General features: G+C 42.3%; 3 protein-coding genes, 4 long non-coding RNA genes and 1 pseudogene across 8 annotated transcripts in view; 3 read left to right on the top strand and 5 right to left on the bottom strand.

Moving 5' to 3' along the window:
* sumf1 (sulfatase modifying factor 1) overlaps positions 1-11855 on the top strand; it is a 27771-nt gene extending 15916 nt beyond the window's left edge. Inside the window, exons 9-12 of the transcript XR_010455680.1 lie at positions 1-772; positions 1046-3370; positions 9919-10020; positions 10180-11855. The exon at positions 1-772 is cut by the window's left edge and continues 343 nt beyond it. The gene's annotated coding sequence lies outside the window, so the exon portion shown is untranslated. The remainder of the gene's footprint in view (positions 773-1045; positions 3371-9918; positions 10021-10179) is intronic.
* A 1467-nt stretch (positions 11856-13322) lies between these two features.
* LOC135539911 (leucine-rich repeat neuronal protein 1-like) lies at positions 13323-16795 on the bottom strand (annotated as a pseudogene).
* A 3601-nt stretch (positions 16796-20396) lies between these two features.
* Positions 20397-21668, bottom strand: LOC135527414 (uncharacterized). The gene is made up of 3 exons (XR_010453435.1): positions 20931-21668; positions 20542-20608; positions 20397-20425 (listed from the first exon to the last, which is right to left on the bottom strand). It is a non-coding gene; the product is annotated as an uncharacterized LOC135527414 (long non-coding RNA).
* Positions 21669-21751: 83 nt separating this feature from the next.
* Positions 21752-23675, bottom strand: LOC135527410 (uncharacterized). Its single transcript, XR_010453434.1, has 3 exons — positions 22380-23675; positions 21991-22057; positions 21752-21874 (listed from the first exon to the last, which is right to left on the bottom strand). It is a non-coding gene; the product is annotated as an uncharacterized LOC135527410 (long non-coding RNA).
* Positions 23676-46412: 22737 nt separating this feature from the next.
* On the top strand, positions 46413-48747 carry LOC135539910 (uncharacterized). Its single transcript, XR_010455679.1, has 2 exons — positions 46413-46805; positions 47079-48747. It is a non-coding gene; the product is annotated as an uncharacterized LOC135539910 (long non-coding RNA).
* A 4204-nt stretch (positions 48748-52951) lies between these two features.
* LOC135539908 (uncharacterized) lies at positions 52952-62228 on the top strand. Its single transcript, XM_064966149.1, has 3 exons — positions 52952-53068; positions 60294-60395; positions 60555-62228. Exon 3 carries the CDS (start codon positions 60559-60561, stop codon positions 61495-61497), a length of 939 nt encoding a protein of 312 aa, XP_064822221.1. The 5' UTR covers positions 52952-53068; positions 60294-60395; positions 60555-60558; the 3' UTR covers positions 61498-62228.
* A 1413-nt stretch (positions 62229-63641) lies between these two features.
* Positions 63642-105106, bottom strand: LOC135539907 (leucine-rich repeat neuronal protein 1-like). Of its 2 annotated transcripts, none has more exons than XM_064966147.1 (2): positions 104627-105106; positions 63642-66843 (listed from the first exon to the last, which is right to left on the bottom strand). In XM_064966147.1, exon 2 carries the CDS (start codon positions 66560-66562, stop codon positions 64424-64426), a length of 2139 nt encoding a protein of 712 aa, XP_064822219.1. In that variant the 5' UTR covers positions 66563-66843; positions 104627-105106; the 3' UTR covers positions 63642-64423. The 2 variants fall into 2 exon arrangements, with proteins under 2 accessions (XP_064822219.1, XP_064822220.1); XM_064966148.1 differs by lacking the exon at positions 104627-105106 and adding an exon at positions 95237-95368.
* Positions 70674-71668, bottom strand: LOC135527405 (uncharacterized). Its single transcript, XR_010453433.1, has 3 exons — positions 71302-71668; positions 70913-70979; positions 70674-70796 (listed from the first exon to the last, which is right to left on the bottom strand). It is a non-coding gene; the product is annotated as an uncharacterized LOC135527405 (long non-coding RNA).
* Positions 105107-144179: the final 39073 nt, after the last annotated feature.

The following is a 144179-nucleotide window of genomic DNA, read 5'->3' as shown; positions in this document are numbered from 1 at the left end:
GCTCAAAGGTGTGCGATGGTGTCCTTGGAGCAGATGTGGGTCATGATGTCCTTGTACTTCCAGGACGCTAGACCAGCCGGGGGCAGACCTGACCTGCAGGCAAGATATCTCCACGTCTTGTACACCTGTGGGGGGTCCCAGCAATAGGGTACAGTGTGGTCGATGGTTCTGAGGATGCGGGTAGCAAAGTACTGTTTGAAGTAGCTGGCTTTTCTGTCTGTCTTGTGGATGTTGGTGACCAAATTGGATAGTCCCTGTGCCCTAATGATGTTGAGGATGTCTGGGACCCCCTTCCCACCATTCTCAACTGCATTGTAAAGCGAAATGCTTGTGCTTCTAGTTCCGACAATGCAGTAATAGCCAATGAATAATCTAACCTAATAATTCCAAAACTACTACCTTATACACACAACTGTAAAGGGATAAAGAATATGTACATAAAGATATATGAATGAGTACAGAACGGCATAGGCAAGATACAGTTTATTTGCAAATTATGGTGGAAAAGAAGTATTTGGTCACCTACAAACATGCAAGATTTCTGGCTCTCACAGACCTGTAACTTCTTCTTTAAGAGGCTCCTCTGTCCTCCACTCGTTACCTGTATTAATGGCACCTGTTTGAACTTGTTATCAGTATAAAAGATACCTGTCCACAACCTCAAACAGTCACACTCCAAACTCCACTATGGCCAAGACCAAAGAGCTGTCAAAGGACACCAGAAACAAAATTGTAGACCTGCACCAGGCTGGGAAGACTGAATCTGCAATAGGTAAGCAGCTTGGTTTGAGAGGGGTCTGGTTGAAGTTATTTATTCCAAAGCTGATCTGACATATTTGGATAACAAGTTACTAGCTAGACATTTTACGATTTTGGGTGTGTTTGTAAATTCAGTGCCAGAGTGCACTCTGGGAGATCGTAAATCCAGAGCGTTGTCAGATTGTCCGTTCGTAAATTCAGAGCATTTCGCCACAATTGACCTCCGGGTCTAGGGCTTCCGTGAGTGTGCGCTTTCTCCTCAGGTTGTCCTTCCTCCCCTCTGCAGATGCAGCACCAGTCCCAGCACCAGACCACCAGACGAGGCGCAGAGGAGAGACCAAAGATCACACCTTCACCCTAGAGCTAGCATGCCACAGGGAAGTACCACTATTGACCTCTGGGCCTAAGTCTCCCTTGTGATTCTGCTTGCTCCTCAGGTTGTCTTTCTTCCCCTCTACAGATCCCAGCCCAACAACAGTTCCCGGCTCTTGGTTCCCAGTTCCTGCTCTCTCCCAGGCCCACAGTCCCAGCACCAGACCCAGCACCAAACGCTGGTTTTCCAGCCCTGGTCCCAACACAATTTCCAACCCGGCCCCAACACCAACCCAGGTTTTCCCGGTCCCAGCCCCAACACCAGCACCAACCCTGGACAAAACACCGACCAGACACAACTGCCATCTTCATCCAGCAAATGCCAGCTCAGACCGCCCACTTAACACAGTGACATACACTCCACCAACCACTCCACCAGACCAACCATGACTGACTGACCGACTGATTGACAAATTGACACTGATGATTATTACGTTATTTGAACAAATGCATTTGGTTATTTTTATTTATTTATTTATTTTGGTAATTGTTTGTTGATTTTTGATTTTATTAACTTAAGTTGGATTAATCATTTATTGTTTTAATTGTTTATTATTTTTGAAGATTAACTAAAGTTTATTTTAACATTTGAACATGTATTGACTTGGAATAACCAAATAAACATTCCTTAAAATTAAACTATGCCAATACAATACTTATAGCATAAGCCTTCACTTTGGTGGTCTAGTTTTACGCTAACACAGTGGTATTAGAAAACTCCTGGCTTACAGGCCAAATCAGGATTGAAAGTCACAATATGATGTTGCAAGCCACAAGTGATGAGTAATTCCTATTGGAATCCAGCAAGAGTGAGGATTTCAAACAATTTGAATTTTTTGTCACCCGTATCCTGCATTCAGCATGAATGAGTCAGTGTTAGGAAAGGTGAACAGAAGACTACCGAATATAATGTGAAATATATATTCACACACATTGTGGACATTTTATCAAGGAGCTGCCATAAAGTAGTGGGGAGCCATCCACCGAAGGCAACCAATGTGAAATATGACTGATTGGCGTGGTTTTGATGGGACTGTTTTACTTTCCACGGGGTAAAATAATAACTCTGGTTATTAACACCAACACTTTTACACCACTGAGGGTTAGTTTCACTCTTACAGGGTGAATGTAACTCTTGAATCAACACTAGACATTTTACACTGAAAAAATCAACACTGGCCAATTTGCTGTGCAGGAAATATTTCTGAATATTTATAACTCAATAACCAAACCAATTAAACCACATGTTTGTGTTGCTTTTAGTGATGTTTTCCTTTGTCATTTCGTGACAGAGAGCTGAGGTCATTCAGAACATCATATGTCATGTGAGGTGTTTATAATGGATGTTATTAAGTATTTAGTACCACTAGCCTGGGTTTTTCAATTATCTTTATTCTTCTTTCATATTTGATGTAGTTATGTATAAACATGATGAGGTTATAACCCATTAATATATTAGCTTTTTCAATTATATAAAAATATGTCTGCCTATATTATGTCAAAGCAAACATTGCCTGTTGATGTGGTAGAGCTCTTTTTCCCCACTCTATTTATAGCCCACATAAATGTTGATTGGTTAACACATATTTTGTATCCTTGCTTTTATTAAGATAGGTCAACTGTGAAAAAGTTGTCATCCAATCAGCTAAAAGAGTGCCGGTACGTTACTGATCCATCCTGCCTGGCAGCATTTTTTCACATTTTCATGATCAAGTTTCACTGAATTTCCTGTGCAGGTCCACATGAGCATGTGACTCACCCAACATATTGCGACCATAAAAACACAAAGATAGCACCTTATTTTACAATACTGTTTCCACTGTTTTTACCTGTGGATACTTTCTGGTACTACTAAGAATGAATCACAATTGATAAACATCTGCTGCTTATTTCAATAGATCCAATGAAAACAAAATTCATTTTTACTTTGAAATATCTCAGTAAGAACCTGATAACTATGAACTAAGTGCTGTCTACTGAGACAGCTCACCATGATAAACAAGTCAGGACCGCCAAGAAACAGTTAAACAGCTACCACTAGTGGCTGTTCAGGCTACATATTAACCTGATCTTCAGTTCTCAAGAAATGAAACTAGATTTCCTGTAAGTGGGATGTGGTTATGGGAATTAGGCTCAATAAATACACCTACACACATTGTGGACATTTTATCAAGGAGCTGCCATAAAGTAGTGGGGAGCCATCCACCGAAGGCAACCAATCTTAAACTCTATAAACAAAGTAAGTTACTATCTTCAGCTGGCACGTAAATTTGCAATTTCGTAATGTAAAAACTGCACACTGTAATGATGAGCGGCTTGACTCATAACCCGGTACCCATGGTTATATCAGTGGGGCGGGCGGGTTTAGGATCACGAAATATTGTATGGATGAAGGGTGGGATGGTTGAATAAAGAAAAAACAATATCTTTAAAAAAATCCAGAAATGCATTGTTCTTGTGGAATGTATATCAGTAGGCTACATTGAGTTTTCTTTCATTATTTTATGTGCTGGCATTTGTGCATAAACCTAAGCTTTAACTGTACGTGTGCCAATTAATTTTAGCCTACACGCCAATCGCCAAATGCTTTTGGGAATGGGCACAAAAAGTTCAAGTCGATCCACAGAGGCAAAAAAGACAATGGTGTAGGTCAAATCAATAAGATAAAAGCTGCGAAATGGAGAGTTGAAAATAAAGAGAAAATAGGAAGGTAATTGATAAGCATTAATAACTATGTGGCTGGAACTTCCCGAGTGGTGCAGTGGTCTAAGACACTGCATCGCGGTGCAAACTGCGATTCTACAGATGCTGGTTCGAGACTCGTGTCATTCCGGCCGCGACCAGGAGACCCGTGAGGCAAAGCACAATTTGCCCAGAGCCGTCAGAGATAGGGGAGGGTTTGGCCGGCCAGGATTGTCCTTGTCCTATCACTCTGTAGCGACTTCTGTGGCGTGCTAGGCGCATGCGCCCTGACACGGTCACCAGGTGTATGAGGTTTCCTTTGACACAATTTTTTTTTTTGTGGATGGTTATACTTTGTATGTATAAAATGTATAATAGTCATATTTAAAATTACTTAATCGGTTAATTTTGTATACATTTATTTAAATTATGCTTCTGGGGGATTCTGGTAAGATGCTGGCAAAGTCGGCTGAATTCGGAACACGGAAACGGCCCGATGTACTTGGGCCGATTCTGGACAGTCATTTATTTTGATTCCGGACTGAGTCCGACACCTGATTCCAGGCCGATTCAATCAGTTCCGGGCCGCTTCGGGGCCGATTCCTCATTGCTGGCTGGGAATGTACTTTTTCTGTCATGGCTAACTTCCAGGAAGTTTAAAAATACAGGATGAGTGAGCAGGGAGGTTATATTCATGAGCTCGTCTTGACTGACAGTTCTTTGAAACGCCTATGTCAAGAAACTTGGATGTTGCAGTAAAATCATCTCAAGCAAATGTGGTTATACACAAAACAACTCAAACACTGAAATTGCATCAATGATGTCCTTTTATTTATATAGATCTCCCAGTTGGCATGTCTTTTGTGATGCAGTTCACGGCAGCACTAACGGAGAGTTTTGAATGACCCTTCCCATATTTTTGTTCCATGCTGGCTGAAGACCTAGCTAGCCAGTAACTTGCTAACACCAGACACAGATGAAGACCTAGCTAGCCAGTAACTTGCTAACACCAGACACAGATGAAGACCTAGCTAGCTAGTAACTTGCTAACACCAGACACAGATGAAAGGGGAAGTAGTATCTTTGCCATAGATGAATAATATCAACTTTTAATGATATTTGCTGACCCTACAGTCAAATTCTGGCACCAGTAGAGTAGCTATTTAGCTATATAAACCACGGCCCTCTGCAAACACGCCTTCTCCGATTTTGGTTACAGTGCAATAATTATTTAAATTAGGTAAGAGAATGCTATGTTACCATTGGTGTATTAAAATGAGCGTAGCGTAATGTTACTATCCCCTTAATAATCACGCCAAGTGTTTGACATACATTTATGATCAAACTTTATTAACGTAGAAGCAACAGTCATTTTTCATTCTTTGGCCATCGTACTTTGACCTGGTTTCATCTAAAATATTACGGAAGTCCAGAGAGGACATAGGAATAAAAATAATATCCCCTCGTTATCTCAAGATCACAACGTATTTATCTCATCATCACGACGTAACAAAAGTTGTTTTGTCGAGATCACGAGATAAACTCTATAAATAGGAGTGGACACACTGATCATAGATTGACAGTATGGCTGAGGCAGCAGCAGCATATGATCGCTTCACTAAGGGATGGTACATTTCAAGTCATAACATCATGTTTTCATTTGTGTTTGAAGCTCATTATCAGTTTATAAGTTAGAATGTTAGCAAGCTAAATGTCCCTTACCTTGAGCTAAGAGCTCTTGGAGCATTTTAGCCTCGTGGGGCATTTTAGCCCTGAACGATGCCTGACAGTTATTATTTAGGCCTAAATTATTTAGGCTTGCCGTCACAAATTATGGGGTATTGTGTGTAGATCAGTGACACAAAATCCAAATGTAATACATTTTAAATTCAACACAACAAAATGTGGAAAAAGTATTGAATACTTTCTGAAGGAACTGTAATGACAGAGGCTGCATGTAGGCCATATCTATATATATACATACATATAGACAAGTTGACTAACAAATAGTCTCCCAAAATGCTGGAAATTATAAGCAGAAACATAAAAATATATATTTTTTAAATCCTGCCCCCCCTGGAAAAACATCACTCCGCCGTCTCTGACTGTAGCATACAGTGCAATTTCTATATTAGTGGGTTAGGGTCCGGTGCAGGTCTCATATTTTCACTTTATCACATATAGCCACATATTGTGAAGCGTGATTCATCACTCCAGAGAACGCGTTTCCACTGCTCCAGAGTCCAATGCCAGCGAGCGTTATACCACTCCAGCCGACGCTTGGCATTGTGCATGGTGATCTTAGGCTTGTGTGTGCGGCTGCTCGGCCATGGAAACCCATTTCATGAAGCCGTTAATGTACTGACGTTGCTTCCAGAGGCAGTTGGGAACTCGATAGTTTCGTGACGTGACTTTTCATTAATCTGATGACTGTTATTTATTGAATCAACTAACTATGTTTAATTGTTGCTTTTTTCAATTGATCAAGTAACAATTAACTCATTAGGATTTTGGGCACCGCGGAATAAGTTGTTTAAAGAGTTACCATCTCCTGAACTCTAAAGGTCTTTACCTATCACATTAATAAAACAGACAACGTATTAATCATTACCTGAACGCATATCATTATTCTGAACGCCTGGGACTTAACACCTCCCTCTGTAACTGGATCCTGGACTTCCTGACGGGCCGCCCCCAGGTGGTAAGGGTAGTTAACAACACATCCGCCACGCTGATCCTCAACACAGGGGCCCCTCAGGGGTGCGTGCTTAGTCCCCTCCTGTACTCCCTGTTCACTCATGACTGCATAGCCAGGCACAACTCCAACACCATTATTACATTTGCCGATGAGACAACACATCGATAACAATGAGACAGCCTATAGGAAGGAGGTCAGAGAAAGTAGAGGAAGGTCCTAAAAATTGTCAAAGACTCCAGCCACCCTAGTCATAGACTGTTCTCTCTGGTACCGCACGGCAAGCGGTACCGGAGCGCCAAGTCTAGGTCCAAGAGGCTTCTAAACAGCTTCTACCCCTAAGCCATAAGACTCCTGAACATCTAGTCAAATGGCTACCCACACTATTTGCATTGCCCCCTCTCCTCTCCACACCACTGCCACTCTCTGTTGTCATCTATACATATTCACTTTAATAACTCTACCTACATGTACATACTACCTCAACTCACCGGTGCCCCCGCGCATTGACTCTGTACCGGCACCACCCTGTATATATTGTTATTATTTACTGCTGCTCTTTAATTACTTGTTACTTTTATCTCTTATTCTTATCCGTATTTTATTTAAACTGCACTGTTGATTAGGGGCTCATAAGTAAGCCTTTCACTGTAAGGTCTACACCTGTTGTATTCGGCACGTGACTAATAAAATGTGATTTGATTTGATTTGTATATTCCTTGCATCTGCAAAAAACCCAGCCTTAATCCTGATCCAGTACTACACAAATTGATTTAATTATTTATTTACTAGTTAACTAAAAAATAACACAGAATAAACATACACACTTAATACATGAGAAAAAGGTCCCTAACAACATGACTGCTTGTTTACCAAAAGAGGAAGGAGTAGAGAGAGAGACAGAGGCACACACGTTAATACATGTAGGAACTACTCTCACCGTAATCATTTACTTTGCACATGAACCACCACCCGTTTGGAGTAAGAAATCATGAACGTATTTACGTGTGAATGCCTTAGTTCGTCTTCTATCTCTGTCGAAACCAAGCATGCTTGTTTGAAAGGGGTTTGGTTGGGTCTCCTGTGGATGTACGTCTCTGATTGTCCACAAGAGGTCACAAAGTCCTTCTTCTTAGTTGTCTGGTCTCCAGTGGGGTCTTTCCTCAGAACTTCTTCTTAGCCATACCCGTGATGGTCTGAGAGGGGATTTTCTCCTTTCTCCACCTTGTGTGGATAATCAGAGTTTGAACCACATATGCACAACTTGACAGATAAAGGGGATATACTTTTCAAGTTACATTATTTCTGTTATACCATTTTTAATGACATCACAAAATATACATTTGTTTTCCATAGACCATCTCTCATCATTCCCCACATTCTTCTGCTAGAAATATTGTTACGGTATTCACTTTTTGGATATTAGAGTATTGGGCGGCAAAAGTTTCTGGGGACAAAGGACATTCCTTTAGCCAATACTGGATGGTAAAGAGAGAGTCTCCTTCTCCTTAAATTTAAGACCGGACGTGAGCTGTCTCTTCTGTGGATGAGAGAGGGTCTGGTTATTGTCAACCATTGCCAAGCTGATCTAAATCATTGGATCCTCACAAGACAGTCATGAGAGTAGTGAGTGTTGCAACTGAGGGACAGACGATTTTTACGAGCTTCAGCACTCACCAGTCCCGTTTTGTGAGCTTGTGCGGCCTACCACTTCCCGGCGGAGCCGTTGTTGCTCCTAGACATTTCCACTTCACAATAAGAGCACTTACAGTTGACAGCGCCGCTCTTGAAGAGCAGAAATTTTACGAACTGACTTGTTGGAAAAGTGGCATCCTATGACGGTGCCACGTTGAAAGTCACGGAGCGCTTCAGTAAGGCCATTCTACTGCCAATGTTTTTCTATCAAGAATGCATGGCTGTGTGCTCGTTTTATACACCTGTTAGCAGCGTGTGTGGCTGAAATAGCCGAATCCACTCATTTAAAAGGGTGTCCACATACTTTTGTATGTATAGTGTACATCATCAATGACGTCCGAAACTGAGATCCTACTGATTACGTTGCGGTTCTGAGGCTTTTTTTTTCAATTCCAAGCTGCTTTCATACACCAAGCTCTACTGGGCACTGTACTTACAGATATAGTTTGGATTTTATACATGTATTGTAGTTTCACCTGACTGGTATTTTAGCAGGTAGAGTATGGAACTATGAAACAATCAGGGATGTGAGGGTATGAGGTTGAATCCTTTTAAAGGCATGCTATTTTGAAAAAGTATTTTTATGTGAAACCACACTTTCTGCGCTATTGCTCAAATCAGTTGTTTTATTTAGTATAGTATATGTGTCTATCTTAAGCATCCTAAATAATGCCAGAGATTCCATTTTGAAAAATAGTCAACTTGAAGGCAAAAAGGGAAGCAATGATGTAAGATGCAAAGGACTCCAACGACTTACCGCTACGAAATAGAGTTTTGATGAAAACAACGGAGGAAAAAAAGTAAATCTGATAATTCCACTAAAGCGCATTGTGAACAGATAATGAAGCCCTGTGTTATGAACCGTTTTTCAGCACAATTTGGGTGAACGCTCCAAAGCATTCAGAAAGCCTTGGTTTCCCATCACTAATGATCACCATCCACATGAGTGTGCCACCCGCCTTCAGGCCATGAATGAGGCATGCAATGACATCAACCCAGACCAGTGTCAGGCTTGCAACGCTAAACCTTTTTCCCCCCAGGTGCATGAACAATGAAGGCATGCTTGATGCAAACTAGTACCTGCTAACTAGTTTCTTTCTTTCATTCATTTATTTTGTTTCATTTAATTTGTTACATTTGATTACTGTACATCTATGTTGTACTTGTAATTATATCAGAAAAATGTAATACATTTGTTGCATCAATGATTCTGGAAGATGTCATCAATGATCACACCTTTGATCACACATGGGATAGAAATGATGGACATTTTGATGGGTAGTACAAGTGCATAGCCTAATGTGAAAACAGTGTAATGTCCTGTAATTTACTGTACTGTAGCATATCACTTTCAGCACTTCAAAGGGCAATTTAGAAACAAGTATCTTGCATTGTTTGCTATTGGATTAGCTGGTTGTTGAAACAACTAAATTGAGAAGATATCATTATGTTGTATTTTGGTGATTAAACCAATTTTTTCATATTTCACAGCAAAGTCATATTTTCGATCAATGGTTGTGTGGCCAAACAAAATGAATGCACACAGAAAGATTTTGAATGTGTTACCAGTTTTGTATTTATAGTTTTGGAGATTCACCACATTGTGAAAATAGAACCAAAGCGATTGAATAGAAAATACAAAAATGACTGTGCTGTTTGGATACATACTGTTGTTCAGATACTTTTATTGAATGTCTGATTTAACTACTGAATAGGTAATTCACTCATTGTGGAGTGAGAAGAGCTATCTCCATCTACCAGGCAGCAAGTCTTCCATCGCCTCCACCAAGCAGCTATCTTCAAACTTGAAAAAAAAGGTAGATCATGGTATCATGGTAGCAATGAAAATCTAATTCAATAGTGTGTTTGTGTGTGCATGTATGAGTGCGCATGTGTGTGTGAGAGAGGCCATATTTGTAGCCTCAGAGAAGAGAGTACAGAATGTAATGTTTCTAAATGTGTTATTTCTTTCTTAGGGAAATGGAGCGTACTAATCCAAGAGGTATAGAAGAGAAGTATTTCAGTGGAGAGCATAAGAATATCACCACACTGAAAAATGAGGCGATCCTTAATACAAATGGGTACATTTATAATCCCATTCCACAACACCCAGAAGAACCTGAGTTTCACATATCCAAAGTGGTCCATGTCACCACAGGATCTAAAATTGATGAAATCTTGGATTCAAATGGATTTAGGGGCGGGGATAGGAATCTTCTGTGGTGGAGCCTAGCCATCGAGCATGATGATATCAGAGCTGCAGAAGAACGTTACCTAGAGAATATCTTCCCAGACAGAACACCAGGGCAGAGAGAGGCACAGAGAGAGATAGGTTCCTTCCTGAATCAGTTCACCACCTCACCTGCCTTTATGCAGGCATCGCGTTATGGGAACTTCAGGTTCACTCTCAGTCTGTCTGATCTCCTGAAGATGTACAGAGAGCAGATATGTGGTGGAGAAAAGCCTGTCCTGAAAGTGTATGAAACCACTGTCTACAAACAGGAGATAATGTACTCTGTGCTTGTTCACTCTCCAAGTGTGGATGAGTTTGAGAAGTACCCATTTCTTGGTGATGGCAGTGATGATGCTGTCTGTGGTTACAGGGAAAACGATGCAGAGGGGGAAGGAAAAGGACACATTGTCTGGCGAGCACAAGCCATGTCAGCAACACAAAAAGTTAGGTTAACCATAAACCACATGGACAAAATAGTAAAAACAGATGGTAATGTTTACAATACATGGTACATGTGGGACCATGTGACCCTGGCGCTCCACCTGCCAGAAGGCCTGCTCCTAAATGTTGATAGAGAGAATCTGATCAAAAACCTCACTGCTTGTGAGGCTGATGAACCGTTTCTTGGGGGTCATCCCATGTCCCTCTCAGATGCTGAGACAAAAGTTCAGAACTTAAACAACTAACTCTGGAACTGATTAACAAAATCAGTCAGGCAGGTTACATTAAATGTTTAAGGATAATCAATTAACAAACCATAAAAACATTATATTATGGTTTTAACCATTAACCATTTTCCCTTTTTTCGTTTTTTTTGCGCTCAAATGAACTGTTTAGGGGTGAAATATTTGTCTCATTCAATATTTGTCCCACAATTTAAAACGCTTATGCCATATTTGTAAAAGCACCAGATGTCAGGGCTTTATATCACCCTATGTCGTGTGACAAGTTAAATCATTTAAGCATCTATGCAGTTCTTATGCAGAAATGCTGAATGACTTATAAAGCTTTTTTAACTTGTTATTTTTGTGGGACCAAAATGATGTTGTGTTCTGTATTTTTAGGTTACTGTGTCATATCGGGGTCATTTATTGTCACTAATAGATGTAGTGTGATGGGACTGCAGTGGCAGCATTTAACACTCATTCCCACTTTCCTCTATACATTTTTGCATGATGTATGTATATTACCGCTTTTTGATTACACTCTTTGAGTCTCTGTATTGCTACATAACTATGAATATCATGTAATATTTTCTCCAATCTAATTGAACACAAAAAGGATGTTTTAAATGAGAAGGTAGGGCTTATCAAATGAAATGCAAGATTTGAACTGTTCTATTAACTGTTGTTTATGTGCAAAGTTACACATCAAATCCACATTGTTTGCCTTCTTTGGGAATAAATTATTTAAATGTCATCACAATATTTTCCTGTCATATGTTTCCCTCTTCTGTGCTGAAAAGTTTTATTACACCATTCTGTGACAAAAACAAACAGAAAACATAATGTATGAGTAGAGCAGAGTTATCAACAGACTCCTACTCATACCCTCCCAGATGGAACCATTCCAAAAAAATAATATGTAAGAACTTTATATCTGCTGTTATATATCATTTGTATTTATTGAATAATCTTCATCTATTGTTTTCCTGAAAAATCACTCCTAGTCAAGTATTCAATTTTTAGGGATTTCTGAGGCCTTAAAACATCCCCAGTCACACATTAGTTCTCATGGTCAATTCTTAGTGCCCACTAGAGCTGTCTTGTAACACCCACTAGAGGGCAGCACAGACTCAGAAGTCTATTTGATACGTGGTATTAAAAATATTATCAAGACCTGCACTGGTCTCTTTCATTTAGATCAGAGCAGTATTGGCTATTCTTCTTGCACCGTCAAGTCATAACCCCTCGCTTAACACATTGTCTCCTCATCCACTGCTTGTATGAAACTCACAGAGCAATAAGACACCTATAAACAGACAGAAGGGGATTGATGGTGTGCAACTAGTGCATAGTACAAAGGACACAGGCCTACATCAACAACCCACCACATCTACAACCCCCTGCTACCCTCAATATGGTCATATCCATCTTCAGACCCTTCCTCAATTCCCCCTCACATCCTCTCTACAGGTATTCTACTATTCTCTCTGAGATCTCCCCTGGCATATTAATAGCTGTTTCTCTCTGCATGTTCATAATGTGGGCGTTGTGAGAGGAGTGATTTAGTCAGAGGAAACTGGAGGGAACAGTACAAACACCATCTGTTGTCACATGTTAAGAGTCAAGGTGGCTTGTTGTATGATATTACCCCAGTTCCTTCACTAGTGAAACACTGATTGATGATGTGTAATGTGGTAATATAGTGGAATAACATTTTTATTCTCTCTCACTCTGATATAGTGTGCACACATGCACTCACTCACTCACTCGCTCGCTCACTCACTCACTCACTCACTCACTCACTCACTCACTCACTCATTCACTCACTCACTCACTCACTCACGCACACACAAACACAGACGTAGAGCAGAGCAGACAGGGAGGGGGGTGGGTAAGCTGACAGGATCTGTGCTCTCTGTATGGTTGATTAGACTCAGGGGAGTGGGCTCTGCTGCACAGTGTGAGTCTGAGCCGTGAGCTCCATGCTAAGATACTGCTTATATTCTGCTGAAGCACATTAGAAGTGAAGCGGAACCGTGTCCTCACGGAAAAATAACCAGAGCCAAGTGATCAGAGGTCAAACAGAGGTATAGTAACAGGTCATGGGCTGCGCAATATCATTTCTACTGAGAAATTACTAAAACAGTTGAAATAAATATGCAACAACTGATTGAGAGACATTTATATAAAAAAAAAAAAATGTTATTTATTTAAACTTCTTCCTCATATACAACATTTTGCATGTTAAAATCACAACAAATGTAAGTGTTCAGCAACAGATTTGAGCAAATAAGAAATAAATAATTGAAGAGTAAATAAAAAAGCTACTACTGTACCTAGTTATGTTATCAAACATTCACATTTCTAGTTTTACAGCACATTTATCAGCAAACTAATTACAAAAAAAGAGTTTAAAATGATAAGTTGATTCAACATTACCGTACAATCGCTAGAGTTATTCAGTAGACAGTATACGAAGTCTAATCCCCTTAGTCAGCTTTTAATTGAAGTCCATACAAACTCATTTACATTTCAGTGCACAACAGATGACCTGATTTACAAAAGGAGAGAATAAGCACTGAAATCCCTAACATTGCCAGGGGAACCTTTACCTAGACTAATAGTACCTGTTGCTGCATCAGCAACAAGACAAAAAGCTGTGCTATCAAAAACGCATCACAGAAATAAAATGCAGCAACTAAGACAATCTGGAAGCTAGACACAGCTGCCATCTTGGAATAGTCCAAACGATAAAAGAGAAAAAGAGAGTCAAACAAAGGCGATACGCTATACTAATAAAAATCCTGTCCTTTATCACTCTGCCATGTGTTAGCAAAGCAGAAAAATACAAAAACAAATGTTTTATGACTTTTATATGACTTTTGCACCAAAATGGCAAAAGTGTGTCTGTGTGTGCTGGTGGAGGGGTGGCCTGGGCCAGGCCTGCTTCACCACATGTAGTAGCTGCGTGTGGTGTCCACGGGGGAGGGCTTGCTATCTGTACCGCCCTCCTTGTCCTTCTCACTGTCTGCCTCCCATAGGTTGATGAGGGGCGGGTAGAGCTCATTGAGGGGGATGGAGGAGGTCTTCTGCATGTACTTCTTCAGGGAGTGGTGGTAGTTCTTCCTCTTCCAGCGCCGGGCCACATACACCCCCACCGTAGCCAGGCTAAGGAAGGCCAGCATGGTGGCCATGATGGCTAACAGGGCGGCACTAGGTCTCTGGTCCAACACGTCCAGGGTGAAGGTGACGCTGCGCGTGGTCACGTTGACGCACGACTTGTGGGTCTGCAGGTGAATGTTGGAAACAGTGAGGCACACCTCGTACTCGGTGGCCGGCTGCAGGTGGGTCAGGTTGTACTCGTGCACGCGACGGGCACGCGTGCAGTGTAGGTGATGTGGGGGTTGTCAATCTTCATGGTGGCCGATGCCCACTTGAGGTTGGAGGTCATGACGTTGGAGTTGATTTTCCAGGAGACCAGAATGGAGTGGGACTCGGTCTGCTTGACGTAGATCTTCATCACCTCGGCACTGTCCAGCAGGGTGCCATTGACGCGGATGGTGGTGACGCGTGTGTCGGCGCCCTCTGTGTTCTGGGCTATGCAGGTGTAGCGACCGGAGTCCTCCACCTGGACGTGGGACAGTCGCAGGGTGCCCTCACTGCTCAGGTGGTACCGCTCCGACACCGTGTCCACTGTTATCTTGCTCCCCATAGGAGACACCCAGTATATCTCTGGCTCGGGCTCAGCAATAGCCCTGCAGTCCAGGCTGACACTCATGCCCAGCTCAAGGCTCAGGTGGCTGGGGAAGGTGTCCTGGGAGATGAAGGGCAGGCACTGCTCTGGGGAGTCCGGCAGCTTCACCTCTCTGACCCGCTGGCCCCGGAGCTCGGGCGGCGAGGTACACAGCATAGCCAGGGGCTCCATGAAGCGCACGCTGGTCCTGTTGGAGCTCATCCACTGGATGACACAGTCGCAGCGTAGTGGGTTGCTGTGCAAGCTGATCTCGCGGAGGTTGGGCAGCGCCTCAACGGTGTGCTGGTAGACAGAGTTGAGGGCATTGTTGTTTAGCATCAGGCTCTCCAGGGAGGACACGTCCCTGAAGGCCGTCCGGTGCACGTAGGACAACTTGGGGTTGTTAGTGGCCTCCAGCTTGGTCAGCTCAGGCAGGTTGTCCAGGGCGTAACAGTCGATGGATACCAGGTCAGCCATGTTGTTGATACCAAGCTCCTTCAGACGCAGCATGTTCCTGAAGTCTCCCTCATGGATCTTGTGCACTGGGTTCTTGTTCAGGTCCAGGAATTTCAGGTTGGGCACTTTCTGCAGGGCCAGCTGGGGCACCCGGACCAGCTTGTTGTCGTAGAAGGATAGGCTCTCCAGGTTATCCAGGCCCACCAGAGCATTCCCAGGAATGTCAGTGAGGTCCATGCAGGCCAGGACCAGGCTCCTCAGGCTCCCCAGTGGCTTGAAGTTCATGTCCAGGATGCCAATGACAGGGTTCTCTCCGATCATCAGGATCTCCAGGTTGGGCGTTGCCTCGAACCAGCGGTTGTCGATAACCCGGAGCCTGTTGGAGTTGAGGTGGAGGCGCAGCAGGCTATGCAGACCGGAGAAAGCCCCGGGGGCGATGGTGCAGATCTGGTTGTGGTTGATGTAGAGCTCCTGTAGGTTGCTGAGGTCCTGCAGGCAGTGGTCAGGCAGCTGGCTAATCTGGTTCTCCTCCAGGTGAAGGGTGGTAAGCTGGTTCATGTTGGCCAGGCCCACAGCCTCCATTGTGCTGAAGTTGTTCTGGGACAGGTCCAGCTCTGTCAGGTTGAACAGGGCCCTCTAGCTCACCGCTGGTGTGGGCAATGGAGTTGCTCTGGAGCAGCAGCACCTGGGTGTCAGAAGACAAGTTGGAGGGGATGTGTGTCAGCCGCAGGTCGTTGCAGTCCACCGTGGCCGCCTCCCTGTAGGTGGACTGGGGGGGTGAACCAGGGGCGCACCTCACACACACACAGCCGCGGGCACTCCCCGCCCTGCACCAGGGGCAACAGCAGCCCCACACACAGCCATGCCAGCGGGGGCCAGGGGAGGGGGCTTGGAGCCATGTTGTCTGCTCTCTGTCTGGTCACACTGAACTTAGAGGAGAGGCAGGGTTCCTGAGGACAGCCTGGAGGATAGGTGTAGGATCATGGGCATCAGTGTCCTCCCTGCCTGTAGTGGGTTTTTTCTAGAGCTGCAGTCCATCCACAGTTAGTGTGAGAGTGCGAGCAGTCCGCGATGATTGCAAGTGTGTGTGCGTTTCAGAAGGGGGCCAGGGGATGTTCAGGGTTGTCCTCTTCCTCCACTCACGTGTTTTTCTCTCTTCTCACAATTCTGCTGAATAAGTCTGCAACACACAAAAACCAAGAGAGGTTTTAGAAGTCTGCAACAATGGTGAATGCATTACTTTGTTCCATTATCATCCCAGAAACAGATGGTGATTTAGATAAAGAATAGATATAGAGGGAGAGGGAGACTGCGAGATAGAGGCAGGCGGTGAGGGATTGAGAGTTCCTGGTGAGAGATAAAAGCCATAAAAGATATCAGACAGTGAGTTACATTTCATTAAACACAGCTGATATTGACAAGGCTTCCCAGCTAGCACATAACATTCTGAGAACCTCTTACATCTTGGTGAGAGCCTGGTTGTCCTATGGTTATTTTGCATACAATCTTCCCACAACTTTCTGAGAATGGTACAAGATAGTTGCTTGGCTTTGGAACATCCTTAGCCCATTTAGGGACTTTTCAAAAACTTTATTTTCTTGGTATTTCATCACTTTAACAGAATGTTTCTTAAAAGTTCAAACATGGTTACATTTAAAATAAATGTAGGTTATGTTCCAGGAATGTTTGCCAACTGGTTTGACATTGGGAATGTTCTCAAATAGTTCCGAGACCATTAAGAAACAATGTTCTTCTGTGGGTCCTGTATTATTTCAGCATAACATTTCCTCATGGGTCTATTCAAAGTCATGTTCTCAAATTGGACGTGAAGAAAACATTCCATAAAAACCACAAGAAAACTTCAGTTATGTTCCGAGGATGTTATTTAAAAACATATACCATTCTCAGCATCAACAAAACTCTCTCTATTATCTTGTTAAAGATGCACCATGCAAAAATTGCTCTGCCATTTCCTGGTTGCTAAAATTTATATAAATTTTTGTCACATACATTTCAGTTAATGTGACAAAACCAGCAAGTATAGTGTAGAGAATCCTCGTACCATCTAAACCACTGTGAAATATATATTTTTTTCATTACCAAAAATATAGCATTTTCAGCTGTTTGAAGCTGGTGTACAAAATCGAAAGAAAAAGTTGCAAAAATTAAACATAAGAACGGCAAACATATAAATAACGCACATAGAACAGATTTGACTGTTAAACAGTCATCACAAGCTGGCCTCCGCCCAGTCCTCTGAACCTTACACTGAACCCAAACGCGTGAGTGCGTCTCTTGCATAAATTGATTTTGTCCCCCTACACCAAACGCGATCACAACACGCAGGTTAAAATATCAAAACAAACTCTGAACCAATTACATTAATTTGGGAACAGGTAGAAAAGCATTAAACATTTATGGTAATTTCGCTAGTTAGCTTGCACTTGCTAGCTAATTTGTCCTATTTAGCTAGCTTGCTGTTGCTAGCTAATTTGTCCTGGTATATAAACATTGAGTTGTTATTTTACCTGAAATGCACAAGGTCCTCTACTCAGACAATTAATCCACACATAAAATGGTCAACTGAATCGTTTCTACTCATTTCTCCTCCTCCCAGGCTTTTTCATCTTTGAACTTATATGGTGATTGGCATCTAAACATTCATAGTATTACTACACCAACCGGCAACACAGTTCGCTTTCAATCACCCACGTGGGTATTACCAATGAGGAGACGGCACGTGGGTACCTGCTTCTATAAACCAATGAGGAGATGGGAAAAGCAGGACTTGTAGCGTGATCTGCGTCAGAAATAGAAAGGAGTTATATTTTAGCACTTGGCAACGCAGACGCTCGTTGACACGTGCGAGCAGTGTGGGTGCAATAATTGAATAACATAGATTTCTAAATTCGCGCGACGCGAGTGGTGTGGTCAGCCTATTAGATTGCTGCCCTATGTACATAGTCATTGAACACTATGTGTATACTGTATTCATGTTATATAACTACTGCTGTACTGTCACGACGTCTGCCGAAGTCGTTGCCTCTCCTTGTTCGGGCGGTGCTCGGCGTTCGACGTCACCGGTCTTCTAGCCATCATTGATCCTTTTTTCATTTTCCATTGGTTTTGTCTTGTCTTCCCACACACCTGTTTTAAATCCCATTCATTACCTGTTGTGTATTTAACCCTCTGTTTCCCCTCATGTCTTTGTCAGAGATTGTTTTATTGTCAGTATAGTGTGATTGTTGCATAGGTGCGCGTCGGGTCCTCGTACCCATGTTTGGTTTGTTTGTTCATTTATTGTTATGGAGCATACTCGTGAATCTTTATTAAAAGACTCCATTTTACACTCAGTTTGACTCTCCTGCGCCTGACTTCCCTGCCACCTATTACACCTATGCGTGACATGTACACACCTTTTCTATTCACATACTGTCTATACATACCATTCACATACAGTACATATATACACTCAGTGGCTAGTTAATTAGATACATCCATCTAGTACTGGGTCGGACACCCCTTTGCTTCCAGAAAAGCATGAATTATTCGGGGCTTGGAAATGTTGCTCAATTGGTATCAAGCAACCTAACGTGTGCCAGGAAAACCTTCCCCACAACATTACACCACCGCCACCAGCCTGTACCGTTGACACCAGGCAGGATGGGGCCATGGACTCTTAAGCCGAATCCTGACTCTGCCTGCAGCATTACGAAACAGGAACCGGAATTCGTCCGACCAGGCTTTGTTTTTCCACTCCTCAATTGTCCCGAATTGGTGATCATGTGCCCACCGGATCCACTTCTTGTTTTTAGCTGATAGAAGAGGAACCCATTGTGGTCGTCTGCTATAATAACCCATCCTTTACAAGGACTGACGAGCTGTGCGTTCCGAGATGCTGTTCTGCATACCACTGTTATACAAAGCCGTTATTTGCCTGTTTGCGGCCCGTCTGTTAGCTTGCATGATTTTTGCCATTCTCCTTCGACCTCTCATCAACTAAATGTTTTCACCCACAGGACTGCCGCTGACTGGATGTTTTTTGTTTGTCAAACCATTTTCGGTAAGCCCTACACCCTACTGTGCGTGAAAAGCCCCTGAGAACCGGCCAATTCTGAGGTACTGGAACTCGCGTGCCTGGTAGGCACCAATGATCATGCCACGCTCAAAGTCGCTTATGTCACTTGTTTTGCCCAATCTAACATTCAATTGAACAGTAACGGAATGCCTCTCTGCCTGCTTTATATAGCAAACCATGGCCACGTGACTCACTGTCTGTAGGAGTGAACCATTTTTGTGAACTGGGTGGTGTACCTAATAAACTGTCCACTGAATGTATATTTATATTCCGGACTCTGGTCTGGAAGGTCATTTCCTTAAATTCTATCCATTTTGCCATGACAGAAGCCAAATGTGAGTTGGCTTGGGGGTGTGGTTTGATGTCTGTGTTTCTTGGGGGTGTGTCCTTGCCATCACCAAGACACACCTATCTGTCAGACCTTTCCAGCAGCTTTTTCCCTCCACTCAATCATAACAAACAAACCTCCTGCAGGTTGAGTTCAATATCTACAGGCAGCTGTATGGTGAGATGACGGAGGAAGCTTTGAATAGGTCAGTAGCCTACAGAGTAATATGAAAAGAATGCAATTGCTGAATTTATGTAGATATTCTAAACTAAGTGTTTTGCTAACTTTCAAATGTAGCAACAGGTCCGTGTTGAATAAACAACCACTTACATCATACCATAGAAGCAATGTTCTGCTAATATAACAATGCACACCTTTCACCTTTCATTGTCATGCCCAGCCGATACAGATACAGTGCCAATCAACATTTTGTCTGGTGGTATTGGGGCTACCTTGGCAAACATGTCAGAGTGGTCATACCTTCCAATGTTGTTTTCCGTATACAACAGGAGTTCCCTGATCCTGGTGCAGAATACACAGGGTTTCTCCTCCTCATATTGACTGATACCATTCAATAATTAAAAAAGACAATACAAGTAAAAGTTGTGACAAGTAAAACATTTATGCCGAGTGCCAGGTCTCTCGCCATTCAGAGCCGTCAGCCCGTCTGTCAGCGTGACTTCATCAAATCATCGTGCAAGTCTCCACATGCTGGCTCTATATGTGTTTCTGTGAACACATACACATAGAGTCACTGTCATAATACCAATGGCAGTTAGGAGAGGTAATATCTGACATACAAACAGGTCATATGTTGAAGTTTGAACAGCTCAGATAAAACCTACCCAATTATGGTCTCCCTATCAAACAACCAAGACTGGCATCTGCAAAAATATATACAGTCCTCTCCATCTGTAGAGATAGGCAGAGTTAATCATTGACACATGGAATGAAAAGTGTGTTACAAATACTGGACATTTCTGCTGTAATGTATCACTTTCAGTCACACACTGTGGATGTGTTGAGCGCCAGGTCTCTCTCCATTCAGAGACGCCAGTACCAAGACCCTGTTCTACTACCAATGGCAGTTAGCATAGGTGATATCTGACAAACAAAAATATACTAACTGCCATTGGTAGTAGAACAGGGTCTTGGTACTGGCGTCTCTGAATGGAGAGAGACCTGGCGCTCAACACATCCACAGTGTGATTACTCCATTCATAGTGCTGCTCACAGCGAGGGCATGTCTGAATGACGCTGATGAGGGCTCTCTTGCTGGTCTTCTCTATGATGCATGTTCGGCTGCAAACGGAACAACTGCAGCAGGCCATCTTACAAGGTGGTGTTGACTGGGAGGGCCTGTGACAGGGTGATATAATACAGTCAAGTGGTAAATTGCATTTTGTTCTAAAGAAAGGACCAAGCTTTTTGCTAATGCACTTCACAACAAAAACGACTACCAGTTGTATCTGCTTGGCTGGGGAATTAGCCTACTGTACTGAACAAAAATATAAACGCAACAATTTCAATGATTTTACTGATTTACAGTTCATAATAAAATCAGTCAATTTAAATAAATAAATTAGACCCTAATCTATGGATTTCACATGACTGGGAATACAGATATGCATCTGTTGGTCAGAGATACCTTAACAAAAAAGTAGGGGTGTGGATCAGAAAACCAGTCAGTATCTGGTGAGTTCACCATTTGCCTAATGCAACGTGACACATCTCTTTCATATAGAGTTGATCAGGCTGTAAATTGTGGCCTGTGGAATGTTGTCCCACTCCTCTTCAATGGCTGTACGAAGTTGCTGGATATTGGTGAGAACTGGATCACGCTGTTGTACACGTCGATCCAGAGCCTCCCAAACACACTCAATGGGTGACATGCTTGGTAAGTATGCAGACCATGGAAGAACTGGGACATTTTCAGCTTCCAGGAATTGTTTACAGATCCTTGTGACATGAGCCTGCAGAATACACAGGGTTTCTCCTCCTCATATTGACTGATACCATTCAATAATTAAAAAAGACAATACAAGTAAAAGTTGTGACAAGTAAAACATTTATGCCGAGTGCCAGGTCTCTCGCCATTCAGAGCCGTCAGCCCGTCTGTCAGCGTGGACTTCATCAAATCATCGTGCAAGTCTCCACATGCTGGCTCTATATGTGTTTCTGTGAACACATACACATAGAGTCACTGTCATAATACCAATGGCAGTTAGGAGAGGTAATATCTGACATACAAACAGGTCATATGTTGAAGTTTGAACAGCTCAGATAAAACCTACCCAATTATGGTCTCCCTATCAAACAACCAAGACTGGCATCTGCAAAAATATATACAGTCCTCTCCATCTGTAGAGATAGGCAGAGTTAATCATTGACACATGGAATGAAAAGTGTGTTACAAATACTGGACATTTCTGCTGTAATGTATCACTTTCAGTCACACACTGTGGATGTGTTGAGCGCCAGGTCTCTCTCCATTCAGAGACGCCAGTACCAAGACCCTGTTCTACTACCAATGGCAGTTAGCATAGGTGATATCTGACAAACAAAAATATACTAACTGCCATTGGTAGTAGAACAGGGTCTTGGTACTGGCGTCTCTGAATGGAGAGAGACCTGGCGCTCAACACATCCACAGTGTGATTACTCCATTCATAGTGCTGCTCACAGCGAGGGCATGTCTGAATGACGCTGATGAGGGCTCTCTTGCTGGTCTTCTCTATGATGCATGTTCGGCTGCAAACGGAACAACTGCAGCAGGCCATCTTACAAGGTGGTGTTGACTGGGAGGGCCTGTGACAGGGTGATATAATACAGTCAAGTGGTAAATTGCATTTTGTTCTAAAGAAAGGACCAAGCTTTTTGCTAATGCACTTCACAACAAAAACGACTACCAGTTGTATCTGCTTGGCTGGGGAATTAGCCTACTGTACTGAACAAAAATATAAACGCAACAATTTCAATGATTTTACTGATTTACAGTTCATAATAAAATCAGTCAATTTAAATAAATAAATTAGACCCTAATCTATGGATTTCACATGACTGGGAATACAGATATGCATCTGTTGGTCAGAGATACCTTAACAAAAAAGTAGGGGTGTGGATCAGAAAACCAGTCAGTATCTGGTGAGTTCACCATTTGCCTAATGCAACGTGACACATCTCTTTCATATAGAGTTGATCAGGCTGTAAATTGTGGCCTGTGGAATGTTGTCCCACTCCTCTTCAATGGCTGTACGAAGTTGCTGGATATTGGTGAGAACTGGATCACGCTGTTGTACACGTCGATCCAGAGCCTCCCAAACACACTCAATGGGTGACATGCTTGGTAAGTATGCAGACCATGGAAGAACTGGGACATTTTCAGCTTCCAGGAATTGTTTACAGATCCTTGTGACATGAGCCTGTGCATTATCATGCTGAAACATGAGGTGATGGTGGTGGATGACTGGCACGGCAATGGGCTTTGGGATTTCGTCACGGTATCTCTGTGCATTCAAATTGCCATCCATAAAATGCAATTGTGTTTGTTGTCCATAGCTTATGCCTGCCCATACTATAACCCCACCACCACCATGGGGCACTCTGTTCACAACGCTGACATCAGAAAACCACTCGTCCACACGATGCCATACACACTGTCTGCCATCTGCCCGGTACAGTTGAAATCGAGATTAATCCGTGAAGCGCACACTTCTCCAGTGTGCAAGTGGCCAGAGAAGATGAGCATTGGCCCACTGAAGTCAAACCCACAGTTTCATCAGCTGTCTGGGTGGCTGGTTTCAGATGATCCCGCAGCTGAAGAAGCCGGATGTGGAGGTCCTGGGCTGGGGTGGTTATTCGTGAGCTGCGGTTATTAGGCTGGTTGGACGCACTGCCAATTTCTCTAAAACAACGTTGGAGACGTATGGTAGAGAAATGAACATTCAATTCTCCGGAAACTGCTCTGGTGGACATTCCTGCTGTCAGCATGCCAATTGCATGTTCCCTCAAATCTTGAGACATCTGTGGCATTGTGTTGTGACAAAACTGCACATTTTATAGTGGGCTTTTATTGTCCCCAGCACAAGGTGTACCTTTGTTCTGAACATGCTGTTTAATCAGCTTCTTGATATGCCTGTCAGGGATGTAAACAAATTTGTGCACAAAATGTGAGAGAAATAAGCTTTTTGTGCATATGGACACTTTTACATGTTGCGTTCATATTTTTGTTCAGTGTAGTTTATCAAGCCGGGTATTTTTTAATACAACTCTTCATATAACACACATTACCTGTTGTTGTTGATGAAGCCGTCTGTGTCGTCAGGGAAGTAACTCTGGTCACTATTTGAGGCCTCATGATGGCGTGTCCAGGAGGAATTTTAACGTCTGTTCTCAGGAGGTTTAAAAAACGTTCAGTTTTACCGGTCAGGAAATATATGGCTTCATTCCCACACCATAGGAAACCAAAAACATACGTTCCCACAACTTCCAAGGAACCAAATGTGCTAGCTGGGTTTTAACCTAAATAACAGCATGAATAACAAATTCATATCTGCTAAATAGGCTACTGACAGCGCAACATTTCAGTGAAACTGAGAGTAATAGATTTAGTTTACTGCTGACAAAGTGAAAATAAACAGTCACACCGGTATGTTAGGATACATTTATGAGTCAAACACATGCACACCAGGTTTTGTGCAGACCTGGTTTCAAATACTATTTGAAATCATTTTGAATACTTTAGCTGTGTTTGATTGACCTTGCCTGTTTCAATGGGAACAATAGACAAGTCCCAAAAGTAAAAATGCCACCCAAACAGCAAATGTTTAAAATATTTGAAAGATTTCAAATAGTATTTGAGCCCAGGTCTGGTTCTATGTTTGGACTGAAATGCCTGACATTCTGTATAGTTTCTCAGCGGAGGGTTAGGCTGGAGATATCACCCAAGCCTTCACAGCACCAGCCTGCAGACTTCTTGGAGACTCATTTGATATGGCTAACAGGGTAGAATACATCTGTGAAATTATTCTTGTTGCTGTGCTTTTGTGCAGAGGTTAGTTTCTGTCTTTTAATGAGCTTTTACTCAGCCAAAAACAGGTGAAAAAAAGCCAACACTGAGTTTAAGTTAATCAGTCCGAATGTCAATCAACCTGACTGCTCTGGCCTGTTAGGGACAGGTTACCTCTGATGAACAAAAGCTAGAAAAAATGCAAGTAACATAATAAGACTCACTGTGTGCAATAATGTTTTTAACATGATATTTGAAGGACTCTCACATCTCTGTACCCCACACATACAATTATCTGTAAGGTCCCTCGGTTGAGCAGTGAATTTCAAACACAGATTCAACCACAAAGACCAGGAAGGTTTTCCAATGCCTCGCAAAGACGGGCACATATTGATAGATGGGCAAAAAAAAGCAGACATTGAATATTCCTTTGAGCATGGTGAAGTTATTAATTACACTTTGCATGGTGTATCAATACATCAGGTCACTACTAAGATACAGGCGTCCTTCCTAACTCAGTTGTCGGAGAGGAAGAAATCGCTCAGGGATTTCACCATGATGCCAATGGTGACTTTAAAACAGTTACAGAGTTTAATGGCTGTGATAGGAGTAACGACAACAACATTGTAGTTATGCCACAATACTAACCTAGTAGACAGAGTAAAAAGAAAGAAGCCTGTACAGAATACAAATATTCCAAAACATGCATCCTGTTTGCAACAAGTCACTAAAGAAACACTGCAAAATATGTGGCAAAGCAATTTACTTTTTGTCCTGAATACAAATTGTTATGTTTGGGGCAAATCCAAGACAACATATTATTGAGTACCACTCTCCATATTTTCAAGCATAGTGGTTGCTGCATGACGTTATGGGTATGCTTGTAATTGTTAAGGACTGGGGAGTTTTTCAGGATAAAAAATAAATGGAAAGGAGCTAAGTGCAGGCAAAATCCTGCTTTCCACCAGACACTGGGAGATGAATTAATCTTTCAGCAGGACAATAACCTAAAACACAAGGCCAAATCTATACTGGAGTTGCTTACCAAGAAGATACTGAATGTTCCTGAGTGGCTGTGTTACAGTTTTAACTTAAATCTCATTGAAAATCTATGGCAAGACTTACAAATGTTTGTCTAGCAATGATGGACAACCAATTTGACAGAGCTTAAAGCATTTTGAAAGCATTATGGCAAATGTTGCACATTCCAGGTGTGGAAAGCTCTTAGAGACTTACCCAGCAAGACTCACAGCTGTAATTGCTGCCAAAGGTGATTCTACAAAGTATTGACTCAGGGGTGTGGGGATATTTCTGTATTGTAATTTTTTTTAAATGCTAAAATATCTAAAAACATGTTTTCATTTTGTCATTATGAGGTATTGTGTGTAGGTGGTTGAGAAAAAAAATAGGATTAATCCATTTTGAATTCAAGCTGTAACATAACAACATGTGGAATAAGTCAAGGGGTATGAATACTTTCTGAAGGCACTAAATGTATATTAGTAGACTAGAGAGTGGTAGACTAAATGTATGATGCATATTAGATATGTATATTTGTTCCTATCAGAGGTGTATTGTGGATATGAACTCGGCCACTCTGATGTACAGTATTCTGTGTCCGTCTCTTCAGAGATTACCTACATGTTACTCTCTCCCAGGGGAATATCTGCCTATGCTACCGGGCCGGCACAGTGACAAAAGGAAGATCCTTTTGGTGTGGCAGCAGCCAGTGCTCGCTGATCTGACTGTGGGCACATTACTTACACAACCAGGGTGGGTAGAGAGAGGAAAAATGCTTGGCTCGACATAGTTTTAAAGGGAGACTCGAGTTTCAAGACATGTCTCTAGAAAGCACCGGCAACACAGGTGGGTAGAATTCAATTAGAGGCCTGCAACCTCTGGGCTGTGACTTTGCCAGCACCGGGCTGGGCTCAGGGTGGTGGGATGGATGTAGGTGGATGGGCAGGGCTGAGGCCAGCGTGTTGGTACTGGCAGGGCTAGTCTGACAGGTCTAGCCCCAGAGGACAGGGAGCATTCAGAAGCCCTACACCGCCACCGTGCTAGCGCCTCACATCTATTTCAGATGAGCCACTGGCACTGCTGCGGTCTCCTCTTTCCCCAACACATTTAGGAGGCCCAATTATGGAAATGAAACACAGCAGTTTATTCTTCCTCTCCATTTCAACAGTCAATATGTGATCGTAAGGCCTGTCAGGGGGGAAATATGTTTTTCCTATATCAGTTTGGTGCTGTCAGTGATAAGGGTATTTCCACTGTAGTGGTGAAAACCTGCTGTGAGAGTAGTGTTCTCAGCAGGTGACAGGTCAATGTAGGTATGATGGGGATGAACTACCATGTACAGTATGATCTGCACATGATCTATGACTATGTCTCTTCTCTGCCTGCCCTGCCTGGGGATATTCAAATCAGTGACAGTGGAAAATAACACTGCATTATCATAAACAGACATGACAGTGATAAGCACAGAGCAGGCCCTAGTAACTCCTATCCATTTGAGCATTTGAGCATTTTTCTCACAAATGAAACCAAATCCATCGCTATCCAGGCTAATTTGTTTTCAATACTGGGGAAAGGGATGATTAAATCCCAGCCTTTTAGGCAAGGTGAAACACTTTGTATCTGTTCATGCAGGATTCAAGTGGGTGTGCGTGTGTGAAGATATTACAGCTGAGGATGGCAATATATCTCTTCAACCTGGAGGAATAATCAGCCTCCCATAACTCTCCTGGTCCTGTGTTCTCTGGGTCCTGCAGCTCCTACACTGAGAATAAACCACAGTGTTCCTCAGCCTCCAGTCTAAGTCAGATACTCATAAAATAACACATTGATCCTAAAAAACACACTCCACACAGCCTGAAATGGTGTGTGTGTGTGTGTGTGTGTGTGTGTGTGTGTGTGTGTGTGTGTGTGTGTGTGTGTGTGTGTGTGTGTGTGTGTTTATTTACACATCAAAACCTGACAACCATGTCTCTGAGTTTCAATATTAACATAGAACAGGCTTGGTTTGATTTCTCTCTTTTCTTTCATGTGTGATTTCTCATCTACATTCAGCGCAAATCTGGCAGAAACACAGAGCACAAGGATGTGAGACTGACAGGAACTCACAGCTTTGATTCAGCACATTGCAGGTGTGGTATTTATACTGACTCAAACAAAACGTAGTAATACAGAACATATAACAGAATGTCAGTCCCAGTGTTTCATGTCTGCATATTTTAACAATGATCACAACATGGAATCTACATATCCATAACCCAACGCCTGATCAAAGGCCTATCTGCCAGTACAAATTCTCAATTCGTTTTTCTAGTCAGTGTGGGAGAAACAAGGTTTAGTAATGTATACTGGATACAATATATACGATGTGAAGTCCATTAGAGTATCCATTATCTGGTAAGTATCCTATTTGTATGGCTGTTACCGTGAGAAACTCCCACACCTCTTAGATACCGTTCCAATAGCAATGATGATCCATATCATTATTCAAGTAAAATTCCCCAGGCATACAGAGAGCCATCTCAATGATTCATATACTGTGACTGAACTGGAACATCAGGGCTTTACATCCTCTTCCTCTTCTCAGGGCTCAGGAAAGGACAATAAAGAGATCTCAAAGTCATCTCTCCCCCTCTATCCATCCATCAACCTATCTAACCATCTATTCATTTACCTATCTATGCACCTACAGTTGAAGTCGGAAGTTTACATACACTTAGGTTGGAGTCATTGAAACTCGTTTTTAAACCACTCCACAATTTTCTTATTAACAAACTATAGTTTTGGCAAGTTGGTTAGGACATCTACTTTGTGCATGACACAAGTCATTTTTCCAAAATTGCTTACAGACAGATTATTATACTGTATCACAATTCCAGTGGGCCAGAGGTTTACATACACAAAGTTGATTGTGACTTTAAACAGCTTTGAAAATTCCAGAAAATTATGTCATGGCTTTAGAAGTTTCTGATTGACATCATTTGAGTCAATTGGAGGTGTACCTGTGGATGAATTTCAAGGCCTACCTTCAAACTCAGTGCCTCTTTGCTTGATATCATGGGAAAATCAAAAGAAATCAGCCAAGACCTCAGAAAAAAATGGTAGACCTCCACAAGTCTGGTTCAACATTGGGAGCAATTTCCAAATGCCTGAAGGTACCACGTTCATATGAACAAACAATAGTACGCAAGCATAAACACCATCGGACCACGTAGCTGTCATACTGCTCAGAAAGGAGACGCGTTCTGTCTCCTAGAGATGAACGTACTTTGGTGCGAAAAGTGCAAATCAATCCCAGAACAACAGCAAAGGACCCTGTGAAGATGTTGGAGGAAACAGGCACAAAAGTATCTATATCCACAGTAAAAAGGAATGGGAGAAGGTCATGTGGTCTGATGAGACAAAAAGAGAGCTTTTTGGTCTAAACTCCACTCGCCGTGTTTTGAGGAAGAAGAAGGATGAGTACAACCCCAAGAACACCATCACAACTGTGAAGCATGGAGGTGGAAACATCATTCTTTGGGGATGCTTTTCTGCAAAGGGGACAGGACGACTGCACCATATTGAGGGGAGGATGGATGGGGCCATGTATCGCTAGATCTTGGCCAACAACCTCCTTCCCTCAGTAAGAGCATTGAAGATGGGCCGTGGCTGGGTCTTCCAGCATGACAACGACTCGAAACACACAGCCAGGGCAACTTAGGAGTGGCTCCGTAAGAAGCATCTCAAGGTCCTGGAGTGGCCTAGCCAGTCTCCAGACCTGAACCCAATAGAAAATCTTTGGAGGGAGCTGAAAGTCCATATTACCCAGCGACAGCCCCGAAACCTGAAGGATCTGGAGAAGGTCTGAATGGAAGAGTGGGCCAAAATCCCTGCTGCAGTGTGCAAACCTGGTCAAGAACTACAGGAAATGTATGATCTCTGTAATTGCAAACAAAGGTTTCTGTACCAAATATTAAGTTCTGCTTTTCTGATGTATGAAATACTTATGTCATGCAATAAAATGCAAATTAATTACTTAAAAATCATACAATGTGATTTTTTGTTTTAGATTCCGTCTCTCACAGTTGAAGTGTACATATGATCAAAATGACACACCTCTACATGCTTTGTAAGTAGGAAAACCTGCAAAATCGTCAGTGTATCAAATACTTGTTCTCCCCACTGTATATCCAAAATGTCAATTTATTTGGCGCGTTTGATCCAGAAAAAAAAAACAGCTTTCAATTTGCGCAAAGTCCCTACAAAATATCTCAAAAGTCACCTGTAAACTTTGCCAAAACATTTCAAACTACTTTTGTAATACAACTTTAGGTATTTTTGACGTTAATAATCGATCAAATTGAAGACGGTCTATCTGTTTTCAATACAGGACAACAACAAACTGACGCTACTTCTCTAGTCTGCCCAACACTCAACAGTGGTACACTGTTTCAAGATAGCCGCACTTCTTCATTTCACAAAGGAATAACCTCAACCATTTTCCAAAGACTGGTGACATCCAGTGAAAGCGGTAGGAACGGCAAACAAGTGCCTGAGAAATCCAGTTCCCCAATGGAACCTCATTGAATTGACAGTGACCTCAAATTTAATTTTTTCTGATTGGTTAGTCCTCGGGGTTTTTGCCTGCTACATACATTGTTATACGCACAGACATGATTCAAACAGTTTTATTAACTTCAATCCAAATCTACTAATAATATGCATATCTTATATTCTTGGAATGAGTAGCAGGAAGTTGAAATTGGGCACGCTATTTATCCAAAAGTGAAATTGCTGCCCCCTATCCCAAAGAGGTTTTAAGGACAACAAAATCAGGGTATTGGAGTGGCGATCAGAAAGCCCTGAACTCAATCGTATAGAAAATCTGTGGGCAGAACTGAAAAAGCGTGTGCAAGCAAGGAGGCCTACAAACCTAACTCAGTTACACCAGCTCTGTCAAGAGGAATGGGCCAAAAGTCACCCAACATATTGTGGGAAGCTTGGAAGGCTATCCAAAACATTTGACCCAAGTTAAACAGTTTAAAGGCAATGCTACCAAATACTAATAGAGTGTTTGTTAACTTCTGACCCACTGGGAATGCGATGAAAGCAATAAAAGCTTAAATAAATTATTCTCTCTACTATTATTCTGACATTTCACATTCTTAAAATAAAGTGGAAATCCTAACTGACCTAAGACAGGGACATTTTACAAGGATTAAATGTCAGGAATTGTGAAAAACTGAGTTCCGACTTCAACTGTATCTATCGGTCTGTCTGTCTATACACTGCATCTTTTATATCCAGCCATCTATCAGACAAACTACTCTCTCCCCCTCGTCGCTCTTTCTTCCTCGCTCCTTCCCTCTCTCTTCTCTTAAATTGGAGGAGACAGGCGAGGTAATCGCTGTTTTCACGCTGAAGCCATAAAACTCAGACACCTGGCACCAGGCTCCTGGAGGGCGGGCAGCTCTGTGGGGGGTTGTATCCGGTCTGACCGAACGCTACCACAGTGTGTGTGTTCATGCGTGTGTGTGTGGGGGGGGGGGGTTGATAATGACAGGTCACCTCTAGGGATGTTTCGGTGACCGTTTTGCCGCCACACCGGCAGTCATGAGTCATGACCGCAGTCAAATTCCATGTAACCGTTTTAGTCACGGTAACTGGTAACTAGGCTTCTCCAAGCTCTGATGCTGCTGATGGTCATTCGTAGCCTACCAAACCTGCTAACTGCCTGGTACTCTATTGTCCCTCGAACCACTGACATCAATGCAAATGTATTCGAAAATCTAATCAAACACTCCATGAGAGCCCATGAGCTCATGTTGTGCCATATTTCTATTTACATTCTTTTGTCTTATTTTTTTGTTGTTACTTTTACCCCGTTTTCTCCCCAATTTCGTGGTATCCAATTGGTAGCTACAGTCTTGTCTCATCGCTGAAACTCCCATACGGACTTGGGAGAGGCGAAGGTCGAGAGCCGTGCGTCCTCCAAAACACAATCCAACCAAGCCACACTGCTTCTTGACACAATGCCCACTTAACCCGGAAGCCAGCCGCACCAATGCGTTGGAGGAAACACCATGCACCTAGCAAACCGTGTCAGTGTGCACTGCACCCAGCCCGCCACAGGCGCAATATTTCTATAGTCTATGCAATTGCTTGAGAAAACAGAGTTTTGAAGGCCTCTATTAAAAAGAGAAGGATCCCATCAGCTTTCTATAGGCTAGGCCTACTATATTTATTTATCAACTTTCTTAACATTAAGCACATTGCTTTGCCTTACAACAGAAGACTAGCCTACCTGGCTGGCATGAAAATGAACAACAGGAAAAGTATCCTCAATTCACAATTTAGGTGCATAGATGACATGTATTTTTTTACCCATGCCCCTGTTACCGAGACAGGTGACTGAATGTTCCATTCTAAATCAAAACTCATTTCACACATATTATTTCGTATATGTAAAGACAACATTGAATTAAGAATAGTCTGATGGGTGCCAATATTATCAGCTGATGTGTTATCACGTGTGAATGACGCCCAGCATGTGCAGTAAGACAAGAAACAGTGCATTCATTTTTTGGCGATTTTTTTCAAATCATTGTCGCACACCTCATGTAGCGTAGCCCATAGGCCAAAATGTTTTGATAAGGTTTGTATCACAACTAAAGTGGCCAAATAACTACTTAAAATTAAGCACATGAATCCGCTTTACAACCGTTGTAGAGCCTAACTGCCAATCATAGGCGGCGCATGAGTTTCAAGTTTGGGGAAGATGATTTTCACCATAGAAATGCTTCATTATAATAAAGCATTACATGTATAATCACATTTGCGGTCACTTTTGAGAACAGTGTTTTCCCGCTAATTGATTGCATTTGGGAACGTTCACACTTATAGCCTACTGTTGTGTGCACATTGCTGCACTTATATTGTGAACAAAATAGCCTAATAGTTTATCAACATTTGAAGCTAAACATTCTAATCTGTTGCATCAGCCTCATTGCTTTTTTGAGTTTTTTTGATGCGAGTGGTTGTATTCATTCGGGATATATACAGTTGAAGTCGGAAGTTTACATACACCTTAGCCAAACTACGTTTTTCACAATTCCTGACATTTAATCCTAGTAAAAATTCCCTGTCTTAGGTCAGTTAGGATCACCACTTTATTTTAAGACTGTGAAATATCTGAATAATAGTAGAGAGAATAATTTATTTCAGTTTTTATTTCTTTCATCACATTCCCAGTGGGTTAGAAGTTTACATACATTCAATTAGCATTTGGTAGCATTGCCTTTAAATTGTTTAACTTATGTCAAATGTTTCAGGTAGCCTTCCACAAGCTTCCCACAATAAGTTGGGTGAATTTTGGCCCATTCCTCCTGACAGAGCTGGTGTAACTGAGTCAGGTTTGTAGGCCTCCTTAAATCGCGCACACTTTTTCAGTTCTCCCCACAAATTTTCTATGGGCTTGAGGTCAGGGCTTTGTGATGGCCACTCCAATACCTCGACTTTGTTGTCCTTAAGTAATTTTGCCACAACTTTGGATGCTTGGGGTCATTGTCCGTTTGGAAGACCCATGAGCGTCCAAGCTTTAACTTCCTGACTGATGTCTTGAGCTGTTGCTTCAATATATTTATGACATTTTCCTCCCTCATGAAGCAATCTATTTTGCGAAGCACCCCCACAACATGATGCTGCCACCCCTGTGCTTCACGGTTGGGATAGTGTTCTTCGGCTTGCAAGCCTCCCCCTTTTCCCTCCAAACATAACAATAGTCATTATGGCCAAACAGTTATATATTTTTTCATCAGACGAGAGGACATTCCTCCAAAAAGTACCATCTTTGTCCCCATGTGCAGTTGCAAACTGTAGTCTGGCTTTTTTATGGCGGTTTTGGAGCAGTGGCTTTTTCCTTGCTGAGTGTCCTTTTAGGTTGTGTCGATATAGGACTTGTTTTACTGTGGATATAGATATTTCTGTACCTGTTTCCTCCAGCATCTTCACAAGGTCCTTTGCAGTTGTTCTGGGATTGATTTGCAATTTTCACACCAAAGTACGTTCATCTCTAGGAGACAAATCGCATCTCCTTCCTGTGCGGTATGATGGCTGCGTGGTCCCATGGTGTTAATACTTTCATACTCTTGTTTGTACAGATGAACGTTGTACCTTCAGGCATTTGGAAATTGCTCCCAAGGATAAACCAGACTTGTGGAGGTCTACCATTTTTTTCTGAGGTCTAGGCTGATTTCTTTTGATTTTCCTATGATGTCAAGCAAAGAGGCACTGAGTTTGAAGGTAGGCCTTGAAATACATCCACAGGTACACCGCCAATTTACTCAAATGATGTCAATTAGCCTATCAGAAGCTTTTAAAGCCATGACATACTTTTCTGTAATTTTCCAAGCTGTTTAAAGTCACAATCAACTTAGTGTATGTAAACTTCTGACCCACTGGAATTGTGATACAGTGAATAATAAGTGGAATAATCTGTCTGTAAACAACTGCTGGAAAAATGACTTGTGTCATGCACAAAGTACATATCCTAACCAACTTGCCAAAACTATAGTTTGTTTACAAGAAAATTGTGGAGTGGTATAAAAACGAGTTTCAATGACTCCAACCTAAGTGTATGTAATCTTCCAACTTCAATTGTAGCATCCCACAAGTGTCCCAGAGAATGTTTGGAATATTTATTTATTGCACAGAAGGACAAGTTGACCAATAGAATAGGTCAACTTTTGTACTATGGGGGATAGTAGATTGACATAGGCTAGCGCTTTTGCTGTTCGTTAGGCCTACTCATCTTGTTGGCTGACGAAAAGTTGGCAAAATGTGGAACGTACTTCTAAAATCTTCAATTTTGCAATGTGAGTGAGTGTGCTTCGGAGCACAGCAGCCGGGAGAAGGGAATTATAATTATTATATTCAACCCAAGGGCACAATGGCCACTTTGGCTGCAAAGGGAATGGATTTTTTTAGGGGACACTACGGCCACACAAGGGAGATGACGCTGGTAAATTCAATGCCTGGTGAGAATATTATCAAGTGCTTGTCAAATTGTGAATGAGAGACTGATGAAGTGTGTGCAGCCTGCACAAGAAACAAAATCAGAGATCATGCCTTTCACGCTACTTTTTTTCACATCATAATTAGAGTTGCATCATGCAGCCTTAAAATGGATTAAAATCAAAACATATAGCCCAACTTTTGTGTCACAACTAAAGTTGCATAAATAGCTCTAAATCAAGCATATAGGTGGACACGTTTCTTCGTTAACTGCTTAACACAAAATAACCGCATGTGTGCACTTCCTTGGAAATCATTTGGAGAATACATTATTTATATTTTATTCAGCTATGTTCAATTGTATTCTTTATACTATAAAATAATAAAAAAGAATGCCACGGAATTCTCAACAAATCTTGTCTGCTAAATGAACTAATGTAGCCCATAGCCATATCAGGGCCTATAAGGAAAACTCAGAGTATGCTATTCTGCTCTTCTGAAATAGACTACATTTTCTTTATATCATGTTTCTTTAGACCTGTCTAAAATAAATAATGGATTTATTGTGATGATCTAGGCTATGTTAAATGGATTTTTAGATTTAAAAAAACTAAGTATGATGTTTCAAAGGTCTGCATCAGTGGCTAGTAGGCTATGCGTGAAAGCCAGGAGAATGTATTTATGTTAATTTACGGTCAATTACTGTGAGACCAGCAGTTATTTGCTTGACAATCACCGGCTCACAAAATGTCATGACCGCCACAGCCCTAGACACCTCACATGGAAACTGGAGGCAAACAAGGCCAGAGGTGCCCTCCCTAATCATCAAAGCCCTGAGAAACTACCAAGCTTTCCATTGGGGCCTGAAAACAGAACACTCTGACTGTCAGTGGTAAGTGTAATGAAAGTTGTCACACTAAGCAAAATTACATCTCCCCAACCCATAGAGTGGTCTGAATGAGGGGAACAGATGTTGCTCACATTGACACAGCAGCACTAGGCACTGTTGACAGGACCCCTTCCTCTCAGCTCCGCTACTTTCAGATATGGTGGCTAAATGCTGTTTAATCCTGGATGGAAAAATCGCCTCAAATCCTACAAACTATCCACATTCTGATGATAATCCTTCAGTCAATCCACATGTTTTTTGGGGTGTGCTCTCTGTCACAATCTTACCCACTAAAGTAAAATATATTTCCATTTCCTCTGGTTTGAGTGAAACTCTCCTACATAAGTAACCAATAGACTGATATTCCTGTTCCTGTGAAAGTGGAACAGGAATACTGCTAAAAGAGTAGAACCATTATGGGGGGATTAAGGCTAGTCTACGATATCATGCTATACTATTTATATCCTGTTTATACTCTTAATCTACAGGATGTACACAACAATGCCTCAGGAGCAGACATAACAAGCATTGTTTTGGGCTTCCTGGCCAGCAACCCCTAGTCAGGTGCAACACTTGTCTGAAGAGGCCAAACTGCTTAAACCAGATACACAGAGATTCAGTGTTCACACATTCTTTGAACTTAACCCAGAAGAGCCCAAAAGAGGAAAAACAGGTAGAGGTGAGGGATAAAGGAGAGGGTGCAGAGATGAGATGCAGAGCAATGTAGGGCGGCTAGAGTGTTGGACCAGTAACCGAAAGGTAGCTGGTTTGAATACCCGAGCTGACAAGGTGAAAAATTTGTCAATGTGCCCTTGAGCAAGGTACTTAACGCAAATTTGCTCCAGGGGTGCTCTAATACTATGGTTGACGCTGCAAAACAACACATTTCTCTGTGCCTATATGGTGTATGTGAAAATAAAAAAAATGGACTTGAATTTACACTCACCTATCATATCTCACTACACAAACAAATGATTTGTCACAGGATACCCAAGCCCTGCTTTAAACATAGTTAAACTCTATTCCTATAGTGAGTGTCTTCGGGGGCCCTGGCATTTTGTGTGAGAGCTTGAGGCATTTGGGTACAGCAAATTGTCCAGTGTTCAAAAAACTTTGCTGGGGTGCAAAATGAAGTGTCATTCCTATTGGAATCCAGCCAGGGTTGGAACTTGTTTTCACCTGCAACCTGCACTCAGAATGACCGCCAGGTTTAGGATCAGGGAGAGGAAACTACCTACGACATTTAAACTGGAACAAACAACTCAGTAATGGGTGCAAAAAGTGTAACTGATTGGATTAGTTTATAAAAATGCATTCTATTTACCTTTGTGTCGCATACGATTAATCAATCAATGAATGCACATGCACAAAAATAGATATTGAAACAAACAATTCTAAAACTCAACCTGCAAGAGAGCATGCTGAGAAGTATGATGGGTGTGGTTTTGGTTCAAAGTGATGTGTATGAGTTTCAGGCCCCTGTACTGGAGTAAAACTGGGCCTCAAAATATAGCCTTATGAAATACATATGGTATTGGGTTAAATAATAATGAAAAAATAATAACATATCTGCTTGGGATCTCACTTAGTGAAGTCCATAAGACTGAAAACAGAGGAACAAAACAACCATGCCTCTGTCACTAACAGATACAGTCATGGCTGGTAACGCTACAAAGTAATTGAAAGGCAAGGCACTGGGAAATATGTGAATAAGGCTTTACACTAAGCAGTGTGTTAATTTAACACTCTTCTGGTGTTTATAAGGGTCCACAGACTCAACACTTTCAGTGTTGATTTAACACTCTCAGTAGCTAGGTTTCTATCCAATTGGTGACAGATTTTCATGTGAATATTCAAAAATCCTCATAAAAACAATATGCCCATTTTCCCACCAGAGATGCTTCCATCAAATTGACTTGTTGCGGATAGAAGGCTGAGTGTGATGACGTAGTACACATAAAAATATGTTTTGCGGTTATATTCCCATGTACCAAATAAAAAATACGAGTTAAATATGTTTCCATCGCATTTTCAATTCTACTGATGGTTTTGTCACAACAAATGTTGTGTTACATGGCAAACGTGCCCACTATGGTCTTGGAACATGTGGTCTAGCCAACAGCTCACAGACAGTGTGGGAAGGCTACCTACACAATGAGATTATTATGGATAAGAGCAAGATTATTTTCATTTGTCAAATGGCAGCCAAGCATCGATCATCATCTGGTGGGGCGAACAACAACAAAAACAATTGGGGATTAATGCCAGCTAAGCCACTACACAACACTAAACAATATATTAATTGCACTACAACGGTGACAAACGGTGCCCACAAAATCTTAGGGCCTACATAAAGCTGTCCCAACAGCAGAGTCCCAACAGCAGTTCCAACACCTCCCACTGCTACACCTGGCTATCAGCGGAGCCTTGTCTGGCAGCGAAACAGTTCATTCAGCCTCATTTACTGCCTTTAAAATAAATATAGCTGATAAGGCTGACTTGCTTAAACAAATGTGGTTTCTAGTGACAATTGAGATGTACAAACTATGGCATAAGGGGATGACAAGCAGATAAGAGGCAATCCGTAATTTCGATGAAGACATTCATGATCGAGCTAGGACGGACATAGTCAATATAACTATTTGTTCAGCACTTTTGAAAATGGACAGCGACAGAATTTAGAACATGGTCTGTTCTTACAGTGTTATCCCTGTACACCAAGTCAGAACCGTAAGATAAATAAAGGGGGCATACAGTGGGGAGAACAAGTATTTGATACGCTGCTGATTTTGAAGGTTTTCCTACTCACAAAGCATGTAGAGGTCTGTAATTTTTATCATAGGTACACTTCAACTGTGAGAGACGGAATCTAAAACAAAAATCTAGAAAATCACGTTGTATGATTTTTAAGTAATTAATTTGCATTTTATTGCATGCAATATGTATTAGATCACCTAACAACCAGTAAGAATTACGGCTCTCACTGACCTGTTAGTTTTTCTTTAAGAAGCCCTCCTGTTCTCCACTCATTACCTGTATTAACTGCATCTGTTTGAACTCGTTACCTGTATAAAAGACACCTGTCCACACATTCAATCAAACAGACTCCAACCTCTCCACAATGGCCAAGACCAGACAGCTGTGTAAGGACATCAGGGATAAATTGTAGACCTGCACAAGGCTGGTATGGGCTACAGGACAATAGGCAAGCAGCTTGGTGAGAAGGCAACAACTGTTGGCGCAATTATTAGAAAATGGAAGAAGTTCAAGATGACGGTCAATCACTCTCGGTCTGGGGCTCCATGCAAGATCTCACCTCATGTGGCATAATGATCATGAGGAAGGTGAGGGATCAGCCCAGAACTACACGGCAGGACCTGGTCAATAACCTGAAGAGAGCTGGGACCACAGTCTCAAAGAAAACCATTAGTAACACACTGCGCCGTAATGGATTAAAATCCTGCAGCGCACGCAAGGTCCCCCTGCTCAAGCCAGCGCATGTCCAGGCCCATCTGAAGTTTGCCAATGACCATCTGGATGATCCAGAGGGGGAATGGGAGAATGTAATGTGGTCTGATGAGACAAAAATAGAGCTTTTTGGTCTAAACTCCACTCGCCGTGTTTGGAGGAAGAAGAAGGATGAATACAACCCCAGGAAACATCATTCTTTGGGGATGCTTCTCTGCAAAGGGGACAGGACGACTGCACTGTATTGAGGGGAGGATGGATGGGGCCATGTATCGTGAGATCTTGGCCAACAACCTCCTTCCCTCAGTAAGAGCTTTGAAGATGGGTCGTGGCTGGGTCTTCCAGCATGACAACGACCCAAAACACACAGCCAGGGCAACTAAGGAGTGGCTCCGTAAGAAGCATCTCAAGGTCCTGGAGTGGCCTAGCCAGTCTCCAGACCTGAACCCAATAGAAAATCTTTGGAGGGAGCTGAAAGTCCGTATTGCCCAGTGACAGCCCCGAAACCTGAAGAATCTGGAGAAGGTCTGTATGGAGGAGTGGGCCAAAATCCCTGCTGCAGTGTGTGCAAACCTGGTCAAGAACTACAGGAAACATATGATCTCTGTAATTGCAAACAAAGTTTTCTATACCAAATATTAAGTTCTGCTTTTCTGATGTGTCAAATACTTATTGCATGCAATAAAATGCAAATTAATTACTTAAAAATCATACAATGTGATTTTTGGATTTTGTTTTAGATTCCGTCTCTCACAGTTGAAGTGTTCCTATGATAAAAATTACAGACCTCTACATGCTTTGTAAGTAGGAAAACCTGCAAAAACGGCAGTGTATCAAATACTGGCCGTCCCTCTAAACTTTCAGCTCATACAAGGAGAAGACTGATCAGAGGCCCATGATCACTCTGGATGAACTGCAGAGATCTACAGCTGAGGTGGGAGACTCTGTCCATAGGACAACAATCAGTCGTATATTGCACAAATCTGGCCTTTATGGAAGAGTGGCAAGAAGAAAGCCATTTCTTAAAGATATCCATAAAAAGTGTCGTTTAAAGGTTGCCACAAGCCACCTGGGAGACATACCAAACATGTGGAAGAAGGTGCTCTGGTCAGATGAAACCAAAATTGAACTTTTTGGCAGCAATGCAAAATGTTATGTTTGGCGTAAAAGCAACACAGCTCATCACCCTGACCACACCATACCCACTGTCAAACATGGTGGTGGCAGCATCATGGTTTGGGCCTGCTTTTCTTCAGCAGGGACAGGGAAGATGGTTAAAAGTGATGGGAAGATGGATGGAGCCAAATACAGGACCATTCTGGAAGAAAACCTGATGGAGTCTGCAAAAGACCTGAGACTGGGACGGAGATTTGTCTTCCAACAAGACAATGATCCAAAACATAAAGCAAAATCTACAATGGAATGGTTCAAAAATAAACATATCCAGGTGTTAGAATGGTCAAGTCAAAGTCCAGACCTGAATCCAATCGAGAATCTGTGGAAAGAACTGAAAACTGCTGTTCACAAATGCTCTCCATCCAACATCACTGAGCTCGAGCTGTTTTGCAAGGAGGAATGGGAAAAAATTTCAGTCTCTCGATGTGCAAAACTGATAGAGACATACCCCAAGCGACTTACAGCTGTAATCGCAGCAAAAGGTGGCGCTACAAAGTATTAACTTAAGGGGGCTGAATAATTTTGCACGCCCAATTTTTCAGTTTTTGATTAGTTAAAAAAGTTTGAAATATCCAATAAATGTCGTTCCACTTCATGATTGTGTCCCACTTGTTGTTGATTCTTCACAAAACAATACAGTTTTATATCTTTATGTTTGAAGCCTGAAATGTGGCAAAAGGTCGCAAAGTTCAAGGAGGCCAAATACTTTCGCAAGGCACTGTATTTCCCCAGTCAGAGCTAATTTTTTCCCAAGTTCCCAGTTGTCTTCAACTCACTGAAGTCAGATTTCCCAGTTCCGAGTTAACAGTTGTTTTGAGCGAGGTAGAAATCATGCTGGATTGACAGCATGGCCAATGTTGAATGTTTAACATTTTAAACTTGGAAAAGAGACCCTTAAACCCAGACTTGGGAACACAAACCCACTTAACTGAATAGCAGGCTAGTGATTGCTTTGCAATGCTTGCAGTTAGCTACTGATTCTTTCCAAACCACTCATTGTTGAGTTTGCGATTTCCAACTTGTTGTGTAATGTTTATGTCCAATACGTTGTATCTATAATTTCTTTTAATTATTTCTCTTCATGTGACAAGTATTAAAAATAATTTTCCAGTAGATTGTCGACTTGATTCATGATGATGACTGCTAGCTAAGATTTTGAAAGTATGATGTTGATATGATCAGTCCAATCAAAGCTACTGTAGATATAAAGTGATTTGATGTCATTTTATCTGTGACCAATGACCTTGAGCCTTCTTGGATGGGCACTTCTAATGTAACTCTATGGCAGCACCCAAGGGACTTGAATTTTCGAGCTCTACCCTTAGATTTGGTGGTGACGTAGTGTCCCCATGAGTGACAGAACACTGAGCCAATCATGTCGTAACTAGAGAACATTACCAACCCCTACACTCCGTATTTTCCGCTGGCTGCTCCACCACCACAGAAAGCACTGAGCTGGGCTGAAACACCTGCATTTTGGAGCTGCCATCCTCAAGAAAGCAAAAAAGAGACAATGTTTGTATGCCGCTTTTTAAACTCAATTATTTTTTTACATTGTTTGAAAACTGATATGTAACATGATTTAATGCCAAAATAAAATGTTGTTTTTTTTTTGATAAAATTGTGGGGCTCAAGCTCTGCCCAACCTCCTGTGAATGATGGGTCGCCACTGCCTGAGTGCCTGAACCATGACGCTAATCTCACAGCCTGGGGAAGCACAGAACAGCACACTCATTTACAGTTTACACGGAGGTACACACACAGGCACGCACAGACACGCCGATTATGCTCACATACAAGCTCACAAAGGCAGGCATACACACACAACTCATTCAACAATACACACACACAGAGTTTAAGAGCTATACATACAAACATACATAAAGACGTATACCACAACATGAACACAGGCACATCATCAGCAAACCAGTGCCTGCGAATCATGATACCACCACCCACTCATACTGTACATGCTGTGGTTGTACATAAATTGCATACATAGTCCTGGTCCTAGTACTGGTGCACAAACAGTTTCTTTCACACACACTCCTACTCACACCTCCACAAACCAGTGGTACACTGAAAGGGCAGAAATCCCTCATCCAGACATTATCCAGCTAGTTTAGAGCAGGCCTCAGGCGTGCAGGGGGGATTTACTCTGCCTCTTCATTCTGCTATTCTGTTTTAGCTTCCTCAAAACACACAAGCATGATCACGCACACCATACACAAAAGCTTACAAACTCACAAAACACGCAAACACACAAACCCAAACACACAACCATACTGTACACAAAATCATACACCAAACACACACACACATACACACACACCTCATACCCCTGTAAATATTCAATGGGTTCAATTCTCGGGCCGACTCTCTTCTCTGTATACATCAATGATGTTGCTCTTGCTGCTGGTGATTCTCTGATCCACCTCTACGCAAACAACACCATTCTGTATACTTCTGGCCCCTCTTTGGACACTGTGTTAACTAACCTCCAGACGAGCTTCCATGCCATACAACTCTCCTTCCGTGGCCTCCAACTACTCTTAAACACAGGTAAAACTAAATGCATGCTATTCAATCGATCACTGCCCTCACCTGCTCACCCGTCCAGCATCACTACTCTGGACGGCTCCGACTCAGAATACGTGGACAACTACAAATACCTAAGTATCTGGTTAGACTGTAAACTCTCCTTCCAGACTCACATCAAACATCTCTAATCCAAACTTAAATCTAGAATCGGCTTCCTATATCGCAACAAAGCATCCTTCACTCATGCTGCCAAACATACCCTCGTAAAACTGACCATCCTACCGATCCTCGACTTCGGTGATCCAGCAGGTATATCTCACTGGTCACCCCCAAAGCCAATTCCTCCTTTGATCGTCTTTCTTTCCAGTTCTCTGCTGCCAATGACTGGAATGAACTGCAAAAGTCTCTGAAGCTGGAGACTCATATCTCCCTCACTAGCTTTAAGCACTAGCTGTCAGAGCAGCTCACAGCACCTGTACATAGCCCATCTGTAAACAGCCCATCTATCTACCTACCTCATCCCCATACTGTATTTAATTATTTATCTTGCTCCTTTGCACCCCAGTATCTCTACTTGTACATTCATCTTCTGCACATCTACCATTCCAGTGTTTAATTGCTATATTGTAATTACTTTTCCACCATGGCCTATTTATTTTATGTCCTTAACTTACCTAATTTGCAGTCGCTGTATATAGATTTTTGTTTTCTTTTGTTCTACTGTATTATTGACTGTATGTTTTGTTTATTACATGGGTAACTCTGTTGTTGTATGTGTCAAATTGCTATGCTTTATATTGGCCAGGTCACAGTTGCAAATGAGAACTTGTTCTCAACTAGCCTACCTGGTTAAATAAAAGTGAGTAGTCGTCGTCGTCGTCGTCGTCTTCGTAGTCGTCGGCGTCGCGCTCGGGGTTGTATTCCTCGCCGTCTTCATCTTCCGAAACGTCCTCCTCTTCGGAATCGCAGTAGTCTTCTTTGTCTTCTTGGTGGACGCTGGAGGATATCTGTTCCAGGACCTGAGCCGCGCTGAAACCAGGACTGCGAGGCGTCGTAGGCGGAGGGCTCGCGCTCGGCGGGGTCGTATTCCTCGTCGTCGTCGTCCTCGTCCTCGTCCTCATCATCGTCCTCATCTTCTTCTTCTTCTTCTTCTTTTTCTTCTTCTTCCTGAAAATATTAGTAGGCTCTCTACGCCCTGCTTACAGTCGTAGGCGGAGGGCTCGCGCTCGGCGGGGTCGTATTCCTCCTCGTCGTCGTCCTCGTCGTCGTCCTCGTCGTCGTCGTCGTCCTCGTCGTCGTCTTCTGCTTCTTCTTCTTCTTCTTCTTCTTCTTCTTCTTCTTCCTGACAATATTAGTAGCCTCTCTACGCCCCGCTTACGGTGGCCACGTGAATGGGACGAGGCGCGTGGTCGGCCCTGCCTGTCTGCTCCTTCGGCCCCTTCGGGTCCCATCCGGTACGCTCGGCTGGCCTCCCCGTGTGATTGCACCGAGGTCGTGCACTGAGTTGTCGGGGACAAGTGAGTGGGGCCTGACGGGGTCACTCTGACCCGTCCCAGACAGAGGGGGGGAACAACTCCTAACAACAGGGCCTGGGGTCACTCTGACCCGGCACCACACAGGGACAGGAGGGTTACAACATACACCTTGCTAACGTCGCCGGGGTCTCTCTGACCCGTCCCAGACAGAGGGGGGGAACAACTCCTAACAACAGGGCCTGGGGTCACTCTGACCCGGCACCACACAGGGACAGGAGGGTTACAACATACACCTTGCTAACGCCGCCGGGGTCTCTCGTACCCGTCCCAGACAGAAGGGGGAACAACTCCTAACAACAGGGCCTGGGGTCACTCTGACCCGGCACCACACAGGGACAGGAGGGTTACAACATACACCTTGCTAACGCCGCCGGGGTCTCTCTGACCCACACACACACTGGGAATCAACTCGTAAAGCTTGGCCGGGGGTAACTCTGACCCGCCGAAGGCAAGGGGGGAGGTTGTGTAACAACAGCCATACCCAAAAGGCACAATTTCCACAACCAAGGGAAGGTAGTTTGAACTCGTAAAGCTTGCCGGGGGTAACTCTGACCCGCCGAAGGCAAGGGGGAAGGTTGTGTAACAACAGCCATACCCAAAAGGCACAATTTCCACAACCAAGGGAAGGTAGTTTGAAGGGGGGGCGTTTTTAGAATCGATACCCAAACTCACACGGGGACAGAGAGCCCGGCCGGGGGACAGAGAGCCCGCACACAGGGCCCTTGCCCGGAATGTGGCGCTTGTGAATTCTGGGACAGGATGTTTGACTAGTATCCACCTGGTGGTAGTGTGGTACAAGTAATGAATGCAATAACCAAAAGGCACAATTTCCACAACCAAGGGAAGGTAGTTTGAAGGGGGGCGTTTTTAGAATCGATATCCAAACTCACACGGGGACAGGAGGGTTACAACGTACACCTTGCTAACGCCGCCGGGGTCACTCTGACCCCTCTGACGTCACTATGACCCCGCCCACACAGGGACAGGAGGGTTACAACGTACACCTTGCTAACGCCGCCGGGGTCACTCTGACCCCTCTGACGTCACTATGACCCCGCCCACACAGGGACAGGAGTGTTACAACGTACACCTTGCTAACGCCGCCGGGGTCACTCCGACCCGCACGGACACGGGCAATACACTCGGAACTGCCCCGGGTTACTCTGACCCGCCGAGACAACGGAAGGGTTATACAGTCATCACAAGCTGGCCTCCGCCCAGTCCTCTGAACCTTACACTGAACCCAAACGCGTGAGTGTGTCTCTTGCATAAATTGATTTTGTCCCCCTACACCAAACGCGATCACAACACGCAGGTTAAAATATCAAAACAAACTCTGAACCAATTACATTAATTTGGGAACAGGTAGAAAAGCATTAAACATTTATGGTAATTTCGCTAGTTAGCTTGCACTTGCTAGCTAATTTGTCCTATTTAGCTAGCTTGCTGTTGCTAGATAATTTGTCCTGGTATATAAACATTGAGTTGTTATTTTACCTGAAATGCACAAGGTCCTCTACTCAGACAATTAATCCACACATAAAATGGTCAACTGAATTGTTTCTACTCATTTCTCCTCCTCCCAGGCTTTTTCATCTTTGAACTTATATGGTGATTGGCATCTAAACATTCATAGTATTACTACACCAACCGGCAACACAGTTCGTCTTTCAATCACCCACGTGGGTATTACCAATGAGGAGACGGCACGTGGGTACCTGCTTCTATAAACCAATGAGGAGATGGGAAAGGCAGGACTTGTAGCGTGATCTGCGTCAGAAATAGAAAGGAGTTATATTTTAGCACTTGGCAACGCAGACGCTCGTTGACACGTGCGAGCAGTGTGGGTGCAATAATTGAATAACATAGATTTCTAAATTCGCGACGCGAGTGGTGTGGTCAGCCTATTAGATTGCTGCCCTATGTACATAGTCATTGAACACTATGTGTATACTGTATTCATGTTATATAACTACTGCTGTACTGTCACGAAGTCGTTGCCTCTCCTTGTTCGGGCGGTGCTCTGCGTTCGACGTCACCGGTCTTCTAGCCATCATTGATCTTTTTTTCATTTTCCATTGGTTTTGTCTTGTCTTCCCACACACCTGTTTTCAATCCCATTCATTACCTGTTGTGTATTTAACCCTCTGTTTCCCCTCATGTCTTTGTCAGAGATGGTTTTATTGTCAGTATAGTGTGATTGTTGCATAGGTGCGCGTCGGGTCCTCGTACCCATGTTTGGTTTGTTTGTTCATTTATTGTTATGGAGCATACTCGTGAATCTTTATTAAAAGACTCCATTTTACACTCAGTTTGACTCTCATGCGCCTGACTTCCCTGTCACCTATAAAAGATACCTGTCCACAACCTCAAACAGTCACACTCCAAACTCCACTATGGCCAAGACCAAAGAGCTGTCAAAGGACACCAGAAACAAAATTGTAGACCTGCACCAGGCTGGGAAGACTGAATCTGCAATAGGTAAGCAGCTTGGTTTGAGAGGGGTCTAGTTGAAGTTATTTATTCCAAAGCTGATCTGACCTATTTGGATAACAAGTTACTAGCTAGACATTTTACGATTTTGGGTGTGTTTGTAAATTCAGTGCCAGAGTGCACTCTGGGAGATCGTAAATCCAGAGCGTTGTCAGATTGTCCGTTCGTAAATTCAGAGCATTTCGCCACAATTGACCTCCGGGTCTAGGGCTTCCTTGAGTGGGCGCTTTCTCCTCAGGTTGTCCTTCCTCCCCTCTGCAGATGCAGCACCAGTCCCAGCACCAGACCACCAGACGAGGCGCAGAGGAGAGACCAAAGATCACACCTTCACCCTAGAGCTAGCATGCCACAGGGAAGTACCACTATTGACCTCTGGGCCTAAGTCTCCCTTGTGATTCTGCTTGCTCCTCAGGTTGTCTTTCTTCCCCTCTACAGATCCCAGCCCAACAACAGTTCCCGGCTCTTGGTTCCCAGTTCCTGCTCTCTCCCAGGCCCACAGTCCCAGCACCAGACCCAGCACCAAACGCTGGTTTTCCAGCCCTGGTCCCAACACAATTTCCAACCCGGCCCCAACACCAACCCAGGTTTTCCCGGTCCCAGCCCCAACACCAGCACCAACCCTGGACAAAACACCGACCAGACACAACTGCCATCTTCATCCAGCAAATGCCAGCTCAGACCGCCCACTTAACACAGTGACATACACTCCACCAACCACTCCACCAGACCAACCATGACTGACTGACCGACTGATTGACAAATTGACACTGATGATTATTACGTTATTTGAACAACTGCATTTGGTTATTTATTTTTATTTATTTATTTTGGTAATTGTTTGTTGATTTTTGATTTTATTAACTTAAGTTGGATTAATCATTTATTGTTTTAATTGTTTATTATTTTTGAAGATTAACTAAAGTTTATTTTAACATTTGAACATGTATTGACTTGGAATAACCAAATAAACATTCCTTAAAATTAAACTATGCCAATACAATACTTATAGCATAAGCCTTCACTTTGGTGGTCTAGTTTTACGCTAACACAGTGGTATTAGAAAACTCCTGGCTTACAGGCCAAATCAGGATTGAAAGTCACAATATGATGTTGCAAGCCACAAGTGATGAGTAATTCCTATTGGAATCCAGCAAGAGTGAGGATTTCAAACAATTTGAATTTTTTGTCACCCGTATCCTGCATTCAGAATGAATGAGTCAGTGTTAGGAAAGGTGAACAGAAGACTACCGAATATAATGTGAAATATATATTCACACACATTGTGGACATTTTAACAAGGAGCTGCCATAAAGTAGTGGGGAGCCATCCACCGAAGGCAACCAATGTGAAATATGACTGATTGGCGTGGTTTTGATGGGACTGTTTTACTTTCCACGGGGTAAAATAATAACTCTGGTTATTAACACCAACACTTTTACACCACTGAGGGTTAGTTTCACTCTTACAGGGTGAATGTAACTCTTGAATCGACACTAGACATTTTACACTGAAAAAAAAACACTGGCCAATTTGCTGTGCAGGAAATATTTCTGAATATTTATAACTCAATAACCAAACCAATTAAACCACATGTTTGTGTTGCTTTTAGTGATGTTTTCTTTTGTCATTTCGTGACAGAGAGCTGAGGTCATTCAGAACATCATATGTCATGTGAGGTGTTTATAATGGATGTTATTAAGTATTTAGTACCACTAGCCTGGGTTTTTCAATTATCTTTATTCTTCTTTCATATTTGATGTAGTTATGTATAAACATGATGAGGTTATAACCCATTAATATATTAGCTTTTTCAATTATATAAAAATATGTCTGCCTATATTATGTCAAAGCAAACATTGCCTGTTGATGTGGTAGAGCTATTTTTCTCCACTCTAATTATACCCCACATAAATGTTGATTGGTTAACACATATTTTGTATCCTTGCTTTTATTAAGATAGGTCAACTGTGAAAAAGTTGTCATCCAATCAGCTAAAAGAGTGCCGGTACGTTACTGATCCATCCTGCCTGGCAGCATCTTTTCACATTTTCATGATCAAGTTTCACTGAATTTCCTGTGAGGTCCACATGAGCATGTGACTCACCCAACATATTGCGACCATAAAAACACAAAGATAGCACCTTATTTTACAATACTGTTTCCACTGTTTTTACCTGTGGATACTTTCTGGTACTACTAAGAATGAATCACAATTGATAAACATCTGCTGCTTATTTCAATAGATCCAATGAAAACAAAATTCATTTTTACTTTGAAATATCTCAGTAAGAACCTGATAACTACGAACTAAGTGCTGTCTACTGAGACAGCTCACCATGATAAACAAGTCAGGACCGCCAAGAAACAGTTAAACAGCTACCACTAGTGGCTGTTCAGGCTACATATTAACCTGATCTTCAGTTCTCAAGAAATGAAACTAGATTTCCTGTAAGTGGGATGTGGTTATGGGAATTAGGCTCAATAAATACACCTACACACATTGTGGACATTTTATCAAGGAGCTGCCATAAAGTAGTGGGGAGCCATCCACCGAAGGCAACCAATGTGAAATATGACTGATTGGCGTGGTTTTGATGGGACTGTTTTACTTTCCACGGGGTAAAATAATAACTCTGGTTATTAACACCAACACTTTTACACCACTGAGGGTTAGTTTCACTCTTACAGGGTGAATGTAACTCTTGAATCGACACTAGACATTTTACACTGAAGAAATCAACACTGGCCAATTTGCTGTGCAGGAAATATTTCTGAATATTTATAACTCAATAACCAAACCAATTAAACTACATGTTTGTGTTGCTTTTAGTGATGTTTTCTTTTGTCATTTCGTGACAGAGAGCTGAGGTCATTCAGAACATCATATGTCATGTGAGGTGTTTATAATGGATGTTATTAAGTATTTAGTACCACTAGCCTGGGTTTTTCAATTATCTTTATTCTTCTTTCATATTTGATGTAGTTATGTATAAACATGATGAGGTTATAACCCATTAATATATTAGCTTTTTCAATGATTTAAAAATATGTCTGCCTATATTATGTCAAAGCAAACATTGCCTGTTGATGTGGTAGAGCTCTTTTTCCCCACTCTATTTATAGCCCACATAAATGTTGATTGGTTAACACATATTTTGTATCCTTGCTTTTATTAAGATAGGTCAACTGTGAAAAAGTTGTCATCCAATCAGCTAAAAGAGTGCCGGTATGTTACTGATCCATCCTGCCTGGCAGCATCTTTTCACATTTTCATGATCAAGTTTCACTGAATTTCCTGTGAGGTCCACATGAGCATGTGACTCACCCAACATATTGCGACCATAAAAACACAAAGATAGCACCTTATTTTACAATACTGTTTCCACTGTTTTTACCTGTGGATACTTTCTGGTACTACTAAGAATGAATCACAATTGATAAACATCTGCTGCTTATTTCAATAGATCCAATGAAAACAAAATTCATTTTTACTTTGAAATATCTCAGTAAGAACCTGATAACTACGAACTAAGTGCTGTCTACTGAGACAGCTCACCATGATAAACAAGTCAGGACCGCCAAGAAACAGTTAAACAGCTACCACTAGTGGCTGTTCAGGCTACATATTAACCTGATCTTCAGTTCTCAAGAAATGAAACTAGATTTCCTGTAAGTGGGATGTGGTTATGGGAATTAGGCTCAATAAATACCCCTACACACATTGTGGACATTTTATCAAGGAGCTGCCATAAAGTAGTGGGGAGCCATCCACCGAAGGCAACCAATGTGAAATATGACTGATTGGCGTGGTTTTGATGGGACTGTTTTACTTTCCACGGGGTAAAATAATAACTCTGGTTATTAACACCAACACTTTTACACCACTGAGGGTTAGTTTCACTCTTACAGGGTGAATGTAACTCTTGAATCGACACTAGACATTTTACACTGAAAAAATCAACACTGGCCAATTTGCTGTGCAGGAAATATTTTTGAATATTTATAACTCAATAACCAAACCAATTAAACCACATGTTTGTGTTGCTTTTAGTGATGTTTTCTTTTGTCATTTCGATAAACAGAGAGCTGAGGTCATTCAGAACATCATATGTCATGTGAGGTGTTTATAATGGATGTTATTAAGTATTTAGTACCACTAGCCTGGGTTTTTCAATTATCTTTATTCTTCTTTCATATTTGATGTAGTTATGTATAAACATGATGAGGTTATAACCCATTAATATATTAGCTTTTTCAATTATATAAAAATATGTCTGCCTATATTATGTCAAAGCAAGCATTGCCTGTTGATGTGGTAGAGCTCTTTTTCCCCACTCTATTTATAGCCCACATAAATGTTGATTGGTTAACACATTTTTTGTATCCTTGCTTTTATTAAGATAGGTCAACTGTGAAAAAGTTGTCATCCAATCAGCTAAAAGAGTGCCGGTACGTTACTGATCCATCCTGCCTGGCAGCATTTTTTCACATTTTCATGATCAAGTTTCACTGAATTTCCTGTGAGGTCCACATGAGCATGTGACTCACCCAACATATTGCGACCATAAAAACACAAAGATAGCACCTTATTTTACAATACTGTTTCCACTGTTTTTACCTGTGGATACTTTCTGGTACTACTAAGAATGAATCACAATTGATAAACATCTGCTGCTTATTTCAATAGATCCAATGAAAACAAAATTCATTTTTACTTTGAAATATCTCAGTAAGAACCTGATAACTACGAACTAAGTGCTGTCTACTGAGACAGCTCACCATGATAAACAAGTCAGGACCGCCAAGAAACAGTTAAACAGCTACTACTAGTGGCTGTTCAGGCTACATATTAACCTGATCTTCAGTTCTCAAGAAATGAAACTAGATTTCCTGTAAGTGGGATGTGGTTATGGGAATTAGGCTCAATAAATACACCTACACACATTGTGGACATTTTATCAAGGAGCTGCCATAAAGTAGTGGGGAGCCATCCACCGAAGGCAACCAATGTGAAATATGACTGATTGGCGTGGTTTTGATGGGACTGTTTTACTTTCCACGGGGTAAAATAATAACTCTGGTTATTAACACCAACACTTTTACACCACTGAGGGTTAGTTTCACTCTTACAGGGTGAATGTAACTCTTGAATCGACACTAGACATTTTACACTGAAAAAATCAACACTGGCCAATTTGCTGTGCAGGAAATATTTCTGAATATTTATAACTCAATAACCAAACCAATTAAACCACATGTTTGTGTTGCTTTTAGTGATGTTTTCTTTTGTCATTTCGATAAACAGAGAGCTGAGGTCATTCAGAACATCATATGTCATGTGAGGTGTTTATAATGGATGTTATTAAGTATTTAGTACCACTAGCCTGGGTTTTTCAATTATCTTTATTCTTCTTTCATATTTGATGTAGTTATGTATAAACATGATGAGGTTATAACCCATTAATATATTAGCTTTTTCAATTATATAAAAATATGTCTGCCTATATTATGTCAAAGCAAACATTGCCTGTTGATGTGGTAGAGCTCTTTTTCCCCACTCTATTTATAGCCCACATAAATGTTGATTGGTTAACACATATTTTGTATCCTTGCTTTTATTAAGATAGGTCAACTGTGAAAAAGTTGTCATCCAATCAGCTAAAAGAGTGCCGGTACGTTACTGATCCATCCTGCCTGGCAGCATTTTTTCACATTTTCATGATCAAGTTTCACTGAATTTCCTGTGAGGTCCACATGAGCATGTGACTCACCCAACATATTGCGACCATAAAAACACAAAGATAGCACCTTATTTTACAATACTGTTTCCACTGTTTTTACCTGTGGATACTTTCTGGTACTACTAAGAATGAATCACAATTGATAAACATCTGCTGCTTATTTCAATAGATCCAATGAAAACAAAATTCATTTTTACCTTGAAATATCTCAGTAAGAACCTGATAACTACGAACTAAGTGCTGTCTACTGAGACAGCTCACCATGATAAACAAGTCAAGACCGCCAAGAAACAGTTAAACAGCTACCACTAGTGGCTGTTCAGGCTACATATTAACCTGATCTTCAGTTCTCAAGAAATGAAACTAGATTTCCTGTAAGTGGGATGTGGTTATGGGAATTAGGCTCAATAAATACACCTACACACATTGTGGACATTTTATCAAGGAGCTGCCATAAAGAAGTGGGGAGCCATCCACCGAAGGCAACCAATCTGAAACTCTATAAACAAAGTAAGTTACTATTTTCTGCTGGCACGTAAATTTGCAATTTCGTAATGTAAAAACTGCACACTGTAATGATGAGCTGCTTGACTCATAACCCGGTACCCACGGTTATATCAGTGGTGCGGGCGGGTTTAGGATCACGAAATATTGTATGGATGAAGGGTGGGATGGTTGAATAAAGAAAAAACAATATCTTTAAAAAAATCCAGAAATGCATTGTTCTTGTGGAATGTATATCAGTAGGCTACATTGAGTTTTCTTTCATTATTTTATGTGCTGGCATTTGTGCATAAACCTAAGCTTTAACTGTACGTGTGCCAATTAATTTTAGCCTACACGCCAATCGCCAAATGCTTTTGGGAATGGGCACAAAAAGTTCAAGTCGATCCACAGAGGCAAAAAAGACAATGGTGTAGGTCAAATCAATAAGAGAAAAGCTGCGAAATGGAGAGTTGAAAATAAAGAGAAAATAGGGCCAGAAAAGTAATGTTTGGGAAAGATTTGGTGAAGCAGTAAAATCAGCTAATAGAAGTGTCAGCTATGTTATGATTGTGAGGAGCTACACAAATTCGACAGTCACGATGGGGACTTTAAATAGGCCTATGGCACGTCAATGGAACTGCAGCCTACTGTTCAGATGGGTTAAATGGAAACTGAAATCTGGACACTGACTGTAAATCTATAACCTCTCACATAGCCTTAAAGGTCCCGAACAGTCATTCAGATGTAAAACAGCCTTTTGAGTGACTAAAATATCACCTATAATATTTTTGGGGAGTATAAATGCAAAAAACAAGGGGAAAACCCCAACTAGCACAGTGAATCTGGGCCGATTTTGGCTGAAAGTCGGGGCACTCGGCTGAGAGTCATCCTCGGCTGATGTCATGTGGCCCGAGTCTGGGCCGCCTTTGGCAGTATTACTTATGGCAAGGATGCGGGGATTAAGATCGGGCCGATTCCAGTGTCAATTATCTGGCCCAAATGTATTACTTGAGGCTCGGGCAGATTAGGGCTACTCTCTGGCAGATGATTATACGGGCTGCTTTATATAATGAACATTCCATTATTTATTTATTTTTTCTCTCCATATTTTCCTCATTGTTTGTTTCTGTGATCAAAAAATACAATTAACATTTAAATTAAATTCTTTAAGGGTCATGTGTAGTATTTTAGTATTTTAAAACTTTGTGGAAGGTAATTGATAAGCATTAATAACTATGTGGCTGGAACTTCCCGAGTGGTGCAGTGGTCTAAGACACTGCATCGCGGTGCAAACTGCGATTCTACAGATGCTGGTTCGAGACCCGTGTCATTCCGGCCGCGACCAGGAGACCCGTGAGGCGAAGCACAATTTGCCCAGAGCCGTCAGAGATAGGGGAGGGTTTGGCCGGCCAGGATTGTCCTTGTCCTATCACTCTGTAGCGACTTCTGTGGCGTGCTAGGCGCATGCGCCCTGACACGGTCACCAGGTGTATGAGGTTTCCTTTGACACAATTTTTTTTTTTGTGGATGGTTATACTTTGTATGTATAAAATGTATAATAGTCATATTTAAAATTACTTAATCGGTTAATTTTGTATACATTTATTTAAATTATGCTTCTGGGGGGATTCTGGTAAGATGCTGGCAAAGTCGGCTGAATTCCGGAAGACGGAAACGGCCCGATGTACTTGGGCCGATTCTGGACAGTCATTTATTTTGATTCCGGACTGAGTCCGACACCTGATTCCAGGCCGATTCAATCAGTTCCGGGCCGCTTCGGGGCCGATTCCTCATTGCTGGCTGGGAATGTACTTTTTCTGTCATGGCTAACTTCCAGGAAGTTTAAAAATACAGGATGAGTGAGCAGGGAGGTTATATTCATGAGCTCGTCTTGACTGACAGTTCTTTGAAACGCCTATGTCAAGAAACTTGGATGTTGCAGTAAAATCATCTCAAGCAAATGTGGTTATACACAAAACAACTCAAACACTGAAATTGCATCAATGATGTCCTTTTATTTATATAGATCTCCCAGTTGGCATGTCTTTTGTGATGCAGTTCACGGCAGCACTAACGGAGAGTTTTGAATGACCCTTCCCATATTTTTGTTCCATGCTGGCTGAAGACCTAGCTAGCCAGTAACTTGCTAACACCAGACACAGATGAAGACCTAGCTAGCTAGTAACTTGCTAACACCAGACACAGATGAAAGGGGAAGTAGTATCTTTGCCATAGATGAATAATATCAACTTTTAATGATATTTGCTGACCCTACAGTCAAATTCTGGCACCAGTAGAGTAGCTATTTAGCTATATAAACCACGGCCCTCTGCAAACACGCCTTCTCCGATTTTGGTTACAGTGCAATAATTATTTAAATTAGGTAAGAGAATGCTATGTTACCATTGGTGTATTAAAATGAGCGTAGCGTAATGTTACTATCCCCTTAATAATCACGCCAAGTGTTTGACATACATTTATGATCAAACTTTTTAACGTAGAAGCAACAGTCATTTTTCATTCTTTGGCCATCGTACTTTGACCTGGTTTCATCTAAAATATTACGGAAGTCCAGAGAGGACATAGGAATAAAAATAATATCCCCTCGTTATCTCAAGATCACAACGTATTTATCTCATCATCACGACGTAACAAAAGTTGTTTTGTCGAGATCACGAGATAAACTCTATAAATAGGAGTGGACACACTGATCATAGATTGACAGTATGGCTGAGGCAGCAGCAGCATATGATCGCTTCACTAAGGGATGGTACATTTCAAGTCATAACATCATGTTTTCATTTGTGTTTGAAGCTCATTATCAGTTTATAAGTTAGAATGTTAGCAAGCTAAATGTCCCTTACCTTGAGCTAAGAGCTCTTGGAGCATTTTAGCCTCGTGGGGCATTTTAGCCCTGAACGATGCCTGACAGTTATTATTTAGGCCTAAATTATTTAGGCTTGCCGTCACAAATTATGGGGTATTGTGTGTAGATCAGTGACACAAAATCCAAATGTAATACATTTTAAATTCAACACAACAAAATGTGGAAAAAGTATTGAATACTTTCTGAAGGAACTGTAATGACAGAGGAGAAGCTGCATGTAGGCCATATCTATATATATACATACATATAGACAAGTTGACTAACAAATAGTCTCCCAAAATGCTGGAAATTATAAGCAGAAACATAAAAATATATATTTTTTAAATCCTGCCCCCCCCTGGAAAAACTTCACTCCGCCGTCTCTGACTGTAGCATACAGTGCAATTTCTATATTAGTGGGTTAGGGTCCGGTGCAGGTCTCATATTTTCACTTTATCACATATAGCCACATATTGTGAAGCGTGATTCATCACTCCAGAGAACGCGTTTCCACTGCTCCAGAGTCCAATGCCAGCGAGCGTTATACCACTCCAGCCGACGCTTGGCATTGTGCATGGTGATCTTAGGCTTGTGTGTGCGGCTGCTCGGCCATGGAAACCCATTTCATGAAGCCGTTAATGTACGGACGTTGCTTCCAGAGGCAGTTGGGAACTCGATAGTTTCGTGACGTGACTTTTCATTAATCTGATGACTGTTATTTATTGAATCAACTAACTATGTTTAATTGTTGCTTTTTTCAATTGATCAAGTAACAATTAACTCATTAGGATTTTGGGCACCGCGGAATAAGTTGTTTAAAGAGTTACCATCTCCTGAACTCTAAAGGTCTTTACCTATCACATTAATAAAACAGACAACGTATTAATCATTACCTGAACGCATATCATTATTCTGAACGCCTGGGACTTAACACCTCCCTCTGTAACTGGATCCTGGACTTCCTGACGGGCCGCCCCCAGGTGGTAAGGGTAGTTAACAACACATCCGCCACGCTGATCCTCAACACAGGGGCCCCTCAGGGGTGCGTGCTCAGTCCCCTCCTGTACTCCCTGTTCACTCATGACTGCATAGCCAGGCACAACTCCAACACCATTATTACATTTGCCGATGAGACAACACATCGATAACAATGAGACAGCCTATAGGAAGGAGGTCAGAGAAAGTAGAGGAAGGTCCTAAAAAATGTCAAAGACTCCAGCCACCCTAGTCATAGACTGTTCTCTCTGGTACCGCACGGCAAGCGGTACCGGAGCGCCAAGTCTAGGTCCAAGAGGCTTCTAAACAGCTTCTACCCCCAAGCCATAAGACTCCTGAACATCTAGTCAAATGGCTACCCACACTATTTGCATTGCCCCCTCTCCTCTCCACACCACTGCCACTCTCTGTTGTCATCTATACATATTCACTTTAATAACTCTACCTACATGTACATACTACCTCAACTCACCGGTGCCCCCGCGCATTGACTCTGTACCGGCACCACCCTGTATATATTGTTATTATTTACTGCTGCTCTTTAATTACTTGTTACTTTTATCTCTTATTCTTATCCGTATTTTATTTAAACTGCACTGTTGATTAGGGGCTCATAAGTAAGCCTTTCACTGTAAGGTCTACACCTGTTGTATTCGGCACGTGACTAATAAAATGTGATTTGATTTGATTTGTATATTCCTTGCATCTGCAAAAAAACCAGCCTTAAACCTGATCCAGTACTACACAAATTGATTTAATTATTCATTTACTAGTTAACTAAAAAATAACACAGAATAAACATACACACTTAATACATGAGAAAAAGGTCCCTAACAACATGACTGCTTGTTTACCAAAAGAGGAAGGAGTAGAGAGAGAGACAGAGGCACACACGTTAATACATGTAGGAACTACTCTCACCGTAATCATTTACTTTGCACATGAACCACCACCCGTTTGGAGTAAGAAATCATGAACGTATTTACGTGTGAATGCCTTAGTTCGTCTTCTATCTCTGTCGAAACCAAGCATGCTTGTTTGAAAGGGGTTTGGTTGGGTCTCCTGTGGGTGTACGTCTCTGATTGTCCACAAGAGGTCACAAAGTCCTTCTTCTTAGTTGTCTGGTCTCCAGTGGGGTCTTTCCTCAGAACTTCTTCTTAGCCATACCCGTGATGGTCTGAGAGGGGATTTTCTCCTTTCTCCACCTTGTGTGGATAATCAGAGTTTGAACCACATATGCACAACTTGACAGATAAAGGGGATATACTTTTCAAGTTACATTATTTCTGTTATACTATTTTTAATGACATCACAAAATATACATTTGTTTTCCATAGACCATCTCTCATCATTCCCCACATTCTTCTGCTAGAAATATTGTTACTGTATTCACTTTTTGGATATTAGAGTTTTGGGCGGCAAAAGTTTCTGGGGACAAAGGACATTCCTTTAGCCAATACTGGATGGTAAAGAGGGAGTCTCCTTCTCCTTAAATTTAAGACCGGACGTGAGCTGTCTCTTCTGTGGATGAGAGAGGGTCTGGTTATTGTCAACCATTGCCAAGCTGATCTAAATCATTGGATCCTCACAAGACAGTCATGAGAGTAGTGAGTGTTGCAACTGAGGGACAGACGATTTTTACGAGCTTCAGCACTCACCAGTCCCGTTTTGTGAGCTTGTGCGGCCTACCACTTCCCGGCGGAGCCGTTGTTGCTCCTAGACATTTCCACTTCACAGTAAGAGCACTTACAGTTGACAGCGCCGCTCTTGAAGAGCAGAAATTTTACGAACTGACTTGTTGGAAAAGTGGCATCCTATGACGGTGCCACGTTGAAAGTCACGGAGCGCTTCAGTAAGGCCATTCTACTGCCAATGTTTTTCTATCAAGAATGCATGGCTGTGTGCTCGTTTTATACACCTGTTAGCAGCGTGTGTGGCTGAAATAGCCGAATCCACTCATTTAAAAGGGTGTCCACATACCTTTGTATGTATAGTGTACATCATCAATGACGTCAGAAACTGAGATCCTACTGATTACGTTGTGGTTCTGAGGCTTTTTTTTCAATTCCAAGCTGCTTTCATACACCAAGCTCTACTGGGCACTGTACTTACAGATATAGTTTGGATTTTATACATGTATTGTAGTTTCACCTGACTGGTATTTTAGCAGGTAGAGTATGGAACTATGAAACAATCAGGGATGTGAGGGTATGAGGTTGAATCCTTTTAAAGGCATGCTATTTTGAAAAAGTATTTTTATGTGAAACCACACTTTCTGCGCTATTGCTCAAATCAGTTGTTTTATTTAGTATAGTATATGTGTCTATCTTAAGCATCCTAAATAATGCCAGAGATTCCATTTTGAAAAATAGTCAACTTGAAGGCAAAAAAGGGAAGCAATGATGTAAGATGCAAAGGACTCCAACGACTTACCGCTACGAAATAGAGTTTTGATGAAAACAACGGAGGAAAAAAAGTAAATCTGATAATTCCACTAAAGCGCATTGTGAACAGATAATGAAGCCCTGTGTTATGAACCGTTTTTCTGCACAATTTGGGTGAACGCTCCAAAGCATTCAGAAAGCCTTGGTTTCCCATCACTAATGATCACCATCCACATGAGTGTGCCACCCGCCTTCAGGCCATGAATGAGGCATGCAATGACATCAACCCAGACCAGTGTCAGGCTTGCAACGCTAAACCTTTTTCCCCCCAGGTGCATGAACAATGAAGGCATGCTTGATGCAAACTAGAACCTGCTAACTAGTTTCTTTCATTCATTTATTTTGTTTCATTTAATTTGTTACATTTGATTACTGTACATCTATGTTGTACTTGTAATTATATCAGAAAAATGTAATACATTTGTTGCATCAATGATTCTGGAAGATGTCATCAATGATCACACCTTTGATCACACATGGGATAGAAATGATGGACATTTTGATGGGTAGTACAAGTGTATAGCCTAATGTGAAAACAGTGTAATGTCCTGTAATTTACTGTACTGTAGCATATCACTTTCAGCACTTCAAAGGGCAATTTAGAAACAAGTATCTTGCATTGTTTGCTATTGGATTAGCTGGTTGTTGAAACAACTAAATTGAGAAGATATCATTATGTTGTATTTTGGTGATTAAACCAATTTTTTCATATTTCACAGCAAAGTCATATTTTCGATCAATGGTTGTGTGGCCAAACAAAACAAATGCACACGGAAAGATTTTGAATGTGTTACCAGTTTTGTATTTATAGTTTTGGAGATTCACCACATTGTGAAAATAGAACCAAAGCGATTGAATAGAAAATACAAAAATGACTGTGCTGTTTGGATACATACTGTTGTTCAGATACTTTTATTGAATGTCTGATTTAACTACTGAATAGGTAATTCACTCATTGTGGAGTGAGAAGAGCTATCTACATCTACCAGGCAGCAAGTCTTCCATCGCCTCCACCAAGCAGCTATCTTCAAACTTGAAAAAAAAGGTAGATCATGGTATCATGGTAGCAATGAAAATCTAATTCAATAGTGCGTTTGTGTGTGCATGTATGAGTGCGCATGTGTGTGTGAGAGAGGCCATATTTGTAGCCTCAGAGAAGAGAGTACAGAATGTAATGTTTCTAAATGTGTTATTTCTTTCTTAGGGAAATGGAGCGTACTAATCCAAGAGGTATAGAAGAGAAGTATTTCAGTGGAGAGCATAAGAATATCACCACACTGAAAAATGAGGTGATCCTTAATACAAATGGGTACATTTATAATCCCATTCCACAACACCCAGAAGAACCTGAGTTTCACATATCCAAAGTGGTCCATGTCACCACAGGATCTAAAATTGATGAAATCTTGGATTCAAATGGATTTAGGGGCGGGGATAGGAATCTTCTGTGGTGGAGCCTAGCCATCGAGCATGATGATATCAGAGCTGCAGAAGAACGTTACCTAGAGAATATCTTCCCAGACAGAACACCAGGGCAGAGAGAGGCACAGAGAGAGATAGGTTCCTTCCTGAATCTGTTCACCACCTCACCTGCCTTTATGCAGGCATCGCGTTATGGGAACTTCAGGTTCACTCTCAGTCTGTCTGATCTCCTGAAGATGTACAGAGAGCAGATATGTGGTGGAGAAAAGCCTGTCCTGAAAGTGTATGAAACCACTGTCTACAGACAGGAGATAATGTACTCTGTGCTTGTTCACTCTCCAAGTGTGGATGAGTTTGAGAAGTACCCATTTCTTGGTGATGGCAGTGATGATGCTGTCTGTGGTTACAGGGAAAACGATGCAGAGGGGGAAGGAAAAGGACACATTGTCTGGCGAGCACAAGCCATGTCAGCAACACAAAAAGTTGGGTTAACCATAAACCACATGGACAAAATAGTAAAAACAGATGGTTATGTTTACAATACATGGTACATGTGGGACCATGTGACCCTGGCGCTCCACCTGCCAAAAGGCATGCTCCTAAATGTTGATAGAGAGAATCTGATCAAAAACCTCACTGCTTGTGAGGCTGATGTACCGTTTCTTGGGAGTCATCGCATGTCCCTCTTAGATGCTGAGACAAAAGTTCAGGACTTAAACAACTAACTCTGGAACTGATTAACAAAATCAGTCAGGCAGGTTACATTAAATGTTTAAGGATAATCAATTAATAAACCATAAAAACATTATATTATGGTTTTAACCATTAACCATTTTCCCTTTTTTTCGTTTTTTTGCGCTCAAATGAACTGTTTAGGGGGGAAATATTTGTCTCATTCAATATTTGTCCCACAATTTAAAACGCTTATGCCATATTTGTAAAAGCACCAGATGTCAGGGCTTTATATGTCGTGTGACAAGTTAAATCATTTAAGCATCTATGCAGTTCTTATGCAGAAATGCTGAATGCCTTATAAAGCTTTTTTAACTTGTTATTTTTGTGGGACCAAAATGATGTTGTGTTCTGTATTTTTAGGTTACTGTGTCATATCGGGGTCATTTATTGTCACTAATAGATGTAGTGTGATGGGACTGCAGTGGCAGCATTTACCACTCATTCCCACTTTCCTCTATACATTTTTGCATGATGTATGTATATTACCGCTTTTTGTTTACACTCTTTGAGTCTCTGTATTGCTACATAACTATGAATATCATGTAATATTTTCTCCAATCTAATTGAACACAAAAAGGATGTTTTAAATGAGAAGGTAGGGCTTATCAAATGAAATGCAAGATTTGAACTGTTCTATTAACTGTTGTTTATGTGCAAAGTTACACATCAAATCCACATTGTTTGCCTTCTTTGGGAATAAATTATTTAAATGTCATCACAATATTTTCCTGTCATATGTTTCCCTCTTCTGTGCTGAAAAGTTTTATTACACCATTCTGTGACAAAAACAAACAGAAAACATAATGTATGAGTAGAGCAGAGTTATCAACAGACTCCTACTCATACCCTCCCAGATGGAACCATTCCAAAAAAATAATATGTAAGAACTTTATATCTGCTGTTATATATCATTTGTATTTATTGAATAATCTTCATCTATTGTTTTCCTGAAAAATCACTCCTAGTCAAGTATTCAATTTTTAGGGATTTCTGAGGCCTTAAAACATCCCCAGTCACACATGAGTTCTCATGGTCAATTCTTAGTGCCCACTAGAGCTGTCTTGTAACACCCACTAGAGGGCAGCACAGACTCAGAAGTCTATTTGATACGTGGTATTAAAAATATTATCAAGACCTGCACTGGTCTCTTTCATTTAGATCAGAGCAGTATTGGCTATTCTTCTTGCACCGTCAAGTCATAACCCCTCGCTTAACACATTGTCTCCTCATCCACTGCTTGTATGAAACTCACAGAGCAATAAGACACCTATAAACAGACAGAAGGGGATTGATGGTGTGCAACTAGTGCATAGTACAAAGGACACAGGCCTACATCAACAACCCACCACATCTACAACCCCCTGCTACCCTCAATATGGTCATATCCATCTTCAGACCCTTCCTCAATTCCCCCTCACATCCTCTCTACAGGTATTCTACTATTCTCTCTGAGATCTCCCCTGGCATATTAATAGCTGTTTCTCTCTGCATGTTCATAATGTGGGCGTTGTGAGAGGAGTGATTTAGTCAGAGGAAACTGGAGGGAACAGTACAAACACCATCTGTTGTCACATGTTAAGAGTCAAGGTGGCTTGTTGTATGATATTACCCCAGTTCCTTCACTAGTGAAACACTGATTGATGATGTGTAATGTGGTAATATAGTGGAATAACATTTTTATTCTCTCTCACTCTGATATAGTGTGCACACATGCACTCACTCACTCACTCGCCGCTCACTCACTCACTCACTCACTCACTCACTCACTCACTCACTCACTCACTCACTCACTCACTCACTCACTCACGCACACACAAACACAGACGTAGAGCAGAGCAGACAGGGAGGGGGGTGGGTAAGCTGACAGGATCTGTGCTCTCTGTATGGTTGATTAGACTCAGGGGAGTGGGCTCTGCTGCACAGTGTGAGTCTGAGCCGTGAGCTCCATGCTAAGATACTGCTTATATTCTGCTGAAGCACATTAGAAGTGAAGCGGAACCGTGTCCTCACGGAAAAATAACCAGAGCCAAGTGATCAGAGGTCAAACAGAGGTATAGTAACAGGTCATGGGCTGCGCAATATCATTTCTACTGAGAAATTACTAAAACAGTTGAAATAAATATGCAACAACTGATTGAGAGACATTTATATAAAAAAAAACAAAAATGTTATTTATTTAAACTTCTTCCTCATATACAACATTTTGCATGTTAAAATCACAACAAATGTAAGTGTTCAGCAACAGATTTGAGCAAATAAGAAATAAATAATTGAAGAGTAAATAAAAAAAGCTACTACTGTACCTAGTTATGTTATCAAACATTCACATTTCTAGTTTTACAGCACATTTATCAGCAAACTAATTACAAAAAAAGAGTTTAAAATGATAAGTTGATTCAACATTACCGTACAATCGCTAGAGTTATTCAGTAGACAGTATACGAAGTCTAATCCCCTTAGTCAGCTTTTAATTGAAGTCCATACAAACTCATTTACATTTCAGTGCACAACAGATGACCTGATTTACAAAAGGAGAGAATAAGCACTGCAATCCCTAACATTGCCAGGGGAACCTTTACCTAGACTAATAGTACCTGTTGCTGCATCAGCAACAAGACAAAAAGCTGTGCTATCAAAAACGCATCACAGAAATAAAATGCAGCAACTAAGACAATCTGGAAGCTAGACACAGCTGCCATCTTGGAATAGTCCAAACGATAAAAGAGAAAAAAGAGAGTCAAACAAAGGCGATACGCTATACTAATAAAAATCCTGTCCTTTATCACTCTGCCATGTGTTAGCAAAGCAGAAAAATACAAAAACAAATGTTTTATGACTTTTATATGACTTTTGCACCAAAATGGCAAAAGTGTGTCTGTGTGTGCTGGTGGAGGGGTGGCCTGGGCCAGGCCTGCTTCACCACATGTAGTAGCTGCGTGTGGTGTCCACGGGGGAGGGCTTGCTATCTGTACCGCCCTCCTTGTCCTTCTCACTGTCTGCCTCCCATAGGTTGATGAGGGGCGGGTAGAGCTCATTGAGGGGGATGGAGGAGGTCTTCTGCATGTACTTCTTCAGGGAGTGGTGGTAGTTCTTCCTCTTCCAGCGCCGGGCCACATACACCCCCACCGTAGCCAGGCTAAGGAAGGCCAGCATGGTGGCCATGATGGCTAACAGGGCGGCACTAGGTCTCTGGTCCAACACGTCCAGGGTGAAGGTGACGCTGCGCGTGGTCACGTTGACGCACGACTTGTGGGTCTGCAGGTGAATGTTGGAAACAGTGAGGCACACCTCGTACTCGGTGGCCGGCTGCAGGTGGGTCAGGTTGTACTCGTGCACGTCGACGGGCACGCGTGCAGTGTAGGTGATGTGGGGGTTGTCAATCTTCATGGTGGCCGATGCCCACTTGAGGTTGGAGGTCATGACGTTGGAGTTGATTTTCCAGGAGACCAGAATGGAGTGGGACTCGGTCTGCTTGACGTAGATCTTCATCACCTCGGCACTGTCCAGCAGGGTGCCATTGACGCGGATGGTGGTGACGCGTGTGTCGGCGCCCTCTGTGTTCTGGGCTATGCAGGTGTAGCGACCGGAGTCCTCCACCTGGACGTGGGACAGTCGCAGGGTGCCCTCACTGCTCAGGTGGTACCGCTCCGACACTGTGTCCACTGTTATCTTGCTCCCCATAGGAGACACCCAGTATATCTCTGGCTCGGGCTCAGCAATAGCCCTGCAGTCCAGGCTGACACTCATGCCCAGCTCAAGGCTCAGGTGGCTGGGGAAGGTGTCCTGGGAGATGAAGGGCAGGCACTGCTCTGGGGAGTCCGGCAGCTTCACCTCTCTGACCCGCTGGCCCCGGAGCTCGGGCGGCGAGGTACACAGCATAGCCAGGGGCTCCATGAAGCGCACGTTGGTCCTGTTGGAGCTCATCCACTGGATGACACAGTCGCAGCGTAGTGGGTTGCTGTGCAGGCTGATCTCGCGGAGGTTGGGCAGCGCCTCAACGGTGTGCTGGTAGACAGAGTTGAGGGCATTGTTGTTTAGCATCAGGCTCTCCAGGGAGGACACGTCCCTGAAGGCCGTCCGGTGCACGTAGGACAACTTGGGGTTGTTAGTGGCCTCCAGCTTGGTCAGCTCAGGCAGGTTGTCCAGGGCGTAACAGTCGATGGATACCAGGTCAGCCATGTTGTTGATACCAAGCTCCTTCAGACGCAGCATGTTCCTGAAGTCTCCCTCATGGATCTTGTGCACTGGGTTCTTGTTCAGGTCCAGGAATTTCAGGTTGGGCACTTTCTGCAGGGCCAGCTGGGGCACCCGGACCAGCTTGTTGTCGTAGAAGGATAGGCTCTCCAGGTTATCCAGGCCCACCAGAGCATTCCCAGGAATGTCAGTGAGGTCCATGCAGGCCAGGACCAGGCTCCTCAGGCTCCCCAGTGGCTTGAAGTTCATGTCCAGGATGCCAATGACAGGGTTCTCTCCGATCATCAGGATCTCCAGGTTGGGCGTTGCCTCGAACCAGCGGTTGTCGATAACCCGGAGCCTGTTGGAGTTGAGGTGGAGGCGCAGCAGGCTATGCAGACCGGAGAAAGCCCCGGGGGCGATGGTGCAGATCTGGTTGTGGTTGATGTAGAGCTCCTGTAGGTTGCTGAGGTCCTGCAGGCAGTGGTCAGGCAGCTGGCTAATCTGGTTCTCCTCCAGGTGAAGGGTGGTAAGCTGGTTCATGTTGGCCAGGCCCACAGCCTCCATTGTGCTGAAGTTGTTCTGGGACAGGTCCAGCTCTGTCAGGTTGAACAGGGCCTCTAGCTCACCGCTGGTGTGGGCAATGGAGTTGCTCTGGAGCAGCAGCACCTGGGTGTCAGAAGACAGGTTGGAGGGGATGTGTGTCAGCCGCAGGTCGTTGCAGTCCACCGTGGCCGCCTCCCTGTAGGTGGACTGGGGGGTGAACCAGGGGCGCACCTCACACACACACAGCCGCGGGCACTCCCCGCCCTGCACCAGGGGCAACAGCAGCCCCACACACAGCCATGCCAGCGGGGGCCAGGGGAGGGGGCTTGGAGCCATGTTGTCTGCTCTCTGTCTGGTCACACTGAACTTAGAGGAGAGGCAGGGTTCCTGAGGACAGCCTGGAGGATAGGTGTAGGATCATGGGCATCAGTGTCCTCCCTGCCTGTAGTGGGTTTTTTCTAGAGCTGCAGTCCATCCACAGTTAGTGTGAGAGTGCGAGCAGTCCGCGATGATTGCAAGTGTGTGTGCGTTTCAGAAGGGGGCCAGGGGATGTTCAGGGTTGTCCTCTTCCTCCACTCACGTGTTTTTCTCTCTTCTCACAATTCTGCTGAATAAGTCTGCAACACACAAAAACCAAGAGAGGTTTTAGAAGTCTGCAACAATGGTGAATGCATTACTTTGTTCCATTATCATCCCAGAAACAGATGGTGATTTAGATAAAGAATAGATATAGAGGGAGAGGGAGACTGCGAGATAGAGGCAGGCGGTGAGGGATTGAGAGTTCCTGGTGAGAGATAAAAGCCATAAAAGATATCAGACAGTGAGTTACATTTCATTAAACACAGCTGATATTGACAAGGCTTCCCAGCTAGCACATAACATTCTGAGAACCTCTTACATCTTGGTGAGAGCCTGGTTGTCCTATGGTTATTTTGCATACAATCTTCCCACAACTTTCTGAGAATGGTACAAGATAGTTGCTTGGCTTTGGAACATCCTTAGCCCATTTAGGGACTTTTCAAAAAACTTTATTTTCTTGGTATTTCATCACTTTAACAGAATGTTTCTTAAAAGTTCAAACATGGTTACATTTAAAATAAATGTAGGTTATGTTCCAGGAATGTTTGCCAACTGGTTTGACATTGGGAATGTTCTCAAATAGTTCCGAGACCATTAAGAAACAATGTTCTTCTGTGGGTCCTGTATTATTTCAGCATAACATTTCCTCATGGGTCTATTCAAAGTCATGTTCTCAAATTGGACGTGAAGAAAACATTCCATAAAAACCACAAGAAAACTTCAGTTATGTTCCGAGGATGTTATTTAAAAACATATACCATTCTCAGCATCAACAAAACTCTCTCTATTATCTTGTTAAAGATGCACCATGCAAAAATTGCTCTGCCATTTCCTGGTTGCTAAAATTCTATATAAATTTTTGTCACATACATTTCAGTTAATGTGACAAAACCAGCAAGTATAGTGTAGAGAATCCTCGTACCATCTAAACCACTGTGAAATATATATTTTTTTCATTACCAAAAATATAGCATTTTCAGCTGTTTGAAGCTGGTGTACAAAATTGAAAGAAAAAGTTGCAAAAATTAAACATAAGAACGGCAAACATATAAATAACGCACATAGAACAGATTTGACTGTTAAACAGTCATCACAAGCTGGCCTCCGCCCAGTCCTCTGAACCTTACACTGAACCCAAACGCGTGAGTGCGTCTCTTGCATAAATTGATTTTGTCCCCCTACACCAAACGCGATCACAACACGCAGGTTAAAATATCAAAACAAACTCTGAACCAATTACATTAATTTGGGAACAGGTAGAAAAGCATTAAACATTTATGGTAATTTCGCTAGTTAGCTTGCACTTGCTAGCTAATTTGTCCTATTTAGCTAGCTTGCTGTTGCTAGCTAATTTGTCCTGGTATATAAACATTGAGTTGTTATTTTACCTGAAATGCACAAGGTCCTCTACTCAGACAATTAATCCACACATAAAATGGTCAACTGAATCGTTTCTACTCATTTCTCCTCCTCCCAGGCTTTTTCATCTTTGAACTTATATGGTGATTGGCATCTAAACATTCATAGTATTACTACACCAACCGGCAACACAGTTCGTCTTTCAATCACCCACGTGGGTATTACCAATGAGGAGACGGCACGTGGGTACCTGCTTCTATAAACCAATGAGGAGATGGGAAAGACAGGACTTGTAGCGTGATCTGCGTCAGAAATAGAAAGGAGTTATATTTTAGCACTTGGCAACGCAGACGCTCGTTGACACGTGCGAGCAGTGTGGGTGCAATAATTGAATAACATAGATTTCTAAATTCGCGACGCGAGTGGTGTGGTCAGCCTATTAGATTGCTGCCCTATGTACATAGTCATTGAACACTATGTGTATACTGTATTCATGTTATATAACTACTGCTGTACTGTCACGACGTCTGCTGAAGTCGTTGCCTCTCCTTGTTCGGGCGGTGCTCGGCGTTCGACGTCACCGGTCTTCTAGCCATCATTGATCCTTTTTTCATTTTCCATTGGTTTTGTCTTGTCTTCCCACACACCTGTTTTAAATCCCATTCATTACCTGTTGTGTATTTAACCCTCTGTTTCCCCTCATGTCTTTGTCAGAGATTGTTTTATTGTCAGTATAGTGTGATTGTTGCATAGGTGCGCGTCGGGTCCTCGTACCCATGTTTGGTTTGTTTGTTCATTTATTGTTATGGAGCATACTCGTGAATCTTTATTAAAAGACTCCATTTTACACTCAGTTTGACTCTCCTGCGCCTGACTTCCCTGCCACCTATTACACCTATGCGTGACATGTACACACCTTTTCTATTCACATACTGTCTATACATTCACATACAGTACATATATACACTCAGTTGCTAGTTAATTAGATACATCCATCTAGTACTGGGTCGGACACCCCTTTGCTTCCAGAAAAGCATGAATTATTCGGGGCTTGGAAATGTTGCTCAATTGGTATCAAGCAACCCAACGTGTGCCAGGAAAACCTTCCCCACAACATTACACCACCGCCACCAGCCTGTACCGTTGACACCAGGCAGGATGGGGCCATGGACTCTTAAGCCGAATCCTGACTCTGCCTGCAGCATTACGAAACAGGAACCGGAATTCGTCCGACCAGGCTTTGTTTTTCCACTCCTCAATTGTCCCGAATTGGTGATCATGTGCCCACCGGATCCACTTCTTGTTTTTAGCTGATAGAAGAGGAACCCATTGTGGTCGTCTGCTATAATAACCCATCCTTTACAAGGACTGACGAGCTGTGCGTTCCGAGATGCTGTTCTGCATACCACTGTTATACAAAGCCGTTATTTGCCTGTTTGCGGCCCGTCTGTTAGCTTGCATGATTTTTGCCATTCTCCTTCGACCTCTCATCAACTAAATGTTTTCACCCACAGGACTGCCGCTGACTGGATGTTTTTTGTTTGTCAAACCATTTTCGGTAAGCCCTACACCCTACTGTGCGTGAAAAGCCCCTGAGAACCGGCCAATTCTGAGGTACTGGAACTCGCGTGCCTGGTAGGCACCAATGATCATGCCACGCTCAAAGTCGCTTATGTCACTTGTTTTGCCCAATCTAACATTCAATTGAACAGTAACGGAATGCCTCTCTGCCTGCTTTATATAGCAAACCATGGCCACGTGACTCACTGTCTGTAGGAGTGAACCATTTTTGTGAACTGGGTGGTGTACCTAATAAACTGTCCACTGAATGTATATTTATATTCCGGACTCTGGTCTGGAAGGTCATTTCCTTAAATTCTATCCATTTTGCCATGACAGAAGCCAAATGTGAGTTGGCTTGGGGGTGTGGTTTGATGTCTGTGTTTCTTGGGGGTGTGTCCTTGCCATCACCAAGACACACCTATCTGTCAGACCTTTCCAGCAGCTTTTTCCCTCCACTCAATCATAACAAACAAACCTCCTGCAGGTTGAGTTCAATATCTACAGGCAGCTGTATGGTGAGATGACGGAGGAAGCTTTGAATAGGTCAGTAGCCTACAGAGTAATATGAAAAGAATGCAATTGCTGAATTTATGTAGATATTCTAAACTAAGTGTTTTGCTAACTTTCAAATGTAGCAACAGGTCCGTGTTGAATAAACAACCACTTACATCATACCATAGAAGCAATGTTCTGCTAATATAACAATGCACACCTTTCACCTTTCATTGTCATGCCCAGCCGATACAGATACAGTGCCAATCAACATTTTGTCTGGTGGTATTGGGGCTACCTTGGCAAACATGTCAGAGTGGTCATACCTTCCAATGTTGTTTTCCGTATACAACAGGAGTTCCCTGATCCTGGTGCAGAATACACAGGGTTTCTCCCTCCTCATATTGACTGATACCATTCAATAATTAAAAAAGACAATACAAGTAAAAGTTGTGACAAGTAAAACATTTATGCCGAGTGCCAGGTCTCTCGCCATTCAGAGCCGTCAGCCCGTCTGTCAGCGTGGACTTCATCAAATCATCGTGCAAGTCTCCACATGCTGGCTCTATATGTGTTTCTGTGAACACATACACATAGAGTCACTGTCATAATACCAATGGCAGTTAGGAGAGGTAATATCTGACATACAAACAGGTCATATGTTGAAGTTTGAACAGCTCAGATAAAACCTACCCAATTATGGTCTCCCTATCAAACAACCAAGACTGGCATCTGCAAAAATATATACAGTCCTCTCCATCTGTAGAGATAGGCAGAGTTAATCATTGACACATGGAATGAAAAGTGTGTTACAAATACTGGACATTTCTGCTGTAATGTATCACTTTCAGTCACACACTGTGGATGTGTTGAGCGCCAGGTCTCTCTCCATTCAGAGACGCCAGTACCAAGACCCTGTTCTACTACCAATGGCAGTTAGCATAGGTGATATCTGACAAACAAAAATATACTAACTGCCATTGGTAGTAGAACAGGGTCTTGGTACTGGCGTCTCTGAATGGAGAGAGACCTGGCGCTCAACACATCCACAGTGTGATTACTCCATTCATAGTGCTGCTCACAGCGAGGGCATGTCTGAATGACGCTGATGAGGGCTCTCTTGCTGGTCTTCTCTATGATGCATGTTCGGCTGCAAACGGAACAACTGCAGCAGGCCATCTTACAAGGTGGTGTTGACTGGGAGGGCCTGTGACAGGGTGATATAATACAGTCAAGTGGTAAATTGCATTTTGTTCTAAAGAAAGGACCAAGCTTTTTGCTAATGCACTTCACAACAAAAACGACTACCAGTTGTATCTGCTTGGCTGGGGAATTAGCCTACTGTACTGAACAAAAATATAAACGCAACAATTTCAATGATTTTACTGATTTACAGTTCATAATAAAATCAGTCAATTTAAATAAATAAATTAGACCCTAATCTATGGATTTCACATGACTGGGAATACAGATATGCATCTGTTGGTCAGAGATACCTTAACAAAAAGTAGGGGTGTGGATCAGAAAACCAGTCAGTATCTGGTGAGTTCACCATTTGCCTAATGCAACGTGACACATCTCTTTCATATAGAGTTGATCAGGCTGTAAATTGTGGCCTGTGGAATGTTGTCCCACTCCTCTTCAATGGCTGTACGAAGTTGCTGGATATTGGTGAGAACTGGATCACGCTGTTGTACACGTCGATCCAGAGCCTCCCAAACACACTCAATGGGTGACATGCTTGGTAAGTATGCAGACCATGGAAGAACTGGGACATTTTCAGCTTCCAGGAATTGTTTACAGATCCTTGTGACATGAGCCTGCAGAATACACAGGGTTTCTCCCTCCTCATATTGACTGATACCATTCAATAATTAAAAAAGACAATACAAGTAAAAGTTGTGACAAGTAAAACATTTATGCCGAGTGCCAGGTCTCTCGCCATTCAGAGCCGTCAGCCCGTCTGTCAGCGTGGACTTCATCAAATCATCGTGCAAGTCTCCACATGCTGGCTCTATATGTGTTTCTGTGAACACATACACATAGAGTCACTGTCATAATACCAATGGCAGTTAGGAGAGGTAATATCTGACATACAAACAGGTCATATGTTGAAGTTTGAACAGCTCAGATAAAACCTACCCAATTATGGTCTCCCTATCAAACAACCAAGACTGGCATCTGCAAAAATATATACAGTCCTCTCCATCTGTAGAGATAGGCAGAGTTAATCATTGACACATGGAATGAAAAGTGTGTTACAAATACTGGACATTTCTGCTGTAATGTATCACTTTCAGTCACACACTGTGGATGTGTTGAGCGCCAGGTCTCTCTCCATTCAGAGACGCCAGTACCAAGACCCTGTTCTACTACCAATGGCAGTTAGCATAGGTGATATCTGACAAACAAAAATATACTAACTGCCATTGGTAGTAGAACAGGGTCTTGGTACTGGCGTCTCTGAATGGAGAGAGACCTGGCGCTCAACACATCCACAGTGTGATTACTCCATTCATAGTGCTGCTCACAGCGAGGGCATGTCTGAATGACGCTGATGAGGGCTCTCTTGCTGGTCTTCTCTATGATGCATGTTCGGCTGCAAACGGAACAACTGCAGCAGGCCATCTTACAAGGTGGTGTTGACTGGGAGGGCCTGTGACAGGGTGATATAATACAGTCAAGTGGTAAATTGCATTTTGTTCTAAAGAAAGGACCAAGCTTTTTGCTAATGCACTTCACAACAAAAACGACTACCAGTTGTATCTGCTTGGCTGGGGAATTAGCCTACTGTACTGAACAAAAATATAAACGCAACAATTTCAATGATTTTACTGATTTACAGTTCATAATAAAATCAGTCAATTTAAATAAATAAATTAGACCCTAATCTATGGATTTCACATGACTGGGAATACAGATATGCATCTGTTGGTCAGAGATACCTTAACAAAAAAGTAGGGGTGTGGATCAGAAAACCAGTCAGTATCTGGTGAGTTCACCATTTGCCTAATGCAACGTGACACATCTCTTTCATATAGAGTTGATCAGGCTGTAAATTGTGGCCTGTGGAATGTTGTCCCACTCCTCTTCAATGGCTGTACGAAGTTGCTGGATATTGGTGAGAACTGGATCACGCTGTTGTACACGTCGATCCAGAGCCTCCCAAACACACTCAATGGGTGACATGCTTGGTAAGTATGCAGACCATGGAAGAACTGGGACATTTTCAGCTTCCAGGAATTGTTTACAGATCCTTGTGACATGAGCCTGTGCATTATCATGCTGAAACATGAGGTGATGGTGGTGGATGACTGGCACGGCAATGGGCTTTGGGATTTCGTCACGGTATCTCTGTGCATTCAAATTGCCATCCATAAAATGCAATTGTGTTTGTTGTCCATAGCTTATGCCTGCCCATACTATAACCCCACCACCACCATGGGGCACTCTGTTCACAACGCTGACATCAGAAAACCACTCGTCCACACGATGCCATACACACTGTCTGCCATCTGCCCGGTACAGTTGAAATCGAGATTAATCCGTGAAGCGCACACTTCTCCAGTGTGCAAGTGGCCAGAGAAGATGAGCATTGGCCCACTGAAGTCAAACCCACAGTTTCATCAGCTGTCTGGGTGGCTGGTTTCAGATGATCCCGCAGCTGAAGAAGCCGGATGTGGAGGTCCTGGGCTGGGGTGGTTATTCGTGAGCTGCGGTTATTAGGCTGGTTGGACGCACTGCCAATTTCTCTAAAACAACGTTGGAGACGTATGGTAGAGAAATGAACATTCAATTCTCCGGAAACTGCTCTGGTGGACATTCCTGCTGTCAGCATGCCAATTGCATGTTCCCTCAAATCTTGAGACATCTGTGGCATTGTGTTGTGACAAAACTGCACATTTTATAGTGGGCTTTTATTGTCCCCAGCACAAGGTGTACCTTTGTTCTGAACATGCTGTTTAATCAGCTTCTTGATATGCCTGTCAGGGATGTAAACAAATTTGTGCACAAAATGTGAGAGAAATAAGCTTTTTGTGCATATGGACACTTTTACATGTTGCGTTCATATTTTTGTTCAGTGTAGTTTATCAAGCCGGGTATTTTTTAATACAACTCTTCATATAACACACATTACCTGTTGTTGTTGATGAAGCCGTCTGTGTCGTCAGGGAAGTAACTCTGGTCACTATTTGAGGCCTCATGATGGCGTGTCCAGGAGGAATTTTAACGTCTGTTCTCAGGAGGTTTAAAAAACGTTCAGTTTTACCGGTCAGGAAATATATGGCTTCATTCCCACACCATAGGAAACCAAAAACATACGTTCCCACAACTTCCAAGGAACCAAATGTGCTAGCTGGGTTTTAACCTAAATAACAGCATGAATAACAAATTCATATCTGCTAAATAGGCTACTGACAGCGCAACATTTCAGTGAAACTGAGAGTAATAGATTTAGTTTACTGCTGACAAAGTGAAAATAAACAGTCACACCGGTATGTTAGGATACATTTATGAGTCAAACACATGCACACCAGGTTTTGTGCAGACCTGGTTTCAAATACTATTTGAAATCATTTTGAATACTTTAGCTGTGTTTGATTGACCTTGCCTGTTTCAATGGGAACAATAGACAAGTCCCAAAAGTAAAAATGCCACCCAAACAGCAAATGTTTAAAATATTTGAAAGATTTCAAATAGTATTTGAGCCCAGGTCTGGTTCTATGTTTGGACTGAAATGCCTGACATTCTGTATAGTTTCTCAGCGGAGGGTTAGGCTGGAGATATCACCCAAGCCTTCACAGCACCAGCCTGCAGACTTCTTGGGGACTCATTTGATATGGCTAACAGGGTAGAATACATCTGTGAAATTATTCTTGTTGCTGTGCTTTTGTGCAGAGGTTAGTTTCTGTCTTTTAATGAGCTTTTACTCAGCCAAAAACAGGTGAAAAAAAGCCAACACTGAGTTTAAGTTAATCAGTCCGAATGTCAATCAACCTGACTGCTCTGGCCTGTTAGGGACAGGTTACCTCTGATGAACAAAAGCTAGAAAAAATGCAAGTAACATAATAAGACTCACTGTCTGCAATAATGTTTTTAACATGATATTTGAAGGACTCTCACATCTCTGTACCCCACACATACAATTATCTGTAAGGTCCCTCGGTTGAGCAGTGAATTTCAAACACAGATTCAACCACAAAGACCAGGAAGGTTTTCCAATGCCTCGCAAAGATGGGCACATATTGATAGATGGGCAAAAAAAAGCAGACATTGAATATTCCTTTGAGCATGGTGAAGTTATTAATTACACTTTGCATGGTGTATCAATACATCAGGTCACTACTAAGATACAGGCGTCCTTCCTAACTCAATTGTCGGAGAGGAAGAAATCGCTCAGGGATTTCACCATGATGCCAATGGTGACTTTAAAACAGTTACAGAGTTTAATGGCTGTGATAGGAGTAACGACAACAACATTGTAGTTATGCCACAATACTAACCTAGTAGACAGAGTAAAAAGAAAGAAGCCTGTACAGAATACAAATATTCCAAAACATGCATCCTGTTTGCAACAAGTCACTAAAGAAACACTGCAAAATATGTGGCAAAGCAATTTACTTTTTGTCCTGAATACAAATTGTTATGTTTGGGGCAAATCCAAGACAACATATTATTGAGTACCACTCTCCATATTTTCAAGCATAGTGGTTGCTGCATGACGTTATGGGTATGCTTGTAATTGTTAAGGACTGGGGAGTTTTTCAGGATAAAAAATAAATGGAAAGGAGCTAAGTGCAGGCAAAATCCTGCTTTCCACCAGACACTGGGAGATGAATTAATCTTTCAGCAGGACAATAACCTAAAACACAAGGCCAAATCTATACTGGAGTTGCTTACCAAGAAGATACTGAATGTTCCTGAGTGGCTGTGTTACAGTTTTAACTTAAATCTCATTGAAAATCTATGGCAAGACTTACAAATGTTTGTCTAGCAATGATGGACAACCAATTTGACAGAGCTTAAAGCATTTTGAAAGCATTATGGCAAATGTTGCACATTCCAGGTGTGGAAAGCTCTTAGAGACTTACCCAGCAAGACTCACAGCTGTAATTGCTGCCAAAGGTGATTCTACAAAGTATTGACTCAGGGGTGTGGGGATATTTCTGTATTGTAATTTTTTTTAAATGCTAAAATATCTAAAAACATGTTTTCATTTTGTCATTATGAGGTATTGTGTGTAGGTGGTTGAGAAAAAAATAGGATTAATCCATTTTGAATTCAAGCTGTAACATAACAACATGTGGAATAAGTCAAGGGGTATGAATACTTTCTGAAGGCACTAAATGTATATTAGTAGACTAGAGAGTGGTAGACTAAATGTATAATGCATATTAGATATGTATATTTGTTCCTATCAGAGGTGTATTGTGGATATGAACTCGGCCACTCTGATGTACAGTATTCTGTGTCCGTCTCTTCAGAGATTACCTACATGTTACTCTCTCCCAGGGGAATATCTGCCTATGCTACCGGGCCGGCACAGTGACAAAAGGAAGATCCTTTTGGTGTGGCAGCAGCCAGTGCTCGCTGATCTGACTGTGGGCACATTACTTACACAACCAGGGTGGGTAGAGAGAGGAAAAATGCTTGGCTCGACATAGTTTTAAAGGGAGACTCGAGTTTCAAGACATGTCTCTAGAAAGCACCGGCAACACAGGTGGGTAGAATTCAATTAGAGGCCTGCAACCTCTGGGCTGTGACTTTGCCAGCACCGGGCTGGGCTCAGGGTGGTGGGATGGATGTAGGTGGATGGGCAGGGCTGAGGCCAGCGTGTTGGTACTGGCAGGGCTAGTCTGACAGGTCTAGCCCCAGAGGACAGGGAGCATTCAGAAGCCCTACACCGCCACCGTGCTAGCGCCTCACATCTATTTCAGATGAGCCACTGGCACTGCTGCGGTCTCCTCTTTCCCCAACACATTTAGGAGGCCCAATTATGGAAATGAAACACAGCAGTTTATTCTTCCTCTCCATTTCAACAGTCAATATGTGATCGTAAGGCCTGTCAGGGGGGAAATATGTTTTTCCTATATCAGTTTGGTGCTGTCAGTGATAAGGGTATTTCCACTGTAGTGGTGAAATCCTGCTGTGAGAGTAGTGTTCTCAGCAGGTGACAGGTCAATGTAGGTATGATGGGGATGAACTACCATGTACAGTATGATCTGCACATGATCTATGACTATGTCTCTTCTCTGCCTGCCCTGCCTGGGGATATTCAAATCAGTGACAGTGGAAAATAACACTGCATTATCATAAACAGACATGACAGTGATAAGCACAGAGCAGGCCCTAGTAACTCCTATCCATTTGAGCATTTGAGCATTTTTCTCACAAATGAAACCAAATCCATCGCTATCCAGGCTAATTTGTTTTCAATACTGGGGAAAGGGATGATTAAATCCCAGCCTTTTAGGCAAGGTGAAACACTTTGTATCTGTTCATGCAGGATTCAAGTGGGTGTGCGTGTGTGAAGATATTACAGCTGAGGATGGCAATATATCTCTTCAACCTGGAGGAATAATCAGCCTCCCATAACTCTCCTGGTCCTGTGTTCTCTGGGTCCTGCAGCTCCTACACTGAGAATAAACCACAGTGTTCCTCAGCCTCCAGTCTAAGTCAGATACTCATAAAATAACACATTGATCCTAAAAAACACACTCCACACAGCCTGAAATGGTGTGTGTGTGTGTGTGTGTGTGTGTGTGTGTGTGTGTGTGTGTGTGTGTGTGTGTGTGTGTGTGTGTGTGTGTGTGTGTGTGTGTGTGTGTGTTATTTACACATCAAAACCTGACAACCATGTCTCTGAGTTTCAATATTAACATAGAACAGGCTTGGTTTGATTTCTCTCTTTTCTTTCATGTGTGATTTCTCATCTACATTCAGCGCAAATCTGGCAGAAACACAGAGCACAAGGATGTGAGACTGACAGGAACTCACAGCTTTGATTCAGCACATTGCAGGTGTGGTATTTATACTGACTCAAACAAAACGTAGTAATACAGAACATATAACAGAATGTCAGTCCCAGTGTTTCATGTCTGCATATTTTAACAATGATCACAACATGGAATCTACATATCCATAACCCAACGCCTGATCAAAGGCCTATCTGCCAGTACAAATTCTCAATTCGTTTTTCTAGTCAGTGTGGGAGAAACAAGGTTTAGTAATGTATACTGGATACAATATATACGATGTGAAGTCCATTAGAGTATCCATTATCTGGTAAGTATCCTATTTGTATGGCTGTTACCGTGAGAAACTCCCACACCTCTTAGATACCGTTCCAATAGCAATGATGATCCATATCATTATTCAAGTAAAATTCCCCAGGCATACAGAGAGCCATCTCAATGATTCATATACTGTGACTGAACTGGAACATCAGGGCTTTACATCCTCTTCCTCTTCTCAGGGCTCAGGAAAGGACAATAAAGAGATCTCAAAGTCATCTCTCCCCCTCTATCCATCCATCAACCTATCTAACCATCTATTCATTTACCTATCTATGCACCTACAGTTGAAGTCGGAAGTTTACATACACTTAGGTTGGAGTCATTGAAACTCGTTTTTAAACCACTCCACAATTTTCTTATTAACAAACTATAGTTTTGGCAAGTTGGTTAGGACATCTACTTTGTGCATGACACAAGTCATTTTTCCAAAAATTGCTTACAGACAGATTATTATACTGTATCACAATTCCAGTGGGCCAGAGGTTTACATACACAAAGTTGATTGTGACTTTAAACAGCTTTGAAAATTCCAGAAAATTATGTCATGGCTTTAGAAGTTTCTGATTGACATCATTTGAGTCAATTGGAGGTGTACCTGTGGATGAATTTCAAGGCCTACCTTCAAACTCAGTGCCTCTTTGCTTGATATCATGGGAAAATCAAAAGAAATCAGCCAAGACCTCAGAAAAAAATGGTAGACCTCCACAAGTCTGGTTCAACATTGGGAGCAATTTCCAAATGCCTGAAGGTACCACGTTCATATGAACAAACAATAGTACGCAAGCATAAACACAATCGGACCACGTAGCTGTCATACTGCTCAGAAAGGAGACGCGTTCTGTCTCCTAGAGATGAACGTACTTTGGTGCTAAAAGTGCAAATCAATCCCAGAACAACAGCAAAGGACCCTGTGAAGATGTTGGAGGAAACAGGCACAAAAGTATCTATATCCACAGTAAAAAGGAATGGGAGAAGGTCATGTGGTCTGATGAGACAAAAAGAGAGCTTTTTGGTCTAAACTCCACTCGCCGTGTTTTGAGGAAGAAGAAGGATGAGTACAACCCCAAGAACACCATCACAACTGTGAAGCATGGAGGTGGAAACATCATTCTTTGGGGATGCTTTTCTGCAAAGGGGACAGGACGACTGCACCATATTGAGGGGAGGATGGATGGGGCCATGTATCGCTAGATCTTGGCCAACAACCTCCTTCCCTCAGTAAGAGCATTGAAGATGGGCCGTGGCTGGGTCTTCCAGCATGACAACGACTCGAAACACACAGCCAGGGCAACTTAGGAGTGGCTCCGTAAGAAGCATCTCAAGGTCCTGGAGTGGCCTAGCCAGTCTCCAGACCTGAACCCAATAGAAAATCTTTGGAGGGAGCTGAAAGTCCATATTACCCAGCGACAGCCCCGAAACCTGAAGGATCTGGAGAAGGTCTGAATGGAAGAGTGGGCCAAAATCCCTGCTGCAGTGTGCAAACCTGGTCAAGAACTACAGGAAATGTATGATCTCTGTAATTGCAAACAAAGGTTTCTGTACCAAATATTAAGTTCTGCTTTTCTGATGTATGAAATACTTATGTCATGCAATAAAATGCAAATTAATTACTTAAAAATCATACAATGTGATTTTTTGTTTTAGATTCCGTCTCTCACAGTTGAAGTGTACATATGATCAAAATGACACACCTCTACATGCTTTGTAAGTAGGAAAACCTGCAAAATCGTCAGTGTATCAAATACTTGTTCTCCCCACTGTATATCCAAAATGTCAATTTATTTGGCGCGTTTGATCCAGAAAAAAAAACAGCTTTCAATTTGCGCAAAGTCCCTACAAAATATCTCAAAAGTCACCTGTAAACTTTGCCAAAACATTTCAAACTACTTTTGTAATACAACTTTAGGTATTTTTGACGTTAATAATCGATCAAATTGAAGACGGTCTATCTGTTTTCAATACAGGACAACAACAAACTGACGCTACTTCTCTAGTCTGCCCAACACTCAACAGTGGTACACTGTTTCAAGATAGCCGCACTTCTTCATTTCACAAAGGAATAACCTCAACCATTTTCCAAAGACTGGTGACATCCAGTGAAAGCGGTAGGAACGGCAAACAAGTGCCTGAGAAATCCAGTTCCCCAATGGAACCTCATTGAATTGACAGTGACCTCAAATTTAATTTTTTCTGATTGGTTAGTCCTCGGGGTTTTTGCCTGCTACATACATTGTTATACGCACAGACATGATTCAAACAGTTTTATTAACTTCAATCCAAATCTACTAATAATATGCATATCTTATATTCTTGGAATGAGTAGCAGGAAGTTGAAATTGGGCACGCTATTTATCCAAAAGTGAAATTGCTGCCCCCTATCCCAAAGAGGTTTTAAGGACAACAGAATCAGGGTATTGGAGTGGCGATCAGAAAGCCCTGAACTCAATCGTATAGAAAATCTGTGGGCAGAACTGAAAAAGCGTGTGCAAGCAAGGAGGCCTACAAACCTAACTCAGTTACACCAGCTCTGTCAAGAGGAATGGGCCAAAAGTCACCCAACATATTGTGGGAAGCTTGGAAGGCTATCCAAAACATTTGACCCAAGTTAAACAGTTTAAAGGCAATGCTACCAAATACTAATAGAGTGTTTGTTAACTTCTGACCCACTGGGAATGCGATGAAAGCAATAAAAGCTTAAATAAATTATTCTCTCTACTATTATTCTGACATTTCACATTCTTAAAATAAAGTGGAAATCCTAACTGACCTAAGACAGGGACATTTTACAAGGATTAAATGTCAGGAATTGTGAAAAACTGAGTTCCGACTTCAACTGTATCTATCGGTCTGTCTGTCTATACACTGCATCTTTTATATCCAGCCATCTATCAGACAAACTACTCTCTCCCCTCGTCGCTCTTTCTTCCTCGCTCCTTCCCTCTCTCTTCTCTTAAATTGGAGGAGACAGGCGAGGTAATCGCTGTTTTCACGCTGAAGCCATAAAACTCAGACACCTGGCACCAGGCTCCTGGAGGGCTGGCAGCTCTGTGGGGGGTTGTATCCGGTCTGACCGAACGCTACCACAGTGTGTGTGTTCATGCGTGTGTGTGTGGGGGGGGGGGTTGATAATGACAGGCCACCTCTAGGGATGTTTCGGTGACCGTTTTGCCGCCACACCGGCAGTCATGAGTCATGACCGCAGTCAAATTCCATGTAACCGTTTTAGTCACGGTAACTGGTAACTAGGCTTCTCCAAGCTCTGATGCTGCTGATGGTCATTCGTAGCCTACCAAACCTGCTAACTGCCTGGTACTCTATTGTCCCTCGAACCACTGACATCAATGCAAATGTATTCGAAAATCTAATCAAACACTCCATGAGAGCCCATGAGCTCATGTTGTGCCATATTTCTATTTACATTCTTTTGTCTTATTTTTTTGTTGTTACTTTTACCCCGTTTTCTCCCCAATTTCGTGGTATCCAATTGGTAGCTACAGTCTTGTCTCATCGCTGAAACTCCCATACGGACTTGGGAGAGGCGAAGGTCGAGAGCCGTGCGTCCTCCAAAACACAATCCAACCAAGCCACACTGCTTCTTGACACAATGCCCACTTAACCCGGAAGCCAGCCGCACCAATGCGTTGGAGGAAACACCATGCACCTAGCAAACCGTGTCAGTGTGCACTGCACCCAGCCCGCCACAGGCGCAATATTTCTATAGTCTATGCAATTGCTTGAGAAAACAGAGTTTTGAAGGCCTCTATTAAAAAGAGAAGGATCCCATCAGCTTTCTATAGGCTAGGCCTACTATATTTATTTATCAACTTTCTTAACATTAAGCACATTGCTTTGCCTTACAACAGAAGACTAGCCTACCTGGCTGGCATGAAAATGAACAACAGGAAAAGTATCCTCAATTCACAATTTAGGTGCATAGATGACATGTATTTTTTTACCCATGCCCCTGTTACTGAGACAGGTGACTGAATGTTCCATTCTAAATCAAAACTCATTTCACACATATTATTTCGTATATGTAAAGACAACATTGAATTAAGAATAGTCTGATGGGTGCCAATATTATCAGCTGATGTGTTATCACGTGTGAATGACGCCCAGCATGTGCAGTAAGACAAGAAACAGTGCATTCATTTTTTGGCGATTTTTTTCAAATCATTGTCGCACACCTCATGTAGCGTAGCCCATAGGCCAAAATGTTTTGATAAGGTTTGTATCACAACTAAAGTGGCCAAATAACTACTTAAAATTAAGCACATGAATCCGCTTTACAACCGTTGTAGAGCCTAACTGCCAATCATAGGCGGCGCATGAGTTTCAAGTTTGGGGAAGATGATTTTCACCATAGAAATGCTTCATTATAATAAAGCATTACATGTATAATCACATTTGCGGTCACTTTTGAGAACAGTGTTTTCCCGCTAATTGATTGCATTTGGGAACGTTCACACTTATAGCCTACTGTTGTGTGCACATTGCTGCACTTATATTGTGAACAAAATAGCCTAATAGTTTATCAACATTTGAAGCTAAACATTCTAATCTGTTGCATCAGCCTCATTGCTTTTAAGTTTTTTTGATGCGAGTGGTTGTATTCATTCGGGATATATACAGTTGAAGTCGGAAGTTTACATACACCTTAGCCAAACTACGTTTTTCACAATTCCTGACATTTAATCCTAGTAAAAATTCCCTGTCTTAGGTCAGTTAGGATCACCACTTTATTTTAAGACTGTGAAATATCTGAATAATAGTAGAGAGAATAATTTATTTCAGTTTTTATTTCTTTCATCACATTCCCAGTGGGTTAGAAGTTTACATACATTCAATTAGCATTTGGTAGCATTGCCTTTAAATTGTTTAACTTATGTCAAATGTTTCAGGTAGCCTTCCACAAGCTTCCCACAATAAGTTGGGTGAATTTTGGCCCATTCCTCCAGACAGAGCTGGTGTAACTGAGTCAGGTTTGTAGGCCTCCTTAAATCGCGCACACTTTTTCAGTTCTCCCCACAAATTTTCTATGGGCTTGAGGTCAGGGCTTTGTGATGGCCACTCCAATACCTCGACTTTGTTGTCCTTAAGTAATTTTGCCACAACTTTGGATGCTTGGGGTCATTGTCCGTTTGGAAGACCCATGAGCGTCCAAGCTTTAACTTCCTGACTGATGTCTTGAGCTGTTGCTTCAATATATTTATGACATTTTCCTCCCTCATGAAGCAATCTATTTTGCGAAGCACCCCCACAACATGATGCTGCCACCCCTGTGCTTCACGGTTGGGATAGTGTTCTTCGGCTTGCAAGCCTCCCCCTTTTCCCTCCAAACATAACAATAGTCATTATGGCCAAACAGTTATATATTTTTTCATCAGACGAGAGGACATTCCTCCAAAAAGTACCATCTTTGTCCCCATGTGCAGTTGCAAACTGTAGTCTGGCTTTTTTATGGCGGTTTTGGAGCAGTGGCTTTTTCCTTGCTGAGTGTCCTTTTAGGTTGTGTCGATATAGGACTTGTTTTACTGTGGATATAGATATTTCTGTACCTGTTTCCTCCAGCATCTTCACAAGGTCCTTTGCAGTTGTTCTGGGATTGATTTGCAATTTTCACACCAAAGTACGTTCATCTCTAGGAGACAAATCGCATCTCCTTCCTGTGCGGTATGATGGCTGCGTGGTCCCATGGTGTTAATACTTTCATACTCTTGTTTGTACAGATGAACGTTGTACCTTCAGGCATTTGGAAATTGCTCCCAAGGATAAACCAGACTTGTGGAGGTCTACCATTTTTTTCTGAGGTCTAGGCTGATTTCTTTTGATTTTCCTATGATGTCAAGCAAAGAGGCACTGAGTTTGAAGGTAGGCCTTGAAATACATCCACAGGTACACCGCCAATTTACTCAAATGATGTCAATTAGCCTATCAGAAGCTTTTAAAGCCATGACATACTTTTCTGTAATTTTCCAAGCTGTTTAAAGTCACAATCAACTTAGTGTATGTAAACTTCTGACCCACTGGAATTGTGATACAGTGAATAATAAGTGGAATAATCTGTCTGTAAACAACTGTTGGAAAAATGACTTGTGTCATGCACAAAGTACATATCCTAACCAACTTGCCAAAACTATAGTTTGTTTACAAGAAAATTGTGGAGTGGTATAAAAACGAGTTTCAATGACTCCAACCTAAGTGTATGTAATCTTCCAACTTCAATTGTAGCATCCCACAAGTGTCCCAGAGAATGTTTGGAATATTTATTTATTGCACAGAAGGACAAGTTGACCAATAGAATAGGTCAACTTTTGTACTATGGGGGATAGTAGATTGACATAGGCTAGCGCTTTTGCTGTACGTTAGGCCTACTCATCTTGTTGGCTGACGAAAAGTTGGCAAAATGTGGAACGTACTTCTAAAATCTTCAATTTTGCAATGTGAGTGAGTGTGCTTCGGAGCACAGCAGCCGGGAGAAGGGAATTATAATTATTATATTCAACCCAAGGGCACAATGGCCACTTTGGCTGCAAAGGGAATGGATTTTTTTAGGGGACACTACGGCCACACAAGGGAGATGACGCTGGTAAATTCAATGCCTGGTGAGAATATTATCAAGTGCTTGTCAAATTGTGAATGAGAGACTGATGAAGTGTGTGCAGCCTGCACAAGAAACAAAATCAGAGATCATGCCTTTCACGCTACTTTTTTTCACATCATAATTAGAGTTGCATCATGCAGCCTTAAAATGGATTAAAAATCAAAACATATAGCCCAACTTTTGTGTCACAACTAAAGTTGCATAAATAGCTCTAAATCAAGCATATAGGTGGACACGTTTCTTCGTTAACTGCTTAACACAGAATAACCGCATGTGTGCACTTCCTTGGAAATCATTTGGAGAATACATTATTTATATTTTATTCAGCTATGTTCAATTGTATTCTTTATACTATAAAATAATAAAAAAGAATGCCACGGAATTCTCAACAAATCTTGTCTGCTAAATGAACTAATGTAGCCCATAGCCATATCAGGGCCTATAAGGAAAACTCAGAGTATGCTATTCTGCTCTTCTGAAATAGACTACATTTTCTTTATATCATGTTTCTTTAGACCTGTCTAAAATAAATAATGGATTTATTGTGATGATCTAGGCTATGTTAAATGGATTTTTAGATTTAAAAAAACTAAGTATGATGTTTCAAAGGTCTGCATCAGTGGCTAATAGGCTATGCGTGAAAGCCAGGAGAATGTATTTATGTTAATTTACGGTCAATTACTGTGAGACCAGCAGTTATTTGCTTGACAATCACCGGCTCACAAAATGTCATGACCGCCACAGCCCTAGACACCTCACATGGAAACTGGAGGCAAACAAGGCCAGAGGTGCCCTCCCTAATCATCAAAGCCCTGAGAAACTACCAAGCTTTCCATTGGGGCCTGAAAACAGAACACTCTGACTGTCAGTGGTAAGTGTAATGAAAGTTGTCACACTAAGCAAAATTACATCTCCCCAACCCATAGAGTGGTCTGAATGAGGGGAACAGATGTTGCTCACATTGACACAGCAGCACTAGGCACTGTTGACAGGACCCCTTCCTCTCAGCTCCGCTACTTTCAGATATGGTGGCTAAATGCTGTTTAATCCTGGATGGAAAAATCGCCTCAAATCCTACAAACTATCCACATTCTGATGGTAATCCTTCAGTCAATCCACATGTTTTTTGGGGTGTGCTCTCTGTCACAATCTTACCCACTAAAGTAAAATATATTTCCATTTCCTCTGGTTTGAGTGAAACTCTCCTACATAAGTAACCAATAGACTGATATTCCTGTTCCTGTGAAAGTGGAACAGGAATACTGCTAAAAGAGTAGAACCATTATGGGGGGATTAAGGCTAGTCTACGATATCATGCTATACTATTTATATCCTGTTTATACTCTTAATCTACAGGATGTACACAACAATGCCTCAGGAGCAGACATAACATTGCATTGTTTTGGGCTTCCTGGCCAGCAACCCCTAGTCAGGTGCAACACTTGTCTGAAGAGGCCAAACTGCTTAAACCAGATACACAGAGATTCAGTGTTCACACATTCTTTGAACTTAACCCAGAAGAGCCCAAAAGAGGAAAAACAGGTAGAGGTGAGGGATAAAGGAGAGGGTGCAGAGATGAGATGCAGAGCAATGTAGGGCGGCTAGAGTGTTGGACCAGTAACCGAAAGGTAGCTGGTTTGAATACCCGAGCTGACAAGGTGAAAAATTTGTCAATGTGCCCTTGAGCAAGGTACTTAACGCAAATTTGCTCCAGGGGTGCTCTAATACTATGGTTGACGCTGCAAAACAACACATTTCTCTGTGCCTATATGGTGTATGTGAAAATAAAAAAAATGGACTTGAATTTACACTCACCTATCATATCTCACTACACAAACAAATGATTTGTCACAGGAGACCCAAGCCCTGCTTTAAACATAGTTAAACTCTATTCCTATAGTGAGTGTCTTCGGGGGCCCTGGCATTTTGTGTGAGAGCTTGAGGCATTTGGGTACAGCAAATTGTCCAGTGTTCAAAAAACTTTGCTGGGGTGCAAAATGAAGTGTCATTCCTATTGGAATCCAGCCAGGGTTGGAACTTGTTTTCACCTGCAACCTGCACTCAGAATGACCGCCAGGTTTAGGATCAGGGAGAGGAAACTACCTACGACATTTAAACTGGAACAAACAACTCAGTAATGGGTGCAAAAAGTGTAACTGATTGGATTAGTTTATAAAAATGCATTCTATTTACCTTTGTGTCGCATACGATTAATCAATCAATGAATGCACATGCACAAAAATAGATATTGAAACAGACAATTCTAAAACTCAACCTGCAAGAGAGCATGCTGAGAAGTATGATGGGTGTGGTTTTGGTTCAAAGTGATGTGTATGAGTTTCAGGCCCCTGTACTGGAGTAAAACTGGGCCTCAAAATATAGCCTTATGAAATACATATGGTATTGGGTTAAATAATAATGAAAAAATAATAACATATCTGCTTGGGATCTCACTTAGTGAAGTCCATAAGACTGAAAACAGAGGAACAAAACAACCATGCCTCTGTCACTAACAGATACAGTCATGGCTGGTAACGCTACAAAGTAATTGAAAGGCAAGGCACTGGGAAATATGTGAATAAGGCTTTACACTAAGCAGTGTGTTAATTTAACACTCTTCTGGTGTTTATAAGGGTCCACAGACTCAACACTTTCAGTGTTGATTTAACACTCTCAGTAGCTAGGTTTCTATCCAATTGGTGACAGATTTTCATGTGAATATTCAAAAATCCTCATAAAAACAATATGCCCATTTTCCCACCAGAGATGCTTCCATCAAATTGACTTGTTGCGGATAGAAGGCTGAGTGTGATGACGTAGTACACATAAAAATATGTTTTGCGGTTATATTCCCATGTACCAAATAAAAAATACGAGTTAAATATGTTTCCATCGCATTTTCAATTCTACTGATGGTTTTGTCACAACAAATGTTGTGTTACATGGCAAACGTGCCCACTATGGTCTTGGAACATGTGGTCTAGCCAACAGCTCACAGACAGTGTGGGAAGGCTACCTACACAATGAGATTATTATGGATAAGAGCAAGATTATTTTCATTTGTCAAATGGCAGCCAAGCATCGATCATCATCTGGTGGGGCGAACAACAACAAAAACAATTGGGGATTAATGCCAGCTAAGCCACTACACAACACTAAACAATATATTAATTGCACTACAACGGTGACAAACGGTGCCCACAAAATCTTAGGGCCTACATAAAGCTGTCCCAACAGCAGAGTCCCAACAGCAGTTCCAACACCTCCCACTGCTACACCTGGCTATCAGCGGAGCCTTGTCTGGCAGCGAAACAGTTCATTCAGCCTCATTTACTGCCTTTAAAATAAATATAGCTGATAAGGCTGACTTGCTTAAACAAATGTGGTTTCTAGTGACAATTGAGATGTACAAACTATGGCATAAGGGGATGACAAGCAGATAAGAGGCAATCCGTAATTTCGATGAAGACATTCATGATCGAGCTAGGACGGACATAGTCAATATAACTATTTGTTCAGCACTTTTGAAAATGGACAGCGACAGAATTTAGAACATGGTCTGTTCTTACAGTGTTATCCCTGTACACCAAGTCAGAACCGTAAGATAAATAAAGGGGGCATACAGTGGGGAGAACAAGTATTTGATACGCTGCTGATTTTGAAGGTTTTCCTACTCACAAAGCATGTAGAGGTCTGTAATTTTTATCATAGGTACACTTCAACTGTGAGAGACGGAATCTAAAACAAAAATCTAGAAAATCACGTTGTATGATTTTTAAGTAATTAATTTGCATTTTATTGCATGCAATATGTATTAGATCACCTAACAACCAGTAAGAATTACGGCTCTCACTGACCTGTTAGTTTTTCTTTAAGAAGCCCTCCTGTTCTCCACTCATTACCTGTATTAACTGCATCTGTTTGAACTCGTTACCTGTATAAAAGACACCTGTCCACACATTCAATCAAACAGACTCCAACCTCTCCACAATGGCCAAGACCAGACAGCTGTGTAAGGACATCAGGGATAAATTGTAGACCTGCACAAGGCTGGGATGGGCTACAGGACAATAGGCAAGCAGCTTGGTGAGAAGGCAACAACTGTTGGCGCAATTATTAGAAAATGGAAGAAGTTCAAGATGACGGTCAATCACTCTCGGTCTGGGGCTCCATGCAAGATCTCACCTCATGTGGCATAATGATCATGAGGAAGGTGAGGGATCAGCCCAGAACTACACGGCAGGACCTGGTCAATAACCTGAAGAGAGCTGGGACCACAGTCTCAAAGAAAACCATTAGTAACACACTGCGCCGTAATGGATTAAAATCCTGCAGCGCACGCAAGGTCCCCCTGCTCAAGCCAGCGCATGTCCAGGCCCATCTGAAGTTTGCCAATGACCATCTGGATGATCCAGAGGGGGAATGGGAGAATGTAATGTGGTCTGATGAGACAAAAATAGAGCTTTTTGGTCTAAACTCCACTCGCCGTGTTTGGAGGAAGAAGAAGGATGAATACAACCCCAGGAAACATCATTCTTTGGGGATGCTTCTCTGCAAAGGGGACAGGACGACTGCACTGTATTGAGGGGAGGATGGATGGGGCCATGTATCGTGAGATCTTGGCCAACAACCTCCTTCCCTCAGTAAGAGCTTTGAAGATGGGTCGTGGCTGGGTCTTCCAGCATGACAACGACCCAAAACACACAGCCAGGGCAACTAAGGAGTGGCTCCGTAAGAAGCATCTCAAGGTCCTGGAGTGGCCTAGCCAGTCTCCAGACCTGAACCCAATAGAAAATCTTTGGAGGGAGCTGAAAGTCCGTATTGCCCAGTGACAGCCCCGAAACCTGAAGAATCTGGAGAAGGTCTGTATGGAGGAGTGGGCCAAAATCCCTGCTGCAGTGTGTGCAAACCTGGTCAAGAACTACAGGAAACATATGATCTCTGTAATTGCAAACAAAGTTTTCTATACCAAATATTAAGTTCTGCTTTTCTGATGTGTCAAATACTTATTGCATGCAATAAAATGCAAATTAATTACTTAAAAATCATACAATGTGATTTTTGGATTTTGTTTTAGATTCCGTCTCTCACAGTTGAAGTGTTCCTATGATAAAAATTACAGACCTCTACATGCTTTGTAAGTAGGAAAACCTGCAAAAACGGCAGTGTATCAAATACTGGCCGTCCCTCTAAACTTTCAGCTCATACAAGGAGAAGACTGATCAGAGGCCCATGATCACTCTGGATGAACTGCAGAGATCTACAGCTGAGGTGGGAGACTCTGTCCATAGGACAACAATCAGTCGTATATTGCACAAATCTGGCCTTTATGGAAGAGTGGCAAGAAGAAAGCCATTTCTTAAAGATATCCATAAAAAGTGTCGTTTAAAGGTTGCCACAAGCCACCTGGGAGACATACCAAACATGTGGAAGAAGGTGCTCTGGTCAGATGAAACCAAAATTGAACTTTTTGGCAGCAATGCAAAATGTTATGTTTGGCGTAAAAGCAACACAGCTCATCACCCTGACCACACCATACCCACTGTCAAACATGGTGGTGGCAGCATCATGGTTTGGGCCTGCTTTTCTTCAGCAGGGACAGGGAAGATGGTTAAAAGTGATGGGAAGATGGATGGAGCCAAATACAGGACCATTCTGGAAGAAAACCTGATGGAGTCTGCAAAAGACCTGAGACTGGGACGGAGATTTGTCTTCCAACAAGACAATGATCCAAAACATAAAGCAAAATCTACAATGGAATGGTTCAAAAATAAACATATCCAGGTGTTAGAATGGTCAAGTCAAAGTCCAGACCTGAATCCAATCGAGAATCTGTGGAAAGAACTGAAAACTGCTGTTCACAAATGCTCTCCATCCAACATCACTGAGCTCGAGCTGTTTTGCAAGGAGGAATGGGAAAAAATTTCAGTCTCTCGATGTGCAAAACTGATAGAGACATACCCCAAGCGACTTACAGCTGTAATCGCAGCAAAAGGTGGCGCTACAAAGTATTAACTTAAGGGGGCTGAATAATTTTGCACGCCCAATTTTTCAGTTTTTGATTAGTTAAAAAAGTTTGAAATATCCAATAAATGTCGTTCCACTTCATGATTGTGTCCCACTTGTTGTTGATTCTTCACAAAACAATACAGTTTTATATCTTTATGTTTGAAGCCTGAAATGTGGCAAAAGGTCGCAAAGTTCAAGGAGGCCAAATACTTTCACAAGGCACTGTATTTCCCCAGTCAGAGCTAATTTTTTCCCAAGTTCCCAGTTGTCTTCAACTCACTGAAGTCAGATTTCCCAGTTCCGAGTTAACAGTTACTTTGAGCGAGGTAGAAATCATGCTGGATTGACAGCATGGCCAATGTTGAATGTTTAACATTTTAAACTTGGAAAAGGGACCCTTAAACCCAGACTTGGGAACACAAACCCACTTAACTGAATAGCAGGCTAGTGATTGCTTTGCAATACTTGCAGTTAGCCACTGATTCTTTCCAAACCACTCATTGTTGAGTTTGCGATTTCCAACTTGTTGTGTAATGTTTACGTCCAATACGTTGTATCTATAATTTCTTTTAATTATTTCTCTTCATATGACAAGTATTAAAAATAATTTTCCAGTAGATTGTTGACTTGATTCATGATGATGACTGCTAGCTAAGATTTTGAAAGTATGATGTTGATATGATCAGTCCAATCAAAGCTACTGTAGATATAAAGTGATTTGATGTCATTTTATCTGTGACCAATGACCTTGAGCCTTCTTGGATGGGCACTTCTAATGTAACTCTATGGCAGCACCCAAGGGACTTGAATTTTCGAGCTCTACCCTTAGATTTGGTGGTGACGTAGTGTCCCCATGAGTGACAGAACACTGAGCCAATCATGTCGTAACTAGAGAACATTACCAACCCCTACACTCCGTATTTTCCGCTGGCTGCTCCACCACCACAGAAAGCACTGAGCTGGGCTGAAACACCTGCATTTTGGAGCTGCCATCCTCAAGAAAGCAAAAAAGAGACAATGTTTGTATGCCGCTTTTTAAACTCAATTATTTTTTTTACATTGTTTGAAAACTGATATGTAACATGATTTAATGCCAAAATAAAATGTTTTTTTTTTTTTGATAAAATTGTGGGGCTCAAGCTCTGCCCAACCTCCTGTGAATGATGGGTCGCCACTGCCTGAGTGCCTGAACCATGACGCTAATCTCACAGCCTGGGGAAGCACAGAACAGCACACTCATTTACAGTTTACACGGAGGTACACACACAGGCACGCACAGACACGCCGATTATGCTCACATACAAGCTCACAAAGGCAGGCATACACACACAACTCATTCAACAATACACACACACAGAGTTTAAGAGCTATACATACAAACATACATAAAGACGTATACCACAACATGAACACAGGCACATCATCAGCAAACCAGTGCCTGCGAATCATGATACCACCACCCACTCATACTGTACATGCTGTGGTTGTACATAAATTGCATACATAGTCCTGGTCCTAGTACTGCTGCACAAACAGTTTCTTTCACACACACTCCTACTCACACCTCCACAAACCAGTGGTACACTGAAAGGGCAGAAATCCCTCATCCAGACATTATCCAGCTGGTTTAGAGCAGGCCTCGGGCGTGCAGGGGGGATTTACTCTGCCTCTTCATTCTGTCACAGCCTTTATGTGTTTTAGCTTCCTCAAAACACACAAGCATGATCACGCACACCATACACAAAAGCTTACAAACTCACAAAACACGCAAACACACAAACCCAAACACACAACCATACTGTACACAAAATCATACACCAAACACACACACACATACACACACACCTCATACCCCTGTAAATATTCAATGGGTTCAATTCTCGGGCCGACTCTCTTCTCTGTATACATCAATGATGTTGCTCTTGCTGCTGGTGATTCTCTGATCCACCTCTACGCAAACAACACCATTCTGTATACTTCTGGCCCTCTTTGGACACTGTGTTAACTAACCTCCAGACGAGCTTCCATGCCATACAACTCTCCTTCCGTGGCCTCCAACTACTCTTAAACACAGGTAAAACTAAATGCATGCTATTCAATCGATCACTGCCCTCACCTGCTCACCCGTCCAGCATCACTACTCTGGACGGCTCCGACTCAGAATACGTGGACAACTACAAATACCTAAGTATCTGGTTAGACTGTAAACTCTCCTTCCAGACTCACATCAAACATCTCTAATCCAAACTTAAATCTAGAATCGGCTTCCTATATCGCAACAAAGCATCCTTCACTCATGCTGCCAAACATACCCTCGTAAAACTGACCATCCTACCGATCCTCGACTTCGGTGATCCAGCAGGTATATCTCACTGGTCACCCCCAAAGCCAATTCCTCCTTTGATCGTCTTTCTTTCCAGTTCTCTGCTGCCAATGACTGGAATGAACTGCAAAAGTCTCTGAAGCTGGAGACTCATATCTCCCTCACTAGCTTTAAGCACTAGCTGTCAGAGCAGCTCACAGCACCTGTACATAGCCCATCTGTAAACAGCCCATCTATCTACCTACCTCATCCCCATACTGTATTTAATTATTTATCTTGCTCCTTTGCACCCCAGTATCTCTACTTGTACATTCATCTTCTGCACATCTACCATTCCAGTGTTTAATTGCTATATTGTAATTACTTTTCCACCATGGCCTATTTATTTTATGTCCTTAACTTACCTAATTTGCAGTCGCTGTATATAGATTTTTGTTTTCTTTTGTTCTACTGTATTATTGACTGTATGTTTTGTTTATTACATGTGTAACTCTGTTGTTGTATGTGTCAAATTGCTATGCTTTATATTGGCCAGGTCACAGTTGCAAATGAGAACTTGTTCTCAACTAGCCTACCTGGTTAAATAAAAGTGAAATAAAAAATAAAAAAATATGTTCACCCAGCTTAGTGCCTTCCCTTCCAGAAAGGATAAGGCAGGCAAGTAGGACTAGATGTCATTTAGGTATCATCAGCCCTGTCTATTTGATGCCAAGGCCTCGTAAATGCATTTATTACCCGAGTCTCCAAACAGCACAGGGACTAATGAAGCTCATCAAAGCCACAGCAGCAGCACACAACCAGGAGAAGACAGATCTGGTCCCGTATCCAGGGTTAGGCTGTGTGGGTCTCTCTCTGTACCCACATAGCTTCTTACCCCCAGAACCAATGAGCTCTAAGAGACACCTTGTTTAGAGCTCTGAACAGAGGTCTGGAAGTCTTAGACCAAAGATGGATGCTCTTTTTCCTTTCCTGCTGAGTTTTTTGTAACAGCATTAGGTTTCCTTGAGCTGAGTCCACTCTGCCAACATAAGCACTCACTGTTCCACAAAGACATCAATAGCTAAAACCTTCTCAATCACCGAATCTGGACACCAAAATACACAAAGGCAAGCATATGAATAAAAATGAGCCAAATTGCTTTTTATCCATTGAGAAGGAGACAGTGTATACAGAGTGCCTGTCTTCAGTATCCGTTTTGCTCAGTGACTTAACCCTCAGCTTTCAGATGCTGGCTGGTACTGCCAAGAGGAAACTGGGTCTAATGAGAACATGATAGCACTTTTCACAGGGAAGAATAATGTGTTTCTCTTCATTCATTCGTCCCTTTTCATTGGGCCTAAAATGTGAGTAGTGTTTCCCAATCAGCAGCCACACAACAGGCTCCCTCACATTCATGCAGTCACCATGGTGACCGGCTATGCCACATGTCTGCTTCATACCCAAATGAGGAGACAGCTGTGTGTGCCATTAGGCATCGTAGAGCGAAAAGCGAACAAGAGCACGAGATCACAACGATAAACATCCATATGCAATGACCGGATTAAACATCAGACACCATCAAACGAAAAGTCTGATAATTGCTCTACCAGCAGACAATGGCTCCCACTATAGCGTGGCTACGTTGAGTCTTCCGCTACCACAACAAAGAAACAAGGGTCTGCTGTTACCTAGTAGATTCTACTAACTACATCTACAAACGCACCGCAGCATGTCTCCTTCCCAAACAACAACTATTACTGATGAAACATAGCATATCACAATACAGCAACCACAGCCAAACCTACCATTCCATCACTATTATTCGTTTTCAGTCACAATACTCCTATATTATAGCTCCAGACACGAGTCCCCAGCTCTGCCATGTGCTGCTGACAGCCAGCAGGCCTGCCAGGCGTGTGGAGCTGATGGGCACTGCATGTCCTTGCTGGGCAATTCCACGGAAACAGAATTAGACTTTGCCTCAGATTTTTCACTTTAAAATGTATGCCAACCAAATCCATTGATTTCAAAGTTTAACAAACTATACAACTCTATGCACAAGGACTACTTTGAACAATTTACACCGAAAATGTCACAAAAACACATTGACTGGAAGAACTATGCTGATGCAAAGTTTGGTAAGATTAAGATTCAAAGATGTCTGCAGAAACAATGGGGTGTCAGCTGTGCTATGATATGACACCTTGAGTTAAATGCTTTTTGGGGTTATTGAACTACAGTAGGTGAAGTGGATTTACATCTGGTAATGGAATTACGGTAACAGAATTACATCATGGGTCCCTGATCTGTACTATATAGAAATGCATAATTATGGATATGAATATCATTCTCTTCATGGTTATGTGTCCTGAATAGGTACACAAAAGTAGAAATATGCAATATCCTTCTTTTGCATATTTGAGTATTGTTCTACACACTGGCTAGTATTGTAATGAGCTCGGCCCCCAAACAAGACCCCATTTGGTTGGTCCGGACCAGACCTAATCTGAAACAATCATAGATGTCTATGCTTCACAAGTTTGGACACCCCAGTACAGCCTAGTAGAGCACAGCAGAGTACAGTTCAGTAAAGTAGTTAAATACAGTACATTATACTGTAGTCTACGTTAATGCCCTATAATGTACTGTACTCTATTCTACAGTACTTTACTGTTCTCTACTATGCTCTACTGTATAGTACTGTGCTTTCCAAATCTGTGAAACATAGATGCTGGTGCATGCTGCCAGTGCAGGCTGACCAATTTTAAACTACTTTTCACCCGGTGTCGGTCGGTGCTCAGTGGGTGAGGATGCTTGTAACAGTAAATGGAAAGAGGGTAGGTGTCAGTAAGAGCCGCGAGAGGTGACATTAACTGGAGAGAGTGAGAGAGCGAGCGAGACGTCTATACTGTTTTTACAGTCTTGGTTTGACCACCAGATAACAGAATGAGAAAAAAAACTACGTATGAGCTAGGCTTGGGCAGTAAACCGTGTGTATATATACCGTATACCACCAGGGTATTTGGAAATAGCCATGGGGTGGTTTTTCAAAATCGTCAATACCGTTGATAATATATGAAGTGTTTTCATAAATGTTCATATTTGTAGCGAGTTTTTAAGTAAATACCTGCAGTCAACTTGTGCAATATGTTATGAGATGAAGAAGATTGCATTGTTCATTTCATTTGTCACATAATTTTGTATTATAAAGTATTATTACTGGTAGTTCCCAGGCGCATAGTTTGTTTACAAGCACACAACGACAACAGACCAGAGTCTTGTGAGTCACTCACTGTTGTGCAGCAAACGCCAGGTGATCTAGTTACAGTATGGAATTCACAACTAAGTGTTTGCCAGCTTGATATCTTACAAATATTAAGTTAATTGTCTAAAATGTGCAATTGGTTTGTACATTTGGTTTGCTACATTTGGTTTGCTAATTTAGTAGCTAGTTATATATCTAGCTAGCTATGGAGTTGGCTTCTTCCAAAATCAAGCTTCGCTTGGTAACATCATAGGATCCCCTTCTGGATCAAGAGTCTTGCTGTCTAATATTTGTTTTGTGCATGCAGCAAACTATGAGCAGCATTTCTGAGTTACATGTATAACTTTATGAGCTAGGATGTCTGTCTTGCAAATAGTTTCAGTCAGAGACTGTATAAAATGTTTGCAAATGCATTCTCTATGGGATTTTACATGTACTTGTTAGCATTGCTAACCTTCGCATTACAGAGGTTATGTGGGGTTTGAAAATAGCACCCCTTGTGTTCAGTGCTGGTATGACCGGATTTCCTGGTATGGCACAAGGTTGGTATGAAGGTATGACAAACTGGATAGTGCCCAAGCCTATTATGAGCTGAACATACAGTAACAGTATGCCAGTGGAAGGGAGTACAGTAGCAGGTGACCCAACTGTGGTTTGTGACTACTATGATTTCCCATTGTAGCCAATTCAACTGCAGTAATTCCGTTACCGATTTTCCGTTAATTCTGTTACCGATTTTTGAGTAATTTGGTAACAGAATTACGAGTTTTAATTAATTATAAACATACTTGATATTTAAAAAACTATAACTAATTGGTGGGTCTTCCTTTACTTGCTGTGTCTGTGAACGTTCCTTATCCTTCCTCATCATGAGGGAGAGAAATTAGAAAAGATCTTAGATATGTGGGTTTTTGGTAACAGAATTACAAGGTAAAAGGCATTGTGTCTTAAACTTAATTCATCCAAAACTAAATATGTGTTGATAATAGTTGGCAGGAGTCTTTGATTCAACATTATTGTGTTTTGATGTATTTCTAATACCTTTTAAGACTTTTTCTGTTAGATGTTATCTAAGACCCCTTTTCCATCTGTTTGACCAGAAATCAAAGCCTTTGTTTATCCTGGAAAATGGTTGAAAAATGTATATATGCCTTCAATTCTCAAAAATATACACTTAGCTTTCATTTGACACCCAATTTGACATGCTCCTATGAACTTCACTTGAAGGTGCTCATAGGTTCATTTCGCAGCAGTCATAAAACATACAAACAAAATCACAAATTAAAAACCAACAGCAAATAGCAAGGGATATTTACAAGCAAGTAGCCTGGGTAAGTGCATTTTCATTAGTCTGAGTGAGAGGCACCCTGTTCCTCCTGCATTGGCCTACCTGAGAGGCACACTGCTCCTCCTGCATTGGCCTACCTGAGAGGCACCCTGTTCCTCCTGTATTGGCCTACCTGAGAGGCATGCTGCTCCTCCTGTATTGGCCTACCTGAGAGGCATGCTGCTCCTCCTGCATTAGTCTGCCTGAGAAGCACCCTGTTTCTCCTGCATTGGCCTACCTGAGAGGCACCCTGTTCCTCCTGCATTGGCCTACCTGAGAGGCACCCTGCTCCTCCTGTATTGGCCTACCTGAGAGGCATGCTGCTCCTCCTGCATTAGTCTGCCTGAGAAGCACCCTGTTCCTCCTGCATTGGCCTACCTGAGAGGCACCCTGTTCCTCCTGCATTGGCCTACCTGAGAGGCACCCTGTTCCTCCTGCATTGGCCTACCTGAGAGGCACGCTGCTCCTCCTGCATTGGCCTACCTGAGAGGCACGCTGCTCCTCCTGTATTGGCCTACCTGAGAGGCATGCTGCTCCTCCTGCATTAGTCTGCCTGAGAAGCACCCTGTTCGGGCCCCATTAGTATGCAGGCGTCCCGCTCCACATCACACAGGGCTTTGGTGCAGCTGGTGGAGGCAGAGCAGAGGTGTGGAGCTGAGAAGGGGAGGAGGAAATGTATCTGTTCAGCCGGAGAGAGGAAGGAGGGGGAGGGGACTGGGGAGCAATTCTCCTTCTGAGGAGCACTACTGCTTCTGAGCCAATAGGAATCCTTCTCTGCTCTGCACTTCCATAAAGCAATTGGTGGCCTCTCAGGGGTGTGTGCTTAGTCCTCTCCTGTACTCCCTGTTCATCCATGACTGTCTGGCCACGCATGGCTCCAACACCATCATTAAGTTTGCCAACGACACAACAGTGGAAGTCCTGATCACCGACAACGGTGAGACAGCCTATAGGGAAGAGGTCAGAGACCTGGCAGTGCGGTGTCAGGACAACAACCTCTCCCTCAATGTCAGCAAGACAAAGGAGCTGATCGTGAACAACAGGAAATGGAGGGCCGAGCACTCCCCCATTCACATTGACGGGGCTGCAGTGAAGCGGGTTGAGAGCATCAAGTTCATCGGTGTCCACATCACTAAGGATCTATCACGGTCCAAACACACCAACACAGTTCTGAAGAGGGCACGGCAATGCCTCCTCCCCCTCAGGAGATGAAAAAATTTGCCATGGGTCCTCCAAAAGTTCAACAGCTGCACCATTGAGAGCATCATGACTGGCTGCATCACCACTTGGTATGGCAACTGCTTGGCATCCAACTGCAAGGTGCTATAGAGAGTAGTGTGTACAGCCCAGTACATCACTGGGGCTGAGCTCCCTGCCACCCAGGACCTCTATACCAGGCGGTGTCAGAGGAAGTACCTAAAAAATAGTCAAAGACTCCAGCCACCCAAGTCATGGACTGTTCTCTCTGCTACCGCACGTCACCAAGTCTGGAACAAATAGGGCCCTGAAAAGTTTCTAACCCTAAGCCATAAAACTGCAAAATAGTTAGTTAAATATTTCACCAAATAGCTACCTGGACTGCATTGACCCTTTTTGCATGAACTTTGACTCCTCACATACGCTGCTACTACTGTTTACTATCTATCACTTTATTCCTAGTTATATGTACATATCTACCTCAAATACCTCGCACCCCTACACATCGACATCGTACTGGCACCCCTTGTATACAGCCAAGTTATTGTGTATCTATTACTACTTTTATTATTACGTGTTTTATTTTTCTATTATTTCTCTATTTTCATTCTCTCTGTATTGTTGGGAAGGGCCCGTAAGTAAGAATTTCAATGTTAGTCCACACCTGTTGTTTATGAAGCATTTGACAAATAACATTTGATTTGTAATGGTGATATCACTTTTAACAAGATACAGATAAAACACATAGAATTATTCTAACAGCATCTAATGTGACAAGGTTTAATGAATACTTTTGTTAGAGTAAGCTAATGTGAGGCAGTCTTGTATGTTTCAGTAGCTGAAGCTATTCAGATCCAACATGGGCGTTTCACAAATGCCTAATTCCCTATGGACAGAGACGGTGCTGACAGTAACAATTTCTCTCTCACACACAATCTTTCTCTATATATGAGAGAGAGATATCACAATATATAAATAAGAGAGAGACAGAGACGAGATCAATATATATATATATCTCTTCTGTCTTTCTCCTCCTGTCTTTCTTCTCCTTTTTTCTGCAACGACAAAAAAAAGCCAATATGTCCTCTGAGCATGGATCAATCATGCTGACTTTGGCAAAGTCCTTCAACATTGCACCAATAGAGAGACGCAAGTCAAATATCTCAAAGGATACTCATGTGGGACAAAGCCTAAAAATATCACCACAGCAGTCAGGCATGTAGATTACACAATAAAATTCTACTAAGTAAGCATTTTCCAATAGATTGGTGGCCCAATAACACTTTATGCATTAATATACTAGTCCAATCAGAACTTCTCAGTCCATATTCTGATTCCGAGTACCCCAATAACAGTAAGTGCTCTTTGTAACCAGAAATATAGTAGATGCTAGGATCCATTACCAATCCACATACAGTGGTATGAGAGCAAAACCAAGCAGGCAGCATCTCTGAATGCCCATTCTCTCTGAGATTTGAGTCATAGCAGCTGCTTGTCTCAGAATAATGGCCTTTAATTCATTCCCTACCCTAACATTAGATGGGTAGAGTTTTATAATCAGCTGCCTCAGTCAGAAACATCTTTACAAAAACCTCACAATGGCGTGACATATTTCCCTCACCCCTCAACTTGCAGTCACAATGGGAGAGGGTCGAACTGGAGCACATAAGTCATCCCCCCTCAAACACCCCACTGAACCCTAAAATTAGAGCCCACAGTGCATAGTCAGTCCCAGGCTCTCTCAATGGGTCTCAACGACTTGTGTTGTGAACACATGCGAGTGTGCGCACACACACGCGCGCGCGCGCACACACACACACACACACACACACACACACACACACACACACACACACACACACACACACACACACACACACACACACACACACACACACACACACACACACACACGTCTTTGAGTTGGCTGGTTCTCACGACTACTGAACTGCTGGCGGAGAATACTGCTTTGTGCGTGTGGGTGCGGGAGGGCACGCATAGTCACTGCCTGTGCCAGGCCTTCTTCCTAAAGCGGTTATACCTATTAGCTTCTTCCCGCCTCCTCCCTCACCACTCTGGCTAGAGTACATCCATATATGTCAGCATTCTCAAAGTTTTCCCAAGACAAAGCCCTGGTTCAGTTGGCAAGGCCAAAGAGGACAGTAGTGAATAACAGGATAATTTAAATCAACTGAGCCTCGGCCAATGGATTTCCCACATTTCCTAATCAGGCTCAATTGAATAAAAATGACCGAAACTGCAATTCCTTGAAAACAAAAGCCTTAAGCTGAAAAACGAAAGCCTGCTTAAATTTTATGTTGATTGCCTCTGTAACTGTAGGACTGTTCATCAAACCAACTATTACAACTTATGATCCAGCTTTTAATCCTCCACATTACCAAGACTTGACTTGTGAAGGCTTGATTGAATGTGGCCCTGAGTCACTCAAAGCATATTTAGCTCTGTGGCTTTAGCTTCAGCGAGCAGTAACAGGTGCCACGGTCACACAATAGCTGCAACAGACCCGATGAGGATGAGAAATCAATTTACAAAGGTGTCCCAATTTTTTGGGGCACCTCCCCTACCAGCTCTGCCCCCAATTTATCTTGAGCAACCCATTGTCTTTTTCTTTTCCTCTGAAGACTTCTTGTCGAATTTCTCCACAGAGTAGTCGAGACATCTGCCAGGATCCTCACACTTTCGTATGCAAATTAATGTGATAGGGCATGAGAGCCGCCAGTCAGCTGTTTCAGCTGTTTTCCCTGTGATCGTGTTGTGTGTGGCAATAATATAGGCGACATTATTGTTTAGCATTTTTTTCTGCTCTTGTTTATAAAGCGGTTTATAGTGGGTTATTTTACTGTGAGTGCATGTTTGTCCACAGTGTTAAATCAACACAGAGTGTTACAGTTAACACTGGTTCAGTGTCTATACAGGTCCACACTTTTCAGTGTTAAATTAATGCACTGCTTAGTGTAAAGCCTTATTCCCATATTTCCCGGTGCCTTTCTTGTGAATTCATTACCACCAATGACTGTATTTGTTAGTGACTGCAATGGTTGTTGCACTCAGCCATGTTCATGTTATCTTTAAAGTTAAATTACTTGTAACACAAAGATCCCTTTTTTGTCTGTCCATAACACTTTATTCCAAACTTACTCTGTCCAGTGTCTGTTCTTTTGCCCATTGTAATAGTTTATTTTTATTGGCCAGTCTGAGATATGGCTTTTTCTTTGCAACTCTGCCTAGAAGGCCAACATCCCGAAGTCGCTTCTTCACTGTTAATGTTGAGACTGGTGTTTTGCGGGTACTATTTAATGAAGCTGCTAGTTGAGGACTTGTGAGGCGTCTGTTTCTCAAACTAGACACTCTAATGTACTTGCCCTCTTGCTCAGTTGTGCACTGGGGCCTCCCACTCCTCTTTCTACTCTGGTTAGAGCCAGCTTGCGCTGTTCTGTGAAGGGAGTAGTACACAGCGTTGTACAAGATCTTCAGTTTCTTGCCAATTTCACACATGGAATAGCCTTCATTTCTCAGAACAAGAACAGACTGATGAGTTTCAGAAGAAAGGTCTTTGTTTCTGGCCATTTTGAGCCTGTAATCGAACCCACAAATGCTGATGCTCCAGATACTCAATTAGTCTAAAGGCCAGTTTTATTGCTTCTTTCATCAGCACAACAAGTTTTCAGCTGTGCTAACATAAGGGTTTTCCAATGATCAATTAGTCTTTTAAAATGATAAACTTGGATTAGCTAACACAACGTGCCATTGGAACACAGGAGTGATGGTTGCTGATAATGGGCCTCTGTACGCCTATGTAGATATTCCACAAAAAAATTAGCCGTTTCCAGCTACAAAAGTCATTTACAACATTAATAATGTCTACACTGTATTTCTGATCAATTTGAAGTTATTTTAAAATGGACAAAAAAAAAGTTTTTCTTTCAAAAACAAGGACTTTTCTAAGTGACCCCAAACATTTGAACGATAGTGAATATATTTTTTTGGGGGGGTCACTTAGAAATGTCCTTGTCTTTGAAAGAAAAACATTTTTTTTGTCCATTAAAATAACATAAATCACCTTTGTAAATTGATTCTTCATTGGGTCTGTTGTCGCAGCTATTGCGTGACAGTGTATTTTTTTTTTTACTGGGGGAGGGGGGGCAAATTCAGCCTGCAGGATGCCAGTTGGTGTACCCTGTCATAAGGCCTTATTTTAAGGGCTTAGTTTTACTCTAATATAGTGGTCTGAAACTCATGGTTTACAGACAAAATCAGGGCAGCAAGTCACATTACACAGGCTTGTAAAGTGATGTGTAACTCCTATTGGAATCCAGCTGGAGTGGGGCTATCCAACGTTTGGAATTTTTATTCAGAATGACTGCTAGGATTGGGAAGACTAAGATTCCTAAAGCTATAAACTGGAACAACCATTTCAGATACGGGTGCACTAAGCACAAATAACAGATTATTAGTTTCTAAAAAATATATGGTAATTATATTTGAGTAGCATAACATGAATTGAATTAATCAAAAACACACATATTGAAACAAACAATTAAAAAATCTACCTCCAATAGAGCATGCTGGGAAATTTGATAACAATTGGTGTGGTTTTGGTTTAACACTGGTTATTATCACCAACACACTGGTTATTATCACCAACACATTAATTTACATCAATGACTGTTCATTTAACACCTCAATCAACACTAGAAATGTGACACTGAAAAATCAACACTAGGTAACACTGTGCAATTTCCTGTGTCAGTGTGTCATCCCTCAGACAAAATCGATATGAATTCGCATTCTCAATTGATAGTAATTAATTAATTATATGCACACACATATCAGACTACATCCTCCATATTATTTGCCACATGTGGGCTACTGAATGCGGATCACAGTGCCCTTGCAAATCCAATGGGTGCACTGATGCTGTAGCTAGCCCTACCATTTGATGTGAGATTTAGCCAGCTTCTACAATATTAATATGAACAGCAAGGGTTCCGTAGACCTAAATAAACAAAGAGCTTAGCCTACATATTTTATTTGGACGATATGCCAATTGTGCTGTCACCACCACATTAGAAAGAATAATGCAACATCGTTCCTCTCCTCAATGACAGTCGCATTCACTTCAATACGTGAGGAGTGCAGTGAATATAGGAGGCATTTTTGTTTGAATCCTTGGCAAGGCGCAGATCATTTCAGAAATAAAATATTCAGACCATGCCTAATTATTCCTAAATTACCATTTCAAATAAAGTTCATGATTTTATATCTGTGAATAATATTCAAAAGCTAAGCATGCGATTCTCATTAATTGACTTATTTCACAATGGTTAACCAGATATGTAAATTGCAGCATAGGTCCTACATATGAAAATGAGCAATTGGTCTCACCTTAGCATTTTATCAACCACAAGAATGCCTCTCCCCCTGTACACATACTTAGCTGCCACAGGAAAAAACAGGCAATTCGAGCGCTCAGTCTTGAAAGATAATACTACTATATATATGAAAAATTAATAATACAATATTTAACTTAGCAAAAAGCGACGTCTCTTCACAGAGGTTTAGTTTTGATTTCCTCAGCCGCCGTTCTTCTGTCCTCTGTGCTTCGCCCGCGGCTGACTGAATAGCTTTATCATTGCCACTGGTAACCCGAGCACAGCGCTTGCCTTGAGCTCGCGCTTCTCTGAGCTCGTACCCTCCTTCAAGTAAACATACAGAGAGCACCTGGCGCTGACCAGAGCTGCGAGTCCTGTCAACTGATTTCAAACGCGAGATTGGTCGTGCGGCAGTGTATGTCATCACAGCCTGGTGCCCAACTAGACGACCTCACCATCTGCCCGAGTTCTGCTGTGATGGGAACAAAAGAAACTCGCTGTGGGAAACGAGAAGCAAGGGTGAGGTTGGCGTGGCAAGGGATGAAAGGGTTACATTTTTTACAAGTTCCAGAAAGTGTCCAATGTAAGGTGAAGTGAGTCAATGACCTCTAAAATTAACTAATCTTGCATGAATCCAAAAACCTAGCCTGCACTGAATCTACATAATGACCTTGGAAAAGGTTTGGTGGCATATAGCTTAGTATAGGGCAACTGGTTTTGAGTTATGTTGAGGTGTACAGTAAATCTAGGGTGTGGCAATATTTTGATGTCAAATTATAGGCCTAATTCCAATCTGTCTGTATGTGTGATGTCTTGGTAATCTGTGACTAAAATATCACTACACAGCTATGATATATAACCTTACCAGCACACAATATAGAGAACATGCACATGTGTGCCACACACACACACAGTAAAATTACATTTATGTTCTCTCTCCACCTGTCAACATTCTCTCCTCTCTTTCTGCTTCCTTCCTTCTTCTCCTAGGATAGCTTTGAAGTGACAGTGCTTCATCACATTCTGTTTCATCTCTTAAAGCTGCCTGCTTCCACCTGAGCTGATGCATTGAGCCTGAAGGACCTTGCAAGGCACAAGTGGGATCATTCTTGTGCTTGAGACAGACATGATAGGATGAGTGCAGCTTTTCTCCTGTTTGTTTATATTGTATTGGCATGTTAGGTTGCACTGTTGAGTGGTAAAGGGTCACAGATTTTGGTGGAGAAATCACATGAAGTCAGAACTTCCTGACATGTGTGAGAACATAAATCTGATAGACCATTTCAGCGATTGTCAGCAATTGTCACAATTTTTCCGGTCATTGATTCAATGTCTTGAGCCCTCATACTAACTTTTATTCACATTGAACATCATCGTCAAATCAAAATGTTATTTGTCACATGCGCTAAATACAAATACGACCTTATAGTGATGTGCTTCCTTACAAGCCCTTAAACAACAATGCAGTTAAGAAAATTGTCGCCTGAGCAATGGAGCAAATACAAATAGGGGGTCCAAATGTTTTTCACTTATTGTTGAGCTAGTCTGTATAAAAAATATATACAGTATACCTGACTATTTTATAAATGGTATAAATGCGTGATATGATTGAATTTTGCAAACCCCACTCCCCTAGTCGCCCCAAGATGAATGGTTTTGACCACTAAAGTTTTTCTTCACTACACTCTTGGCTCCATTGCTTTGATTGGTGCAGCTAGAATCCACAAGTATGTATCCTATAATGAAAAGACACAGTGGCGTCATTAGGCCTGAACTTTCAAGGCTTCAAACTCAGATGTTTTTGTTTTCTAACATTTTGATGGTCTATAAAAAAATGTATCATAATAATGAAAAAAATATACACAAAATCAAATGTGTTTTATATACACTACCGGTCAAAAGTTATAGAACACCTACTCATTCAAGGGTTTTTCTTTATTTTTACTATTTTCTACATTGTAGAATAAAAGTGAAGACATCACATTTATGAAATAACACATATGGAATCATGTAGTAACCAAAAACGTGTAAAACAAATCTAAATATATTTTATATTTGAGATTCTTCAAATAGCCACCCTTTGCCTTGATGACAGCTTTGCACATTCTTAGCATTCTCTCAGCCAGCTTCATGATGTAGTCACCTAGAATGCATTTCAATTAACAGATGTGCTCTGTTTAAAGTTAATTTGTGGAATTTCTTTCCTTCTTAATGTGTTTCAGCCAATCAGTTGTGTTGTGACAACAGAATATAGCCCTATAAATCCATATTAAGGCAAGAACAGCTAAAATAAGCAAAGAGAAATGACAGTCCATCATTACTTTCAGACACACCACAAACAACAATATACAATACATACAGTTGAAGTCGGAAGTTTACATACACTTAGGTTAGAGTCATTAAAACTTGTTTTTCAACCACTCCACAAATTTCGTAATATCAAACTATAGTTTCGGCAAGTCGGTTAGGACATCTACTTTGTGCATGACACAAGTCATTTTTCCAACAATTGTTTACAGACATTTCACTTATTATTTCACTTATCATTCACTGTACCACAATTCCAGTGGGTCAGAAGTTCACAATAAGTAAATTGACTGTGCCTTTAAAAATTCCATAAAATTATGTCATGGCTTTAGAAGCTTCTGATAGGCTAATTGACATTATTTGAGTCAATTGGAGGTGTACCTGTGGATGTATTTCAAGGCCTACCTTCAAACTCGTTGCCTCTTTGCTTGACATCATGGGAAAATCAAAAGAAATCAGCCAAGACCTCAGAAGAAAATGGTAGACCTCCACAAGTCTGGTTTATCATTGGGAGCAATTTCCAAATGCCTGAAGATACCACATTCATCTGTACAAACAATAGTATGCAAGTATAAACACCATGGGACCACGCGGCCATCATACTGCTCAGGAAGGAGACGTGTTCTATCTCCTAGAGATTAATGTACTTTTGTGTGAAAAGTGCAAATCAAACCCAGAATAACAGCAAAGGACCTTGTGAAGATGCTGGAGGAAACAGGTACAAAAGTATCTATATCCAGATTAAAACGAGTCCTATATCGACATAACCTGAAAGGCTGCTCAGCAAGGAAGAAGTCACTGCTCCAAAACCGCGATAAAAAAAGCCAGACTACGGTTTGCAACTGCACATGGGGACAAAGATTGTACTTTTTGGAGAAATGTCCTTTGGTCTGATGAAACAAAAGTAGAAGTGTTGACCATCATTATGTTTGAAGGAAAAAGGGGGAAGCTTGCAAGCTGAAGACACCATCCCGACCGTGAAGCACGGGGGTGGCAGCATCATGTGGGGACTTTGCTGCAGGATGGACTGGTGCACTTCACAAAATAGATGGCATCATGAGGGCGGAAAATTATGTGGATATATTGAAGCAACACCTCAATCCATCAGTCAGGAAGTTAAAGCTTGGTCGCAAATGGGTCTTCCAAATGGACAATGACCCCAAGCATACTTCCAAAGTGTGACAAAATGGCTTAAGGACAACAAAGTTAAGGTATTGGAGTGGCCATCACAAAGCCCTGACCTCAAGCCTCAATGTGGGAGCTTGTGGAAGGCTACCTGAAACTTTTGACCCAAGTTTAAACAATTTAAAGGCAATGCTACCAAATACTAACTGAGTGTATGTAAACTTCTGACCCACTGGGAATGTAACGAAAGAAATAAAATCTGAAATAAATCATTCTTAATACTATTATTCTGACATATTATTCTGACATGTATAAATTAATTGATCAGTAATCACATAACAATACATTATTTGTTTGGTTTAAATGTGTGTTTGTTTGTGAGTGTGTAAGAGATAACTGAGTCATTTGGTTCATTGGGCTGACCCCCAGTCTTCTCTTGAAATATGGAGGGATGTTGATATTTTGGCAATGTGAAGATAAGAATTCCAGAGTATGGTACATCTATATCTGATAGTGAATTGACTATGTGAGGTGCGGAAGTAGGGAGGGTGAAGGTTCGCGCAGTGTCTTATGTTATATAGATGGATTTCAGAATTAACAGTCAATTGAAGGGTTTAGGTAAACTGTCTGGGAGGTATGAGCATTTGTAGATGAAAGTGCATAATTGGCGTACATTAATGTCATAAATAGACAAGATATTGAGTTTCTTAAGCAAAGGTGCAGATGGAGCCAAGTAATTAGAGGAGGTAGCTAGTCTTGCAAATGTATTTTGTATGATGAGTATTTTGTGTAGGTAGAAGCCATACAGTGCTATGAGGCTTGAAATGTATCTCAGGTTCATCCTGGTTCCATTGATCATCCTTGATATGTTTATACAACTTGGAGCCTACCTGTGGTAAAATCAATTGATTTGACATGATTTGGAAAGACACACCCTGTTTATATTTGTATTTGTGTTTATTATGGAACCCATTAGCTGCTGCCAAGGCAGTTCCTGGGGTCTAGCAAAATTAAGGCAGTTTATACAATTTTAAAAACATTAAAATACATTCATAGATTTCACAACACACTGTGTGCCCTCAGGACCCTACAACTACCACATATCTATGGTACAAAATCCATGTTGTGTGTGTATAGTGCGCATGTTATCATGTGTGTGTATATACATATGTCTGTGCCATTGTTTGTGTTGCTTCACAGTCCCCGCTGTTCCATAAGGTATTTTTTTATCTGTTTTTTTTAAATCTAATTTTACTGCTTGCATCAGTTACTTGATGTGGAATAGAGCTCCATGTAGTCATGGCTCTATGTAGTACTGTGTGCCTCCCATAGTCTGTTCTGGACTTGTGGACTGTGAAGAGACCTCTTCTGGCATGTCTTGTAGGGTATGCATGGGTGTCAAGGCTGTGCGCAAGCAAACAGCTCGGTGCATTCAACATGTCAATACCACTCATAAATAAAAGTAGTGATGAAGTCAATCTCTCCTCCACTTTGAGTCAGGAGAAATTGACATACATATTATTAATATTAGCTCTCTGTGTACATCCAAGGGCCAGCCGTGCTGCCCTGTCATGAACCAATTGCAATTGTTTGTGGCATCTGACCACAAGGCTGAATAGTAGTCCAGGTTAGAGGTTGACCGATTAATCGGAATGGCCGATTAATTAGGGCCGATTTCAGGTTTTCATAACAATCGGTAATTGGCATTTTTGGACACCGATCATGGCTGATTACATTGCACTCCACGAGGAGACTGCGTGACAGGCTGACTACCTGTTCTGAGAGTGCATCAAGAAGCCAAGGTAAGGTGCTAGCTAGCATTAAACGTATCTTATAAAAAACAATCAATCTTAACATAATCAATAGTTAACTACACATGGTTGATAATATTACTAGTTTGTCTAACTTGTCCTGCGTTGCATATAATCGATGCAGTGCCTGTTAATTTATCATTGAATCATAGCCTAATTTGCCAAACGGGTGATTTAACAAGCGCATTCGCGAAAAAAGCACTGTTGTTGCACCAATGTGTACCTAACCATAAACATCAACGCCTTTCTTAAAATCAATACACAAGTATATATTTTTAAACCTGCATATTTAGTTAATATTGCCTGCTAACATGAATTTCTTTTAACTAAGGAAATTGTTTCACTTCTCTTGCGTTCTGTGCAACAGAGTCAGGGTATATGCAGCAGTTTGGGCCGCCTGGCTCATTGCGAACTTTGTGAAGACTATTTGTTCCTAACAAAGACAGCCAACTTCGCCAATGGGGGATGATTTAACAAAAGCGCATTTGTGAAAAAAATCACAATAATTTCACAAATGTACCTAACCATAAACATCAATGCCTTTCTTAAAATCAATACACAGAAGTATATATTTTTTTAAACCTGAATATTTAGTTAAAATAATCCAGGTTAGCAGGCAATATTAAACTAGGGAAATTGTGTCACTTCTCTTGCGTTCATTGCACACAGAGACAGGGTATATGCAGCAGTTTGGGCCACCTGGCTCGTTGAGAACTAATTTGCCAGAATTTTATGTAATTATGACATAACATTGAAGGTTATGCAATGTAACAGGAATATTTAGACTTATGGATGCCTCCCATTAGATAAAATACAGAATGGTTCCGTATTTCACTGAAAGAATAAATTATTTGTTTTCGAATTTATAGTTTCTGGATATGACCATATTAATGACCTAAGGCTTGTATTTCTGTGTGTTATTATGTTATAATTAAGTCTATGATTTGATATTTGATAGAGCAGTCTGACTGAGCGGTGGTAGTCGGCAGCAGGCTCGTAAGCATTCATTCAAACAGCACTTTCCTGCATTTGCCAGCAGCTGCTTCAAGCATTGAGCTGTTTATGACTTCAAGCCTATCAACTCCCGAGATTAGGCTGGTGTAACCGATGTGAAATGGCTAGCTAGTTAGAGGGGTGTGCGCTAATAGCATTTCAATCAGTGACATCACTCGCTCTGAGACCTTGAAGTAGTTGTTCCCCTTGCTATGCAAGGGCCACGGCTTTTGTGGAGCGATGGGTAATGATGCTTCGAGGGAGGCTGTGGTCGATGTGTTCCTGGTTCGAGTTCAGGTAGGGGCGAGGAGAGGGACGGAAGCTATACTGTTACACTAGCAATACCAAAGTGCCTATAAGAACATCCAATAGTCAAAGGTATATGAAATACAAATGGTATAGAGAGAAACAGTCCTATAATTCCTATAACTACAACCTAAAACTTCTTACCTGGGAATATTGAAGCCTCGTGTTTCAGCTTTCATATGTTCTCATGTTCTGAGCAAATAACTTAAATGTTAGCATTTTTACATGGCACATATTGAACTTTTACTTTCTTCTCCAACACTTTGTTTTTGCATTATTTAAACCAAATTGAACACGTTTCATTATTTATTTGAGGCTAAATTGATTTTATTGATATATTATATTAAGTTAAAATAAAGTGTTCTTTCAGTATAATTGTAATTGTCATTATTACAAATTTAAAAAATTTAAAAATTGTCTGATTAATTTTGGTCCTCCAATAATCGGTATCGCCGTTGAAAAATCGTAATCTTTTGACCTCTCGTCCAGGTGCAACAAAAATGGGCCTGTAGGACCTGCCTTGTTGATAGTGCTGTTAAGAAGGTAGATCAGCGCTTTATTAAGGACATACTTCTCCCCATCTTAGCTTCTGTTGTATCAAAATGTTTTGACGATGACAGTTTACAATCCAGGGTAACTCTAAGCAGTTTAGTCACCTCAACTTTCTCAATTTCCACATTATTTATTACAAGATTTAGTTGAGGTTTAGGGCTTAGTGAATGATTTGTCCCAAATACAATGCTTTTAGTTGTAGAAATTTTTAGGACTAACTTATTCCTTGCCACCCACTCTGAAACTAACTGCAGCTCTCTGTTAAGTGTTGCAGTCATTTCAGTCGCTGTATTAGCTGACATGTATAATGTTGAGTCATCCGCATACATAGACACTGGCTTTACTAAAAAGCCAGTGGCAATTCATTAGTAAAGATTGAAAAAAGTAATGGGCCTAGACAGCTGCCTTAGGGAATTCCTTATTCTACCTGGATTGTGTTGGAGAGGCTTCCATTAAAGCACACCCTCTGTGTTCTGTTTGACAGGTAACTCTTTATCCACAATATAGCAGGGAGTGTAAAGCCATAACATATCAGTTTTGCCAGCAACAGACTATGATCGATAATGTCAAAAGCCGCAATGAAGTCTAACAAAACAGCCCCCATAATCGTTTTACCGCACATTTTATATATATATATATATATATATATATATAAGGTCCACAGTTGACAGTGCATGTCAGAGCAAAAACCAGGCCATAAGGTCGAAGGAATTGGCCGTAGAGCTCCGAGACAGGATTCTGTTGAGGCACAGATCTGGGGAAGGGTACTAAAAAAATCTGCAGCATTGAAGGTCCTCAAGAACACAGTGGCCTCCATAATTTTTAAATGGAAGAAGTTTAGAACCACCAAGACTCTTCCTAGAGCTGGACACCAGGCCGAACTGAGCAATCGGGGGAGAAGGCAGGGTAGCCTAGTGGTTAGAGCATTGGATTAGTAACCGAAAGGTTGCAAGGTACAAATCTGTCGTCCTGCCCCTGAACAGGCAGTTTACCCACTGTTCCTAGGCTGTCATTGTGAATAAGAATTTGTTCTTAACTGACTTGCCTAGTAAAATAAAGGTAAAATAAAAAAAAATAATAAAAGGCTTTTGGTCAGGGAGGTAACCAAGAACATGATGGTCACTGACAGAACCCAATAATTCCTCTGTGGAGATTGGAGAACCTTCCAGAAGGACAACCATCTCTGCAGCACTCCACCAGTCAGGCCTTTATGGTAGAGTGGCCAGACGGAAGCCACTCCTCAGTAAACGGAACATGAAAGTTTGCCAAAAGGCACCTAAAGACTCTCAGACCATGAAAAGCATGGTTAAAACAAATATTGAACTATTTGGCCTTAATGCCAAGTGTCGTGTCTAGAAACCTGGCACCATCCCTACACAGAAGCATGGTGGTGGCAGCATCATGCAGTAGACTTGTCAAGATCGAGGCAAAGGTGAACAGAGCAAAGTACAGAGAGATCCTCGATGAAAACCTGCTCAAACTGGGGTGAAGGTTCACCTTCCAACAGGACAACAACCCTAAGCACACAGCCAAGACATTACAGGAGTGGCTTCGGGACAAGTCTCTGAATGTCCTTGAGTGGTCCAGACAGAGCCCGGACATGAACCTGATCAAACTTCTCTGGAGAGACCTGAAAATAGCTGTGCAGCAACGCTCCCCATCCAACATGACAAAGCTTGAGAGGATCTTCAGAGAGGAATGGGAGAAACTCCCCAAATAAAGGTGTAGCCAAGCTTGTAGTGTCATTCCCAAGAAGACTGTAATTGCTGCCAAAGGTGTTTCAACAAAGTACTGAGTAAAGGGTCTGAATACTTATGTAAATGTAATATTTCTGTTTTTTTATAAATATAAATGTTTTTCTAAAAACATACATTTATAAAACCTGTTTTTGCTTTGGCATTATGGGGTATTGTGTGCAGATTGATGAGGGAAAAAACTATTTAATCAATTTTAGAATAAGGCTGTAACGAAAAAGTCAAGGGGTTTGAATACTTTCCGAATGATCTGTATGTACTGCCCAGACAATATTACAGTAAATGAGATATTGGTAAATGTAGCTATAGTATCGAGTTAGGAAGCAAGCCCGATGATCTAAACCAATAATCTTTCTGATGACACCAACAGATTTCATAACTTTGCTGCAGACAAATACCAAAATAAAATTTGGGGATGGAATTTTCCTTTAACAAGTCACATTATAAGTTGCATGGATTCACTCTGTGTGCAATAATAGTATTTAACATTTTTTTTGAATCACTACCTCATCTCTCTACCATCACACATACAATTATATGTAAGGTCCCTCAGTCATACGATGAATATCAAACACAGATTCAACCACAAAGACCAGGAAGGTTTTCCAATGTCTCGCAAAGGGCACCTATTGGTAAATGGGTAAGAAAAAGCAGAAATTGAATATCTCTTTGAGCATGGTGAAGTTATTAATTACAATTTGGATGGTGTATCATCATTATGAACATGTTAACATCTTGGCCATGTTCTGTTATAATCTCCACTCAGCACAGCCAGAAGAGGACTGGCCACCCCTCATAGCCTGGTTCCTCTCTAGGTTTCTTCCTAGGTTTTGGCCTTTCTATGGAGTTTTTCCTAGCCACTGTGCTTCTACACCTGCATTGCTTGCTGTTTGGAGTTTTAGGCTGGGTTTCTGTACAGCACTTTGAGATATCAGTTGATGTAAGAAGGGCTATATAAATACATTTGATTTGATTTGTATCGATACACCCAGTTACTACAGCGATACAGGTGTCCATCTTACGAAAGTTTTGATCAACAACATTGTAGTTACTCCACAACACTAACCTAATTGATACAGTGAAAAGAAATAAGCCTGTACAGAATAAAACATATTACTACAAGGCATTAAAGTAATACTGCAAAACAAATGTGGCAAAGCTATTCACTTTATGTCCTGAATACAAATTGTTATGTTTGGGGCAAATCCAATACACCACATTACTGAGTACCACTCTCCATATTTTCAAGCATAGTGGTGACTGCATTATGTTATGGGTATGCTTGTAATCGGTAAGAACTGGGGAGTAAAAAAAAGGAACATAATAGAGCTAAGCACAGGCAAAATCCTAGAGAAAAACCCAGTTCAGTCTGCTTTCCACCAGACACTGGGAGATTAATTCACCTTTCAGCAGGACCGTACTCTTAAACACAAGGCCAAATCTACCCTGCTGTTGCTTACCAAGAAGACAGTGAATGAATCAGTGGCCGAGTTACAGTTTTGACATAAATCTGCTTGAAAATCTATGGCAAGGCTTGAAAATGGTTGTTTAGCAATGATCCACAACCAATTTGACAGAGCTTGAAGAATTTTGAAAAGAATAATGGGCAAGTATCGTACAATCCAGGTGTGGAAAGCTCTTCGAGACTTACCCAGAAAGACTCACAGCTGTAATTGTTGACAAAAGTTATTATTTTTGTTGATACAATTTTGAAGCTTAAAAGCTTTAAATATTTCTTCACGAAGAAATTCAAATAGCTCTGATGCCTTTCCTTGCATTTATTATAGCAATGTTTTTGTTATGATGGAGTCAGCAGAATTGACCATATATCAGGCTGACCCTAGTTGACTAATGCACGTCCGGTGAAGGACATATTGACTGAAATATAAACATATCACTCCCACTCTCTCCAGTTTGGTAAACATTGAGAGCCTTCTGAGTGGATTCAGCAGTCACTCAGTGATTGCTGACCTCTCGACCTATAAGGTCAAACACACCAATCATAATTTCACCGCATTATCCTGCGCTGTGTGTGTGTGTGTGTGTGTGTGTGTGTGTGTGTGTGTGTGTGTGTGTGTGTGTGTGTGTGTGTGTGTGTGTGTGTGTGTGTGTGTGTGTGTGTGTGTGTGTGTGTGTGTGTGTGTGTTTATGTGCATGTGTTTATATGCTACCAGGAAAGGCGTTGTGGCATTTCGTGTGGTTATTAGATTTCAGATCACAGAGCTGCAGCTCCACATATCCCTCTGGGAACACCATGCACAGATAAACATGCACCCCTCGCTCTCCTCCTTTTCCTCTTTCACCGTCTCTCTCTCTCTCTCTCTCTCTCTCTCCATCCCTCCCATCCATCTCTATTCATTCTGTTGAAGGGAGAGACAGCATGTAATTAGCAGCGAGTCTGTTTTCAGTGAAGGATGAATAAAATATGAGTAAGGGATGATTAGATGACTGTTCAAATGAATGAAAAGGATCCAGAAAGAAGCCAGGAAGGAGATCTAATGTGACTCTATTATGCAGATATGATACAGTATGACCATACTACTTACTGTATGTAGTCTGTTGGAAGGCTGAATAGGGTTGTGGCCTACAGATATTTTGATGCACAAACATTGTCATGTTATTTCATCCGGACTAAATGGAGAGTAAACTCTTTTGCACAAAGAGCAGCTGGTATGAGGCAGGTGCTATAGGGACACTGTGGCCATTGGGTACTTGGATAAGATCATTCATTTAATCAGTCTAATTGGGTCGTGTCATGAGTCAGATAAAGAATAGATCCCCAAAACAGCACAAAACTAAAAACACACACAAACACATTAGTATACTCTGTTCAGCCCAACCACAGTCTACTTGGACTGGACAGTTCATTGTGGTTAGGTTATAGCATTTGTTATTGTAAAATTATCTGGAATTGTAAGATCTGATATTTTTCTCAAAAGTCATCATAAAATGCAACAGCATTACTCCACCTCTAATGGAGACAGGAATCTGAAAATGGAAATGTGGTTCTGAGAAACTTAAATCAGTGTGACAATCTGCACACACACTGTGTGATTCTGGGCCTTAATGGAAATGGATATAAACGTTTTTTGATTGCACTCCTTATCTTATCTGATCGAATTAGCTAATTAGAGACAGCTTGGTGGTGTCGTCAGCTGCAACTGTAGCAGATGCCTCTTCCTACCAACCCGTTTAGCACATTGCCACCTTGTTGTGACATACTGTCACACACCCTCGCCACACGGATGCCAGGAAAAATAGCTGACGATAGTTGACTGATTTCGCTGCAAACACACACACACCCCAGTAAACTCTGTGAGCGATGTGTCTTTGTCCGTCTCTGTCATCATAGTGAGATGTAGTTAGTAGTGTTGAGGGAAGCTACACTGAAAATATAGTTTACCAAGCTGCCAAGTACGTCACACTAGAAGAGTTTTAAGCTACATTAAATCTACCCTTAACTAAAGTTACTTTGAAAAACTAGTTTGTGAACAATTATCATATCTAAATCTGAAATGTCAGACGACAAATTGCAAGAACAGTTTACTCGAGAGTCCGATATTAACAGAATGTGTCATTTAGCCTATTAAACACAAAAATCAAGTGAGTGAGAATTAGGTTGCCTGGCTACCCATCCACATCAGTGGCAGTCAGTGCCATTTAAGATGAGGGAGGACGATTTTATTTTCATGAGCATGGCCTTATTTCTATTACAGCATATTGGATGACTCTTATTCATATTCCATTCACCCAGCTCAATGTAACAGTGATAGGTTTAGGCTACTACACGATACTCAAATCTTCCCTATACCCATCATGAGGTTGCTACAACCTAGCCTATGAATTCAATTTTACAACATAGGTGCACACAGGTTGAGAAACAAATTTGAGGTGACAGACAGGGACACATGGACAGACAGTGACATTCAATACCGCCTTGTACACTCTTGCCTGCATCTAGCTGATATAGGGTGCAATCATTAATCCAACAGTTGCAACCGAGAGTTTCTATTGGACAAATTCAGGTATGTTTATCCCCGTTTTGTTCCGTTTGCTTCAGTTTAAGAAACGTCTTTCAACAGAGTTGGCGGAACTAATACACCCCTGATCACGCGTAAACACAGTTTACAGGTTCATAGCAGCCACGTTGTATTCCTTATCACATCTATGCGCTCTCCTCCTGTCACCTCTTCCCTTCCCTTGTGGACTTCAATGCTCAACACATCAGCTGTAATATGCCGAAAAAAAACTTTCAAAGCCAAACACACAGCCTACATTGTTGTCACCATATTAGTTAAAGTCACGTCATAGTCAGTATACAGTGCCTTGCGAAAGTATTCGGCCCCCTTGAACTTTGCGACCTTTTGCCACATTTCAGGCTTCAAACAATAAGATATACTACTGTATTTTTTGTGAAGAATCAACAACAAGTGGGACACAATCATGAAGTGGAACGACATTTATTGGATATTTCAAACTTTTTTAACAAATCAAAAACTGAAAAATTGGGCGTGCAAAATTATTCAGCCCCCTTAAGTTAATACTTTGTAGCGCCACCTTTTGCTGCGATTACAGCTGTAAGTCGCTTGGGGTATGTCTCTATCAGTTTTGCACATCGAGAGACTGAATTTTTTTCCCATTCCTCCTTGCAAAACAGCTCGAGCTCAGTGAGGTTGGATGGAGAGCATTTGTGAACAGCAGTTTTCAGTTCTTTCCACAGATTCTCGATTGGATTCAGGTCTGGACTTTGACTTGGCCATTCTAACACCTGGATATGTTTATTTTTGAACCATTCCATTGTAGATTTTGCTTTATGTTTTGGATCATTGTCTTGTTGGAAGACAAATCTCCGTCCCAGTCTCAGGTCTTTTGCAGACTCCATCAGGTTTTCTTCCAGAATGGTCCTGTATTTGGCTCCATCCATCTTCCCATCAATTTTAACCATCTTCCCTGTCCCTGCTGAAGAAAAGCAGGCCCAAACTATGATGCTGCCACCACCATGTTTGACAGTGGGTATGGTGTGTTCAGGGTGATGAGCTGTGTGGCTTTTACGCCAAACATAACGTTTTGCATTGTTGCCAAAAAGTTCAATTTTGGTTTCATCTGACCAGAGCACCTTCTTCCACATGTTTGGTGTGTCTCCCAGGTGGCTTGTGGCAAACTTTAAACAACACTTTTTATGGATATCTTTAAGAAATGGCTTTCTTCTTGCCACTCTTCCATAAAGGCCAGATTTGTGCAATATACGACTGATTATTGTCCTATGGACAGAGTCTCCCACCACAGCTGTAGATCTCTGCAGTTCATCCAGAGTGATCATGGGCCTCTTGGGTGCATCTCTGATCAGTCTTCTCCTTGTATGAGCTGAAAGTTTAGTGGGACGGCCAGGGCTTGGTAGATTTGCAGTGGTCTGATACTCCTTCCATTTCAATATTATCGCTTGCACAGTGCTCCTTGGGATGTTTAAAGCTTGGGAAATCTTTTTGTATCCAAATCCGGCTTTAAACTTCTTCACAACAGTATCTCGGACCTGCCTGGTGTGTTCCTTGTTCTTCCTGACGCTCTCTGCGCTTTTAACAGACCTCTGAGACTATCACAGTGCAGGTGCATTTATATGGAGACTTGATTACACACAGGTGGATTGTATTTATCATCATTAGTCATTTAGGTCAACATTGGATCATTCAGAGATCCTCACTGAACTTCTGGAGAGAGTTTGCTGCACTGAAAGTAAAGGGGCTGAATAATTTTGCACGCCCAATTTTTCAGTTTTTGATTTGTTAAAAAAGTTTGAAATATCCAATAAATGTCGTTCCACTTCATGATTCTGTCCCATTTGCTGAAATGTGGGAAAAGGTCGCAAAGTTCAAGGGGGCCGAATACTTTCGCAAGGCACTGTAGCTAATAGATCTAATGCATTAGTAAATCCCCTACAATCATGCAGTAACATTACAGTGTACAGTCAGTAAGCAGTGACACCGGTGGTCCCGAGTGGCAATAAATGAGTAATACCAAAAGCTTACCTTGACTTGGAAGAGTTCCAGTGTTGTGTTGGAAAGTCATAGCCAGCTAGCTAACATTGCATCCCTCTGTTTGAGCGGAGTGTTTGAGTAGGCTAAAATAGCTAGCTGCACTTGCTTGCTAAAAGTAAGTGAAAACTGAGTGAAAAAAATTAATCTCTCTCTCTCTTTCTTTCTCTCTTGCTTCTCCTTCATTTTCGAAGAAATTAGTTTGTTAAAAACTGTTCAACTATTGTCTTTCTCTCTCTTTGAGTCAACTACTCAACACATTTTATACACTGCAGTGCTAGATAGCTGTAACTTATGCTTTCAGCCCTAGATTCATTCCCTGATCCTTTGATTGGGTGGGAAATATGTCAGTTCATGCTCCAAGAGCTCTGATAGGCTGGAGGACGTCCTCTGGAAGCTGTCATAATTACTGTGTATGTCACGTTCTGACCTTTATTTCCTTTGTTTTGTATTTATTTAGTATGGTCAGGGCGTGAGTTGGGTGGGCAGTCTATGTTTGTTTTTCTATGTTTTGGGGTATTTCTATGTTTCGGCCTAGTATGGTTCTCAATCAGAGGCAGGTGTCATTAGTTGTCTCTGATTGAGAATCAGACTTAGGGAGCTTGGGTTTCACTGTGTGTTTGTGGGTGATTGTTCCTGTCTCTGTGTTTTGCACCAGATAGGGCTGTTTTTGGTTTTCCACGTTTATTGTTTTGTAGTGTTCATGTTTATCTGTTTTTATTAAACATGAATCAATATAACCACGCTGCGTTTTGGTCCTCCTCTACTTCACCACAGGAAAACCCTGTGTAAGGCTATGGAAGAGGGTGAGAACCATAAGCCTCCTAGGTTTTGTGTTGCAGCCAATGTCCCCAGAGAAGGACAGAAGCTACCTGCTACACCATGGTGCTACCCTACAGAGTGCTTTTGAGCCTATGTTTAACAATTCACTGAGGAGGATGGTCCTCCCCTTCCTCCTCTGAGGAGCCTCCACTGATCCACATCGCTCCGACCAAAAGTTTGTTGCTGTCAATAGAGCAGCGTAGTATGTCATCAGGCAAAGAATTAGGCAGGTCTGATGCCGAAAAATAAAATGATTACCTACTTTACCATATTTTCTCTTCTTTTTGCAAAAAACGTAGTGTGTATCCAGTAGTTAGCTACACCACTGAATGGCAAAAATAATTAACTACTGAAAACACTACCAAGATTTGAATTTAGTTCAACTACCACCAAACTACAGCAAAATTAAATTACTAGTTGAACTACATGTAGTTCACTACTCCCCAACACTGGTAGTCAAATCTCTGTTGTTGAATGTGGCAAGGAAACTCACAAGGTACTGTAAGTACTGTACAAGTATATCATGTCCTGTCTCCTAGCTAGACAATCAGCAATCGCCCAGAGAGAGGTCTCTGGGGTCTGAGGATGAGCTGGATATTTGCCTTAGTTAATGTTTAAACAACAACAGGAGTTATTCTTATGCTCGCTGAGGTCTTAGTGTGACAGGGTATTGTCTCAGTATCAATGTTATCAGTGTAAGCTGTCCCTGTGTATTACCACTGTGTGTAAACTGTGTCAGAGAGAGCTATTTTAGTGCTATTGATGTGTGTGTGACATAGAGAGCTATTTTGGTGGTATTGATGTATGTATGTATGCCTGAAAGTGTGCGTATGTGTGTGTTGTTGATCCTGTGTTGAATGACATGCTCAGAGTGAGCGTCAGTGTGAGCTGTCCCAGTGGTATTGATGTTAATGGCCGTTTAAGTGAGGCCCTCACTGCCGTTCCACCAGTCACTACGTATTAGGCTTCAAATTAGACCCTTCCAGTCTCCAACCAATCTAAGCCACTTAACAAGAAAATCAACAGATCCCTTTATAATTGCTCCTGAGCAAAGCAATTTACCAAGGACTCTTGGGGTTTGATTTTCATTTGCGTTTGTCAAACACGCGCCTTGGTTCATTTGTTTTAGTCCAAAAACTAATTGAAATAGTTTTCTAGAAGTCAAACGCTCAAGCATATTTAGCCGAATTGGCTGTCTGTAGCTGTTTGCTTGATGTGAAATAAATTGATTAAATGATGTTAACTTCTCTAGGATAGGGGGCAGCATTTGGAATTTTGGATGAAAAGCATGCCCAAATTCAACTGCCTGCTACTCATCCCCAGAAGATCAGATATGCACATTATTAGTATATTTTGATAGAAAAAACTGAAGTTTCTAAAACTGCTTGAATCATGTCTGAGTATAACAGAACTTATGTAGCAGGTGAAACCCAGAGGACAAACCATTCAGATTCTTTTTTTGGAAGACACCCTCTTTTTAATAAGTTTTCATTGGGGATCCAGATTTCTAAGGGACTTGCTTGCCGTTCCACTAGATGTCACCAGTCTTTAGAAATTGCTTGAGGTTATTCCTTTGTGTAATGAAGTACGGCCATCTTGAACAAGGGTCACTTCATGTGTACTGTTTGATAGAGGCGCATGACCAGAAATCATGCTTCAGTTTGATTTATTCCTGTATTGAACACAGATCATCCCATCATCAACTTCATTTATTATTTACTTTTAAAAATACCTAAAGTTGTATTACAAAACTAGTTTCAAATATTTTGGCAAAGTTCACAGGTAACTTTTGAGATATTTTGTAGTCACTCGTTGGAACCGGTGTTTTTCTGGATCAAAAGCGCCAAATAAATGGACATTTTGGGTATATATGGACAGAATTAAATCGGACAAAAGGACCATTTGTGATGTTTATGGGACATATTGGAGTGCCAACAGAAGAAGCTCGTCAAAGGTTTATTTCTGCGTTTTGTGTCGCAGCTGTAGGATTGAAATGTTCTCTTGTTTATGGAGCTGCTATCCTCAGATAATAGCATTGTTTGCTTTCGCCGAAGAGCCTTTAAGAAATCTGACATGTTGGCTAGATTCACAACACGTGTAGCTTTAATTTGGTATTTTACATGTGTGATTTCATGAAAGTTCGATTTTTATAGGAATTGATTTGAATTTGGCGCTCTGCATTTCCTCTGGCATTTGGCCAAGTGGGACGCTACCGTCCCACATATCCCAGAGAGGTTTTAAAAAAGTGGAAGTTAAGGAATCTGGTATAGGGCCATTATTTGAATGGCAAATTAGAATAATTAGCAGCCATTTGCAAATTACACCGTTCCCAATATTTATCCAGGCTAAGTGGCTGCAGGGAAATGTGTAAAGCCTTCATTTTTTCCCAATTTATCCTCAATAAACAGAGCATAAATATTTAATTGACAAGTGGGAACAGTAGCTTTCTAGAACACTACTATTTGCGAAGGAGGGGAAACAAACTGTGACTCCATATGTAATAGAATTACATCCTGTGACACGTTTTGGAAATCAGTTTTATTGGGCTTCAAACTGACGTTACTCATATCGAGCAGTTTATTTGGTATAACATAGCCTACTGCCTAATCCAAGCATATGTGTGCACCGTGCACTCTTGCTAATGTCAATGCAAACCATGTTTGACCAGAGGCACGTACCACGACTGAAGACAATTGCAGTTCAATTTAAGTTGAAATGTCAGTGAGGAATCAAATCAAAATCAAATCAAATTTGATTTGTCAAATACACATGGTTAGCAGATGTTAATGCGAATTTAGTGAAATGCTTGTGCTTCTAGTTCCGACAATGCAGTAATAACCAACGAATAATCTAACCTAACAATTTCACAACAACTACATTATACACACAAGTGTAAAGGGATGAATAATATGTACATAAAGATATATGAATGAGTGATGGTACAAAACGGCACAGGCAAGATGCAGTAGATGGTATCGAGTACAGTATATACATATGAGATGAGTAATGTAGGGTATGTAAACATATAAAAACATATAAAAGTGGCATTGTTTAAAGTGGCTAGTGATACATGTATTCCATCAATTTTTCCAATATTAAAGTGGCTGGAGTTGAGTCAGTATGTTGGCAGCAACCACTCAATGTTAGTGGTGGCTGTTTAACAGTCTGATGGCCTTGAGATAGAAGCTGTTTTTCAGTCTCTCGGTCCCTGCTTTGATGCACCTGTACTGACCTTGCCTTCTGGATGATAGCGGGGTAAACAGGCAGTGGCTCAGGTGGTTGTTGTCCTTGATGATCTTTATGGCCTTCCTGTAACATCGGGTGGTGTTAGGTGTCTTGGAGGGCTGGTAGTTTGCCCTCTGTGATGCGTTGTGTAGACCTCACTACCCTCTGGAGAGCCTTACGGTTGTAGGCGGAGCAGTTGCCGTACCAGGCGGTGATACAGCCCGACAGGGTGCTCTCGATTGTGCATCTGTAAATCTGTAAAAGTTTGAGTGCTTTTGGTGACAAGCCAAATTTCTTCAGCCTCCTGAGGTTGAAGAGGCGCTGCTGCACCTTCTTCACCACGCTGTCTGTGTGGGTGGACCAATTTAGTTTGTCCGTGATGTGTACAATGTGTGGAGAGGTAATGGAGTTATGTTGGAGACATGTTGTGATATTTTCTCCAGAGGACTTTTAGCCATGCGGAAATGGGCCATGTTAATTAGGGCTAGGCCCCTTTTTTCTCCACTTCCTGCCTGAATGACGCGCCCAAAGTAAACTGCCATCACGGTTGACAACTCCATTGTGTTCTCCTCCCAGAGCGCTAAGAACCTTGGCATGATCCTGGACAACACCCTGTCGTTCTCAACTAACATCAAGGCGATGGCCCGTTCCTGTAGGTTCATGCTCTACAACATCCGCAGAGTACGACCCTGCCTCACACAGGAAGCGGCGCAGGTCCTAATCCAGGCACTTGTCATCTCCCGTCTGGATTACTGCAACTCGCTGTTGGCTGGGCTCCCTGCCTGTGCCATTAAACCCCTACAACTCATCCAGAACGCCGCAGCCCGTCTGGTGTTCAACCTTCCCAAGTTCTCTCACGTCACCCCGCTCCTCCGCTCTCTCCACTGGCTTCCAGTTGAAGCTCGCATCCGCTACAAGACCATGGTGCTTGCCTACGGAGCTGTGAGGGGAACGGCACCGCAGTACCTCCAGGCTCTGATCAGGCCCTACACCCAAACAAGGGCACTGCGTTCATCCACCTCTGGCCTGCTCGCCTCCCTACCACTGCGGAAGTACAGTTCCCGCTCAGCCCAGTCAAAACTGTTCGCTGCTCTGGCCCCCCAATGGTGGAACAAACTCCCTCACGACGCCAGGACAGCGGAGTCAATCACCACCTTCCGGAGACACCTGAAACCCCACCTCTTTAAGGAATACCTAGGATAGGATAAAGTAATCCTTCTCACCCCCCTTAAATGATTTAGATGCACTATTGTAAAGTGGCTGTTCCACTGGATGTCATAAGGTGAATTCACCAATTTGTAAGTCGCTCTGGATAAGAGCGTCTGCCAAATGACTTAAATGTAAATGTAAATGTCTGTAGCTCAGGCCCTGAAGCCATGATATGCATATAAGTGGTACCATTGGAAAGAAAACACTTTGAAGAAATGTTAAAATAATGTAGGAGAATATTACACAATAGATATGGTTGGAGAAAATCCAAAGAAAAAACAACTAGAATTGTTTTTTTTGAGAGACCATCCTCTTAGAAAGGCAAGTAAAAGGTCATATTGAAAATTAGCTCCCTGGGTGCAATTCCTATGGCTTCCACAGGGTGTCAGCAGTCTATGTTCAAGGTTTCAGGCTTGTAACTTCAAAAACGAATAAGAAATAACAGTTTTAGTAGAAGGACATAGTCTTGGAAATTCGTGTTTGCTCGCGCCATGAAGACATTACAAACCTTCCTATTGAACAAACTTCTTTCCGAAATAAATATTACAGTTTGATTACATTTTAGGGTATCTGAGGAGTAAATAGAAACGTATTTTGAGTTTAGGGGTAGTTTAGGGGTAGATTTTCGGATTCCTTTCTCTGCAAGTTGAACGAGTGGATTACTCAAATCGATGGCGCCAACTAAACAGACTTTTTGGGATATAAAGAAGGATTTTATCTAACAAAACGACACTACATGTTATAGCTGGGACCCTTTGGATGACAAATCAGAGGAACATTTTCAAAGAGTAAGTGAATATTTCATCGTTATCTGTGAATGTATGAAACCTGTGTCGGTGTAAAAAATATTTTGATGTGGGGCGCCGTCCTCAAACAATCGCACTACAGCACTCTGTAGAGTGAGGAGACAGTCGGATCCAGCTCTGTCTGCCCTTGGCCTAGCTGTCCACTGAATGCAGGTGGTGAGCACATTTGTCAGGCCATAGGGCATTACCCTGTATTCGTAGTGCCCGGTGCTGGTGCTGAAGACGGTCTTCCATTCATCCCCCTCTCTGATGCGCACCAGGTTGTAGGCACGGTGTAAATCTAATTTAGTAAAGTACTTAGTGCCGTGCATCTGTTTGATCAAAGTAGGTTTGAGAGGCAGGGATAACTGAATTTAACAGTAGCCTTATTCAGTGTCCAGTAATCGATATAGGGGCGGAGACCTCCCTCCTTCACAAAAAAATAAGCTGGAGGCGCCCAGGGTAGTGGACTGATGGATGGATCCTTGGGCCAGCACGGGAGGGTAGAACCAGACAGTAGGTTGATGCAGTCCCATGGGCGATGACGGGGCAAGCACATGGCATGAGTCTTCAAAAAGGCCACCTGTAGGCCCCGGTACTCCTCTGAGATAGGGACGTGTGTGTCCTGGTCTAGACTTTCCACAGAGGTGGCACAGATTGACACAGAGAGACACCTCCCCTGACACTCCTGCAACCAACCCAACAACCCCCTCTATGTCTATGATATACTAGTGTTATGCAACTGTAGCTAGGGGAAACCTAAATCTACAGGGTGTGCAGGAAAGTCTAAGATGAGGAAAGTGATGCGTTCATGGTGGTTGTGGGTAACTGAGGGAAATGTGAATCGTGATCTGGCGCACCAGTCCTGTTCCTAGAGGACGGTTGACTAGGGCAAGGACTTGGGTAGGGGTTGTAAATGGACTAGAGGAATGTGTAATAATAAGGCTACTGACCAGTCTCGGAAATTGCCTGCATCACCTGAGTACTCTAGGGCAGGACTCGGGGGGCCAGGATACTCAGGGAATGTGACAGGGTGGAGGACGGGCTTAGTGGACAGAGAGGATCAAGGCACGTCCACGCCTACCTGGGAAGGTGCAGGAGCGCTCCTCGGCCTGACGCTTCCTCTCCTGGTTCTCCTTCTGGGACTGGTGTTCAAGGGGTGGTCTGACTCCCAGCAGTAGGAGCAGAGACCCGGTTGACGGCGGTGTTGACGTTCCTCATGGGGAAGGTGCATCGTGCCCACCTCCATGGGCTTAGTCTCGCTGGAAGTTCCTGGGAGAGAACCAAACCCCCGGGATGGGCGACGATGGGCATGCAGGAGAATATCCAGATGGATGGACATGGAGATGAGCTGGTCCAGCATGAGGTCCTCATTGCGACAGGCCAGCTTGGTCTGGACGTTCGCCTGCAGCCCACTGCGGAAAAACGTCAACAGGGCCTGGTCGTTCCAGCCAGTGGACGTAGCCACGGTTGGGAAATCCAGAGCGTACTCCAACGCTGTCCGGGACCCCTGGTGTAGACAGAGGAGACACTCACCTCCCTCTCAGCCTTCTGTAGGGTGGTCGAAGACAGCCCGGAAGAGTTGGGTGAAGCTCTCATAGGACTGCACTTCTTGTCTGTCCCTCTCCCAGATGGCTTGCGCCCACTCCAGAGCCCCGCCTGTCAGCACCGAGGTCACCAAGGCCACCTTGTCTCTCTCTGAGGCTGTCTCGGCATGACGGGCCAGGTGGAGGTCACACTGCAGGAGACACCGCCTGCAATGAGCTGGGGTGCTGTCAGACCGCTCCGGGAGGGGCAGTTGGACGTTGCTGATCGGACCGGGTGATGTAGAATATGGTGGGGTGGCTGGAACGAAGGGGAGCTGGGAAGGTGGTGGCATAGCCTGCAGTTGGCATATGGCCCGGAGCATCTCGTCCATGGCAGTCCCAAGGCGCTCCAGGCACAAGTCCGCTCCTATAGTAGAGAGGGATGTCCTGCTGCTTCCTGTTTTCTTGGGTCGGTCATTCTGTCACTGGTGTAGAGAGGAGTAGGCAGGACTTTGGGTGAACCCAGAGTGCAAAATATAAAGTACTCAAGAAATAGTAAGAGAGATTCCTCTCAGGAAAACTAGTAACATTTACAATGACTGACAAAGACAAATGGCAGAGGGAGTATATACAGTGGGGCAAAAAAGTATTTAGTCAGCCACCAATTGTGCAAGTTCTCCCACTTAAAAAGACGAGAGAGGCCTGTAATTTTCATCATGTGCTGCTTTTGTTTTGGAAATTATAGTTTATGGATTTGACCATATTAATGACCAAAGGCTCGTTTTTCTGTGTGTTTATTATATTATAATTATAAGTATATGATTTCCTATTTGATAGAGCAGTCTGACTGAGCGGTGGTAGGCAGCAGCAGGCTTGCATTTATTCAAACAGCAGCTTTTTTTTATTTTTGAAAGTGCCTATAAGAACATCCAGTAGTCAAAGATATATGAAATACAAATGGTATAGAGAGAAATAGTCTTATTATTACTATAACTACAGCCTAAAACTTCTTACCTGGGAATATTGAAGACTCATGTTAAAAGGAACCACCAGCTTTCATATGTTCTCATGTTCTGAGCAAGGAACTTAAACGTTAGCTTTTTTACATAGCACATATTGCACTTTTACTTTCTCCGCCTACACTGTGTTTTTGCATTATTTAAACCAAATTGAATATGTTTCATTATTTATTTATTTGATTTTATTTATGAATTATATTAAGAAAAAATAAAGTGTTCATTGTTCATCCAGTATTGTTGTAATTGTAATTTATTACAAATATATATAAAAATCGGCCGATTAATCGGAATCAGCTTTTTTTTTGGTCCTCCAATAACCGGTATCTGTATCGGTGTTGAAAAATCACAATTGGTCGAGCTCTACTTTAAATAAAGTTTGATTTGATTTAGTCCTATACTTTAAATTTGATTTTTGGTTGGGATGGAGTAGTGAATCCAACATATTAATGATTAACTTGAAGATGAAATTTGAAATGAAACCAAAGCTTGAAACCCTTAGGCCTATATGTATTATATATTTTTAGTTTAACCCTGGGTGGACAAAAGCTGTTGTTGACAAGTTGTTGACTTTTCTAATGCTATATAGGCCTAAATAGTGTCATTGATGATATATGACTTATAAAGTATGGTTACATTTAATTTGCACTGTTAAACTTACTCTTTGGAATGACTTCAATAGCAACAGTGAATATATTTAGTTATTAACAGATCTCTCAATAATCATTCTCACAATAGCACATTGGTAGTTGTCCGTAACACATTTAAGCACTACTGGGCTTAGTTAAAACCCTGGATGGGAGTCCAAATGTATAGCTGTAGCTCGATCAACTCTCCAGTAAGAGGTGCTGACCAGCCTATTGTTATTTTTTCAATAGTGGCTATAACGTTGAAAATCTGATATTGTTTCAAAGGAACAAATTCAACATATTATATACAAGGTTTGTCTTTGTTAAAAATGTGTTGAAATTCTGAAATAATCCTGTTGTTGTAATTCAAATCAAATCAAATTGTATTTGTCACATGCGCCTTACAGTGAAATACTTACTTACAAGCCCTTAACCAACAATGCTTTAAGAAGTTTAAAAAAGAAGAAAAAAAAAGAAGTAAAAAATAGGTAACAAAAGTAACAAATAATTAAACAGCAGCAGTAAAATAACAATAGCAAGGCTATATACAGGGGGTACCGGTACAGAGCAATGTGCAGGGGCACCGGTTACTTGAGGTAATTGAGGTAATATGTACATGTAGGTAGAGTTAAAGTGACTATGTGTAACAGTATAGCTTCCTTCCCTCTCCTTGCCCCTACCTGGGCTCGAACCAGGGACCCTCTGCACACATCGACAACAGCCACCCTCAAAGCATCATTACCCATCGCTCCACAAAGCCACAAAACAACAACTTCAAGGTCTAAGAGCGAGTGACGTCACGGATTGAAACGCTATTAGCGCACATCCCGCTAACTAGCTAGCCATTTCACCTCGGTTACATATGGATAGATATACAACAGAGATTAGCAACAGCGTAAAAGAGGGTTCTGGTTAGCCCTTGATTAGCTGTTCAGGAGTTTTATGGCTTGGGGGTAGAAGCTGTTAATAAGCCTTTTGGACCTAGACTTGGTGCTCCGGTATCGGGAAAACTTGATGATGGTGTTGGAGTCATGCCTTGCCATGCAGTTATGAGTGAACAAGGAGTACAGGAGGGGACTGAGCACGCACTCCTGAGGGACCCCAGCACGCACTCCTGAGGGACCCCAGCACGCACCCCTGAGGGACCCCTTGTTTAGGATCAGCGTGGTGGATGTGTTGTTACCTACCCTTATCACCTGGGGGCGGCCCATCAGGAAGTCCAGGATCCAGTTGCAGAGGGAGGTGTTTAGTCCCAGGGCCCTTAGCTTAGTGATGAGCTTTGAGGGCACTATGGTGTTGAACACTGAGCTATAGTCAATGAATAGCATTCTCACTTAGGTGTTCCTTTTGTCCAGGTGGAAAATGGCAGTGTTGAGTGCAATGGAGATCACATCATCTGTGGATCTGTTGGGGCGGTATGCAAATTGGAGTGGGTCTAGGGTATCTGGGATAATGGAGTTTATGTGATCCATGACCAGCCTTTCAAAGCACTTCATGCCGTCAGACATGTGTGCTATGGGTCGGTAGCCATTTAGGCAGGTTACCTTAGTGTTCTTGTTCACAGGGACCATTGCGGTCTACTTGAAACATGTTGGTATTACAGACTCAGTCAGTTTGTTAGCGCATGCTCTGAGTACATGTCCTGGTAATCCGTCTGGCCCTGCGTCCTTGTGAATGTTGACCTGTATAAAGGTCTTACTCACATCGGCTATGGAGAGCGTGATTAAACAGTCATCCGGGAACAGCTGATGCTCTCATGCATGCTTCAGTGTTTATTGCCTCGAAGCAAGCATAGAATTTATTTAGCGCATCTGATAGGCTCATGTCACTGGGCAGCTCGCGGCTGTGCTTCCCTTTGTCGTCTATAGTAGTTAAGCCCCGCCTTATCTCAGCTCACTGGTCACCATAGCAGTACCCACCCGTAGCACACGCTCCAGCAGGTATAATTCACTGCTCACCCCCAAAGCCAATTCCTACTTTGGCCGCCATTCCTTCTAGTGCTCTGCTGCCAATGACTTGATTGCAAAAATCACTGAAGCTGGAGACATACACTAAATTTAAGTATCAGCTGTCAGAGCAGCTCTCAGATCATTGCACCTGTACATAGCCCATTTGTAAATGACCCATCCAACTACCTCATCCCCATATTGTTATTTTTTCTTCTTCTCCTTTGCACCCCAGTATCTCTACTTGCACATTCATCTTCTGCACATTTATCACTCCAGTGTTTAATTGCTAAATTGTAATTACTTCGCCACTACGGTCTATTTATTGCCTTACCTCCCTAATCTTACCTCATTTGCACACACTATATATAGATTTTTTCTATTGTGTTATTGACTGTAGATTTGTTTATTCCATGTGTAACTCTGTGTTGTTGTTTGTGTCGCACTGCTTTGCTTTATTTTGACCAGGTCACAGTTGTAAATGAGAACTTGTTCTCAACTGGCCTACCTGGTTAAATAAAGGTGAAATAATACAAATAAAAGTTTGCAAGCCCTGTCACATCCGATGAGCGTCGTAGCCGGTGCAGTACAATTCAATCTTAGTCCTGTATTGACGCTTTTGCCTGTTTGATGGTTCATCGGAGGGCATAAGCTTCTGGGTTAGAGTCCCGCTCTTTGAAAGCATCAGCTCTACCCTTTAACTCAGTGTGGATGTTGCCTGTAATCCATGCCTTCTGTGGGGACAACGTCATCGATGCACTTATTGATGAAGCCAATGGCTCGTGGTGTACTATGCCATTGGATGAATCCCGGAACATATTCCAGTCTGCGCTAGAAAAACAGTCCTGTAGCTTAGCATCTGCTTCATTTGACCACTTTCTTATTGACTTATTGAGTCACTGGTGCTTCCTGCTTTAGTTTTTGCTTGTAGGCAGGAATCAGGAGGATATAATCAGATTTTCCAAATGGAGGGCAAGGGAGAGCTTTGTATGTGTCTCTGTGTGTGGAGTAATGGTGGTCTAGAGTTTTTTTCCCTCTGGTTGCACATTTAACATGCTGGTAGAAATGAGGGAAAACGGATTTGAGTTTCCTTACATTAAAGTTCCCGGGCCACTAGGAGCGCCGCCTCTGGATGAGTGCTCATTGAGTGCAGTCTTAGTGCCAGCATCGGTTTGTAGTTGTATATAGACAGCTACTAAAAATACAGATGAAAATTTGGTAAATAGTGTGGTCTACAGCTTATCATGAGAAACTCTACCTCAGGCAAGCAAAACCTTGAGACTTCCTTAGATTTTGTGCACCAGCTGTTGTTTACAAATATACATAGACCCTTGTCTTACCAGAGGCCGCTGTTCTATTCTTCCAAAAAAGCTTAAAACCTGCCAGCTGTATGTTTTTCATGTCGTCGTTCAGCTACGACTCGGTGAAACATAAGATATTACAGTTTTTAATATCCCGTTGGTAGGATATACGTGATCGTATTTTATCTATTTTATTATCAATTGATAGTATGATGGCTAATAGGACTGATGGTGATGGATCCTTACAAAGCACCAGGATCTTCATCCTCGATACCTCTATCTCGTTCTCCTGAGAATGAAGGGGACGAGAGCCTTGCCTGGCATCTGAAGTAAATCCTTCCCGGCTGTCTCGTTGAAGAAAAATATTCCTCCAGTATGGGGTGGGTAATCGCTGTCCTGATATCTAGAAGCTATTTTTGGTCATAAGACACAGTGGCAGATACATTATGTACCAAATAAGTTACAAATAATGCAAAAAAATATACACAACAGCACAATTGGTTATGGTGTCATAAAACGGCAGCCATCTCCTTCGGCGCCATTCTGTGCAGGATTCCACCCTCAAAACAACAGTTTCCGTTGATTACTTTTTTCAAATACAATGTATTTTCCAAGTAGATTCCCCTCGCAATAATTTTACAAATTACGTTGAAACAGCATTGATTCGACCAGTTTGCGCCCAGTTGGCTGGCACAAGACTATACAGTAGGTAGATCACTGTATGTTGGGTTGGAGTCTGGTGTGCTGAGCTGAGACTGGGGGAGGAGTATGGAAAAAGAGACAGATGAGAGGGTAGGAGAGCAGAGAGATGGGGGGATGAGTATTTGGTATTTGGTAAAAGCATTAGCTATTATTCCTGGAGTCCACATGAAACATGACATAATACATAGTACAGAACATTATTAGTTCAAGGACTGATATACATACATTTAAAATGTCAAACATAGCCTACATATCAGTACATTCCCACAATATCTAGGTATAATACATAATACAGTGCAAATTACAATACAAAAGATGATTAAAATGCCTGTGTCTCTTCACAGTCCCCTTTGTGCAGTAAGGTGTTATTTAATCTGGTTTTACTATTAGCTTGAGTTACCTGGTTTGACAGAGTGTTCCATGTCGTCATGGCTGTATTTTGTACTGTGCATTTCCCAGCCTCTGTTCTAGACCTGGGGACTGTGTTGGATGTCTTGTGTTGTACCAATGAGCGTCCAAATTGTGTGCGAACTGCTTGAACAGACCGTTCGGTACCTTCACCACATTATTACCTCACACAAAGACCAATAGTGATACAGTTCATCTCTCCTCAACTTTGAGAGATTGACATGCATGTTACTGGCACTTGCCCTCTGTGTACATCGAAGTACGATACGTGCTGCTTTGTTCTGGACTAACTGCAATGTACTTATGTCCCTCTTTGCCGCACATGGCCACACAGCTGGGCAGTGGTCCAGGTGTGACAAATCTAGGACCAGTAGGACCTGTCTGGTTGTCTGAGAAGTCAAGAAGGAAGAGCAACGCCCTATCATGGAGAGACCTCTTCCCATTTTGCAACCAATTGAGTCTATATGTTTTGTCCATGACAGGTTGGTATCTAGGGTTATACCCAGCAGTTTAGTCTCCTCAACTTGCTCAATCTCCACATTATTCAATAATATATCTAAATGAGGTTTAGAATTGAGCAAGTGATTTCTCCCAAAAATTATGCTTTTCATTTTTTAGATATTTAGCACCAACCTATTGCTAGTTATTATTCTAAAACTGACTGGAGCTCTACGTTAAGTGTCAGTTATTTGTTTTATTGTTGCAGCCAACATGTATACTCAGTGGTGTAAAGTACTTCAGTAAAAATACTTTAAAGTACTATTTAAGTTGATTTTGGGGTACAATTTATATTTTTGCCAACTTTTACTTTCACTTCACTACATTTTCCCTGGAACTGAAAGTACTCATTACATTTCGACAGGAAAATGGTCCAATTCATGCACTTATCAAGAGAACATCCCTAGTCATCCCTACTGCCTCTGATCTGGCAGACTCACTAAACAGAAATGCTTTGTTTGTAAATTGTGTTGGAGTGTGCCCCTGGCTATCTGTATAAAAATAATGTGCCATCTGGTTTGCTTAATATAAGGAATTTTAAATGATTAATACTTTTACTTTTGATACTTAAGTATATTTTATCAATTCCATTTACTTTTGATGCTTAAGTATATTTGACTTTTTCCACCACTGTGTATACTGTTGAGTCGCCAGCATACATAGAAACACAGGCTTTATTCAAGGTCAGTGGAAGGTCATTAGTAAAAACAGAAAACAATAATGGCCTTAGCCAGCTGCACTGTTGTACACCACACTCAACTGAATTTGCATTAGAAAGACTTCCATTAACAAAAATCCTCTGTGTTCTATTAGATAGGTAACTCTGAATCCATAATAAGACAGAGGCTGCAAATCTATATCACCTACATTTTGTCAGCAATAGGTTATGATAAATGGAACCAAAAGCTGCATTGAAATCTAACAGAACAGCTGTCACAATCTCCGTACTATCAATTTATTTCAGCCAATCATCAGTCATTTGTGTCATTTTTTTTCAAAAGTTTGCTAATCACTTGTAACAGGCTGATTGGTCGGCTGTTCGAACCATTAAAGGGTGCGCTGCTATTCTTGGGTAGCGGAATGACCTTTGCCTCCCTCCATGTTTGAGGACACACACCTTCTTCTAGCCTTACATTGAAAATGTGTCAAACAGCATTCCGGGGCAGACTCACAGAGTGAAGGAATTTCACTAGCAGGGACTCATTTGGCTCTCACTCTCATGTCTGTCTCTCTCTTTGTCCCCCCCCCTTCATATAGGTTGCTGGGCAGATCTGGGTTAGGGTGGGGGATTGGCATTATAGTTTAGTTAGTCTATTCCCTTGGGTTAATTTGAGGGGGTGAAGGGGGAGGGGTGGCCTCCTTTGACTGTCTGCGTTTTTTTCTCTCTTCCTTACCTCATGAAAAATATATGCCAAACTTTTACTAAGCTAAAAAATATCTATTGTTAATGTTGAACAATAACAAAGGAACATGGCAACATAATGGTGAAAATAGAAAATGTATTATGTATGTCTGGTTGCAATCACATCTGATTCTGAGCATTTTTTATGCATGTCTGTGTGTGTATACGTCTGTGTGGGCATGATTGTGTGTGCGTGTACCTGTGTGTGGACGTGTGTCTGAAGCAGTCTCCTTCAGAAGGTAAATCCTATGGAGCCTTTAGAGTCAGACGGTGAATGGTATAATTTAGCTCCATTTCCTGGCTAGCTTATATCAATAGAGCTTGATGGCGAGTTAAAGAGTGTGAAGAGTGTGGCCGGCCATTAGCCATTATAAATCACACGGATTGCAGATAGATGGAGAGAGGGGGAGAGAGAGAAGAAGAGGGAAAGAGCAAGTGAGACAGAAGAAAGACAGAGAGAGAGAGAGAGACAGAGAGAGAGAGGCAGAGCGAGAGAGAGAGAGAGAGAGAGAGAGACAGAGAGAGAGAGAGACAGAGAGGCAGAGAGACAGAGACAGAGAGAGACAGAGAGAGAGACAGAGAGAGAGACAGAGAGAGGGAGAGAGAGAGAGAGAGAGAGAGAGAGAGAGAGAGAGACAGAGAGAGAGAGAGAGAGAGAGAGAGAGAGAGAGAGAGAGAGAGAGAGAGACAGAGAGAGGGAGACAGAGAGAGACAGAGAGAGACAGAGAGAGAGAGAGAGAGAGGAGAGAGAGAGAGAGAGAGAGACAGAGAGAGGGAGAGAGAGAGAGACAGAGAGAGACAGAGAGAGAGAGAGAGTTTCAGCTTAATCTGACAAAATGACCGTCTCTCACTTACTCACTCACTCACTCACTCACATATCCAAGCTGCCTCCAGAAACAGATGAGCGGCATCGAGGCTAAGACTGAATTAGGTTAGACTTGAGCTGGCCTGACTGAGATGAAACTGGTGGTAGATCTAACCAAATCTACCCCATGTAGCCCTCTCTTAGCCTGAACTCCAGGGTGAGTTATTGTTGCTAATAAAGCAGAAACTGGCACCCAAACGTTATCTGTTTTCCAGCATAACTATGAGCCTTATGTGCTCTCCCTATGGGATCCTAACAATGACACTGCTGAATAACACTTCTATAACCTGAACAGAGATTACAGTACACCAGATGTATTCAGACACAAACAGTTTAGGGTTTAGTGCACTACTTTTGAACAGAGCCCTATGGTCAAAAGTAGTGCAATACAATATATAGGGAATAGGGTGCCATTTAGGACAGACAGTCTGTCACGAACCTCGCCGAAGATGGTGCCTCTTCCTCTTCGGGCAGTGCTCGGCGGTCGTCGTCGCTGGCCTATTAGCTGCCATCGATTCCCTTTGCGTTTGTTTTGATTATTGGGTAATTGGGTACACCTGTTTTGTGTTAGGGTTTGTTTGTAGGCTATTTAAGGGCACTAGGCCTGCTGGGTATTTGTGCGGGCTTGTTTCTTGTTACTCTGTTTGGATGGTGTTATTTTTGTTTGTGTCTTTATTCTCCGGACTATTTTGTCCTGTTGTTTGGACTGAGAACTTGTACACGCCCTGTGTGTTGGCGTGACCGGTTTTGTTGCGCCGGTGAAATAAATTGACAAACGACTGAACCCTGCTCTCTGCGCCTGATTCCACCCACCACTCCTAGTTTATCGTAACAGAAGCCTGCACCACCAAAATGGAATCAGCAGGAGCAGCGACCACCCCTCTCCCCACTATGGAAGAGCGCGTCCATCACCACACAGCTGTCCTCAATAAAATCCGTACAGCGATGGACCTGATGATGGAGAGGATGGAACGATGGGAGAGGAGTTGTCTACCGACGTCTCCCCCAGCTCCCCCACAGCTGACACCACCTACGTCGTCCTCGGTCCAGCGCACTGCGTCTCTCCCTCCCGAGGGAGTACGATGGAGCGACGGCTGGGTGCCAGGGATTTTTGCTCCAGCTAGAGCTCTACCTGGCTACTGTGCGTCTGGCTCTCTCGGGTGAGGAGAGTGTGAGTCTCCTCGTCTCCTGTTTAACGGGTAGGGCCCTGGACTGGGCCAACGCTGTCTTGAACAGTCCGGACTCGGCTCGGGACAACTACCTGGAGTTCACCCGCCGTTTTCGAGCTGTGTTCGACCACCCACCAGAGGGCAAAGTGGCGGGTGAGTGACTGTTCCATCTCAGACAGGAGACGAGGAGTGCGCAGGACTTCGCGTTGGAGTTCAGGACCCTAAATGCTGGTTCTGGGTGGAATGACAGGGCCCTGATGGACCATTACCGGTGTAGTCTCCGGGAGGACGTCTGCCGGGAGCGAGCTTGCAGGGACACCACTCTCTCCCTGGATGAACTAATAGACATGTCTATTCGATTGGACAACCTGCTAGCTGCCCGTGGACGTTCAGAAGAGGTCCTGTTAATTCCACCTTCCAGCTCTCCCACTCCCACTCCGATGGAGTTGGGAGGAGCTGCATCTAGGGGGACCAGAGGAGGAGGCTCCTCCTGTTCCTATTGTGGACGGAGAGGACACACTTCGGACCGGTGCTGGAGGAGTTCTTCTGGGAGTCGAGCTGGTCGGCGGAACACTCCTCGGCCACCCCAGGTGAGTAAGCACCATACTCACTCAGAGCTCCCTGTTGGTCACATGTTTTTGTTGATTTTTTCCCCTGCGTTTTTCCCCGCTCTTCAGCATAAGGCGCTAGTCGATTCAGGCGCAGCTGGGAGTTTTATGGATCGCGGATTCGCCCGTAAATTGGGTATTCCGTTAGTGCAGATAGACCCACCTGTCCCTGTGCACTCCTTAGATAGCCGACCGTTAGGGTCAGGGCTGGTCAGGGAGGCCACGATTCCGCTGGACATGGTAACGCAGGGGAATCATAGGGAGAAGATCAGTTTCTACCTTATTGATTCACCTGGGTTTCCAGTGGTGTTGGGGGTTCCCTGGCTAGCTATTCACAATCCCCTTATTTCCTGGAAACAGGGGGCTCTTAAGGGGTGGTCAGACGAGTGTTCAGATAGGTGTATAGGAGTTTCCATCGGTGCCACGACGGTGGAGAGTCCAGACCAGGTTTCCACTGTGCGCATTCCCCCAGAATATGCCGATTTGGCTATCGCTTTTAGTAAGAAGAAAGCGACCAAATTACCACCCCATCGACGGTGGGATTGCGTGATAAACCTCCAGGAGAACGCTGCACTTCCCCGGAGTCACGTGTACCCACTGTCACAGGAGGAAACGCTGGCTATGGAGACATATGTCACGGAAGCTCTGAGACAGGGGTACATTCGGCCCTCCATGTCACCCGTCTCCTCGAGTTCCTATTTTGTGAGGAAAAAGGAGGGAGGTCTGCGTCCGTGCATTGATTATCGAGGTCTCAATTCAATCACAGTGGGTTTTAGTTATCCGCTACCTCTCATCGCTACGGCGGTGGAATCATTCCACGGAGCGCGTTTCTTCACAAAACTGGACCTCAGGAACGCGTATAATCTGGTGCGTATTCGGGGAGGAGACGAGTGGAAAACAGCGTTTAGTACCACATCAGGCCACTATGAGTACCTCGTCATGCCGTATGGGTTGAAGAATGCTCCAGCTGTCTTCCAATCCTTTGTAGATGAGATTCTCAGGGACTTGCACGGGCAGGGTGTGGTAGTCTATATTGATGACATCTTGATTTATTCTACCACACGTGCCGCGCATGTTTCCCTGGTACGCAAGGTTCTTGGGCGACTGCTGGAGCATGACCTCTACGTCAAGGCTGAGAAATGTGTGTTCTCCAAACCAGCCGTTTCCTTCCTGGGTTTCCAGCTCGGGGATGATGATGGAATGACCTCGTTACCGTCGTGCGTAATTGGCCGACTCCGACCACGGTAAAGGAGGTGCAGCGGTTTTTAGGGTTTGCCAATTACTACCGGAGGTTTATCCGGGGTTTTGGCCAAGTAGCGGCGCCCATTACCTCACTGCTGAAAGGGGGGCTGGTGCCTCTGCGGTGGTCAGCAGAGGCTGATGGAGCCTTCAACAAGTTGAAGGCGCTGTTCACTGGGGCTCCCGTGTTGGCGCATCCGGACCCTTCGTTAGCATTCTAGTGGAGGTGGATGCGTCCGAGGCTGGGGTTGGAGCCGTGCTGTCTCAGCGTTCGGGCACACCACCGAAGCTACATCCCTGCGCTTTCTTTTCTAAGAAGCTGGGTCCAGCGGAGCGGAACTATGATGTGGGGGACCGGAAGTTACTAGCATACCTTAACTTCTTGAAACTCCCCAACCCGGATCCGGGTTTGTGACTAAAGCCTCAGGCTCATTAGCATAACGCAACGTTAACGATTTCTGAAAATCGCAAATAAAATTAAAATAATGCGTTTGCTCTCAAGCTTAGCCTTTTCTTAACAACACTGTCATCTCAGATTTTCAAAATATGCTTTTGAACCATAGAAATTGACTAATTTGTGTAAGAGTATGCAAAGCTAGCATAGCATTTTGTGTAGCATGTAGCACGCAACATTTTCACAAAAACCAGATAACCAAATAAATAAAATCATTTACCTTTGAAGAGCTTCTGATGTTTTCAATGAGGAGAGTCTCAGTCACACACCAAATGCGCAGTGTTTCCTGAAAGCGTCTGTGTGTAGGAGAAATCGTTCCGTTTTCTACATTGCGTCTGGCTACCGAAACGAACCGAAAATGCAGTCACCTACAACGTGAAACTTTTTCCGGATTAACTACATAATATCGACCGAAACATGGCAAACGTTGTTTGGAATCAATCCTCAAGGTGTTTTTTCACATATCTCTTCATTGACATGCAGTTCGTGGAAGCTTGCTTTCCTCTCTGTGTCCCATGGAAAAATACTGGCAGGTGACTTTTGCGCACCAATTTCGGCGCAGGACACCGGGCGGACACGTGGTAAATGTGGTCTGTTATGGTCAATCTTCCAATGATCTGCCCACAAATACGTCACAATGCTGCAGACACCTTGGGGAAACGACAGAAAGGGCAGGCTCGTTCCTCTTGCGTTCACAGCCATATAAGGAGATAATGAAAAACAGAGCCTCAAAAATCCTTGTCATTTCCTGGATGCCATCTCATCTTGGTTTTGCCTGAAGCTCACGTTTTAGGGCACGCACAGAGAAGATCTTTGTATTTCTGGACACGTCAGAGTGTTTTCTTTCGAACGGTAGCAATTATATGCATAGTCGAGCATCTTTTTGTGACAAAATATCTTGTTTAAAACGGGAACGTTTTTCATCCAAAAATGAAATTGCGCCCCCAGAGCATCAACAGGTTAAGGGAACATTTCGACATTTTCTGTATGGTTAGTGAAAAAGTCCATATTGCAAATGTAACGTCCCTTACTAGACGTCCGAAAACATTTGTTAAATTCGGGGACGGCGTCGGGCCGAGCGGCAGGGCCAGACCTTCCGGGAAGTCATCAAATGAACTTTGTCGGACATTCGGTTTTCGTTTTATAAAATAATCAAATTTTGGTCATTTTTCCGCTATCCCGGAAAATCCCACAAGAGGGCATAAGCAATCATACCGCAATTTGACAAAACATCACGAATCACGACGGGCCTTATCTCGAAAACTGAAAATATTTCGAAGCCGAAACTTGGTGAGCATAGGTTTGGCATAATGGGCAGTTGGCCCCGAACAAGATGGCGTCTAGGCCTCAACGGTTTTTGAGTTATGGCCATTTTTCTGGGATTAAAGGTCCAAAATGAAAATAGAGAAATTATTTTTTCACTTCACGTCAAAGTCAAGGAGCCTCCGGTGTCAATAACAAAAAAATCAGCCATTTATCTATCATCATTTAAGAGAAATCGTACAATGACAGATTTGTGATGTTCAACTATAGGTGTTTTTTTTCCAACAGTTACAGATCCAGTTGCAGGGTGTTCATACGAATATTTTTAAAGTGTGCTGCGGAGCTCTGCGAGATTTCTGTGATTTTCTATGATTTTCTGAAATAACACACACTCACTAAACCCTCCGTAAATAACTCAGTTCTTAACGTAAAGACTTAAAACTCAGGATTCTGTAAAGGCATACCCCAATGAGGATATGAGTTTATTTATAGCTTCCTGTGCCAACAGGAAGTGCCTTAAATGGTGTCATAGTGGCTGTATCCAAGAGTTAAAAAGGTCAGATCTTTTCAAAACTTCATATGTGTGATTAGGCAACCCTCCTGAACTGTAAAATCAGTCATTTCTCCCAACAGAGAAAAGAAGAAAAGCTCTCACACACACACAGCAAGGATGGAGTGACAAAGCGCGGTGTTTAAAGACACAGAGAGCAGGCAATGGCATAAACATAATCCCAAGGCCGTGCCGAGTTCAACGAGATATCCCGCTTGCAAGCGTAGCTCGCTCGGTCTAAGCGCAGCGAGCATTAGAAAAGTAGGCCCAAAAGTAAGCCTGCACCAGAACGTCATTTGATTTTGGGTGACAGCGGCGGAACCGTTAGGTTTAGAAGGACAATTCAAACACAGGACTGTCCCTAAGGTCCTCCCGATCTGTGCAAGCCTAACCTTGCTCCTCTAAATTCAACCTGAGGCCTATGTGGGTTATGAATGCCTTATGAACCTGTCTTTGATGACAGTCTATCAGGACACTATGAGGTCTACCTGTGTAGATTCTAGGCTTCCTGGACCAACCGGAAGTGCTTAAAATCACCCTAAAAGTGTATATCCATACCCTGCCTGCAATTTGATGGACATAGTGCATTGAACCCTGTGTAAATCAGTCAATTCTTAACATAAAGACTTAAAACTCAGGATTCTGTAAAATAATACCCCAATGAGGATGTGTGTTGACTTATAGCTTCCTGTGCCAACCGGAAGTGCCATAATTGGTGTCTCAGGGGCTGTTTGGAAGGGTTAAAAAAATCAGATCTGTCCAAAACTTCATATGTGTGATTAGGCAACCCCCATGAACTGTAAATCAGTCATTTTTCCCATAAAAATTAAAAGGAAAACTAAATCACACAGATACACAACTTGGATGGAGGGACGTATTGGGGTGCGTAGAGACTGACACTGCCTCCAATAGTTAGCTTTGTTCGAGCTAAAAAAGAACCGTCAGACCTAGAGTTGTTGTTCCGGTTCCGGGTTGGAGCGAGCGGTCGCATCTACACTTCGGTCCGCAGGTAGTATAACTTTTCATTACATTTTCATTACATTTCATTATAGTACAACGGTTTGATTTGTCTAATCTTAGCAATTTCTTCTTAGCTAGCTACATAGCCGTCTTTGTATCAAAGATAATTGCGTAATTATCGTATTTCGTCGTCCTAACGTAGTCTACACTGCTATCTGCCCAGCAGCTAGCTAAGCAGCTAGCTAACGTCCACTGTCCACCAGCACTGTAGAAACTATTACACTCAACTGAACGACTCGATTAGTGTAGTGTTAGCTAGCTACATAGTTGTCTTTGCTGTCTTCGTATCCAAGATAATTGTGTAGTTTAGAGTGTGTAGACTTAGAGTGATTATCTTAATTTACCGAGGTTAGCTAGCCAGCTATTTGTCGTCCTTAACGCAGGAGATACTGCTAGCTAGCTAGCCAACAGCTAGCCAACCTCTACCGAATAGAACTTCAACTACCCGGTCAACATTCCGCTTCGCTCCACAGGTAGTATCACATTTTCATTTCACTTCATTACAGTACAACGGTTTGATTTGTTTGATCGTAGCTAGCTAGCTACATAGCCGTCTTTGTATCTAAGACAATTGTGTAGTCTAGAGCGATTTTCTAGGTTAGCTAGCCAGCTATTGTCGTTCTTTTAACGTAACGTAACGCAATCAACACTGCTAGCTAGCCAGCTAGCCCCCGAATAGCAGCACTGTAGAAACTATTACAGTACAACGGTTTGATTTGTTTGATCGTAGCTAGCTAGCTACATAGCCGTCTTTGTATCTAAGACAATTGTGTAGTCTAGAGCGATTTTCTAGGTTAGCTAGCCAGCTATTGTCGTCCTTTTAACGTAACGTAACGCAATCAACACTGCTAGCTAGCCAGCTAGCCCCCGAATAGCAGCACTGTAGAAACTATTACACTCGACGGAACGACTTGATTAGTGTAGTGTCAACATCGCAGCCACTGCCAGCTAGCCTACAAAGTCAACAACGCAGCCACTGCCAGCTAGCCTACTCCAGCAGTACTGTATCATTTCAATCATTTTAGTCAATAAGATTCTTGCTACGTAAGCTTAACTTTCTGAACATTCGAGACGTGTAGTCCACTTGTCATTCCAATCTCCTTTGCATTAGCGTAGCCTCTTCTGTAGCCTGTCAACTATGTGTCTATCTATCCCTGTTCTCTCCTCTCTGCACAGACCATACAAACGCTCCACACCGCGTGGCCGCGGCCACCCTAATCTGGTGGTCCCAGCGCGCACGACCCACGTGGAGTTCCAGGTCTCCGGTAGCCTCTGGAACTGCCGATCTGCGGCCAACAAGGCAGAGTTCATCTCAGCCTATGCCTCCCTCCAGTCCTCGACTTCTTGGCACTGACGGAAACATGGATCACCACAGATAACACTGCTACTCCTACTGCTCTCTCTTCGTCCGCCCACGTGTTCTCGCACACCCCGAGAGCTTCTGGTCAGCGGGGTGGTGGCACCGGGATCCTCATCTCTCCCAAGTGGTCATTCTCTCTTTCTCCCCTTACCCATCTGTCTATCGCCTCCTTTGAATTCCATGCTGTCACAGTTACCAGCCCTTTCAAGCTTAACATCCTTATCATTTATCGCCCTCCAGGTTCCCTCGGAGAGTTCATCAATGAGCTTGATGCCTTGATAAGCTCCTTTCCTGAGGACGGCTCACCTCTCACAGTCCTGGGCGACTTTAACCTCCCCACGTCTACCTTTGACTCATTCCTCTCTGCCTCCTTCTTTCCACTCCTCTCCTCTTTTGACCTCACCCTCTCACCTTCCCCCCCTACTCACAAGGCAGGCAATACGCTTGACCTCATCTTTACTAGATGCTGTTCTTCCACTAACCTCATTGCAACTCCCCTCCAAGTCTCCGACCACTACCTTGTATCCTTTTCCCTCTCGCTCTCATCCAACACTTCCCACACTGCCCCTACTCGGATGGTATTGCGCCGTCCCAACCTTCGCTCTCTCTCCCCCGCTACTCTCTCCTCTTCCATCCTATCATCTCTTCCCTCTGCTCATACCTTCTCCAACCTATCTCCTGATTCTGCCTCC

Source organism: Oncorhynchus masou, chromosome 5 (genome assembly GCF_036934945.1).
Source record: "Oncorhynchus masou masou isolate Uvic2021 chromosome 5, UVic_Omas_1.1, whole genome shotgun sequence".
Taxonomy (NCBI): domain Eukaryota; kingdom Metazoa; phylum Chordata; class Actinopteri; order Salmoniformes; family Salmonidae; genus Oncorhynchus; species Oncorhynchus masou.
This window is presented reverse-complemented; position numbering and strand designations above follow the sequence as displayed.

What these genes read in the sequence shown, in the direction of transcription:
- LOC135539908 (XM_064966149.1), top strand. Translation starts at nt 60,559, where the DNA reads ATGGAGCGTACTAATCCAAGAGGTATAGAAGAGAAGTATTTCAGTGGA.
- LOC135539907 (XM_064966147.1), bottom strand. Translation starts at nt 66,562, where the DNA reads ATGGCTCCAAGCCCCCTCCCCTGGCCCCCGCTGGCATGGCTGTGTGTG.